This window comes from Aythya ferina, assembly GCF_964211825.1.
Source record: "Aythya ferina genome assembly, chromosome: 3".
NCBI classification, from domain to species: Eukaryota; Metazoa; Chordata; class Aves; order Anseriformes; family Anatidae; genus Aythya; species Aythya ferina.
Window position 1 is genome coordinate 75,089,516 of NC_140298.1, and position 130,109 is coordinate 75,219,624.

General features: G+C 39.7%; 2 protein-coding genes across 5 annotated transcripts; one reads left to right on the top strand and one right to left on the bottom strand.

Annotated features, from left to right (window-relative positions):
- The first annotated feature begins 17,570 nt into the window (after positions 1-17,570).
- On the top strand, positions 17,571-23,588 carry VGLL2 (vestigial like family member 2). Of its 2 annotated transcripts, none has more exons than XM_084514222.1 (4): positions 17,571-17,675; positions 19,398-19,686; positions 20,952-21,467; positions 22,285-23,588. In XM_084514222.1, exons 1-4 carry the CDS (start codon positions 17,595-17,597, stop codon positions 22,326-22,328), a joined length of 930 nt encoding a protein of 309 aa, XP_084370348.1. In that variant the 5' UTR covers positions 17,571-17,594; the 3' UTR covers positions 22,329-23,588. The 2 variants fall into 2 exon arrangements, with proteins under 2 accessions (XP_084370348.1, XP_084370349.1); XM_084514223.1 differs by having other exon boundaries at positions 22,447-23,588.
- Positions 23,589-36,584: 12,996 nt separating this feature from the next.
- ROS1 (ROS proto-oncogene 1, receptor tyrosine kinase) lies at positions 36,585-114,314 on the bottom strand. Of its 3 annotated transcripts, none has more exons than XM_084513611.1 (44): positions 114,005-114,314; positions 112,162-112,215; positions 110,911-110,970; positions 110,139-110,165; positions 107,264-107,324; positions 106,434-106,582; positions 104,820-104,958; positions 102,986-103,187; positions 102,235-102,311; positions 99,807-99,929; positions 97,698-97,882; positions 96,442-96,539; positions 95,401-95,912; positions 94,584-94,796; positions 93,580-93,690; positions 92,488-92,669; positions 91,339-91,530; positions 86,491-86,591; positions 84,682-84,896; positions 84,183-84,346; positions 83,440-83,602; positions 82,342-82,604; positions 81,442-81,505; positions 80,600-80,802; positions 79,654-79,865; positions 78,603-78,889; positions 77,390-77,566; positions 74,720-74,937; positions 74,203-74,344; positions 69,599-69,831; positions 66,867-67,043; positions 65,647-65,824; positions 65,058-65,175; positions 62,011-62,198; positions 61,311-61,400; positions 60,506-60,641; positions 59,923-60,085; positions 59,583-59,647; positions 56,850-56,979; positions 55,676-55,773; positions 54,887-54,973; positions 53,619-53,753; positions 48,362-48,525; positions 36,585-37,466 (listed from the first exon to the last, which is right to left on the bottom strand). In XM_084513611.1, the coding sequence occupies exons 1-44, from the start codon at positions 114,125-114,127 to the stop codon at positions 37,336-37,338; spliced, it is 6,810 nt and encodes a 2,269-aa protein (XP_084369737.1). In that variant the 5' UTR covers positions 114,128-114,314; the 3' UTR covers positions 36,585-37,335. The 3 variants fall into 3 exon arrangements, 2 of the variants coding, with proteins under 2 accessions (XP_084369737.1, XP_084369736.1); XM_084513610.1 differs by having other exon boundaries at positions 54,887-55,090; XR_014691052.1 differs by having other exon boundaries at positions 37,329-37,466; positions 48,362-48,458; positions 54,887-55,090.
- Between the last annotated feature and the right edge of the window lie 15,795 nt (positions 114,315-130,109).

Consider the following 130,109-nt stretch of genomic DNA (forward strand, 5'->3'; position numbering starts at 1 on the left):
ACAGGATGCCTAGGAGGACACAACCAAGGTGTTGGATAACAAGTTGCTAAAGGTCAAGTGAATGATAATGTGTCCTAAACTGGGTCAGGTGAGTGCTAATTAATTATGCCTGTGTCAGCAAAATGGGTAGGCACTTACAGTTGCTCTAGAAAAACATTTAAATGAGATTGAACAAGATGTCCATATCACCTGGACAATGAGGACAAGAGATGTGGTTTGCATGATGTGATGGTTACAATGGCTTTGTGAGGCACATTTAGTTCTTACAAGTGACAAACAAGGAAAAACATGTAGGCTGTTATTGAAATTGTACAATAGGAAACTAATGCAGTGAGAAATTTTACCTGTATTGCTTTTGTAATAAAGGAAATTGAATCAAAAAGCAAATCTTATGTAAAGTATGGTGTATATGGGTTTACAGGCATGTGTAAGGAAAAGAGGTGAAGAAAAATAGTGGCCCCTAAAAGAAAGCACAACCTGATTACCCCCAACACTAACCTTACCTGTTCTCTAGTATTAAAGATGCACTGCTCTAATATTCCTTCAAGAAGTCTGCATTACCCTGCTAAGTTTGTGGATATCCCACAGCTCTTATGCCACAGGCTGTTTCTTGTTTTCCAAAATAAATATTTTGAAGAGGAAGCCTGCTGAACACATTTTCTTCATCAGTTTAGAAACACTGTGTAGCTACCTATCTCTGAAATTGGTTTTGGAAGAGTTCAAGAACCAGAAAAGTGACACTGGAAAGCAACAGGAAAAACAAACGAAACGAAAGTTCACCAACAGCTCTGACCACAGAAAGTTCCTCTAGTCAACCTGAATGGGCCACCTCATGGGGACAGTTTTTGACCAAGTAGGAAAAGTCAAGGATGGATCTGGGAGCTCCAGCCTGCACACAATTTAGACAAGAAGGGAACTGTGATAATAACTCACAGCAGTCTGCAAGGTTCCTCATGCTTCATTTTTCCCTTCTGCCACTCCCTTTCTCAAAGGGTGTAGGGAAGCTTTGTTTCCAAAGAAGGGTGCTGTCAATGGCACGTGTACAGAAGTGAAAGTAGTGAATAAGCACACTTTTGGAACATTGCCTACACAATAATTCTAATGCACAGTGAAAGGGAAGATGTCAAACCAATGAAAATAATTCTTCCACATTTCCAAGGGCCCAGGGAGTTCAGAGTGTTGCTTAACCACCAACAGCTTTTATTATTTGATCTGACTCTTAAAACTTTGGCAGTAGCAATTAGTTGATACGCATATTCAGAAAAACAAGCATCAATAATGTCAGCCAAAAGAGATATGTGAGTAGCTTCTGTATATAGATGACATTTGTTACTACTGTGGAGACTGAGATGCATAGCTGTGTGTGACTAGGCACAGACCACAGGCTCTTCATGTTTGCAGAAGATCTCCTTAATGGCAATTCAGCCATCTACACTAATATATATTTTTAAACTTAGTCAGAAAGCCACAATAAGAATGCTGTTTAATTAACTGACAGCAAAGCCCATCTCCATTAAACATGTGTTACAGAAAGTCCACAGTGAAAAGGAAGAAGTAGGCAACCCAGAGGTGGCACAGGAAATACCAACTGGGCCAGCGCTGCTCAGGTCAACTGGCAATAGTAAGTGGGGGAGCTGAGACCTAAAAGCAAAGAGAATGGATTCAAAAAAAAAAAAATCAGAAAACCCCCTTATACAATTAAACCTGGTGTGTTTGAAATGATTTAGCAGTTCAATGCAAATAAGTAATGTAAATGCTTGAGTATTTGAGGGAGGAATTCTTCTGGCCTTTTCCAGACGTTCATGACCTCTCTGTGTCCTTGTTCTTCCATAGTCTTAAGCAAAACAAATTTTGTCCTTTCACCATGTTCATAGAAGAGCACGTATAAACCAGTTCTTGAATTTTTTTACTCCTTTTTTGGACAAAATGACTACAGTGATGAGATTAAGTAAAAAAATTGCTCTTGTACAAAGAACTGAAGATGGGAGTCTTGTTTTGAGAAAACTGTTGAAGTGATGGTTTAATGAACCGTTCAAGATCCTAAGCTATTTCTTCCAATGAGACAGGAATCTGTAGCACCTCTTGTAGTAACTTATTCCAAACAATCAGAAGCAAATGAGTGATGCTTTGTAGGCCAACATTTAAATTTATTTTGATGAGGAAATATCAATTTTCTTGCAGAGGAAGTCAAATGTTCTGAGTGCAGAGAAAAGATGCGCTAACGTGTGTTTTATGGTACTCAAAGAACAATTTATATCCTATATCTTTTAAAAAAACATATTACTATTACATTTTAGTATTTTGAAACTATATTCTACTGTCAAAATATTTCAAACAACTTGACTGAAAGATAGTCAAGCAGAAGGTTTAAATCTTTAAGAGTTAGCATCCCACTAATGAGGATGTATGTATAATCACTAACCAGGTCTAAAACCAGCAGCTTCTCTCACCCTGCTCCCCTTGGTGACAGTCCCCTTGCCAGTTGGACAGGTCATCTCTGTCTTGCCTGGAATTTTCTTGATCTTCTCTCTTGAGTGGCAGCTGCTGGCACCCTGTGAGCAAGAGGAATTCACTGGCATATTGTGGGGCAAGCACAGTGGACTCCTGAGCACAACAGAAAAACCAGTTGAGACCCTGCTAGTAGAGGGCAAACAGCACTCAAGAGAGAAAGGAAAGGGGGGAGTTTGTTGCACGAGACCTGAACCACTAGTGATTCTTTAACTAGTTTCTGTCCAAACAGTAACCAACACCATGTGCCATGTTTTGCCTGCCACATATTTATTAACCCAACTGCAATGGCAGCATGTTAAAACATCCACATATGCACATTTACATGCAAGCCCCTTGACTGCAAAAGTCAGACGCCAACAGGCACAACCAACTCTCCATTGTGCAGCAGGCTGGAACATCCCATATAATCAAAAAGCCTAAATTACTGCCTTGGGGTTGAGGGTTGAGTTTCAGTCTGTGGTCCCCCCATCTAGGTCTGTGTGGGCTTATTTAGTATGGGCACTGTGCTACGTGCAGACCTGGAGCCAGCTCAGGGCCAGCTCCAGGGCACCTGCTTCATGCTGCACCCTGAGCCAAAGGGAAGGTAGGAACATTGTGCCAAGGTGTCTGACATGGATCTGCCTTGGCCTCTTCCTATCCAAAGTGTAGCTAGCACGCTTTGTCACACCTGAGCCAGCACCTGGAATTTCTCTGCCTCTGTGGCATTGCTTACATAATTGCATTACACAAAGAGTAATCAGCCCACAAGTATCAGTTGTATTTCCTTTGGCTTCAAAGCTTTCATTAGACTGGAAGCATTTAAAATACCAGACTGTTAATAATGGCAGACATTTGCAAAAGCATATCAGGCACATTTCTTACTGCTCTTTTGCTTAGTAAGTGTATTTCTTATTAAATACAAGTGTCTTGCTTTGTGCTATAACTGACGACCTCTTTGAGATTTCTGTTAGAATAATGTACCTCGGGCCGTCTCCTTAGTGGTTTTCTACAACAAATGTGCCATTCCAACCTGTGTTACCTACCCCATTTTTCTCAGTGTAAAACCCAAGCCTTGTTTTTAACACACACATTTAGGCACCTTGTGGGCTAGTTAGTTGTTTCGTTATGCCACCAGCAGAATCAGCCCAGACAGCTATGCCATACAGCCCAGACTAGGTCCAGCAAACTACTTCTAGCCAGGAGTGCTTGGAGCAGTTCTGGTTCTCCACCTCACCAGCACAACTGGCAGAGACCACAGCGTAGCTGAGACAATTACAAAATCTAAAATCTTTCATGGAAGAGACTGAAGGATATATAAATTCACCTTCATTTTCAAAAGTCTTTAAACTCGTATAAGGTTGAGAAGACTGACTTGAGCAGGTGGCTGTGCAATGCAAGGGCTCATTGCGTAACAGAGCAGATCAGTTTGATCTTCACATCACCATCAGACTTCTTAATTCAGAATCATGAGTTCGTAACACAGAGGTTAGTGGTGATGAGAAAGGCTGCAGAGTCTATGTGAAAAAGTGTGTTCACTTCTTAAAGTACTGTAATTAAATGAAACACCAACCACTACAATAGCCAACTCACCCAGCCTGATATTCCCTAGCCAATTTCTGAGATACACCTCAACATACAGAAAAGGCTTAGGAAAGGATTTCAAGGACAGATAATTTCATGAAATAAGGCCATTTCAGGCTGTGGGAATAAGATAAAGCCTAGAGAGCTGTGTGGGACCTTGCCAAATGGGCTGCCATGGCCAGAGTCACCAGCCAAGTGGATGGAGGTAAGTGTGACACAAGAGGATACAAGTGTAATAGCGCTGCATCCTAGTGCTGCATCCAATAAAATAGTCCATACATGCACAATAAGTTTGGCTCATTTATTTTGGTAGATGAAAACTTCTGATTACCAAGCAAGCCAAAATGTCTACTTTCTAACCAGCTGGTCTGCTGATGTTTCAATTTAAAATAAACTTTCCCAGTTAAAGTACAGCTTTGTAGAAACCAGGTGTCCGAGTTCTTCATTCTCAGGTCAGAAGAATTTGTCCATCATATGACTAAATCAGGGCAGGGTAAGAAGTGAAGGCGATGCACTTCTACCATGAAAAAAAAATAATGGCATAATCTTGTCTTTAACAATCATTATAGGAAGTCTGGTCAGAGGAAGCCAGAAAAGACTTCTAAGTCTTCTCTGTAAGGTAGATCAGCTGCTATATCCATTATAGGAGCCCAAACTGATGAATTACACACGGCGCTGACATTAAATCTTGGGGCGTCTCGCTCTTTTTTGGTTTTTAAATATGTCTACCCTCCGTTGGAGAGTCAGCATGTGTTGTCACAGCTCGGCTGCCTAATTTTAACCACTAATGGGGCTCGCTTATCCCCAGGATCCAGATTCAGGCCAGAAATAGGAAGCCGAGTGATGGTCATGTGTTTGACAAGGAGCCGGGCAGTGGGCCAAAACACATTTGAGCTGGATGGAATTTCTTGCCCCTGTGAAAATGCAGCGCTAAATCTTCCTCCCCCACTTGCCTCTTTACACACAAGTGGATGTCTCTAGTACAGTGAACTGTCACCCGAAACTAACAAGGAGGATGTGTCTCCCAGAAATCTGAGCTTCGGTCAAAAGTTCACCACTTGCCAGCCCTATGCCAACTTGGACCCAGATTTCTGGAATGGTTAGAAAAATATTTTAATGTAATTCACCTTGCTAAGCTATTTCATTAATAACCTCTAAAAATGCAAAGAGTGCGGCCTTAAAATTCCTTGACATCCTCAGCATATGACTAATAATAATGAAACTTTTTTGCTGTCAGTGGAGCCACTCTGTGAATGCTCTCTTTTCCCTGGAGGTTCATGGGGCCTTAAGTAAATGCGGTACATTTGCCATGTCCATTTTTTACAGCCCAGTAACCGCTGTTCAGCCAGGCTCATCTGAGCTGGCTCTTTGTCCACCCCACTCAACTGTGCTTTCACTTCTCCCTGCACGGTGCTATTTTTCTCACAGAATATTTCGTCCAGGCATAATTTGGACGTGCGTGAAATACTCCTTTACACATTACGTCTTTCTTATTTTCTCTATATTTGTTTTGAATCCAGTCTCTCAATGTCTTCCAAAATATGTTGTCCATGCGAAGCATGGAGTTGTTACCAGTTCAGGATTGTGTGTGCTCTGTACTGTGTTGAGTGAAAAGGGCTCAGCCATCGGATGGAGGCAGAGCATGTCTGACATGCCATTATATAATATGAAACCAATGTATACAAGACTGTCTTTAAAAGAAGATTTTACAGAGATCCCTATTTTTATATCTTGCTTTAAGCATTTCTCTTTAAAGTTTCTCTTAGTCTTTTGGGAGTCAGTGGATGAGATTCTTCTCACTCAGGGTAAATCCAGTGCCACCAGACTGTTTTCTGCTTGATGTGTGGATTCAGACTGATAGAACCAGGAGTTTATAAACTCTGGATGGTATCTAGAATTAAATTAACACTCCCAGTGGCAAAACCAGAGCATGGAGTCAAAAGTGTTTGGTTCTCAACACGTTCCAAACTTGGCCATCTTGCGAAGTTTTTGGATAACAATTATTTTACACCTTTCATTTGATAAAGCTAGTAATAAACCAGAAATCCTCTTGTCCTCAGGTTCTCCAAAGCATGTACCAAGGCCTGATTATGGTCCACATAGTGTACACCCTGTCCATCGTCGGTAGGTCTGTCTCCATTGCACAGCCAAATCTAATGGGATTAGCTGACACACAAGTACTTGGAGATGCTGTGATAGTTTGTTGGAACACATACTTTACCCAACCAAAGACTTCTTTGTGCCTGGAAGATTTGCAAATACGTAGTTATTCTTTGGAGGTGATGATTTTCCCACCACAAGAAGTATTTGAAATCAAATCAGGAGTGCAACCAAAAATCATGAGAAGTTATAATGCAAACATATTCTCTCCAGCAAGCTTAGCAACTGGTTCTCTGTGGGGCATCCTATGCAATGCCCTACTGCCCAGCTGCCCTATTTTGCAATGGGGGTCTGTTCATGCAAAGAGAGGTAATAGGGTAGATCCAACAGAGTGTGGAATGAGGAAGTGGCTTAGAATTACACATAACCTGGTGAGCTTCTACTGCATTTTTTCAAAATTATCACTTTAATAATGAACCCCATTTTCCTAACCATTCCCCAAGCCTGCCTTAATTCACTTTTAGATTAAATGTGATGTTTACAAGACATGCCACATACAATGTGAACTTCTTTCTGAGAGCTTCACTCACTAAAACACATAATGTAGCCTAGGTGATTGTTTTGCCAGTGAAAGTGTTTTCCAGAGGTTAAATGAAAAGGAATTTATTTTTTCACAAATATTTCCCTGTTTGCTCAGTATTTTCCTATTTATTCATAAATTGGTCCCAGAGAAAAATTGGAACTTTTCAACCTGCTCTAGAAGTAAACAAAAACTAGGGGAAACCAAACAAAACTTTATCAAGGTAGTTTAAGAACATTTTAGAGTCCAGAATATTAATGAAGCTATTAATATTCCCAGCCCTGGTGTCCTTGGATTTTGAAATAACACTGACAATTCACAGTGGGCTTGAGAGTGAATTTTTTGTGATGTGGATGTTTGATTTGTAGAAAACAGAGACCAGCTTTCCTCTGAAGTATGGACAATTGTTACTCTTACATCAAACATGACTACATGAACACTGTTCTGTTTCTTCTTTCCGTAGGCTTGTCCAACATCTCCAGTCACCATTTATATACCTGTGGTACGTGGTGAAGGAGCAGCTGCAGCCTGAGAGCTCCTGCAGAGGGGAGGAAGCAGTCGCCTGCAGATGGGCTCTGGGAACAGCTTATTTCCATGACCTCCAGGAAATAAATGTTTCTGGCATCTTCTGGTTTCAGAGAAACATCAGTTACTTGACTGGCCACGTGCCTTATGTTGAGCTTGTTCTTCAACCAAACAGGTTTTACCTTTTAAATTTTTTTTTAAAGTGTAATTCTCCCAGGTTTTGGTAGTTTTTAACGAACAATTCATTGGTTGCTGACAATTCTCATCTCCAGAGTTTCATTACGGTTGCCAGAAAATGCAAAAAAATGTGTGTATACATACTTTATATAAATATATATAATATATATTTAAAATATATGTGTGTGTATGTTCATGTATATTTGTACAGGTATATGCACACAGACTTTTTAACTACTTTTACTTTCTTATTCATAATAAATGATTCTACTCATTGTCCATTTGTCACATTATGCCAAAATACATTTATCTGAGAGCACATCCCAAGTGGCTGGTGTAGCAGTGGTGCATCTTTCTGAGTAGTCGCAAACACCATTTAACCAGTAAAGCCAAATGTGCATGTATTTGTAAGCTCAGTGGAAAGCAGCCAATGCATATAAATTAACCAAGAAAACAGTTTTGAGAAAGATCTGTGTATATAACAAGTGTTTCTGCAGGCTTAGTCTTACTGCACTTGCTGTTGGTCCATAGCATGAAAGCTCATTTAGTGTGCTTCTGAAAACTTCTTGTCTTCCTCCACACCTTTTCTTTTCCCTTTGCTAGAGGTGCCACCTATAGCAAACCATTTTCTTGTTTTTCCAACTGTTGTTCCCTCTGGGTCAGCAAGCCTGTGGAGCTGGAAACCCCAGTGCAGGTGGGAGCAGGCTGTCAGGAGCATTTTTCACACATCAACGAGACCTGCCCTGAGGTTTACAGAACAAGGTGTCAAGGGAGGTTGTAACAGCCAGCTGGCCATACCCACTGGGAATGCTGCTTACACTGGCAGTGCTGATATGAGGATGCAGGTTTCTAGAAAAATATCCCAACCCAAACCAGGCCTGCAGAAGTGAGGATTGCCTACTGAAGGTACACACACAGCAAGATCTCTCCATGGAAACTGATGGAACCATAACAGGAACTCCAGGGGCTGTGACTTCAGCTGACTACAACAAGATGGGTGGGCAGGATGACTCTGGTGGAGGAGAAGGGCGTAAGGGGAAAGCTCCACCCATGACAGCATGGCAAGCATGAGACAGCAACATCATGAAAAGCTCTGTAAACACTATCAAATGCCACACTAAATACAGAACTGAATGGTGATCAGCTGTAGTTCATATTGTATTTCATATATACAAATAATATATATGATATTCACTAAATATATACACCCTGGAAAGCCAAAGTGCTTTTTCCACCATCAGTTTAGCAATTCCCCTCTCATGCCTTTTAGATCTGAAGGCCTGGCTTCTAGGTATTAGGAGGTGAGATTTCCCTTTCCATTAAATCCCTTTCAAATTGCCTCTACCTAGGTACTTGGTCACAGAAATTTGTATAATAAGCTATTAGGTAGGCAGGTAGGTAGATCTGTAGGGAGGTAGGTATGTAGGAAGGTAGAAATATACATAAATAGATAAATAATCTCAGTGGGATTAATCTAGCAGACATGTAAACTACAACTTCCAGCTCTTCAGTGTGAAAGTCACTGCATATTTTTTGTGCATATTTTCATATATATTCTAAATATATGTTATTCTTTCTGTAAAGCAAAAGGATTGATTCTTTGTATGGACAAAGAAATTTGGAAATGATTTTGGTTTTAGGATAAATAATGAGTAGAAAGAAAAAAGCTGGAGAATACAGAGAAACATATTTGAAGAAGAAGAAAAAAAAATGTTGGTTTAGAAATAGCTGCATTTCTACTAAGTTAATGAGAATTATAGAATATTTTTGTCCTTAGTGCTTCTTGTGTGTAGAGTCAATATTGCACTATGAGCTTGCCCAGATACAGAAGAAAGCACAGTTCTGACCAAAGCACTTACAACTACTTGGATGAAAACATGCAGTCTCAGGATGCCCTGAATACCCTTTGGAAAGTTCATTTTACCCTTGTGCCAGGTTTCTCTCATCTATGTAAAAGCTGTGAGGCAGCATCACTGATTTAGGAGATTAACACTGATACGATTCATAGAGCAGGAGTCATCTTGCTTTTCTCAAATAACAGAAACACACAGAGCAGTGTTGTGGAGCAGTCACTTTTGGGATGCTACTAGGAAGAACGTGAGTTTTTCAGAGAGCTTCAGGAAAAGTCCCTGGATAGGGCAAACTGCAGAAAGCTGAATGGATGAACACTACCCTATTTTTATGGGGTGGCTGTCTTCTGACATATTCTGACGATTTGGGCAATGCACAAATGTCACATGAAAAAGGACGTGCAGACAACTTCTGAAACTCCAGTGAAGAGCATGAGGGGATGCTCACCTGGAAAAGAGCACGGCACCCGTTAATCTGTGCTGGGTTTCCCCTGGGGCATGACAGCAAGCTCTGCTCTGTACTGGTAGGGGCAGGAGTGGGGTGTCCCGCGCTGCGGGAATGCAAGGACTGTGGAGTTTGCATGGTGCTGGAAGGCGAGAGACTGAAGTATGGCTTGGCACGCACATGCTGGAAAGACACGGCATACTGAAAGACATGCTTCTGTCCTCGGCTGTGCAGGAGGCTGGGACGCAGCACAGGGTGTGTGGGAGAGGAAGGAGCTGGAGATTCCCGGAGCTTCTGCTCTTCCTCTCAAGCGTGGAGCTGATGGCAGAGTTTCCCCACCAACTTTTTCCTGCCCATTTCTGATTTCCCTGGAAATCCCCCTCAGCCCCTGCTTCTTCTGCTACCAGCTGCCCTGGGGAGGCACTTGAGGGCATCCCTGCACCGCAGAGCAGCTCCCACAGCAATGCCAGGTCAGGAATAGAGGGGCACATGAGGACAAGGGCCACACAGACTGATAATTGTAAAATTGTTCCCCATGATCAGCAACAGGCAGTATAACAAAAAGCAGTGCCTTAATGGAGGGCAAGCCAGTTTATCTAGTGTGGCAGTTGTATTATTTCAACAGCCAGGGACACATAAATAGTTTTGTGCTGCCTTTCCATTCCACTCTGGGTTTGGCCAGCTCTTCAGCATTCATGCTATCTTCTACAATACACCATTCTCCCGCCTGGTCAGTGTACTCTGTGAGTGAAAATCAATTTCTACAAACCACTATTCAAAAAGTAATGGCAAGTTCTGAGCCTAAGCAAAGCTCTGCCTATCCACTTCTTGTGAAACAGCAGCTCCAAGTATCTGTTACCCTGTGTGCACAGCTCTTACCAGCCTTACAGAACTCCAGCAGAGCTTGCATTCTCTATTATCTAGTCTAAAAATCATAAATCAGCTTGATCCATAAACTGGATCTGCATTTCAAAAACTTAATTCGTTAGGATGCTCTCTCCATAAATTTCACTCCATAGACCAGAAGTACTTTAACGCATGCAAGTCATCCTTGGATGACTTCAGAAGGAAGTCATGGGAGGAGTATGAAATGGTTTAGTTTCTCTAAATTGATGGTTCATACCCCATCTACCAGACCACTGGCTGATTTATATGTACATGTAAAACACTTTGCAGTTCAGGGAAGTGTCTACCTCAGCATGAGAATAAATCTATTCTGAAAATGTATAGCCATCGGGTCTGAAGATCCCAGCACGTGAACCCCAGTATGCACATTATGATTTCCTTTTGATGGTGTGTTTATGGCATGGATTTTCATAATTTCTTCCCTATTCTAGCATTTTTGTGTACAAGCAGGGGCACAGGGGATGAGTTACATATCCTCAATAAAGTCTGAGACAACTTTATTAATTACAAATAATTAATCTGCATACTATTTTCTTATCCTTCTGTATTAAGTGAGCTAAATCTACATCAATACAAATATGACAGTATAGCTGACTTTCCAGCTGGGCTACAATATCATTATATATGCACTAGTTTCCAGCAGGTTGGGCTACAATAGATAGATGTTATTAAGAAAATCAAAGGACATTTTATTTTGTCCCATCTTCCCACATATGGATTGGGTGCATATTGGCAGTGGCAACACCTTCCTTTCTTCCTTTCTTAACATATTCCTCTTTCTTTCTTGTTTGTTTTCCCAACTTTACCTCTAATGATTAGATGGGCTTTTGCAAACATTAGGACTAAGTTCTCTATTATGACCATCAACTTTTTTAAGTGTGGGCTCTGCTCAGTTTCAGAAAGTCAGGATATTTTCCAGCCTCTGAAATCACACCTATCTGCACTCAAGCCAGGAGCTACATTGTCTGGGGCAACTCCAGGAGATCAGAACACAATTCCCTGTACCATGGCTCCACCTCCAGTATTTTGTTGTGAATTTTCCTTTTACTTATTTTTGCCTTTAATTTATTTCAAATTTATAGTTAACATTTTCTTGTAGCATTTTCTCAAGGCTTAGCCAAATACACACTGAAAAGAGCTGAAGTGAACCAGTGAGCACCTCCAGTATAATATTGCCCACTCTGAGCAGTAGAAGTTTCCACTCCTGTGAGACTTGAGAGTGGAAGAAAATGTGAGTCTTTCTTTTTCCCATCCTAGATATGTGCTGTGACTGTTATACAAAAGTCAGGATAGGCAAAAAAGCATATACTTTACCATTTTGTACTCTACTAAAAATCTGATAATCCTGTCATTTTCTTGCACTGAGCCACTTCCTCTCTCAAGCTGCGGTCTTTCTCTGCCACCTACCTCCCTGTCTGAAATATTATCTACAATACTGGAAAGAAGAACACTTCTAAAATGAAAACTTTTATAGGAACTGCGATTTTCACATTATAAGACTTGTGTTTTGTTTTTTGTTTCAAAACAAAGCACACAAATGTATAACTGTGTGCCATCAAACTCACTGAGCCTGGGTATTGCAGAGGAGCTACATGTCACATTTACTTCAAGAGCTGACTGCTTGCATTATATTAATTAAGCTGGTGCTTAGGTAACTTCTACGCAGCTCAGAAACAATCTGTTTCTACTTTTACCTCATGCTGACAAAAACATGCAAAACAAAGCAGAAAAAAATTGTGTTGTGCATGGAGATCTTTTTAAGGAACATTTTGCCTGATATTGCCTCTTTGTCCTGAGCACAGCTGAGGAAATATGTACTCTATATTTTCTATATAAATACAAAATAATATGTAGAGAGTCTTGGAGAACACATCTTGGAACAAACCTGATGTGGTGGCTTGGTGGCTCTGGTGATTCAGTGCCTGCACAGAGATTCTGCTCAGAGCCTAATGCCCTGTGACACAAGCATCACAAAAGCTGCTAGCTCTGCCTCTGAGGACCAAACCAAGTCTATTCCCCTATTGATCATGAAAAAAAAACTTCCATGAGCTTTAATACTGCAAAACCCAGCTCTACGTTCAATGGGTTCTGTGTGTTCCCACACACGTTAATCTATCCCCTCATGACAGCTCCAGGTTCCCCTTCCAGCGCTGCATAATGATCTCTTCATCTGCCGCAATCAGTAGAGGAGAGACAGGTGATGCCCCAGCCTGTGAGCCGGCGCGCACGGCGAGGATTGGGCAGGAGCAGTGAGTGACATGCACCAGATGCTGCACCCGCACCCGGGCTGCAGCTCCCCTCTAAATACATCATTGAGGAAAAATCACCGCACATGGTCCAGCTGCTGCAGGGCCCGTCACAGAGCAGGCACGGTGTCACATACAGCACCAAATAGTAGCTGTGCATGTTGTTAATTTGCAGCTAGCAGTTAATTCATAGAGCCATAGGAAAGGAAAAATAAAGGGGAAAAAAATATAATTTAAAAAAAAAGTCCCTCAAAGGAAGATCAAAATTAACTATAGAAATGTCTTTGAGATTGAAAATTAAATATAAAACAAAACTGGGTTCCACAGGGCAGTGAATGAGACAAGGAAGTCAGTGATATGTTCCCTCATTCTGTTTTACCATGCTGATTTTTGTCTTTAAGTTTCATAAATTCAGTACCCATAAATGCTACCAAACTAGCAGCTCCTGAGCCCGAAGTCTTCTTCATCCGTGCAGACCCAGAGACTGCACCTCAAAAACATCCCTGAGAAAACCATGGTAACAGTTGCCAAGTCCTAAAAAGAAACAAAAAGCTTTTAGGGAGACTGAGCACAGAGACTACAAAGACCAAGAAGAAGAACAGGGTTATCGATCTTAGCCAAATTTCACCATTGCAAATCCACAAGTAGAACATCCAAAGTTGGATACTTTAACTTAAGTATGTGCTGAATCTTTCATTTCATGACATTTGAGAATAAAATAAGAGCACAGAAATAAGAAGCCTACTGAAACCGGAGTTACATTCTTGTAAAGGAAACGCTACACAAAAAAATGAAGCACATGGCAAATGGACAAAAAATGCATAAAACTGGAGTCAACAGAAAAATCTTTATTATATAAGAGTGTTCATATTAGATTGTGAACTACATGTATTCAGGATGTTCATTGATAGCCTGATATTTGGTATAAAGTCTCACCAATAAATTTTGGAGGTAACATAGTGGCAAAAATGCCAGCAAATGGAATGAGAAATAAGAAAGACCTGAGTCTGCTGATAAGCCTACTGGCACTTTCAAGCAAACAACAAATGAATGGAGCCGCTAATGGTGTTGCACATCTAGGAACACAGTAGGCAGGCTGTGGAAAGGGTCCTGGAAAGAATGACTCCAGAGGTATCATGAGCAGGTGTCATCTGATCACATGGCATCACCAAAGCTTTGAGTTGGTTACTTGTAATCTCAGCCAGCTACGTAAGAGCTCAGAAGAAACATCAGAAATAGCCTTGTGCCATCTGTTAAACACCACAAAACATCCCATTGTTTTTACAAACTCATAATAATGATTCTGAAAACGTGTAGTGCCCACAGTGGGAAAGTGGATCAGTGTGAGTTCCTTGTCTTTAAACCTCTGCTATGTGGGGGTAAAAAAGGTAATCTTCAAACATAAACAGAATTTGCTAAGAAGATATTTTGTGTATACCTTCTGCAAGAGAGATATTAGAACAGTAACAAGTTCTTGTGTGAATATTTTTAAAATGTTAAAAAAAAAAAAAAAAAAAAAAAAAGTACAGGGTTAAAGTAAAAAAAAAAAAAAAAAAAAAAAAAAAAAAAAAAAAAGGTACAAAAACTCTCTAAGGTACAAAAATCTCTCTAGAGAAATTGCCACAGAAAAGTAAGGAGCTGCATCTGTCTCTTTTGGCAGGGAAAAAAATATACATATAGTGTGGAATAAAATAAGTTTTATAAAATATTATGTATGAAAGAACTCTTTAGCTAAGTGCAGTAAGGCATTACATGAAGCAACAGCTGGAAGCTGAAGCCAGATCCACTCAAACTGGAAGTGGGAAACACTGAAGGCTGTTAAGCACAGCGACAAACTGCTAAAGCAAGGGCTGCATTCTCCAACCAGCTTGAGATATCTCTCAGTAAGGACAGCGTGCCTTTCTGGAGTCAGCAGAATTTTCCCTGAACTTCTGAGAGAGGATGGCATCAACAGCATGAAGTATCCGCGTGGCCAGATTCAAAACCAGAATGGTGCTTTCTGGCTAATAAATGTTTCAGCCTTGGATCAGACGTGAGGTTGGCTGACCAAACCTGCATGCAGAGGGTGGACACACTGGGGTTGCATGGAGGATGTCCAGAGCAGGTGAGCAGCACAGGGAGTTGGTCCTACCATGTTTCCATTGTTTTTTTGTCCTAGTGTCTCTGAGTGTTAACACCTTGTTGGATGGGTTTTTTGGGTATCCAGATCTTCATTGTAACACACAGCTCTTATTTTGTGTAAGGTTACAGAATAATGAGAAGGTAACTTTGAATCGCATTATAGGAATGCTTTCCAAGGCACATTGTAACTCTCCTCATGGTGCTGTTGTGAAAAACTATGGGTATATGAATGTAGGATAGAGGCCATTGCCAATGTTTAAGTGTACAAAGCCAACTGTAATGCATGTCCTTCCTAAATGTGTTCTTCCCTTCATTGCTGTCATAATTTTCTCTGTAAGATATCTCAGCTGCCTTTCTTTGTTTTCCAAGGCTTTGTTATTTCTTATGTGATGCAACACACCTAAGGTTCTTTGGTTGGGACCAAGAAAAGATATTTATATATAATTGTACATATGTAGTGAGATCATTAGTGAATATAGTTCTGACCCATGGTTTCCAGGATCATTTCTTATATTGGGACTGATTTCAGAGAGCATACTGAAAAGGCAAAACAATGCCAGCTCTTTGCTATGAATGCTTGCATTGCTCTGCCTTAAGGCACTACAGTTTGGTCATGTTTGCACAGTTTCACTGTCAAATGACTGTAAAAGAAATTGCATTCACACCAAGCCACATCAGACCTACTTGTGTGTGAGGTAAAACCACTAAATTCAGCCCTGGAGAGGTTCTCCAGGGGACACAACCTAGGCTCTCTGCCACATCACAGCACCCAGTCTCGTATTGCTATTGCACTTTGGATTTTTCCTTCATACAGAGCACGTGCTTCACCACGACACATGCCAGGTGTCAACTCGTGGTGTTGCACAAAGCCATTGAAGAAGTGCTTGTGCAAACAACAGGGGAATATGTGGTGTTTGGGGATTGCATGTCCAAGGCATACTCACCTCCTGAGAAATGGGCATCCTTTTCGGACTGCCACCCAGCATGCTGCTGCCTTCAGAACAGGCACAGATCTCCCGGTGATGGGAGAACTGCCAGGCCCCCGACCCCTGGAGCAAGGGCACACTAGTGGCAGCAGAAGTGAGATCCCATGGCCCCGGTGAGGTCCCGCAGCCCCCAGCCACAAGGACTGAGGGGCGCTCCCTTGCTGGCAGAAGTGCTTTGGATGCTCACCACAGAGTGAGCCCTTCCCTCCACGGTGCCTGTTTGCTTTCTGCTCAGGAGAAACAAAATGATAGAGTGTGAGACACGTTTCCTTTTTGAGGCTGGATACCGACAGTTCCTCCCCTCGTTCTCATCTCAGCCACTGGCACAAAATTTGGTGTGAAGGAGGACTGAGCGGTGCCGGGGCTAAACCATGCAGCCACGAAGTTCCAGGTCACATTTCCGTACAGAAAACAAATTTACCAAACTAGAAGAGCGAGAAACAAATGTTTTAAATATGAATTGAAAACCTTGCCCCCGGTTAAGAAAAAAATATGCTCGTTAGGCACTGAAATATGATTTTTGGCAAAGAGTGGGCATTCAGAACAATTCCTGAAATTTGAAACATAAGATTAGTTTTTTCTGACAAACAAACAAAACAGAGGCAAATGCTAACCTTAAACAAACAAAACAGAGGCAAATGCTAACCTTTTTAATTATGAGGATTTCCTACTAAAGTTCAGTTAAAGAATTCCGGGTCTTCAAAATCCAAAGCATTCATTCTTTTCAGCTTTTTTTTTCCCCATGATTTTTGTTAATAATCGGCATTTGAAAAGTAAGCGATATTCTTTCACTTTTCCTTTATTTTCAGCTTTATTACAAGAGGTTAATAATTTAGAAGGTACGAAGAAGCCGGCAGTCTGAAAGGGCTGCTGCTGAGCTGAGGACTCACAGCGCTGCCTTGGGAGCCGCTTTCCCTCCTGGGCATCGCGGGTGAGGGTACGGCCACCTGCGTGCGCCTGGGGGGCACCCAGCGGGCAGCTGGGGAGCAAACCCCGCTTACCTGCACCAGGATTTGCTCTTTCCACACGAACCGCGGCGTCGTTTTGGTTTCCGTTCAAAAAGCATCCTCGCTCCCGCGACGTTTCTGGGGAGGTTCCTCCTCCACAGGCAACTTTTTTCCCACCTTGACCGGCCAGACCTGGGAATTCCCGCAACTCCGCGGCAGCGTTTTGGGGCTCACACTGCTCCCCTGGGGGCTTGGGGGGGCTTCACCCACGTTCCCCCCTAGCCGGGCAGTACCAGGAACCCCTCCCGCTCCCCATTTGCCCCAGTTTGGCGGCTGCATGGGCGGGGAGGGAGCACGGAGAAACCCCCCCCGGAGCGATAGCAAAAATGCTGCTGGGGGTCCTGCCCGGCTACCCCCGCCCCTGCCCCGGGGCCGAAGCCCCCCGGCGCGGTTGCGGGCGGTTTTGGGATCCGGGAGGGAACCGTGCGGCGGGGGGAGGCAGGGCGGGGGGGGCAGCTCATCCCCCCTCACTCCTCCCACCGAGGAGCGGTGCCTCTTAACCCCCCGGATCCTCCCTCCGTCCCGCCGAGCACAGCTCCGCTTTGCAGAGCAAAAAACGAAATTTCGGCGGCGGCCAGCCATGAGCTGCCTGGATGTTATGTACCAAGTGTACGGGCCGCCCCAGGCGTACTTCGCGGCAGCCTACAGCCCCTATCCCCAGGTACGTGCGGGCTGCAGGGTGGGAGGGGTGTCGGCGGGAGGATGGCCGTCTGGGGCCTCACCAAAAGGAAAAAGGGAAAAGGAGAAGGGGAGGGGACGGGGTGGGGGAGAAGCTCCGGCAGCCTGCGATGGTGAGCGGAGCAGAGCCGCATCCCACCTCGGTGCGGGGCTCGGCGCGGTACGTACCCCGGCTGGGCGCCCCGGGAGCGGGAGCGCGACATGAACCCTGCGATGGCTTTTTTAGGGATTTTTTAGGGATTTTTTTTTTAATTTATTTTTTTCCCCTTTGCCTGGACGGGCTCCATCCGAGCGCGACTGGAGGGAGGGGACAGTGATTCTCCAGCTTTGCGGGGAGCCCGTGCAGGGACCGGCGGGGAAGCGCTGCCCGAGGTGTCCCCGGCATCCCGCAGCGCGCCCCCGCTTGCGGGACCTTCCCTCGGGAAACGGAGTCAGCGCCGGGAGGCCGGGGCGGGAGCCGAGGCTCCGACGGGAGCCGAGGCTGCGGTGCCGCCGGGGATGCTCCAGCCCCCGAGGAACAGGCGGGTTCCCTGAGGGGGTCGAGGGGACCTTTGGTGGCATCTGCAGCCCCTCTGTGCTGTGGCCTCGTCGCATCGGGGTGCGCGCTCCTTCTCCTCGGGCTGCACCTGATGCACGGCGCTACCACTCGTTTGCTCGTGGGGTGTGGGTTTGTTGGTTTTTTTATTATTATTTTTATTTTTATTTTTCTTCCTGTCCTTTAGTCCTTCCAAAGCCGGAAGGCGGAATTTCCCTGCAAACGAAAAAGGGGAGCGGAGGAGGCAGAAGAGCCCCGGGCTGGCGGCAGCCCCCGGCCCCGCTCCTCGTCCCCACGGCGTGGCCACCCGGGTGGCACCTCGGGCGGCTGGCAGCGGGGCCGGAATACCTGTTACAAATAGCAAATGATGTCTTCCCCCACCTTGCCCCCCCCCTCGGCCCGTCCGCACACGGGTGACATTATTTAGGGGGATGATTATTACCTCAATGGCCGAGCCGGCAGCCAAGTGGAAAGGCGGCAGTCACGACGTGACTCTCAGCCGGATTTCGAGCCATGGTTCAGCTATGAAATACCCCGCGGGGCTCAGCCCGGGGCTCCCTCCTTCCCTACCTGCCTCCCCCCGGCTCTCGGTGCTGCTTCTCCCTACCCTCAGCGGCCGGGAAGAGAAGGGTCTCGGCGCCCCATCGCTTATTTCTAAGAAAGTCCCAGCGGCTGCGGGTGCTTTGAGGCGGGTGCAGAGGGCACGGGGAACACCCAGCAAACTTCCCAGCGCCCGCGGCTTTCTTCCCCCGGCGGAACCCAGCAGAAGCAGCAGAAGCTTGTAGGAAATACCTGAGGCTTCTCGCCGGCCGAGGCGGTGCTTTTTGCCCTGAAAAGTGTTTGAGGCTGCTGGAGTTGGGTCATTTATTTATTATTTTTTTTCTTTTCCCCCTTCCTCCTCCTCGCCGCCGTGCACTCGGTGTGCAGCCCGTCGCCGTTCGCCTCCCCCCGCTGCCAGCACCGCCGCTGCCTTTCGCCCCCTCGGTACTTCCCCTCCTGTGCGCCAGGGTTTCTTCGTGGTTTTGCATCCTTTTGCCACTTTTTGCATCCTTTTGCAACCCCTCGCATCCTTTTGCGGGAGCACGGAGGGAGCGCCGAGCCCCGGGCACCTCGGCGCTCTGCACGGCGTGACCGGCTCGTTTCTCCCTCCCTGCCTCCCCCTTCCTCCAGAAACTCGCCTTTTACTCCAAAATGCAAGAAGCCCCGGAGAGCGGCAGCAGCGCCAGCACCAGCAGCTCCTTCTCCGGCCACGCCGCCGCCAGCATCAAGGAGGAGGACTGCAGCCCCGAGAAGGAGCGACCCCCCGAGGCCGAGTATATCAGCTCCCGCTGCGTGCTCTTCACCTACTTCCAGGGGGACATCAGCGCCGTGGTGGACGAGCACTTCAGCCGGGCCCTCAGCCAGCCCAGCAGCTTCTCCCTCGGCAGCGCCAAGGCGAGGAACGCCGGCTCCTGGCGGGGTGAGCGCGGTGCGGGGTGAGGGGGTGTAGGGTGAAGGGTTGGAGGGCTGCGGGACCTGGCTCGGCCACCGCGGCTTGGGGCTCGGTGAGGTGGGGAGTGGAGATGGGAGCAGAAGGACAAGAGGCCCTGGGAAGGAGCTCAGCAGGTTCCCACCGCTGCAAATTGGAAGATGCATGACCCCGTGCATCATCCAGTGTGTGTCATTGACATGGTCAGAGGCAAGGACCCGAAATTGCAGAGATTCTCCATAGCTGTGCCCTGTTTTACCCTAGACGGACTCATGGGGTACTCGATATGGCAGGGAATAACCTGTCCTGCTTTCCGGGACCCCCATTGCCAGGCCAGATGAGAGCTAATTTCCCAGTCTCTTCATGAAATTCCCATTGGTGGCTTCTAAGACTGCCATGCTAGTTGAAGTATTTCATGGGTGGAAGGCACTCAGTGCTGAAAGAAGAGAGATTTCCTTGTCCGTCATGAACTGCTTCCCCTTCTCCTGAGTAATTTCAGGGCTCTGAGCTAATTTACCTCCCCGGAAAATGTGGATTAAGGGCATGTTTTCATTTGTTTCAGCAACTCTGTGCATTCCCGACCAACCATGCGTAGCACCTATCTCTGTGTTAGCAATCACTATTCCACCTCACACATGGCTTACTGAACAAGGAAAATGCAGGAGCCTTGTCCTTCACCCTGCCAATCCCTAAAGATCCACAGAATGCTTCCCAGATATGTTAGCGGTATATCCAATAAACAGGCACAAGCCCAATGGGGAAAAAATTGCCAAAAAAAAAAATTCCCCAGATGTTTAGAAAATTCAAGCTGGCACATAGTCACATCTCACAGTGTTGCTGTCCACTCTGAAACTTCACCAAGGAAGAAGTAGCTTTCCTGTCAGGGTTGGGGCATCCTCTGAGGTGTTGGGCATAAATGTTTGGACAGTGAGATTAGGACAAAACAAACAAACAAACAAGAGAAATCCAGCCCAGAAACTTACTGTGGAGCACAATAACTGACTAGTTTTCACTACTGAGGGAAAGAGGTATTTCCCTTGCCTTAATTAAGAGTCTTTTCCTTAAGCAGCTACTAAAAGAAACCTGGAGCAAATTGCTCCATTTTCATGGATCATCCCTGGGCTAGGTATGTTGGATATGTGGCTGGAGAGGAATCTGTTCTTGTGGGGAGCAGCTCCTTGTGTTCAGCAGTGGTCTGGGGGATAAAGACATCACTGGGTGCTCAACTCCCTTTCTTCTCTTCTCTCCCGCACTAGACGGCTCCTTCCCAATGAGCCAGCGCAGCTTCCCCCCATCCTTCTGGAACAGCACCTACCAGCCCTCCTCGGTCCCTGCCACCCTCAGCAGCCCCCTGGCCGCCGCCGCCCACAGCGAGTTGCCCTTCGCCGCTGCCACCGACCCCTACGCGCCGGCCTCCCTGCACGGCCACTTGCACCAGGGTGGCCCCGAGGCCTGGCACCATGCCCACCACCACCACCATCACCACCACCACCACCCCTACCTTGGGACACAGAGCACCGCCTACCCTCGCCCCGCTGCCGTGCATGAGGTCTACGGCCCCCACTTCGACCCCCGCTACGGCTCACTGCTGGTGCCCACCGCCTCTGTCCGCCCCCACCGCCTCACACCCGCCGCCGTGCCCACGCCAGTCAGCCCCCCCTGCGACCTGGGAAAGGCCGAGGCAGGTGCCACTGCCACTTGGACAACACCAGCACCCTTCCCCAATGCGGCGGGGGACATGGCACAAAGCCTTGGCCTCAACGTGGACCCAGGTGAAGAGCAGCCCCCAGCCCCTTTTTGTCCCCCTGGCTCAAGGCCACCCCCATGAAGATGGTAGGACAGGAGGACCCAGTGTGGTGGGGCCCTAAGGGGAAATAAATTGGGGTTGGAAGCCCCCAGCTCCAGCCCGTGTGCCCTTCTTGCTTTGGAGCCCTTTTGCCCTGTCCTTGCGAGGGCTGGCAGTAGGACGGAGCCCCAAGGGCCATCACTGGGCTCCTGCCATGGAGCAGGTGTGCAGGCAGCTGCATGGCTCTGTAAAGTACTGTAGGTTTATAAACAACCTCAGCTACTTTTTTTTTTTTTTTTTTTTTTTTTCTCCCAGTCTTTGAAAAGAAATGTACCCTTGCATTTGCCCAGCAAAAATAATAACAACAGAAAAAGGGCAATGGTTATTGCTGTGGCCAGTGAGGCTGGTACTGGTGTCCAGCGTCTGTCTAGTCAGATGCCTGGACGTAAGGCCTGTAGCCATGACAGAGAGGTGACAGACTTGCCAAAGAGGTGACTCCTCAGCCAGTGGCAGCAGAGGCGAGGAAAGCCTGCTCCAGCTTCCTCTGGCTGAAGTTTGGTGACCACAGCCACAAATGGCTCCATAAGGTGGCTTTGCTTCAGGTTCAACAGGGATGCATGCCTGCCGCTGGAGAAGCCCAGGCTGTTCTCGCCTCACTGCTTTCTTCCAGCCCTGCTTTAGGAGCCCATGACTTAGGCTGAGCCTTCAATCTCGTGTGGCAGAAATGAAGTTTGTCTTTCTCTGTCCTTAAACACCTGTTTCTATTTTTCTTCTTCCTTTTTTTTTCTTCTCTCCATTCTCAGGTTTGCAGCCTCAGGACAAAAGCAAGGATCTGTACTGGTTTTAGAGCTGTCCTTCACTCTTCCTCCCCTGGCTCTCCCCTCTAGATCTCTGCCTGTTAGGCATGGTGGCATTCGGAGCTGAAGTTGGGTCACTTTGTAACAGCTTCTGGTCTTGGTTTGCAGCTCGACGTTACTCCTTCTGTGGTGGATCCCTTCTGAGCTGATGAGCTGACTCAAAGCCTCCCAGACCCCCCTTGCCCTTTTCCAAGCCCACCGTGGCCCTGCAGCCTGGGGAAAGACAACGGGACTTAAAGCAACCTGGCATCGCAAGGACGGTCCTTTAGACTTATTTTGGAGAGGAAAACTCTTCTGTTGAGAGAGGAGAGCCAAAGACCATGAACTTCTATTTAACCAAACTCCACTCCCTGAACTGCAGTTGGACTGCTTTAAAAGAGTTGAATGACATCATGTACAGTGGTGCAAAACCATTGGCCTTCATACAGGAGACAGAGGAAATTGTTTTGTTGTTGTTGTTGTTGTTTTTTTTTTTTTTTTTTTTTCAGTGGTGTGAATATTTTTTTATGGCAGTGAAAATTATTTCTAGAATGCAACATGGGAAAATCTATTTAGCAGTTTTGAACTGGATTTTTACTTTACATTATAGAAAAGTAAAAGAAGAAGAAACTGGAACTCATGAACGTTTTTGGACTACCAAGGAACTGGTCAGATTTTTCAGCTTTGTGGTAATGAGTGGCAAGCGTCTAGCTTGGGCCACCTGCCTTGGGCTTGCAGAAATGCAGCTGTTCTGTGGACAACTGTTCAAACTCCAGAAATACAAAAACCAAGGTGGCACTTCTCAGAGTTTGGCATTTGCATTGGATACGTAACAGTTGTTTGTTTTCTTTCTTTTTTTTTTTTTTCCTTTTTTTTACAAGAAACATTTTATGGTGAAAGCTAAACCCTCTTAAAGAAGTAGGGGAAGGAAACAAAAAACTGCTTGCCCTCAACCCAACAATTTTAAGGAAAAGCCCATGATGGACAATAGGTCTGGGTTTAACATTTCCCATTGTCTACTTGTTGCTGTCATTTTGTCACTTTAATAGCTGTTTTGTTTTGTTTTGAAAGAGGGAATAAGATATCTATTTAACAGTAGGAAAGCTGCATTAAAGGTATCTCTTTCTTTCACCCTGTGTGCTTTTATGAAGAATTAAAACAAAGAGAAATGAGGCAGACTAGAAACTTCAGGATGAAATAGGAAAAATACCTATAGTGTGGATGAAGTGAGTTATTTTATTACTTTGCATTAAAGCTAAATAGAAATCTTAGCAGTTGAAAGTATTTTCCTAATGAGTAAAAAATAAGGTGATAAATGCAAAAGATATGAAAATGCAAAACTGTGGCAACACTACATTTTAGTGTACATTGTATTTTTAAGGTGGGTTAAAACAAAGGTGGTACCCTGTAATAAGAGATGCTTCTTCACAAAGCCAATAGAAGAAAGGACTGTAACAATCAGCATGGTTATTTTGCACTGGTAAGTTAAAATGCTATTACAGAGTGATGAATGGCTAATGAAACAGTGCAAAAGTGGCAATTTCCACCTATACTTAAAAGCCGATGTTTTTACATGCAAAGCATCTGATCCCAACAGTATGGCTTTTTTTCTTTTTTTCTTAATGTAATGTCTTTGAAGGCTGACAAAGTTCAGTGTGTGTGAGAAGACAGTCCTCTCACTAGGAGAAGCAGTGTTAGAAAATGGACTTTTGTACTGTTCTGAGGGTTTTCACTTTCCAAAACCTGGTGTAACGTGGCAAAGTGTTGAATAACCAGAGCGCTTGCTCCTCCTAGGTCAGCAATAAATGAGAGAAAGAATTTATGGGAAAGAACAGGAGTGTTAAGAACAAGAAAATAAGAAACCAGTGTGAACAAATATTGTGAGAATCTTTCTTATTTCTTATTAAGCAAAGGAGGGGCTTCGAAATACAAAGTGTGCAGAGCATACCCAGCCAGAGCTGGGCAAATGGCAGGAGGTGACTTGCCATGGTCACTTCAGCCAGACTCACGGGCATTTCGTCCTCAGTCAGCCAGATGCCAAAACTTTTTTTTTTTTTTTTTTTTTTTTTAGGATTAGTTGGGCTCTAACATTGGTTGTGCTTCAGTGCAATTTCTTTCTTTTTTTTTTTGTCTTTCTCATTTTCTCTCTCTCCTCCTAGTAAGGATGACTGGGTAATACAGCCCAAATATATTTGGAAGCATTTTTATAAATAAAAAACACTTGTTTACTTCATAGGCATTTACAATTCATTTTGATTTTGAACATTTTCAAGCATGAGGATTTATGCAATGAATACACAAATATTGCTATTGATATTCGCTCTCCAAGTACTTATCGTCATATCATGGAAACATCCAAACACTAAAGTCAGGATTGTGGCTTATAGCATTAGGTGCTATGCAAACCAGCTTTTTAAAGTGCTCCTACTCCAGATGCGCTGCAGCCTGGAGGTGTACATGTATGTGCCCTGTTTTGCCTAAGCCTTGCAGAGCTTGGCTCTGTGGGTTATCCTGACTGCGGGGGCTGCTCACAGCTCCCACCTTTAGGCTTGGGAGTGAGGCTTTGCAGGACTGGGGCTGCAGCTCATGTTGCTAGAGGAGGAACTTCATCCTGTGCTACAGACTGCCTGGCACAGGGGAGAGGAGTCTCCTCATGCAATAACCTCAGTGCCATTTCATAAATCTGCATTATTCCTCTTTGCATCACAGTTTAATTGCTTAATCCTGAATGTTTGCAAGAAATCTGAAAATGCAAAAGGTATGCTTTTTATATGTTCTTATACGTTACGTTTGTCTTATACGCCACGTGCTGATCCCACACCAGAAGAGCAAGGCTGTTGGTCCCAGTCCTGCAGCCTGAGGAGCATACCTTCCAGGTGCCCCTCCTGTGAGCGTAGCATGCAGATTAGCACCATTTGCTGCTCTCCAGCTATGCCCTAACAAACAAACACCACTCATGGCCTATCCGCGCAGACACCAGGACAGGAGGTGAAGGGCCTGGGGTGGCAGCAGGTTGGCACCGAAGGAGGCACAGAGGTGACTCTGCTCAGCCACTGAGTGTCAGTGTGTGGAGTGAGCTCCAGGCATGTTTGCTGCAGACATTTCATCCCTGCTCTGAAAATAACTGAAACTGAGTGCAGCACAGAGTAAAATTGTTTTAGTGAATGCAGAGGCTGACGGTGATATTTGCGGGAGAAACTGGGGAGGGGACACAGTATTTGTGGCCGCAGTCTCCTCTGTATTTTACCAAAGGTCTCCCTGTGGAATAGCCGCAGTTGCAAGAAGGCAGTGCAGGGCTCCTAAGAGACAAATATATATGTCCCTGCATTTGAAGTCTCATGTCAGCTCACTTTAGGGTAAATGTTCCTCCCTTCCTGCCGCCTGTCCCACTGGGTCTCCCACTGGAGCCCCCAGGGGAGCGGGAGGGGAGGAGAAAGCTGAAAACCCCTCCGCGCCTCCCTTGGATTGTGCTCTGCCCGTCTCCAGGGAAATGTATCTGCCCTGTCTCCTCCTTGGGTCAGAAGCCATCCCTTCTCGCTTTACCTTTGAAGTCCTATTTAGGTTCGTGACAAGCCATAGAGAGGGCTTAAAGGTTGGTCCCTTCCTAGAAGGGAGGAAAATGCTACGGGTGGCTTTAGATGCAGCAGGGGCCTCTGACTGGCAGTTCCCATGCATCTTTTTCTGGGCAATGGCTGTAATTAAGATGCCCTTTTGATTACAGAAAGGCGAGTCAGCTCCTCTGGGGGATTGTGGTGTCCTGGCTGGCTTCCCTGGCCTGCCACCCAGAGGAGCAGTTGCAGCAGGGGAAGGAGAGAGACTTGTGGTGTGATTATTTGGAGGAGTGAGGCACTTGTTTTGCAGTTTAAGCAATTCTGCACAGGGAAATAGGACTATAAGGTAGTGCAAGAAAAAGGAAAAAAAAATAAAAAATAGAACAAGAAAGAGGAAAAAAAAATAAGAAAAAGGGAAAGAAAAAGAGAAAGAAGAAAAATAAAAGAGAAAAATGAAAGAAAAAAATAGACAAGAAAGAGGAAAAAAGAAAGAAAAAAATAAAAAGAAAAATAAAGAAAAATAAAAGGGAATAAGAAAAATGAAAGAAAAAAGAAAAAGGAAAAGGAAAAGAAAAAGAAAAAGGTGAAGAAGAAGAAGAATGAACAAACATAAAAATGAAATAGAAAAAGAAATAAAAAAAAGAAAAAAGAAGAAAAAATTAAAAAAGAAAATGAAAGATAAAAGAAAAAAAAAAGTAAGAAAAAAAAAAGAAAAAGGAAAAGAGAAAAGGAAAAAGAAAAGGGAAAAGGAAAAGAAAATAGGAAAATAAATTAAAAAAAAAAAAAAAAAAGAAAAAAGAAAAAGAAAGAAAAATGTTAAAGGAAAAGAAAGAAAAGAGAAAAAGAAAAAGCCTTATTTCAGTCAGCCCTTAAGCTTTCAGGGTACAGCCTTGGGAAGTGATCCATTCCTTTAGCTCCACCACAGTTAGCCCGCTCTCTAACCCGACTGCACTGACAAGCAGCTCGGACCAGAAATGTCTTACCATTTGTGTCCGTCTCTAACCACACAGAAGGAGTTGTTTTGCAGCACACCTTCTACTGCCTCCCCAAGCAGGGACACCCCATGAATGCTGTGCCCTGCACCCTTGAGCAGATTGCATCGGAGAGTTGTGTGCCCTCTCCTCCTCCCTGAGCCCCCTGGGTGCAGCCCTCCTGCCCCACCTGGCACAGTGCCTCCGGGCTCAGCACCCCCACCTCTGTCTTCTTCATCTTCTCCACTTCTCCTCCTCTCCCCAGACATCGGCTCCATTCCCCAACCTCCATCCACAGCTGCCCTGCCTCAGGCAGCCTCTCCCCTCACACACCTACCCACCCGGCACCATGAGGAGCAAAGGGGCAACAGTAGGTGTTTGAAGTGTCAGTACTTGTACAAGAAACAGAGCTGAACAAAAAGAGCCAGCACCTTGGCCTCCAGTCCTGCTCCCTGGTAGCAGGAACCAGCTCTGAACCCCTGGCCCAGCAGAGCCAGGGATTTATTTATTTATTTATTTTCCACAAGCAGAGTCCTAAAGAGCTGTGACAGCCCCTCTTGCACACAGACACAAATGATTATTCTCTCTTGACAGACCTGCACAGCTCCGTCTGTGTATTTAACTGCAGTCACAGGGAGCTGGATCAGGAAAGAGACACTTGATAGCTGCTGTTTCCGTGGTTGAAATATTTGTGAAGTTAGCGCATAATCTGAAAGCAGAAGCTAATAAATTATAGGGTGCTAATTGGGGCCGGAGTGGAGCTGTCAATCATATTTATCCTAAACACACAGAGACCCTCATAACCTAAAAAGGCAAGAGAGACTCCAGGAACAGCTCCCAGTTGTCACTAGCCATGACCTCCACTTCAGTGAGAGCACAGAGAGCCAAGGCAGAGAGTTTGTTCTGCTACGAAGATGCAAATCCTGTGCCTAAGAGGGCACTTGTATGTGTTTTTGTTTACCCTCTTCTGGCGGTGCATTTCCCAGAACACTTTATTGTTTTGCAATACTCTTGCAATTTTAAAAAACATAAAAACGTAGATCAGATAAGAATTTGCAATGCCTGTATTCGCACAGCCCTTAGAGTAACAGGCACAATTTTTGTCACTGTCCAGTCCCATATAAGCCTCTCTTCTAAAAGTTACCATATTGCTCCATTTCTTTTTTTTTTTTCTCATGCCCTAGAAACATGTATATTTCCTGAAGTCTGCAGGGGTCTATGATCTGAGCCAAAACAGAACAGTGCAAACATCATAGCAGTAGGACACTTGCAGTCACTCCATTGCCTCATTTTCCTATATTGTTTCCATCAAGATCTTTGCATGTTACTCATATAGCACAAAATTGACTCAAAGACTGCTGAAGAGGATCTTAGCAACACGTTTCCCCTAGAAATTCATGCCTACATTAAGACTAGAAGGCATTTCAGGAAGTGCTGCTTGGAAAAAAAAGATCCTAAAAAATTTTAGGAACAACCCAAAAGCAAGAGATGGGAAAGCTGGTTGTTACTGACAGCCTGACTGCTGCATGCACACCTGAGAACTGAGCTGCAATAAGGTCAAACCCTTTTCCTTCCTGGTGGTAGACACTTCACCAGGCCCTTAGAGACTCTCTAGACTAACTGCTGCAAGGCCACATGATACATGCATGAAGTTTTTTAAACTTTTAAAGTTTTTCTAAATGGGTCATTTTTTCCCCATTTTTTGATGCCTGATTTAATTACTTAATGCTTTAATTCAATGTTGAATTAAAAACTATTTAGCATTTAATAGCATTTAATTTAACATTGAATACTGGCAAGCAGCGGAACCAACAGTCCCTTCTCAGATGGCTTCCATGAAATGACAGCACCAAACCTGGCTATGGTGCTACTGCAGCCAAGAGCCACCCCTGGGTGGACCAGGTGTGAGGACATGTTTGACAGCTGGCTCTGCTTTATCTTGGCCATCTTCTCCCTGACATCTCTGTGCAAAGCAGGACAGCAGGGCTGTTTGCATCTGCTCAACATATGGTTGCAATAGCAAGTCTTAAAGAATGGCAGTGGGAAAAGGACAGAAAAGTAATCTTAATTCACCTGTACTCAAAATGCAGCTAAGTGGGATATTAAAAAAAATAATAATAATAATTAAAAAAAAAAAAATTAATTCCTTAATTACTTTTTATTTTCCAACAGCAAGTATGCGGGAAGGCTCACATGAGGATTAAGCCTGTGTGTGATGTACACTGACTCCTTCTGTCTTCTTTCCAAAATTAGTCCATGATCACCAGCAAAACCTAATCATCTTCATTCCCAGTCTATGGCAACGCTCTCAGTGTGTCACACTGTTGTCACATCTGACACTGCATTTAGGTTTTGAGAAGTTTTTTTAATGAATTAGAATCACACAACCATACACAAACTAAAGTGTGAATACAAACCAATGTTTTTTTAAATTTTGGAAATTAAACAAGTGAGTATAACAACAGCCATATAACTATAACTATACTATACTATAAATATAACTATAACACATAACTACACAAGCTAGTGCTGCCCTCCTCTCCCTTTCAGTGGAGAGGTGTACTTAGAAGCTCCTGTACACTGGTACTGAGAGCTGAACCTCTCCTGATACAGCAATCCTCAGACATTCAGCTATAATTCACCCAGACTCCTACAGATTCCAACAGAATTTGCTTATATCGGTACTTTCTGTCAGGACCTCACCCCTAGAGTAAACATTTATTCTTCAAGATATGCACTTCTGGCACAGGGAGTCTTCTCAGAGCTTTCTCAAAATTAGTAAAACGCTGTCTGCAAATGCAGAGTAGTTTTAATGAAAAAAAAAAAAAATAAAAAGCCTAGCAGGTATAAGATTTGGGTATCTGTATGTGTGGTGTTTGTACACACAGATCATACTATTAATTTTATTTTAGCAGATTAAGGCAGAGAATAATTCTTATTGCCTTAAGCGCTAAACTCAAAAATTATAGAGTGATATCTTTATTAAGATGGCAAAGACTATGTCAGCAAACAAACTGAGGAAAGCACAAAGCTGGCAAGATCCTACTTGAAGACCATAGGGCTGGACTGTGTGAGTTGATTTCCATCCTTGGGGATGTAGTGAGATCAGACTAAAGAAATATGAAGATGTGAGAGAAGATATTCTTATAGGAGGTTAATTCTGTGACTCCCAGAGTTCTGCCACTTCTGTTTTTCTGTAATAGAAAGCCAAATATATTTGTGACTGGAAATTACTGAGAACTTAGGCATGGTCAGGACTCCTGGAAAGGTGTGAAAATTGGATAAGTGAAGAGAAATACACTAGGAGATTAAACAGGGTACTGAGATTTTGGTGCCATAAAACAATGTTGAAACTCCACTGAATTTTCTATGGAATGAACAGGAAAGAAACTGTAGTTGCTTACTGTACTACATCAGACCACAGAGGTATTTTAGTGGCCTCATCTCTAACAGTCACTGAGTGACTTATACTGTTAGGGAAGATAGGAGGGAGAAAAAGAAAGGGGAAAGAAAAAAAAAAAAAGAGAGAGAGAAAAAAAAAAAAAAGAAGAAAAAAAAAAAAAAAAGAGCCAGCTATGTCAACAGCATTGCAAAAGAGATTGGTATCCACACTGAGAGTGGCTATTTTACAGCTCACTTCTTACCGTAAAAGATAGAAGGCAGTGATGAACGTCCTCCAAATGGAAGACGTCATCTGAAGAAGTTAACACATTATAAAAAAGGTTATTTTATACGGTAGTATCAGTCATGCCACCGGCAATAATGACAATATTTTGGCATCATCACTTGGCTTTGAAGCACAGGGTTTCTGGTTATTTATTAGAGTTAAAACATAATATCAGCTAGAGGTGCCAAGTGTCATTATAAATAGAGCCATGATCATTTGAAAAATCCACCTGGTATGCAAGCTCCTGCAACTCACTCCAGTGTGCATGTGTAAGAAAAACTTTCAAGAATCAATTAAAATAAATGAAGGTGAAATAAGACTTTTCATCCACTGACAGAGTTGTTAGGGCTATTTTACAGACATTCTTCACTGTAACGACTATTTTCATCTCTGTTAGAGCCAAATTAAGATCATCTTTGTGTAGAAAGAGGTAAATTTGCTACTAGAAGAAATCTTGCCTTCATGGTTTTATTAAAATGCATTGTCCTAAACTCAAACCATGGAGAATCAGTTTCACCCAGTTATGCTTAGTGGAGCCAAATATGAGGACTGAATCCATCATAGGCAGCAATTTATAGATATAAAAGAAAAGAAAGAAGAAAAAAAAAAAAAAAGAGAGAGAGAGAGACAGTCAATTCAAATAGATGATAAAACTTTATTTGATGAAAACTGCTGCAGGGTCTCATGCTATAGTGCAGTGCCCCTGCTGTGAGTCCTTTGTGCCCCTCCATAAAAGTAGTGAGGAAACCAAATTTTGAGGGATCTTGTGTTCTGGAGGATGGAACTAGTCTCTGTTATCTAGGGCACCAGGAAAGTTGAGGAACACCAACTTACTCTCAGCTCTGGGCCCTGGCTAGAGCTTCTCAGATAAGTGAGGCTGTGGTGGATTCAGCTTACCTTCCTTGTCCCCACCACTTACTGTTTTTTACAGGTAATGAAGACAAGTAGAAAACACTCAGGACAGCAGTTAAGCTGCACAAGCTTTTGCATTTCTTGTTATCGCCTTAAAGTTCTCTGAATCTTGGGATGATGCCATTGAACCACAGACAACAGAGTCTCCCAAAGAAGAGAGACATGAACATTAAGTATAAAAAAAAGAAAGAAAGGCATCTTAATGTCCCGCATTTTTCAGTCCAATGTGATACGTTGTAAAGAAACAATGATACACAAACACCTCTTTTGCCTTTTATTTCACCTCTCAAAAATACCATTTTTCAAGCCATATGCTTCCAGTTCAGAGCTCTTGACAGGCACATTCCCCGAGCTCATGTTAAGTGGCTGAGCACTCTCTTTGGAACACATGGGAAGAACTGAGTAATCCCACTGGAGCTTGGCATATCTCTCCTCAGCAGCTACACATAAACTTTCCACAACCTTCTCTTTGACCTGGTAAGGACTCAATAATTCTGTCAAAAAGTGTTGGGTTTTGCTTTGTAGGTTATTGTGTTTCCAAATTTAAAAAAAAAAAAAAAAAAAAAAAAAAAAAAAAAAATGAGACAAACAGTTTTGGGACATCTTTGGTCACCAGTATGCACTAACTCAAAAGCTCAACCCCCAAACCCAGAAGTGCACAATTATTTGGGTGTTACTGCCTTCTGCAGACCAAACCACTGCGGTGTCTGAGGACAGCAGACCTAGAAGTGAGGCCACCGAAAATGCTGCCTTAGTAAATAAGTAACATCTGCTCTGGCCCTTCCAATTTACAAAATAAATTACAAACATTAATTGATCACCACAGCATTGATGTTATGCCATGGTAAATAATGTTCATAGGTAGCAGTAAATATTTCTCATCCATCCCTATTAATATATTTTATACCTAAAACACAATACCTTGCACATATGTAGGGGATTTTCAGCTTTCTGAATTTCTGTCTTAGTAGGGGTTCTTACCACAATATGAAAAAGACAGATTAGAAAGTAAAAAGCCACCAGATGCTGAAAGTTTCAATGCTGATATTCAAATCAATTTACTTGGCAAAATCTAACATCCTCTTACAAAGGGCATTTCCACCTCACAAACTAATAAACTTATCTGAACTGATCAAACATGGGTAAGGATGATCCAGTTGATATGGTTGATGTGAATTTCCAAAAGGCTATCTACAAAGTCCTCCACCAAAGACTGTTAAGGAAGCTAAGCTTTCCATATAAGGAAGGGTCCTCACCTGGATACATATTTTGTTAAAAGCTCGGAGACAAAAGATAGGCATAAATGATCAGTTCTTGGAGGGAAATGAGCTCACCAGGGGAGCCAGTTATGCTTGGACTTGTGCCATTTGGCATAGTCAGGAAGAACATGGTGGGAGGGTATAAAGAGTTAAACTAGGCCAGTGAGGAAGAGGCCCATCTCTGAGGAGGTGCAGAGGACCTCATGCACCTCAGTGACTAGGCAATAAAACAGCAGCCAAAATTCAAATACGGAGTGATTGAAAGATGAAATAAAGTACACAGTAAACTGTAATCATTACTTCACAAATTAGTAGATGGGATCCAGGAAGGCCATTAGATACAACATAGATACAACATTTGCGGATTATAATCATAGAATATCTGAGTTGGAAGAGACCCACAAGGATCATAAAGTCCAACTCCTGGGTCCCCAAAGGACCACCCAAAAAGAAAACAAAAAAACTGATCATGTGTCTGAGAATGTTGTCCAAGTGGTTTTTGGTCTCCAGCAGGCTCAGTGCTGTGACCACCACCCTGGGGAGCCTGTCCCAGTGCCCGACCACCCTGTCATTGAAGAACCTTTTCCTAAAACCACCTGAACCACCCCTGCCACAGCTTCAAGCTGTTCACTCAGGTCCTATCACTGGTCACCAGAGAGAAAAGATCAGTGCCTACCTCTCCACTCCCCCTAATAATATAATCCCATGAATATGATGTATAATTCACATATATATTATATCCCATATTCTGTGATAAGTATATGTATATATCCCATGAATATTTAATCTCACTACTCAGAGTGGTCAAAACCCATAAGAAACAACATGATTGATTAAGAAAGGAATGGAGAAGAAAGCTGAAAACACCTACAAATCTTGAATGCTCTACGTGTTCCTGATCTGCTCTCAGAAAGGAGCTTGTAGAACTGAGCACAGTTTGGAGAAGAAAACTGAGGATGGCCAAAGGGATCAAAGACCACAAGAGATCTTGTAAGATAACAACGCACCAGGCTAGGAGCCTCCAGTGTGGGGAACAGTTGCTGCTTGTGGGTGAGTGTGGGAGTGACAGAGCTCTGTAGAGTTGCAATACCATGAAACAGGAGAAGGAGCAACTGTTCCCCCACTTCCCTCTCTATTATAAAAAGGAAGTCTACTCCAAACTAATTTCCTGGACTCCTTCTGTGTTCAGTGAGATAGTCCCCTCCAACGGGTGGCATTTGAGCAGACCTTGCTCCTTCCACAGTCCAGCTATTTATGGAGAACCAGCAGTCATTTGTGAGAGAAGACGAGCCACGTAGTTGGGTGAACACAGCTCTACACTAGATCAGAATTTGCTTCACCAATTCCTCCAATGTCACTTTAGGACAGAGAAGGAAATGTGCAAACAGCCCTACAGGAAATGCTCCCCAGAATGTTGTATGCCAGAAGGAATATTCACCAGAGAGAAAGCAGCCTGGATCCCCATGGAGCGGGAACAGGGAGAACTGTGCAGCCACTCAGCCACATTGATGATGCCATATCATGACCAAGGAAGGAAGAAGGAGGTGTTTAACACTCTGCGAACTTCCGATAAACCCCAAAGTGATGTAGGAGACAGGAAAAAGAAAAAAAAAAAAAAAGAAAAAAAAAAAGTGTGTGTTAGGGTTGTTCATTACTGGAGAAGAAGATTTAGCTTTTCTTTCATGTACTCTTTTCTAGAGTTACAACATACATAAGCAACATAAAATACCTCTTGGCATTGAGTTTTGATAATATCCCCTCTTAGATCTTTACTTCTCAGGTTCTTGGGATATTATTTTTGCACTGTTCTACAGGGAACTAGTCAAAGCTGGTAGTGTGAACATTGCCAGCTTTGCTGGGTGCATGCACTGCCTTACTGCAGTATCATATCAACCGGACTACAGCTGACGTAGCGCTGTTATTCCCACTCCCCAACATTTCCAATTCTTATCTGAACAAAGACTTTTCAAGACCGTGCCAGTCATACTTTCTATAAGGCTGGTGATACTGAGGCCAGGACTTTACACTGCGCTGAAACAATCAAAATTTACTTTGTAATGACTAAAGCAGTATTTGCCAAACTCATGCCAAATCTTGAGAATCTGCTCCCCTACTGGAGGCAGTTTCTCCACTGCTGTGCATCAGCCTATCTTAGCATATTTAACCTGATTTGCAGCAGGTGAAGACTGGGACCATCTGCTTTATACAAACCACAGAACGATGCTCTTGTTAAGAAGCTTTCAGAATTGCCAGCAGGAATTCCTGTGCATTTATGATTCAGATTCCAAACACCTCTTTCTAGTTCCTCCAGGTCATGCAGAAAGAATCTTCACAGGAATGGTTTCTCATTTATTTGGGTGGCTTCCTCTGGCTTATAAGGGAAATCAGGAAGAATTCCTCTTGCTGTATAGATAGTACACCCTACACTCATTCTCAATGTATGTCTTAAACAAGGAAATGCACAATATTAGCTCTACACTCGAGGATGAGACTCTCAGCAGTATGTCACATGTGTTGTCATAATGACATTCATTTGTACCCTTATCTCACATTTAACCTTTCTGATACATCAGGATTCTTTTTTTCCCCTTAAATACATATCTCTTTAAAAAGACAGTATAATCCTTAAACCCGTTTACACTTATTTAAAAAGTCAAGACACTTAAATTCAAGGCTTTCTTAAAGTGCCCTTTGCACCTAATCACTATAGATCACTGGTCAATTTCCTGAGTATCATTCATTGACAGTGCATTAAACCTGATATTTTCTTCCTCAGCATGCTGTGATAAATGCTCCATCAATTCTAGTTTTGTCTTACAGCACTTAGAAAATGCAAACAAAGCAACACATCTTCCCTCTGTTCTTTCTGTGCAGCTCTGGATATGTGTGACTATGTCAAGAACTCAAGGGTTCTTCTGAATGCTCCCTCACTGGCATTCACCTTATCCACTAACCCAATTTACCCATGTTGAATAGGCTCTTACATGATCCTTTTCCAACTCAGACCAACATAAGAGTGAATTGACCTCAGTTATCATATCACAGACCTCGTCATGAGGCTTGGGAATGGTGCTGCCTAGACAAGCTTCTTGACAGGATTGAAGGCTTCTCCTGCTAATGAAAAAGATATCATATGAAGTCAGGTTGTTTTTCAAACTTTTGTTTGCAGCTGGCTGATTAAGCATTCCTCTTCAGTTAGATTGAATTACACATGCACGTAAATTCATCCAGGTAGGGTGACTACAAAACTGAGATCTTCCTGGTTTCTGGCTAGCATATTTTACTGGTTAGTAAACATTATTCATGTTTAAGTTACTGAAATGTAAGGTACAATCAAGTGCTGTACAATCAATCAGACAGCACTTGAAGAGAGAGGAAACATTATACAGTATTTATTTATCTGACATTCATGGCCTGGTGAGCATAATTTAAGAACCAAAAAAAAAAAAAAAAAAAGATAGAAATGCTGCAACTGTATTAGTAAATGTTGCTTGTGCATGTACAAATGTGGTTAATCTGCAAATGAGAAAAACATTGTTCTATATTTACAGACTACTTTGACTCTTTTTGCCAGAGAATTTTAAAGAATCATAATTCAAAATCCCTCATTTTTTATTAAATTTCAAGTAAAAAGTCAAAAATCAAATCTCTCATTTACCTATGTTGATTCTCCATTTAAGAAACCTTTGGAATTTAATTTCAGTGGAGGTGCAGCTTAAAAATGTCTACATTCTGACTTCAGATGGTGCCTTTACTACTCTCCAGCACCCCCCATGATCAAATATTTGCATAAAAGTGGGCATGATTCTATCTTCCTGACAGATGCCAATGAATAACTGCAAAACTTGCAAATTGTTATTCATGATGAAACATTCCTTAGAGCTTATTTCTGTCTTTTATTCAGTAATGATTTCTATATTGTTTTATTATATATTTTAATTAGATCTCCAAGCACAACCAAGAAAAGTATTTCCTTTCATCCAGTCTAAAAGGAAATAAGAGGATGATCAATGTTATAAAGGGAAAGATAAGGAAAGGGAAAAGGAAAGGTAAGAAAAAATATTCATTTTGATTCACAGATTGGTTGCTGTGAAATTTACATTCAAGATGATTGCAAGCACTTGTTTAAATTAAATAATAAAATAGACCATCCCGTACAGTGAACAACCTAGCCACCTTTCGTCAGTTGCTTACAGATTTGGAGTTCATAAAAATACAACTATAACTTATATTATTTTTTCCATTTGTACATCCTTGTGTGCATACAATGGAGCTAGACTTCAATGTGTTTTTTTTCTTTTTTTTTTCATGAGCAAGTTGGTCCCTTCTGTGAGACAGCATACTAGTTCTTCTGTTTTGGAATGAATGTCTATGTCTGTGGGAAATGTGGCAGCATAAATTTAATCAGCAGCACAGTAAAATTATTTGCTCTTTGATTAAAAAATTTATTTCCTTAAACTATTTATTGTGAAACGCCTGAACCATAACATTTAGAAAATCAAAAAGTATATAATTGTTGTCTTAGTCTACACATCATTCAATACCTTATGACATTCTTTGGTAGTTACATTACTATAAGCATGATAAAGTGCAGAATATTTTCTTTGGCTTACGTCGTCTTTGGTAGAGCATTCTGTTCTGTCCTCAAACAGAGAGAATCAGACTGAACTAAGTTCCTCAGAACTGATGCTCCCTTGATCTTGGTCGCTGTCTTTGACCACTACCAAATAATTTAAGCCTTCTTGATCCCTTGCTTCCATTAGCGTAGTTGAAAGAATACTGTCCGAATCTGCATTTAAAAAAATAATAATAAAAAAACACAATCATACAGTTATATACATGTAGTATTTGAAAGCATGCAAAGTCAGCTGGTGGAGAAAGTTGGTCTAGTGACTGCATAAAGAGTGACTGATGAGTCAAACTTATTTTCTGCTATTGCCTGTGTGGATTATATCTTCAGCCAAATCACTTAGGGACACTTTGTCACCATTCATACCTTCATGGGCAGCAGTACAGTTATGAATAAAACTTGTTTCTTTTGGTAGTAAAGAAACACCTCCTGTATAAAACCAAAGCAGTTTTAATCTGTATCTCTGTGTAACTCTGCTAACAATACAATAATACTGCTGAAGAGTCCTGTAACATAGGCAGTTTTCTACCTACTGAATTGTAATATCCTCTCTTTCTAGAGGAATTGTAATACTCTGTCTTTCAAGAAGCTTGAAGTTGGCAATTAAGTGTGCTTTGTCAATTCCTAAAAACTATGTTTTTTTCTTATTTTGATAGTGTTCACATATACATGGTTGCCTGAAAACCATTTCAGGGGCTATATCTTAAAAAAATATTAAAAATGTAAAAGTGATTAACTAAAGGCTCAAGTTATAATTGTTGCTATTTTGTACATTTATTCTTAGTAACGCATACCTTTTTTTATTACACTCTCTCCTTATTTTACTTCACAACTGGAAAATGAAGCATGTGACATTCACAGTTCTCTACTCAAGGCTCGCAAGCATTGTGCTGTTGCGGTGGGCAACATACAATTTATTATGTCACTACAATCACGCACACAACAGTTACAAAGTCAAAAGTCATTTCCACATGCTAGAGTCTATTAGGAAATGTTACGAAGGAAAATATGAAAGAGAATTTGGAGTTTAGAAACCTGTTAGCAAGATGGGGATTGGGACAGAACAAACTGTCTTCACATACCACAGTGACTGACAGCTACGAAAAATCATTTGATACTCACTTTGTTAGTTCAGGACTATTATGGCAATATTTAGTAACTCGATCCCAACCAAGCCTTCACCAAACAGTACAGCTCTTCTTTGTATGTGTTTTTTGTTCAATAATTCTTTTAATGGAAACCCTCAGGCGCAAGCTGCTTTGGAAAAGGCACGCTGGTAAATGCTGAGGGCATGTTTGCGGCAAACTCTTAAGAGAGAAACCTTAAAATAAGGACCCAAGTAAAACTGGGTATTTAGAGACCAGACATATGCCGGCTGACCTGCCTAAGTATAGAACACTAGAGGAGCATTCAGATTTGTTTCCTGTATAAGTATCTGGAACTGATGAGGTGATGTTTACACAAATGTGAGTATGAGGTCACTGAGATATTTTTACCAGATATATAGATACATTACTAATTCTTTCCCCAACAGGTCTGAAGAAGTACAGAATATATAAAATATAATCCTTTCTTATCCTATATACTGCTGCATTTCTCATTACAGAGAAAAAAGAGCAAAAAATCAAATATCTTGCCTCAGTTTTATTTCTTGAGCTTCAGAAACAAAATCAGCAAGAAAGACTATTTATTGTGGAACACTCTTTCCCTATCAAAAAGCAGAAGAAGTATACAACGTCGATACCCTTTCTTCTCTGACATGACACATACGAGCTACATAGCCATTGTTGTAATGAGATTTTTCACTACAAGTGCCCTTTCCTTTGCTGTTGTGTCATCTCCTCTTACCACAGCATTCAGCACCCATGGAAGCTTAGCACCATTCTGATGTACAAGCCAAAAAACCTATGCAAAGATGTCAGGTTACACAGTACAATGCTTGCCTCTCATGCAAAGCAAGCAAGCAATTTCTGCTCACTTCGTAATATGATGGACGGAGACAGAAGAAAATGAAAATGAGCAGTTAAGAAAAAATCATTATGTGCTGTGAAATTCTCCCAGAAATGTGAGAACTAGAAGCATCACCAACACCCTGGGAAGCCATAAGCCAACATAGAGAAGTCTGAATAATCTTAGGAAGACCCTTCCAAAAAACGTTAAGAATTTGAAGGAAGATAGAGAGAAGCTGGAGTGGGGAGGCAGGTCAGCATATTCATGAGATATCATTCTTTTCTTTTCAGTTTTAACATTGCTAAAATTAGTTGATTGATGTATAGTCATGCTGGGTTATACGTGAGTAAATGCAGGATAAACCATGTGATGTGATCCCCTCAGATTTCACAAGCAAAGCCTGGCTGAGCCAACAAAATGCCCCGAGAGGAGGCGTCCAAGGAACACCTTCATGGAATCTGAAGTCGTGCTGGGGAGTGGACTCCAAACACTTAAATCCTGAGGGGTTGTCTACACTGGAACTGCTGCATAGTGTAGAGTTACCCACATTCACTTCAAACAACTTACCTCAGGGCATGAGGCAGGCTAGCTCTAGCAGCCCAGAGAACAACTGGGCTGTACTGGCAGAGAATAACTCTGCTGAGGAGTAGGTCCCCACTAAGCTCTGTGTGCCCTCAGGTAGACTGTTTCCAGTAATAAAATGGCACCTTCAAAGCTCTGTACTGTAGCTGTGTAGATACCTGTCTCAGGTCCTAAATGCATGTCACCCCGACCTTTCTGGACATTTTCCCAAATAGCCATTGCAAGCATAACATCTGAGCCAAACTTCAGGTAAATTAATTACAATGCACCTCTCCAGGGGTAGTAGAACCATGTTCTAAAGAGCCTTGCATTAAGTGACACAAGAAACGATGATCGCCTGACTCATGCTCATGAGGAATGGAGTTTGCTTGCTTAGCTTCCTCTGAGGAGACTGGTCCTGACCTGATAAAATCTGTGCTTCCCCCCTCCAGATCTCAGCATCTCGGTTGGCTGTTTCCTGTCGCGGGGCAGCCAGAGCACGGAGCATCACCATCGCACAGAGCATTTCACTGCCTTCTCTTTAGGCTGTGCGGGCTCACAGCATGCTTTGAAATCCTGCCTGGAAGGGTGCAAATTTTTATGATGTCTTGATAAGCAGATGGCTTGGAGGGGAGGGGGGGCGTTAATTTCAGAAGGTGACAATGTAGAAGAGGAAGCAAAGTCATTAGAAAAGCTGATTAGTAGGGAGTGAACAAACTGATCTTAGAGATGTTGGTCTTCTGATAGAGCTGTTTCATGGCCAGATCCTCAGCAAGCACAAATTAACAAAGCTGGATAGAAAACAGTGGGACATCACTGCCTTACACCAGCTAAGTATCTGGCCTGAGACATTATTCATTCCAGGCAACACAATCATATGCAATGCTTAGCACCTTCAACAGGGTAAGGATCACTTCTTTGGAAGTGCGGTCACATTTACTTTTTCCCACTAGCATCCTCTTGTTTTTCTCATACATATTCTGCCTTTTGTCCCTTCTGCACAATTTACGTGCAGGTGAAGAAGAGACTGGCTGACTTGCTGGCATGGCAGAAAGATGTACTGCACTCTGAAAGCATTCAAAAGAAGTGCTTGATGATGTATCTTTGTTCGGGGAGAAAAAGGTGGTTACTGAACCCTGACTGCTCTTTCTCAGCTGTGTCAGTTAGCTCAAGGAGACAGTTCCTGTATATGGAGTGTTTTACTGATACCTGTTGGCCACCTGGAGCTGGAGGTGCTGTGTTTCAGTGTCTGCACATTACCAGTACGAATATAAATAGAACAAATATATATCCGTTTTAATACCCCACTCTGTATTATATATCAGTGGAGATATATCTGTGTTTCCTGTCTAATGAAGCATATGATCTCGCATGGCTTGAGGGTGACTCACCAACCTTGCTATTCTGTCAGACATTAAAGATGCTAAAAACAAGAATTTTGCTCATCCTGCACTTTTACACTTTTTAGACTAATGTTTTTTATTTTTATTTGAATAGTGTTTTTTTTAAGAGTTGTGGACCGAACCCCATGTGCAAGATTCTGTCTTGAGAAACACAGATATAAATCTGTTTATTAACTAGTTTTATCATGTATCATATCATTTTTAATATAAGAGTACCAAAAAAGACCAGTTTCACACTTACTGCAATACAATATGTCTATATACATATAAAAGCAGAGAAGCGTCCCCATTCCCTAGGTCACAAAGTAGGTGTCATTTTACCAAGTTTTAATTACTCAGATCTTATGTGCCTAGTTTAGGCTCCTTGTCCAGACTCCCTTTACAGTCAATGTAGAGAGAAAAGAGGGATGAGTCATTTTGCTGAGATGCTTATTTTTCACACTTACCTTTACACAGTAACGTCCCCTGAACATGTCTACAACTCTCTGGTGACTTTCAAACAGCTTAGACAGCCAGTATAAACATGGTACTTAATTTTCATTTGGTTATATCTTTACACCCATACAAAAGAAATCAGATAATCTAGTTATATTTTATTTTTCCCTCGGTCCAAGGCAAAGTAGTAACATTACTTTTCTTGCAAAGTCATATGGCTCATGTGTGCTGTCTGGAATCAAACAGCATTAGTCTAGGTTACACATATGAAATGGTCACACCACTAACTTTACCTTTCCCTTCAGTGTTGTAACCACGCACTGTTTTGGAAGAAGTCTTTTCACTGACCTCCACAGGCTCTGGGTCAGGCACTCACTAAGCTAAGTGGGGAAGAGGATTACTGAATTTCAGAAAAATACAAAGGAGGCTAGATACAAGGTTTAAAAAATGTCTCTTATCAACACATCTGCTTCAGAGGAGCTTCCGTTTGTCCAAGTGATTACTTTAAGTCCAGAGAGGTGTGCAGAACAGTTTTTAAAAGGCAGCTGGTTTTAGGAAAATAAACTGATTACTCTTGCACAGGGAACAGCAATCCAGCACTACTCAGCCAGCAGAGAAGGCAGCTGTTATCTTTAATGGTGAGATCACTGATCCCAGATTTTAATACCAAACCCCCTCAATTAAAAGTTTTGCAGTGAATTTAAAAATAAATAATAAAAAAAAAAAAAGCAAGAAAGCAAAAGAAAGCAAGAAAGAAAGCAGGAGAGAGAGAGAGAAAGAGAGAGAGAAAGCAAGAGAGCAAGAAAGCAAGAAAGCAAAAGAAAGACTCTTAGCAAGTACCTTAATTGAGAAAGAAAAAAAAAAAAAAAAAAAGCACACTGAGTAACTGGTTTTGGAAAAAAAGGAGGAATTGCAAAAATCTCTTTTATCTTCCAACATATTTCAAAAGGCAGCTCCAGTTAAGGGATTAAAAAATGATCTTTTTGAGGCCAAATGTGTTTCCTTTAGTCTTTCTAAACAAAAATATTTATGGCTCTTAAACAAAACAAAATACTGTGGGCAAATGTAACCATCCTTTGGGTGTTGTTTTTTTTTCCTGTAGATGCTGTTTCTGTCCAGTCATGCCAGAACTCCTCTCCTCACCAAATGTTTCCATTCAAAGAATGAACCAAAAAAAAAAAAATCTATTATCCACATGGTTCTACCAAAGGTACAACTCTCAACACATTAACAGCCTTTTAAAAAGTGATTTAAAAAAAAAATCACCACAGAAGAAATGTTGTCAGTTGAAGGTAAAAGTTCCCTGCTATCTACAGGATAACTACAAGGTATCCATGGAAATTGGCACAGGAGGCTGGCCTGGAATTTCCTCAGGGACCCTCTAAGAACCTTATAGCTGCTCTTGTAAGAGGAGACACTTCTAGCAGGAACAGCACAGTGCTCTGACAAAGTTTCTGAGCAGTTTGACGTTTTCTCCTTACAGGTCCAAAATGGACTGGGGAGAGCAGCACTGATAAGAATAGTCCCACTGGGTCATAAAGGCAAGGAGCTGCTCCAGCTGCTTAATGCCCAGTTGTCTGATGTCGGCAAAGACATTTGCCAAAACAAACAGGTGTTTCCATCAGTAAAGGGGAATGTTTAGGACCTGAAAAAATATCATGCTGTCTTGCATGTACACATGTAAAAAGTTGTGTCTGAAAATAGACGGTCTGGTTATTTTTACAGCAATGCAGGATCATCTTTTTAGCATGCTGATTTATGAATCCTTTATAGATTTCCTTTGCACTTTTTGCAACTGGAACAAGAGCAGCCGATGTGTCAGCAATGGATGGGCATCTGTTGAATCACTTCCCATGTGATTCAAAGGCATAAAGGTAACCCACAGATGTCTCAGTCCTCCTGATGGAAAGTGCTTCCCTCACTCTAAAAATGTTAATTCTTCTTGCCTGCCCACAATCAATGCCCCAGGAAAGCCTGTAAGAGCAAGAAGAAAAAACTCTAAGCTGGTAAATTTCTAGGTCCTTTACATTGCCATGATACAGAGCACTTGCAATGATTGCTGGGACTGGTATTGTGCCCAGCTGCTGAAATGCAGCAGTAACAGGGTACAGGCGGATTTAAGTACATAACTCTCATTGATAAGGGTTTCACTGGAAATCAGTGAGAGGTAGGTAAGGAAATACCCATAGAGACCCAACAGAAATGCTGAAAACATTGAGTGGAACTGAGGCTTAATAAAGTATTCATTGCAGCACTTACTTTGCAGACTGACATCCCAAACAAACTCATGTTCTCCTGACTGTGACGTTTATTTCTGTAAAAATAATACTGTTTTTAGACCACTGCTGCTGGAGCCTGAGGACCAATCTGCACATCCTGGTGGGCTGCTGCCTGTTCCTCCAGTGCTGCAAGAGTTACTGTTGCGTATAGCCAGCGATTCCCACTATCCTTTAATCAACGCACTGAAGTCAGACTCTTGCTGGGTTTCCTTCCCTCCCTTCCTAAGCAGCAGTGCCAGGACCTGCCGATATTGCTTGGGTGTATTTATCACTACTCCTGGCCTCCTTTAGAAGGTAGCAGTAACAAAGCTGGTGTCCCTTTTGCCATCCCTACACTATCCTGTTAGCATGCAGTCCAGAACACTAACATACTCCTTATATTAATTCACCCATACTTGCAGTCTGCATGACATACCACACCAGTATTAATGTTAATACAGAAATCTAATATTTTCCAGCCCTTCCACCTACGAAATAGTGCTAACAGCATGTATGGACCTGCGACAGGTGTGACTAACTACAAGCAGGTAAGGTTCAACCAAATTTGGAAGATGGATGATTCCATATAGGGCTAAGTATCATGGTTATTTTGAGGTCTATCATTTCACTTTGCTTGACATTTGGCTCTTTCTTTTGGAACCACGTCTCCTGGTGAGAGCAAGCATTTCTTGGCGGGAGGCTCATGACAGGAGTTTCATTACACACAAAGGCCAATGACTGCGTAACATTTTTGGAAAATGTTGTCCAGGACAATCCATCATGGAACAGTATTTTGGTTTATTTGTTCTGGCTGTCATGTTTCTACTACTCCTACAAACAAAAGAAGTGCTCCATTTAGTACCAGATAAAAATGAATCCAAGGTTACCGTTATTTTAAAAACCACTTACTTGTCACTTATACAGCATTTTATAAATCACTGACTGAGACTTACTCTGTGTCCCAAACCATGTATGACAGGGTTATGAAAGAGTGTGTGTTTTAGTCTGGAAGGCTGACTAGAACCTGAATTGCTAGTTCTTGCTTAAATCAACCATACTTCCAGAACCGGCATTACACTGAACTCCACTGCAGGGGGTTTACATTGAAGGCAGAAAAATAGTTCAATAATTTCAAGGCTGGAGATCTACAGAAAACTGATGTGCATGGTTCTCTGATCAGATAATCCAACAACATTAAAGTATCGCCAGGACTCCAGGCCTTCAGTCAAGTATGCAGTAGACAGTTTTAATGGACTTATAAAGACCCTTTCAGGGAAAGATGGAAATAGCTGACAGATTAACTATGAATACATGGGTAAATAAGTATGTTTGTCATAGAGACTTGTAAAGAGCTTATCAAGTGTTTAGTAACTTAAAATGCAATCATATGAAACGACAATATGTAGATGAATAAATCTCAAGCCATACTGTTAACATTCAAGCTACACTATTTTCTGATGGACATTCTCTGTGTGAAAATCACCACATGAGCCTGGGGAGAAGTTAAGGAGGAATTTTGAGAACTGGAACATGAAAAGATGAAACTGAAGCATTAAAAAAAGTTCCTTTGTCTTCCTGTCGTAATGCAGATGCAACAGTGAGTCTATGACAACACCAGGTGGGCAGACACAATGCTAAGGAAAGAACAGAGGGAATCTTTGAGAGGGAATAGGGCAACTAATTGGGAAAAGGGTAAGACCAGGGAACAGAGTGTGCTGAGCAAAATATTCTCTGGTTCTGAGAGATACTGCCAGGAATTGCTCTGCTTGCCATAGCGGGTCAGATTTTACCAACTAGGCTATCACAAACAGGCCTGATTGAACCTAATTTAAAAAAATGGCCACTTCCAACAGATTCCCTGTAACGTACATTATAGAGTACCACTATTATTAAAACTGCCCTAAAAACCCCACTACACAACCATGTTTTCTGTAGTAAACTGTTTTACAAACATTAGTTATTCAAACCAAACTTTTCATGTCAGTCTCAATCCATATTTTCCTTCTCAATAAATTCACCATTTCTAAGAACACCGTTTTTGTCCATGGCAAAGAAATAAATCATAAAAGTTTCTCTGAGATTTCTGCAGTATGGCAGAACCTACAATTTTGGCATAAGGATGATTTTTATATTAAAAACATGTATTTGTCATCCCAGTGAAAGCAATGCCTAGCTTGAGCAAGTTAAGAGCAGGGCAAAGATCACAGTTGGAGAATGCTAAATTGAGACTTACAACGAAACTAAGCTCATTGCACATTACATCTGTGTCATGCCAGCTCCACCAAACGAATGACAATCTAAATTCCTGTCTGTTCCCCAACAGCAAGCAGCAGAAAAGCAGGGTGCACATGTAAAATTTCAGCCCTGCTGAAGTTCTTTAACAGGTATTGATTTAATGCCACAGTACTGCCTTAGCTCCCTTAGTTTTCATGTCTTCTTTCTTTTCATGGAATCAGGGAACACACAGATGTCTAAATTAGGAAATCAAACTAGCTCAGGAGTAGATGGAAGCAGCCAAATCAGCACAGCCCTGTGTCCAGTGCATGTTGTTTTTCTGTAACCTTCTGAAAATTAAACATCTAATCCAAATCATATCCAAATCCAGTACAATGATTCATCTAGAAGCCAGTTATTGTCAGTGGAGAGAAAGGCAAAAGGTGACTCCTTTCCTGCTTTGATACATGCCTAAAACATGAGAGTCATCACTTTCTGGACATGGCTGTCTCTCCTTCTGGCCACAGAAATACCTTGTTGAATATCTTAGATGACGCTGCTAGCTTCTAGACAGCTGCATTTAGGTGAGATAACATCCATCCAAAATTTAAGACCTATTAGCTTGGATAAAGTGTCTAATTAATTGGCTGTACTCATTTCCTGAGCTAATGCCAGGTTTAGATTTTTGCAGATTAAGTATCTCTTCCCTGAACTCCACTATTCTGAGCAAAGATGCCCTTAAAGAAACTAGGAAATTATATGAATATACACATAGCACAGAGCTCTTCATTATAGGATAAGAATGCAAAACAAACTATTAATTAAAAAAAAAAAAAAAAAAAAAGGAAGTTATAGGTTATCAATGCTAAATGCTAAGTTACTTTGGTCCATCATGTCAAAAGTCCATCACGATAAAGTCTTTAGCCTTAGTCTTTACAATCTTTACACACAAACATATCATGCACAGAGTGAATCTGACAGAAAGAGAAATCATGATGGGTAAATTAGGATAGGCTCACAACTATAAAGCTACATCGAATGGTAAAGATTAGCAAAATATCAAACAAACTATCATTAACCAAGCATTGGACGATGCCATGGAATTGAACACAGATAGAATATCTAGAAAAAAATTACTACAAAATTGTGTAGTTGAATACTGCATAATCCCTGGAATGGATCAGCAATTTACATCTTTATTTATTTAGAAAATCACAATATACTGATGTATAAAAACTGTTTATGAAACAGGGTGAGTTCGCAGTTCAATGTCATTTTGTGAGGGGGAAAAAAAAAAACATCTTTAGAAATTTTATAAACAAGTAGTTTTTTCTTTTTTAGAATTGGAAGCACTTTTCTTACAAGATTTTTTTTTTTTTCCACAAGAAGGTTAAACTAAAAAAGACTGATAAATAAAAGAGAAATCAATAAAGAAAACTTTCTTTTTGGAGATTTTCAGATCACACTGTTTACAAAGACTACTTTTCCCTTTATTTAGCCAGGAATTACTGCAGCACTGGAAAAGCTCCTGCTTCTGTTCCAGTCAGTTGTTTTCATTTCCATGTTTATATGCTCCAAATCATAGTTGCACAGGCAACTTCAAATTTGGCATCACCTATTTTTTAAATTCTTGCCTTCACAACCTTAACAATGTTATTCTCTGATTGGATTTTGTTGTGTAGACTATATCTTCCCTAACAACACCTTGTTTTATTCATTCACAGTGTGCAGAACACACGCACACTGTGATTCCTGACCGAAGCTATCACCATTCAGGCTAGGATAAAGCCTGCCTTATTTAGGTACCTAATTTATGTTCCCCTTCCGGCAACTGCTGAATCAGTACTCCTAAAGTAAGTGCCCAACTGCTGTCTTTAGTTAATGGAGAAATCGAAATTTAGGTGCAAGTTGGATATGTCTTGTGAGGCAGACTCAGTCTCAACCTCACAGGGTTGTTGGTTTTGTTTGTTTGTTTGTTTGTTTTTTGTTTTTTTTTTGTTTTTTTTTTTTTTTTGGCTTGGTAGTCTTATATACGCACTTTATCTAATGCATCATACACAATGACACCTAATGCATCTTTACAAGCTCATTATGAGAGAAGTCAGTCTCTTCTGTTCCCAATTTATAGGCAGAGAATTTGCAGCAGTGACTAATGAAAAGAACTGCTGAATCACATTTTGTTGCAGTTTGTGGGGCTGAGGCTGTGAGGACAGCAGGTGCTGCCCAGACTTACCCTCAAAAGCTTGGTTGATGATTCCAGTTGCTGCCTCTTTGTCTTCAAGGCAGTGGTTGAAGCACAGTGGAGAATGTCTTATCTCTTGCAGTTTGTCCTGAATATAAAAGAAAGTAGGTCTGTTCTGAGGCTCTTGGGCCCAGCATCTTGTGATTAAATCACATCTGGAAAGGAAAAAAAGTGTTAAAATACAAAAATTAAAGATAATAGTCATCCATCTCATCACTTGTCATTAAATCATCTGACAAGAAGTTCAGCCTAGGTTTTCAACTTCTGTTTTCAACCCATGTGGTGCAAAGATTATCACCAGCTGCTGAGGGAAGGAAAAGTAGATTAAAGGTCCATTGTCGGGAATACTCATTGTGAATACTTCCAATTTTTCAACAATGGGCATTTTTGAGATTGGGAGCATCTATAACATTGCAGGAAAAAAAAAAAAAAAAAGTAAAGAAAAGTCACTTTTGCTATTAATACCTGCTCTCACCACTCTCACCTAAAAACTCACCAGCATTTTCTGAGAAAGGTGACAAGGAAATAAACCTCTCACAGAAAAAAAAATCACTAAAACCAAACATGAACTTGAGGTTATCAACTTAATTAATTATTCTTCAACTCACATCACCTCAACTTCAGGGGAAAAAGCAAATCCTCCAGCACAGAAAAGTTAATTTAGACTTCTTCCTCCAGACTAAAGCAAATAGGAGTATTTTCCCATCAAAGGCAAAAATGGCATGAGTTTCCTCTGGGTGCATGGATACCAGCCTGCCTTGAACAAAACTGTCGGTACCATTCCGAAGAAAAATTGCCGTTCTTGTTTGTCTAAAGGATAGGGCTGATTTACATTGCTCACTTGAAGGCATGAAATGTAGCAAGTCCTGGCTACACAAAACCAAATCCTACAAAAGCCAGGGGGAGCCTGGTTGAAAACCAAAATGCAGCCAGCACCTGGATACACCAAGTGCTGAGAGAGGAGAGGTGTCTTAGGGTTTCAGAACTAGAGTGCAGCATTTAAGCAGTCAGTGAAAGGATGGTTCAGGAAGCTGTTACGGGAATGCAGAGTATTCACCTCTAAGCCCTAAGTTCAAATCCTCCCTGACAAACAGCTTCAGAGACTTGCTGCTATGTGATACCAGGCGTTACTGAGTTATGCGAAATGAATTGGCTTGCTCGGATCCTCACTTATCCATGTTAAAAAGGAGACAGCTGTCCTTCACCACAATTCAGTGTTTTACAAAACTCTTGGTGACAACTGAGAGAAATCTCTCTATTTCTGATTTTTGATGATATTTTTCCTCAAAAAAAAAAAATAGAAAAATAGTTTCAGAATGACATTTCATCAACCCGTATAATGCAGTTGCAGAGCTGACAATGATTTTGGCTTTTCAAAAGAATTCAATGAAATCTTGAAAAATTGTTTTAAGAATCTAAAAAGTGATAGTGACTGCCTGACACTCTGAATCACTTCCTCTCTTACCTACTTTCAGGTGAACTGGTTATTGGTGACACTGGAAATATAGATGGAAAATTACTGAACTGGACTCAAAATGAGGTGAACTAATCTGGTTTTCCTTCTGATGACAAAAAATGTCTGTCACATTCAACTCAAAAGCCAGTCTTGGATGCTGGAAGCCAAATGATCGACTTTGTTGTCAGGCTGATTTGCAGTATATCCAAGAAAAGAACAAGAGCTCAGGTGCTGTGCTCCAGGTTAGCACCTGGACCCTGAAGAGCAAAGCCTCGTGCAAGGTCTAGCAATGAAGTGTTCAGAGCTTGCTTTATACACTGCTGCTCAGATAGAAAGGAATAAACAGCCATTAGCCAGCAGAGGGAGAAAGAAATAAGAAATGATACATGAGTCACTTATGAAACAAAAACTTGACAAATGTAGATTCTGAATATTTTTGCTTTCCTAAGACCAACCTCTGTCTTTTTAAATAACTAATGTTTTTATTGGACAATCTGCTTTACAAAGCCATTCAGCTTTGTTACAGGGAGGAGATATTCAATGAAGAAAACAAACAAACAAAAAAAGAACTGGCATTTTCTCATTTTGATTATGTTCCAAAGTCTTATTTCTTAAATCAAATTACTTGAATTACTTTCTGGTTGTCTTAAAATATTAATACTGGGTAGAATAGATATAGTCCATAAAGTATTTAATTTAGATAAGGTTTTGGTTTCTAATGACTGAAGTCGGAAAATATCTGCAAATTTTGCAGGGACAGCTATTTATGGCATGATGTTTAGATTTCAAGGCATATTGTAGCATCTGAAGCTTTAAGTCACATGGCATAAACTTTACTAGTCTGCAAATGCACCAACATGAGACCTATCAAGAGGGTGAAAGCCAGGCTAATGTGCCAGGATGTACATGAATGACAGCTTAAACGCTTTCCTGTATTTTCTTGGGGGCCAAACATGCACTAGCAAATATCATATTGCTTTAGTATGAGGATCAGAATCAGAGGATTGCCCTACATCTTGGGGAAAGCCTTTCAAGAAGAAATGAAAAATAACAATTCCAGACACATCATCAGTTTTATGTTAGATTTAAGAGCTAGCCTGTACACCTAGATGTACACTTACATATGACAGCTGTGTTTTATCTGGGCTGGACAGCAGGTAGCCATATGTCCAACAGAGCTGCATTTGTGGAGAACCTAAGAGCCTGGAAAACCAAAGAACTAATATAGACTAGCTGACACTGGGGGTTGAAAGTGAACTGCTCCTGAAATTTGCTTTAGTGCACAAAATCTACAGGACATTACCAATTTTCTCACACACAAAATGGAAAATATCATTGATGCGGGGACTTCCTTAGAAAATTAGAAAATTTGTTGGAATAAAATAGAGTCCCTGCCCTCACTTGATGCACTCTGAGCAAGCCTTTCTTGTCCCCCACCCTCCAAAACCTCCAGGGGAACTTTCCTACAATTGAAGAGCAAAAGTCTGTAGTTATCAAAAGTTTCTTCAGCAAACTCAGTCATACAACTCTGCAAGGGTGAGAGCATTTGGTGAAACTGCAGCTTCATGTCAGTAACTGGCACTGCACTTGTATAAATTCTTCTGATTACAACTGCAGCTTTTCATGATTTCATGAACCTCACCACGCTCTTCCATGCAAGCCTCACACCGAGGTGAACAGATGCATGTCTCTGACTGCAAAACTATTACCACTCATATATCTGATTCATATTTCAATAAACATAGCCCATTTACAGATCCCAAAGCCACTTTTTCAATTTATTACCAAGCTTTACATATCCATACTTCTCTAGAGGAAAGCAGATGATTACTTCTTGAAGTAATATCTTGTGGACCTGGAATCATATCCTGGGGAAATGAGGGGCAGAACCTGTCTCCCTTTGCTTCCCCAAAAAAATAAATACAAACCCACTTCCTTAATGCCTTTTACACCCCGAGGTTTCTGTGTCAGCCCTACTTGCCCTTGCAGTGTAAGCCTACCACAGATTCCTAAACACTTCTCAGCTGAAGTAGTTTGGCCTTTGAACTCTCTTCCTATCAGTGATGGTTTGTTTTGTCAAATGACAATGAGCAAGCCAAAGTGCAGAGGAGACAATTACTGACTGCTGATGTCCTGATGCAGGTTCAAAACCACATGGAGGAAAGCAGGAATGTCAAGAATCCCAGCATGCCATTAATGACTGAACAAAGTAGCAAAAAGCTATTTAGGCTACTGACAGAAGCTGTATGCAGGTGCTGAGTGTTGACCAAATGAGATAAAAAGATGGTACAAGAATCTAAGAGCTCATTCAGCCCCTTGGCTTTCAAAAACTAGGTTACAGCTATTAGGTCCTGATCCTTCAAGTTACAACATGTGGACCTGTGTTTAAGGCCTACCTGCTATACTAATTTCTGAGATCTGTGACTTTAAAAAAAAGAAAAAAAGAAAACTTCAAAGTTTCCTTGGTTATGCTGAAGATCTGGTCAACCATTTTAAAGGCAGCTTATAAGCCTCCGTGTAGGTCTGAATATCAAACTAGTCTCATGAGTATACCTTACCTACCACGCTTTTATAGTCAAAGGTCAAGTGTGAGTCAATCTCTTACAGAAACATTTTTCAGCAGAAAATACTGATACAGAAATTGTTCTTGGGCTCTCATTTGTTCTGTCACTTCCAGTTTGAACTCTGTTCTTAAACAAAATCCTAATGTCTTTAGTTCTTCCAAGTGTTGAAGTTTCTTCCCCTCCTCCCTCTTTTTTTTTTTTTTTATTGTTAATATAGTATTTCATCTATACCCAGATAAATTATCATACCTTCTGGAACTGAGAACATTGTAATTGATGCAAGACCTATCACAGAGATGTGGGCTTGCCAATCATAGAATTACTCTCAAACCATTTTCTCAGCTCCAGGAGTAAGAATTGTGCACTTTGAGTAGCCTTTTCTTCCATTTGTAGAACCAGCTGTCAAGTGCATGGCTGAGACTGCTTATGCAGAGTGGGCGTATAGAAACTGAGACACAAAATTAGACAATATTGAGTGACCACTGGGCTCAGGTTCAACTTACTCCTTCATACACCTCTGGCCAATATGAGTTTGATCCACTACTTTTTTCTTTTTTTTTTTTTCTTTTAATTGCATCTGTGCTCAAGAAACAGTTGGAAATTGAAAGCTTTGTTTATCCAGCTCAGTTAAAGACTAACCAGAAGTGCAGAATTCACTTTTGTTGTTTAGCTTCAATTTTTATTGTTGTCTTTTTTGACAGAGATTTGCAAAGAGAGTATGGTTTATTTTCCATATATATAATCTAACGTTAGCCTATTTTCTACAGCTATCAATGAGAAAGCCAGTTATATCTGCTACTGTAGGCACATGGTGTAAGAGGGACAGGTAAAATCTTCCTTACAGTCATCTTAACTTCTAACCAATACTGAATTGGTTGATCAGGCATTCTCAGCCTCTTATCGCATTACTGCTGGATTCATGTACAAGATTGAATTTATATTATCTCTGAAATCCTGTTTAAAAGACCAATATGTATCAGCCTTTCAACTTCAAGACTTAATTTGCAGCTGAAGTTCACATTCACAGGCTGCACTACTGGATGAGTTAGTAGCAAGTTGGCAGCTACAAGTGCAAGCTCTTCTGTCTAAAAACAACAACAACAACTAAAAAGTAGGTTGTTGAACTCTGAATGGGTGTAAGTAGACTTTCAAAATGATGGTCTGCTGGCAATAACACTCTTGATGTCTCATAAATATTACCAAGAATATTTAAACAAAATTAACTTACAGGTCATCAGGACAGTTACTTGGAGATTCCAACCTTCCTCCTGATCGTACATGGTGTAAAACTTCCATATTGGAGAGACCTGGATATGGCTGTTGACCCAAGGTTAATGTTTCCCACATTAAGACTCCAAAAGACCTAAGAAGCACCAACAATGCATTTTAATTACCAATGTGATGACAATCAAGCTCCCTGTCAACAGTTAACTAAAATGACTCTAATTGAAGAATAAGACTCAGAAAAAATAAGAGTAAGTAGTTTTAATTTTATGTGAAACAATTCATACATCCTTTAGCCAGCCTCTGAAATAGCTAAAGTAAATATGTGGAACAGACACATTTTCCCATACTGAGATGGAGCTTAGAAGACACTGAGTACCCACAGCTTCCCTGGGCACTACTCTCTGCTTGAGCATGCCCTCAGTTAAACAGGTATTTAGAAATATCTGGAGTTGTCATTGGAAATATAGACACCTACAAGGTCTCTTAAGCACCACTCATAAAGCAATCAGTGCCTCATTGGGTTTGGTACAGAGCATGAAATAGTTTTCTTAGATAAATGCAAGAGTGGTAATTAAACTAAGAGCTGCAGACCTCATCAAGAATAGTGTGCTACAGCCAACCCTTTCTTATCCACAGTTACCCAATCTAAAATCATGTGAAACTCAAGTTTAAAGGATCTGTTTTGTTTTGGTTTGGTTTTCTCTAGGCCTCCTGGCAGCGTGTCTCTGCTTCTTCACTAAAAACCCAAGCCCATCCATATATGCACTTCAAGTAAACCAACACAGCAAACTACTGTGAACTTCCCCTGATGATGCTGAGAAGATTGGGCTTCAAAAGAGCAAAGTTGCCAGAACATGATAAAATGATAAGGGGAAAGTATTTGCTGGTAGGAAGGAAATGTCAATTAACCTAATGGAAAACTAAGTGGAAAGAACAGGATGCAAGCAGTCAATTCACTGCTCAAGCAAGCAAAAAATCACATTGTAGGCCTTGTACAAAATTATTTGATTGAGTGACACTAATTCTTTCCAGCCAGAATCCAAGGCTAGAGCTTAAACAGTAAGTAAAGAAATACTTCCATGCGGGTACTGTCCTGGTGCCAAAGTTTTTGTTAGCTCATGAAAATATCACTTAGGAAGAAATCTGCCTTGGCTTATAAATTATTAGAGCTGGAAATACACAAACTTATTATTGCTGCTACAAACCAGTATTTTCTTACCGTGGGATTTAGTATTACTATCCCTGCTGTTCTTGCCTGCTATAACTCACCAGACATCAGAGCGATTTGTGAAGACACCATCAATGAGGCTTTCAGGAGCCATCCATCTGACAGGGAGTAGGCCTTCTCCTCTTTTCCTGTAATAATCATTTTTATAGATATCTCTGGCAAGTCCAAAATCACCAATCTTTACTACCCGGGAGCAGCTCTCATAGCCCTTTTCAGACACAAGGCAGTTGCGAGCAGCCAGGTCCCTGATTTGTAAGGCAAAAAACAAGAGGATGGGGTTAACATTGCAGAATAATTCAGGTCAGAAGAGACCTCTGGAGATCAGCTGCTTCAACACCCTGTTCAGAAGAGTGTCCACCTCAAGATTAGATCAGGTGTCTGGGACATCACCCAGTTAGGTTTCACATATCTCCAAGTTTGGAGATGCCACAGCTTTGCTGGACAACACATTACAGTGATTGATCCTGCTCATTGTGAGCAATATTATCTAATTTCCCTTGCTGCAGCTTATTCCTATCACCTCTCATTGTTTCCCTCTGCACCTTTGAGTCTGATGTGGTGTCCTCTACGATCATCCATTTAGACAGATGAAGACAATAAAAGGATCTGCCCACTTGCCCTTCTCTTTGTTGTAAGGGATAGGATTCTTGCTTAGAGTGCAATGGGTCCTGGGTAAGCAATTTCAACAGAAAAGCATCACATTATTTTAATCCAGTGCTCTCACTTTTCCTGTTACATTGTGACACCTTTCCCAGATAATTACTCCTGTAAGATAACTACTCCTGATACTGTGGGTAAGCCTTGGAAGGCTAACGAAATAAGTTCTGTACCTGTGTATGAAATGCATTTTCTCTAAATAGACACAGCCTTTGCAAATATCCAAGCATATATCCAAGAGGTCAGTCACTGTCAGTAAGGAACTCTGGAGCTACAAAAAACAAAGGCAGAAGTTACCCATGACTTCCAGCTTTACAGACTCAGAATAACAGCCTCCCTGTACAAAAGCAGTATTGTTTTCTCTTTGAAATTTATAGGATTTTTCCAAAACAGGTGCAAACTATCTGTATGCCAATAGAGCAGATGCTAATTACTTGCAGGGTAAACTGCTAAATCACAGCACTGCAAGGCAGGTGAACACATCCTGTTCTTTGATTTGGGGTTAAGAATATCCTAGGGACTTCAGAATCACTTCGTTGTTTTAGTTGCAGAAATGGGACACCAAAACTTTCCTCCCACTATCATATCAGGTTTGCTTGCTGCTGTATTAAGAGAATATATTATTCCAGTAGAATACATATTGATAGACTACGGATTGATAGAATATTACCTCAATAATGACTGTGGATTTGATGCGATCATCTACACAAATTAGATGATTGCTACGATGCTATAAAATTCCAGTGTCAAGCCCCTTTGACATATAATCCTACCATTCATACTTTAAATCTACATTCTACTTATGAAAATTAATTAACCTCTTTCTTAATTAAAGAGATCTATTCTTTATTCTTTTCTTTTCTTTACTGTAAAGACTTTATGGATACAGGCACAAGGACAGTATCTTCTTATGTGCTTGGATTCTGCTTATCACATTATGAATATTTCCACTATTCAAAGCAGAAAAAAAAAAAAAAAATGAGGTCTAGTGGACCAGATAGACGATGTATCATATGTATGATGATCAGATATCATTATGTATAATCATTTTTCAAAACACTGTTCATGGTGTTCATAGAAAGGAACTCAGCAGACATATCATGACTGAAAAAAAAAAAAAAAAGAGAACAATTTCAGTCTGATGACATTTAACACAACATTCAATCTTCTTCACAACATGCTTGGTCAGCACTCAACACTGAGGTCCCAGGGCATTAAGGAACAACCAGGTCTGAGCTTGCAGATGCAGAAAAGCTGGACATCAGCATGACCTTTGAGGAAGATTAAAACTGAGAAACAGTGCGAAGCTACAGGTTAAAAATAGAACCCTCAGGGTCTTTATCCTACCTTTTGCTTTCTGGCTCCTCGTAAATAGCTAAGGAGATCCCCTCCTTCCATCAGCTCCAGTATAAGGTACTGAGGTTCATTTAACAGGCACACTCCAAGTAACTTCAGAATGTGGGGGTGATCAAATTTACTAAAGAGAAGGAAATGATGTAAGATTATGTATGAAAAGTCCAATTGGTTGACAGTTAATAATTTTCATATAGCTCCAAGAAATGAATGAGCAGTTTAGGATTTACAAGCCTGCCTCTGCCGACATCATGATTTAATAACTTAAAATGCCAGAACTTGCTCACTAAGGGGACAATTTCACGGACAGCCTTTCAAAATACAGATTTACACTGTACTTTGACAAGCACTCTAATATATGCACACATGTTAAAAGCAGACGTCATCATGTTTACAGGAAGCAAGGCAAGGTAGCCAAATGGCAGTCTCATTTAGGAATAACATGAATTGCCATCTGTACGTTAAAGGTATCTCTATTATTTTAATAGAGTATTTTTACTACAGTAATCACAGTTGAACTATTGATTTGAACTATTGAGAAGAATGACAGTACATTTTCCAGAGAAACAAAATATGCACAAGAACCTGCAGATATGCTAGTAATGCCTGTGTCCAGAAAAATGGGATTATGACAGAGCAATCAGTCCTCTGAGATCTAGCACTTTTCAAGGAATGAAGAACATTTATACACTCCATCAGTGCCCGTGTTTTTACAACCACATTTGTTGTGTTTAAAAATGGTTTTCTCTTCACTCTGCTGTGTGAAAGGACTTACACCATCAGACAGAGAAACCTGACTCTGTTGCGGAAACTGATGGTGTCTAAAGGGCTGTCAAACGTACCAGAGTAAACAAACAAATACAACAGAGGAACATTTTCCTTCTAACCTCTTTCAATTTGCGTAATCTTAGGTGTGGGCAAAAACTCTTTAGGAACAAGTATGATTTTGAATTTGACAGTCCCACCCCCCCCAGCCTCCAGCACATACCTCAATCAGACAAACTTTAGCACTATCAAGAACAAAAACAGAGAAAGGAACACCTGGCACTTTCCTTACAGCTCACACAGCCCTTTCTCTACTGAGCTGTCATTCCTTAGTTCCCAAGTGATGGGATACACCCAGGAATTTGCTACATATATTTGTACACAAATGACCCACCAATCACCAATATCAAATGACTGTTTGAAATACTGATACTCACAGCTTTGCATAACAATAATAGAAGAAGCCAATAGTCCTTGTTTAACCAGGACAGCATAACACCACTGCTGAATTTTAACACACTTCCAAGAGGCAAGCAACTTTTAAAGAATGAACATCAGGGTTTGTAAACAGTCAGGTCAATTTATGTGCCTTTTCTACCTTTGGTTTAATTTGAGGCCTCATAGATGAACATCAGAAAAAGTGCCTAAGCCCTCCAGGAGGAAACTAAATCACTCTTTATCACATCAAAAATAAATGAATAAATAAAACATGCTTTTTTATTATTATTATTTAAATACTCCCATGAATATGTAACACTTGAACTTTCCTATTCTCTTCGTTTCTTTGTCTCATTGGATTGTTATATTCATGGGCCCACATTAGTGCTTACATTTAAATGTAATTTCCAATAACATATTTTTCCAGGAATTCTCATTTTGGATTAATAGCTGGAGGAAAAAAAAAAGCAAAAAGCAAAAAAAAAAAAAAAAGGGGGGGGGGGGGGGGGAAGCTTTAGGGACTTTCATATAATTTTCATACTACACAGAAAAGTGTCCCTAACCAGGTTTATGACTGCCAAATAGATAGACTGTAGGAAGTTTACACTCAACTCTTACTCTTCATCATAAATTTAGATTGTAATGACATGATTTCCTTTTAGTTTTCACAAGCCTTTTCCATCATTCAATGTATAGTGTATAATAACACTCAAAGTAATGCAAGATTTAAAAAAAAAAAAAAACAAGTAAACAAAAAAAGACTACTGTGTAAAACAATTTCAAATTTAGAATAGCATTTATCCTGTACAGGAAGAAGTCTTTCACTTTTTAAAATATTATAATCCTGCACTCATGAAACAGAAGTCAAAAAAGTGCAGATGAGCACATCTGAAACCCTAACTGTACTCTTAGTTTTATGCTATCAGCTGAAAACTTCAGTTCAACTTCTACTGTTCTCTCTGGAAACTCTGGAAAACCAGACTTCTAGCTAACACACTGACTTTTCTATGTGAAGTTATTGCGCAGTCTATACACATTATTTTTTGGGGTACACCTTAGTAGAAGAAGCATGTGGCAGCCTCTAGTGGCAATTTATACACATTTAAAAAAAAAAAAAAAAAAACTCCACAGCAAATTGAAACTGCAAGGCATCAGTTTGTTTTGGTATATTTATTTTCATAAATATAATATTAAAACAATATTAGACAAATGTTGCCCATTTACCTTTAACAACTAACTTAATTCTAGTAAAGCAAAGATATTGAAATATTTTTCAGGTCCAAAAACCAAAAGATCCATGACTCGAACTTGCAGTCTGCATCTTAAATTCTGTAAAAGTCTTACAGCTTTATTTTCATGAGATTCATCAGTAGTATTTTTTTTTTTTTTAGCAGAAACATGAGAACACCCCAAAATGCCACACTAATTTGTTTAGAGAAAAGTGTTGCTCTCATTCCTCTTCAAGGCCACCACCCTCATATAATAACAGCTTTAAATGGTACCGAATGGCAAAGCTATTCCTACCTCATTAAGTGTGCCTCCTTCAAGAATTCACTCTTCTCTTGGTCTGTTGCACCCTTCTTCAAAGTCTACTCAACAAAAAGCACAAGTGTAATAACACTTAGGTCACCACCACCATTATCACACAGTGCTTAAGAAAAGCAACCAGACCTAGACACAGCCTTTCCTACACAGTATTTTCCGGCAATCATTACAAAGCGATAGGTTCAGCTTTAAGCGACTTGCAAGAAATCCTGCAAGAAAATATACAAATCTTGCAATGCCTGTTTTGGTGGTATAACCTCTGAGCCAAATCTCTCTGCCCATCCATTCTGTTGCCAGAGCACTATACAGCTGCAATTACCTTGACTGCTACTTTGGTTTCTCCTCTTCCATCTGCCAGGATATCTACTGCAGTTCCTTCGTACACCTCTCCAAAGGCTCCACTTCCTAACAATTTGTGTAAGTTCAGTTTGTCCCGGGGGAAAGTTGGCAATAAGTCAATCTCAGCTTGAGAAGGAAGAATGCTACAAAACAGCAATACTAGTCACTTGTTAATATTTAAACATGCTTGAAATGTTATTAAATTTACTTCTCAAATGAATCTGGTACTACTTGTCTCATCGCGTGCATTTAAGGGGAGTTCAGATGAGATCTAGATGTTCTGGAATTTACTGGAAAACACCATGTCTCCTTCCCTGCCCCTGCATTTGCATTTCTTGCCAAAGTGAGTGTGCAGGGTGGGCTAAAGGCAATCCGGGCCAGGATATGCACCAGGGAGGCAGCATGGCAGGGCATGCTTCAGAGCAGACCTGCCCTGATGTGCAGACGTGGCCCTCAACATCATGTCAAGGCATCAGGGATGGGCGCACTGATAAAAAAAAACAGTCCAGTGAATTCCTTTTACATATTTTTGTCCAGAAAATGTATTTGCTTCAAGGACATACCTGACAGCATAACAGGCATTGGCTAGTCCCACTGCTTCAGCCATCCCCCTGAGTTGAGCTAATTCTTTATCTTCCTTAACAAGCACTATCTGCCCGATTAAGGACGGTTTTCTGGATTTCCTTCTTTGGTACCATACTGGAACAGAGAAGAAGACCACCAGATATTTCACTCTGAGAGTACACCAGTAAGTGAGTAGACTACAAGTGCTTTTTTATTGTTGTTATTCTGTTCAGCATGATCCCCCTTGTGTAAGTAAGACATTTCCATCTGGCCACCACCTTTTCCCATGGAAGACAGTCAACTAAGAGATCAGTCACATGCCCACTTGTGAATGTGGCAAGACCCAATCCCAAAGGGCTGGTGCAATACCCCAGGGAGAAGACTAGGAATGAGAGGGCAGGGCCATTAACCCAGGGTAATCTCTGCATCCTTCCTTCAGGGACAAAGTAGAAGAGGAAAAAAATGGAAACTTTTGAAGAACAAGTGCAGTACCCAACTTGAGAATTACAAAGTACAAGTTTTCATAAGGATACAGGAATGTCAGAGCTCCTTCAACATTTCTGTGCTCTCCCTGCAAGGAATCAACGGCAAGAAATGCCTGAGGATGGAATCCTAGATACTGAAAGTGTAACCAACTATCTCTAGGGTTTTGAAAGACGAAAGCTCACAAATTCCCCCCAGCTCCCACACTGGGGATTGTTCAGCATTTCCCTAAACCTGGAGGCCCATTATCCCCTGTTGTCTGTACTACCTTTTTCTGGGGTCTGGCAAACCAAAGATATGCAAAAAAATTCAGCCACATACCGAAACCGAACAGCATAACCATACACAAGCCCAGCACAACCGCTCCAATCACAGCAACAATATCAATGATGTCTGGGTAGGTCACAGTATCTGTTAAATAGAAGAGGAAAACTGGTAAATCCCTGTGTACATGAACCGTATCAATATGACAGAGCTGAGTAAACCTGAGAGGACCCTTTAGCTGCTTGTTGTTTAAATGTTTTGCTTTCTACAAAGCTCTCTTATAGACTATATGGAGACATCTACATTTGGTCAAACTAATTCTCCTCCCCTAGGTCTGGAGTATTTTTGCAGTGATGACCTACTGCATGTATGTAACAAGAAAGCACTAATCGCTTGACCACTCACAATGGGATTTTCAAAAACGCCTCCAGTGTGTAGGTCTAACATTCTGGCTGGTGGCAAGAAGTAATTTTCACATCTTAACCCATCACAGAAGCTTGCATTTACTTCAAGAATCATACCATGATGCATAATGTAGGGCCACAAAGACAAATCAATATAAAGGAGCAGAAACAAAGTTCAGGCCCATGGTGAGCTAGGCTCACCGTATGAATGCTACCATATGATCAGCCACTTAGACACATTATTTTACTTGTGCAGCAAATTCATCATAAAATAGCAGGTCTCTCTTCAGAAATAAGTATAATTACTCTGAATAAAACACTTGATTAACAGAATAAGAAAGTGCAGGACATACCTTTACTCAACACAATATCCTTGCTTGTGTCACTGTATTCACCAAGGCCAAGCACATTTGCAGCTGCTGCTCTAAACTGGAAAGTTCCTTCTAGGTTCTTGGCCTTCCATGTGCAAATACTGGCACAGGAGCCATTATAAACCACCACCCACAAGGACTTCATTTTGTTGGTGCTGTCAGTCTGCTTCCTACAACAGGCACATCAAAATTACCTCTGTATGTTAATGCAGCGAGGGCTGCTTACTGCTTCTTCCCCCTTCTTCAGTTCCACAGCCTTCACAAAATCTCTCTGCCTGCATGAAAGCTCAATCTAGTCATGGAGTTTTGGCTACAGCGCAGAATATTGCACCATGCCATTTCAGCCATGCTAGGAATCACAGATCTTTCGCTTGTCATGGGAAATGTAATATTAGAACATTTTAGACATACAAAGCTACAACACATTTTCACCTGTTTCAGTGCACAGCTTAGAGCCAAGATTTCAAAACATTCTTATTTAGCTTTCAGGAAAAAAAAAAAAAATGTGTACTGTTAGAAGTTTTTGCTTTCCTGGGCCTAGAGTAACTCAATGGCTCTTGTGCATCAGGTTTCACAAGCTAAACAGGAAGCAAGTCATTGGCAGTGAAGACACAATTCTTTAGCTAGTCAGTTTCCCATAGTATCTGCTGACTGCTGCGTATATTTCTTCCTTTCCCCATTGGACTGAGATTGATTGCTCACAATAAATTCAGAGGTGATTATTCACCAACCAAAAGAAGACCACGTATTTAAACTTGAAAGGCCATATCTGAAATATCATTTCATGTCACACAGGACTGTAATATTTCATGTGAAATGACCTTCGTAAGCATGTCAATCATTCTGCCAACATACTTCAATGCAGAAAAAAAAAAAAAAAAAAGGCCAAATATTTCTAAACCAAAAAGACATGTGAAAACTATATGTTCATGTTCACATCCCTATCATAGCTGTATGAAAAACAGGGGTTGTTTCAAAGGGCTACGCAAATATGTTCTAGAATACTATAGGTCTGACTTTACCTTTTTCTAACTGGTGTAAAAGTACCATGAAGTTCAAAGTCAAAGTAAGTCAAAAACACCAGTGTATGCACATTCAAACTGCATGACAAAAGCATATTTTGTTAAACTAAAAAAAAAGCCTCGTTGATACAGTACGATTCAGAGATGAATACGAAGCTGGGCCTGGAGAACACAGCGGCTAAAGCACAGCCCCAACACAGGCCAAGGGACTGTCCTTTCTTTTCCCATCCAAAGCAAGCCAGGTACAATGTGGCTGCTGGCATATCAAAATTATTGTGGTCTCATAGCATGCAGGTCAGTGCTGATGTACACTCACAGAACTGTATGGAAGCTTACAGCACCAGGAAAATATGTCTGGGTGAAAACTTATATAAGTAAAGTATGCTCAACTCCACAGCGCTGTCAGTCCTTAACTTTCATAAGCACCAAGTTAACTGAGGAAAAATAAATACCAGCTGAGTTTAAAACCTTGCTTCCCTCTATCACTGCTCATTTAAAACATTATAGGAATATCCCAGCAAATGGAATCTCTTCAGTTTTAAATAGTGCCTAAATTAAGCCTTGCACTGACTGCCTTAAACAGATCTCTCCAGAGTTGTGGTCAAAAAAATAAGAAATTTCAAAGTCACTGCCTCATTAATATACTGTAACCCATCCATACAACCTTGACAATGCTAGTGCAGGAATAAGTGTGAATTAACACTCCGTGGATGCCTAATGAGTGTTATATGTATACTCCAGAAGATCTGAATTTGCTGACAGAGCACTATAAAGATTATCTAGTCATCCCATGTTGATGGGAATAGCTTATGATCCATTTTAGCAACTTTATAACAGCTTTCTGTGGGCCCCTTGAATGCTAATATATTTCTACATACATTTTAGCTTTGAATATTTACTGAATGCTAGAAAATTCAGATTTGAAAGTATTTCTGAGTCTTCTAATCAACAATATATATCCAAATATATGTATCTGGATACAACCATGTATTTCAGGGTTGGTCTGGAAATGTTGCTAGTTTATATTTTCTTCTATGTTTCCTAGAAATTTATGGAAACAATGGCTACTTGTATTACCCAAGGAAGAGATCCTATGGGAATGGCTGTTTCCATCATTGACATTTCACTCTTCCCACCAGGACCAAAGCAAAAGCCCTTGAGATCTCAGATCCATATTTCCAAAAATGATTAGTTGTATCAGGCATACTTCAAATTTTCCAGTTTCAAAAAAAAGTGATGAAGCCTAATTTTAACACAGCCCCATAAACCTTCTGAAAAATCAGAACAAATTTAATTGTCTCAAGTTGGATACTTAAAATGGAGAAAACAAAAAGTGCTAGTCACCTCAGAAATTTCATACTTCTGCTCTTAGTCTGTACAAAAGTCCAAGCAAAGATAATTTTAAAAACATAAGCAATAAACTCTGAGGGATTTTCCAAAATCTCCATATTGGTTTGGGCTCAAAGGGCAGCTCAAAACTTATTTCTTAGCTAGCACACCAAAGTTGAGGCATGTGTTGCAGGCCTAGCCTGTGACTGCTACGCTAATTTCCCAAGACACAGGCTTGCAGACCATGTGAGTTGTCTGGCAGTGGCAGAGTAGCCATCCTACTCTCTGTAGCTTTCTACAGCCCACCCTCCCATCACCCTTGTCTTCACAACATGCAGCTTTCACAGCCAGGTACTGCTGGGAGGCTTTGTCTGCCTCTCAACAGGGAGAGCACGCATGCAGAATATCTGCTGCTTCCCATGGACCTCGCTCACATCGCTTCTGGTTGCCCTTTTCTCTCAGAGGTAGACAGAGATTTTCCCTGACCTGTGAATGAACAGCACTCCAGTGCTTCCTTGGAAGGAAGTGGATGACTATAGCATCCTTGGCACCCAAATTAGCCCACCTGTGCATGTAGCTGGAACAGCCAGACACAACTGCTAGGAAAGCCTCCCCCTGCTTACCCAGGTTTGTTCTGGGCTGCTCCCTAGGTGAAGAGTGTCTGCACACATGGCTTACCTGCTTTCTAAGATGTAGTAGGTCAGGTTGCTCCCATTGTCTTCAGCCTTTTCCCACTGTACAGAGTTTTTTGTGTATTCTGCTCTTTTGGGAGTTCCTGGCTTACTAGGAACACCAGCTTTGACCAAACAGGGAAGAAACAAAACATTTAAAACATGTATACCAAGACAAAGAGCTAACAGACATGGAACAAAATTTGGACATGTCCATGGCTGTTTGTATGTTCAGGTGAACCAAGAATCTAGATTAATAATCCCTATGGAGAATGAATCTTTGGCTTTCTCTTTGTGATGGCCAAATTTCAAAATTTTCACTCCCATGCAGCCTTTCACAAGTAGCTGTGAGTTCACATGTATATAGATATTTCAATTTCCCTCACTCTTTTCCTGTGCTACACTTGAAAGTAAATCTTAATTTCTTTCCTCACATTACTTTTGCCAAGATGGTATATTGTTATTTATTTTTCAAACACACAAAACTATTGTCTCTTAGTATAAAAAAAAATTGCCTGCTTTTCAAAATATTGTGTTTGATTATTCATGTCCTAAAAATAGTCTTAGAATCTTGTTATTTTACACTATGTCCTTACCTGTTGTTTTAAAGATTGTTGAAGAGGAAGTACTTTTCACTCCCGTAACATATACTACTGTCGCTCTTACAAGATAGTTGGTAGAAGGAAGAGTTCCTGTGAGATTACACGTGTAAATAAGACCTGCGGTGCTGCATGTAGTGCTTGCAGGAGAAAACCAGTCACTTTTTGTTTGCCACTAGAAAAATAAAGTATCATCATGGTCAACATTCTTGCTCTATTGAAAGTAAGTCCATCTCTGGATATATTAACTACTTTACTACCTTTTATTATAATAGGGGAGAGATTATGCATGTGTTGTTTCAATTACAGGACTTCGTCTTCTTAGAGACCAAGGACACAAAAACTAGTTTTTTTTTCTTTGTTTTCAGGAGACCTACAAATCTTGGCAGCCATAAAGGACAACAGATTAAGTGACCCCTTTGCACAGCCAAAAGGAGCCTTCCCCTTGCTTAGCTCTGTGCAGTTTATATTTCTGGATCACTGTGGTGACATGCCCATGAGTTCAGCTTGCCACGATGCAATTGAATGGAGACAGTTTAGTTGAATTGTGCTATGACATTTGTTTTAGGGCAGATGGGAAATGTCTGGTATAGGCCTAATGGATCTGATTATCTATATTAAGGAATCTATGTGATCCAGATTAGCATATGACATTTTCTGTGTCCAGTGGTCCAGAAAGTAAAACCTGAAGCTTCCATCCATGCTGCTGTCACTGCAGCACTTCACCAGTCTGCACAACCAGGCCTGTTTTTCTCTTCAGCATTTCTCCTAACCTCTCTAACAGGAAAATAAAATGTCAGGTTGTAGCTGACATTTAATGCTGAAAATCCTTTTCTTTACTTTCTTGTGCAGAGTGGACATACGATTTGTAACTACCAGCTGGGTTGGGGGAGGGCAGTGAGGAAAGAGGGAGGGCACTATACTGAAACAGGAGACCCAGGAGGAATTCTGGATGGGTCATCCAGGATGTCCTTTGGCACTGTGGAGCATTGAATGCTGCAGCTGCACTCCCCCCTTGTTCCTGGCAAATGCTGCCTCCATCCTGCCCCTTCTGAGTCACTAAGTCTGACGTCACCATGCCCAAATTAACCACTGAGGTTCTTCATAGATGTCCTGCCACCCTGTCTCGCTCACCAGGAGAGAAGTGGGTTAAGTTTGATCTGGAAAAAAAAAAAAATATATATATATATACACAAAAACCTCAGGAGTATTTTTACCTTACGCAGCTCAAACCAGAAGCTGGTTCCATTGACATGCAGAGGAGCTTGCCATTCTAGCTGGAAACTGGTATTTCTGGGGAATATGTTGACAGGTGCAGGTGGAGTCTCAAAAGTTTTTGCAGTAACAGGGACACTTTCAGAAAACCAGTTCTCATTGGGATGAAAAGCAAGAACCTAGTAAGGAAAGAAATGAACTGCACAGTACCAGACCAGTTGGAAAAGGTAGCTTTAACAACTCAAAATGTTTGGAAGAATAGCTGTTTTCAATCAACACAATATTCAGGCAATATAGGATGAAACATTTTGAGTTCCACATCTTCAGCATTACTAATCTTCAGGCTGGAAGTTCATGGTTTCTGGAGTCCCCCTCCTCAGAGTCTCTTCTGAGTTTCTCATTCCATCTTTCTACCAAGACTCTTCTCTTTTTAGACCTTTCCTAATTTCATAGGCTCTTACACCAACATGCAGATGTTACATGTGCACATGCTGGTCAGCGTTCTACAATCACAAAAACATGAGGTGAGAATGTGCCTTAGCACACTGCCTTCCAGTAAACCACAACTAAATATGACGTGTTTGGGTATGCATACTTACATACATTCATATAGGTTTATATGTGTATGTATATATATATATATATATATATATATTCCTCATTACACCACCTAAATTATTAACAAAAGCACAAAATCAAATTTAGGACAGAACAGATCCCCTCCAGCCGTCAGCTGAATGTTCTCGTAGGCCAAGGGTGAATTCTGAAAACCACTCTAACTACGTGCATTTGTGATGGATTCTGCAGACAACATGTACTTGGCTGACTTCTAAAATGTCTCTCTGATGATAATCCTGTTGTCCAGGTACATCATTTATTCTTTTCCTTTTAACATAAAATTGTCATCTGTAAAGGAGGAAGCAGTATGTTTTGTTCTTATGAACTCGCACTGCACATTTTTATTCCCGTATTTTCCTCTAGTTGCTTGTGTACCAATTATTTATCATTTTGTTCAAATGTAGTCCTACTGAAAATATACATAATAATGCATTCAGCTATCGAAGTTACACAAAGTGGTCTATAACTTCCTTTTTGAAGCTAGGCATTTTCTTTTTGCTAATTCAATGGGACTTCCTTGCTTCCAAAAATTATAGAAGATAATCTTGAATGTTCACAGACAATTTTTAAACAGATCCTTGATGTTTTAAATACATCAACTTTTATAAGTATTCTTTAAGCTGATCTTTCATCCAAATTTATTGTGCAACACTTGGTTTCATGCCATTGTGTTAAATACCTAGATATAGATGTCCTGTTCCTCAAAAAAAAAAAAAAAAAAAAAAAAAAAAAAAAAAAAATTAAAAACTACTAGATACTGCAACCAATTCTTCCTACATTTTCTTGGTTTTATCACCACATTAAACTATTTTCTCTTATTCTTACGGCAGTGACATGTGCTCAGGCAGGTAATACTGACATTACTTCAGGAGGCTGCTCCCCCTGCCCCAGTTGCCCACACAACCTGTCTGCCTGAGTTACTGTCTGACACCATAACCACACAAGCCACCAAAGTTTTCATGTGATGTTGATATGGGAGTACACATGAACTGCAGCCGCTGACAGATGAATATTCCATTCTGCTAATCATCCTGGGGCAGGTCTATTATTATATTTTCAATATTCCTCTAAAAAACTTTCTGCTTCAAATTGATAGTTGAAAAACATGGATCTTCTTCTGTCTGTGACTTGCCTAGACAGTGGAAAAGAACTATTTTTTCTACTGTACTGATAGCATCATATGCCAACAAAATCCAAAATCAGATGGTTTGCAACCACCTTTCAATATTCTTGTCTACAGAAATTTTCTTAAAAGTCCTCCAAAGAACGAAGCCCATGCTTACATTTTTAAGTTATAGTCATAGTTAATCTTCTGCATTTGTTAAAGGGTCAACATTGATATCTTGGTTTTGTTGTGAAGCTTGCAAGCAAGCTATATAATTAGCTGTTATTTTAAAAGGTGGCTGCTGCAAAACAGAATCAGCATTATGTACTGTCAGCTATTAATTCAATCATCACTTACATCTCCATGGACCTGTCAGATACTTTTTTGTTTTATTGGACTAAGAGAATTTTTTTTTTCCCCCTAAGGAAAAACTATTTGTTACATTTTTTTTAAAAGAAAAAACAACAACTGGTGAAATGGCTGAGCCTGCTATTAATAGTAACAATAGAGAGTTCCCTGGTATTGAAATGTTCAGACCTTTTGCTTTCCCAAGAAAAAAAAAATAAAATCATTTGACTGTGACCTATTTGCATAGCCTTGTTTATTGCATTTTGCAAGCATTTTACAATTAGGCCACAGTTCTAGGCCTCCTCCTTGGAGAACAGAGGTTTTCCATCAGTTGACCCTCTCTTAGCATGTTCAGAGTAATTTCAGCAACTATCAGAGCAATTACAGCAGGATTACAGCAGAATCTCCTATTTACTTTTGCGAGCTGTGATATGGTCATCTAATAAAAAAGATCTCAGTTTTAAGGATTTCACCTGATAAACCCATGTAGGAATAAACTGTTATACTTAATTTTCCTTAATCAGAAGAGTAAAAGACTGAGAGAATTCTGCCGAGTTTTGAATTCATATTTTCAAAACACGAATATAGATTTATAGAATGGCAATTTAACAAATTCCAGGTTAGTGAACAAACAGGTTGTGATTATACTGTTTATCGTTATACCTTGAATAAATTGTTTGTTCCGGACTGGAGTCCAGTGACAGACCAAGCAAGTGTCCCATTTGGAAATTCACTTTTTCGTAAGGGTGTTGCTGGGAAAGGAGATAAAAAATTGACAGATATTTGATAGCGGATGGATTCCAGAGGTCCATTTGGCTTCAGAGGTTCACTCCAAGATATGTTGATAGTGGTATCAGACAAAACCACTGCCTTAATGGAATCAACTGCCTCTGGTACTGAAACAAAAAGGAAAATGTATCTACCTTTAAATATCAGTTTCACTAGAGTTGTTTTGTTTGTTTTATTTTTAGAGAAATAAAGACATGTCATTGAGGAAGAAAAACAAATTATAAATATGTGTATATGGTAGTATCCTTGGCTACCGTACCATGTAAGTAAGCAAAAAAAAAAAAAAAAACTGTCATATACCTGTATGTCCTATACCATTATAGTCATATCGCAAAACTCCTCTTCTCTCCTACTTTACTAATCAGTGTCAGATGTGAGTTTGTGATGATGTTTACTTGGTTATACACTAAAAAAGTACCTGTACACTATCCCAATTGGAAAGTTTTTTTTTAAACACAAAAGTCTGAAAGAAGAAAAACCTAAATTTGAAAATATCTTGCAATACTAGTTAAAAGATACATTCAAAGATACATTAAATCACTGAGCTTGGGCTCTAAAAATTGTGCAGTTCCAATATAGTGTGAAACTGATTTATTTTTTGTCTGATCTAAAAGTTAGAAGTTAAAGTTTCACTTTATACCAAAACCTCTAGAAAAATTAAGTTATTGCATAGATTCTATGTATTCTTCTTTCTTTAAAAGAAATCATTAAACACAGGACATATCATGAGCTAGGCCTTTGACAGAGAGTTTAAATTCACCTAAGATGTCACTGTTAATCGTAATTCAAGAGAAGATAGATAATAACATAGCAAAACATTGCATTTCCACCTAATATAATAAGCTTTCTAAATGTTGGAGATGCGCTAAATCCATTATCTGTGGTGAACAGAAATACTGTATTCTGGACTGCCAGTAACTTACACACACACACACACACACAAAAGAAAAAAAAAAAATTGCAAATACACCATGTAAGCATAATGGAATTAAAAGGGCTATTAGATAAAAAAAAAAAAAAGGACCCCCCAAGCTCATTTTTCATCAGTCCATATATGCTTCAGTTCTTTGTTTTGTCCAGTTTAGAATGTAAAAAACTGGGTTGTTGTAGGTTTGTTGTCCATGCCAGCTGGTTAGTCACTAATCTGTTTTTGAAAAAAGCGATCCTTCTATTGAATCTTTGAGATAACAAACTTTGAACTGGTATATGGAATGCCCCAACTCGGCTTTTTTTTTTTTCTATTGAATTTCTGGATAGGTAAAAAGCTAAAGTTTGCTACACTATCTACGTTCCCAACATATCAGAATGATGAGAATGTATGCTATAATTTATACATCCCCAGCAAGACTGCAGGTTATTTAAGTGAAATGTGCAGAAGCTGCAGTGGTAAGGAAGACAAATTTCTTGTTTCACTAGCTAAAAGATATGTGGAGGAAGAGTGACACTCTGTGGCAAGAGCAATGCATTTATTTTTCCAAGTTTTTTTTTTTTTTTTTTCATTCCTCTGTCTTACTGTTTGTTTAAAAGTAAAGATTAATCCAAGCTTCTTTCATTTCATTACAGAATTGAGGGAAAGACAGAGGGAATGCACACAGCTTCAGAGGTGCGAAATAGCATACACACTTCAAGTGGCTCTAGTAGCGTCTGATTACAATTTAAACTAGCAGTTACATTCATGAAATTGAGAACATAGGTGCTGGGACACATACACATTCTAGTCACAGCCAGTTGGAAAATTTTCAACAAACTGTGAAAAGATCTGAATGTTGATAAAAATACCTATTAAAATGCTCACGTTTTGGGATATGTTTTTTTGCTTGGTTTTTTGTTTGTTTGTTTGTTTGTTTGTTTTGTTTTGTTTTGTTCTAGGACTTTATTTTGCTTTGGTCATACTGTTTTATTTTGCCCCAACTAGAGAAGCCTGTTCTGAGTTTCATGTTTCATTTGACTTGAGCCTGAAAAATTCCATTTCAGTGGTGCAACCCAGTCTCCCATTTCATATTCTACCTTTATATTCCTCCATGGAAAGTGTGTACATTGCTGTAGGATGGCTCAGTTTACTACACAAAGGAGCAAAAGTGTGAATTCCTGCCTCAGTAATATTCAATCTTATTCAATCAGTGGATCATACAAATTTTACAGTGGATTTCCCTGCAAAGAATTGAAATCCACTGATCATTGGCCATCTTTTCTTACCTTCTGCAATGGACTATTTAGAGATACGCTAATAGTATTCAGAGATCTACAAAGGATGTGACTCTATTTGCATGATGCTGCAGACACTGAGAAATCCAATTAAGTGATAAAAAAATAGCAGGGTTGGAAGATAACTTCCAAAGTCTGGTACCAAAAAGAGGAGTGGCAGCATGCCTCCATCTCTTGTTTCACTTTTCTTTCTGGGACTTGACAAGAGCTTCAGGGAAACTGGGACGGTAGCTGTTCAACAGTGCAAACAGGAGAGTGATGTAGGGGGTGGGCAGAAGTATTTTCCTGCCCTGATTAAGGCATTTCAAACTATAGCAGACAACTAGCTCAGACTAGTAAGGTTATCAAATAAAATTAAAGCTTAAATTGTCTTCCTACAAATCTCAGTTGCCCTTTTGGCATTTGAGGGCCATTTTGGTATCAAGGCAGATGGGGGCAAGACCCACATCTACATTAAAGTGCAGCAGAGTCAAGTTTCCTCCCTATGCCATGTCCCATGTTTCATCAACTATGACAAGATAAGCAGTTGGTAGGTTTGCACTCAAATAAGGGTCTGAATCCACCAACTAAAACATTATTGTTTTTTTCTAGTTAGAAAGGGAACTAACGCAGCATCAGACCTCTGTTCTGCATTGGGAACTCCAGAACAGGGTGGAGAGGATAACTGTGAAGGTAAAGGGTGGAGAATAAATGTAAGAAAGTGAGGAGAAGAAACAGTAAGATACATGCTAGTGATCAGACAAAATAGTAGCATGCTACCTGCAGCTGAATAATTAACATTGGCTGAGTAGTCATAAATTCCCCATAACGTAACACAGTCCACAGATCAACAGCATAAGTGTTAAAGAAATTCCTCATATCCTGTTCTGGAGAATGTGTCCTAAATAAGTGTATTTAACATGACAGTTATCTAAAAGAGCACTGAAGTGACAAACAGTCCTTTGGAGTATATCAGTAGAAAGGGAGACTTGCAAAATCCTACACTCAAAGCAGAAAGTAGAGGAGATGTTAACCAAAACACTTTTCTTGAGCTCATCATCAGCTAATACACAAATATATTATGTGAGGTGAATACTGACTTCATAAACTAGACACACTACAGAAGCACAGGTCCAGCTCTGAAATAATAAAAAAACCAGACTGAATAACAAGCTATATATATATATGTACATTAACCATTCTTGACCACTCTTTCTTTTCTCTTTAATTTCTCATGCTTCTTTCAAAAGCAACTTTGCGCTTAGCGGAAGACCCTTAAAACAAAATACACCTTTCACTTTCACTGTCTTGTCTCTTATGGAGAGCACTGAGCAGGTTTTCCCAAATGCAGCCTTGGCCTGTCATTTTGTAAATGCTTCATGCTTTTCCAGAAAGGGAGCTGTGCTCCTGTCATCTTTTTCTAGGGTGGAGTTACCTGTTTCCTTAGACACTGCTACAAGCTCATGGCCCTGTCCTCTCCCACTGCATCAGTGGGTCACACCTCATCACGCAGCACAGAGATAGCTGTGCTTCAGTAAAACTGCTTTTAGCTGCCTAGTCATCATATCTTAGGCTCTAGCCTTCACCCATACTTCCCTCAACTGTCCTCTCCCACTCAAGTTTCTTAGCAGTCTACTGCCATAATTAGAGAAATTGACAAATGTATTTATTTATCTATTTTAGCTAATCCCTAATAAGTCATCTCTCAACACTAAATGGCACAGTGAATGCTCAAGTCAAAAGGACTATTCTAACTTTCTTCTTCTAATATGAAAGGGACTGAGGAGGGCACAACAAAATTTTTACAACCTCCAGAAGAGATGCTATTGGCACTCAGACAAAGAGACGTAAAAATGAAGTGTTGTCTCTATAGACTGATTTACAATGAAACAATTTTGCATTGTCCTAAAAAACAGTAATTATGAGTACAATGTCAATCCAAGGGAAAAAGTCGTAATGCTGCATATCTAACACACATTTAAATATATATAATTGCACATACACTCAAACAAAACTTATTGAAAATATGATCTAAGTCAGAAACTGCAACTGCTTAGTCATTTTATCCATAGTTTATCTTTCCACAGGAAGCCAATAAGTGAAAACATTAAAGAGCATACACATTTATTATGACTTTTACAGATTCATCAAGTTTGGTCTCCAAATCCTTCTGAAGATCTAGATAGGTTATATTTTGAGCAGAGAATTTATCTACTTTCTGATTTGCAAACCAAACACTTTCTTTAAATGAGATGAGAATTCTATTTAAAACTAGAATAAAATGTGAAACAAACCTCCATATAGAGTTGTGCCAATTGTCTCCTTTCCCATGGCCAGCTCTTCATGATCTGAATAGTAGTTTTTCACTGCAGCTTGTATGACATAACTTGAAAATGGTTGTAGGTTGTCTATGACATCTATAGGTCCCTGAAATTCCTGTTATTAGAAATCAGATAACAAATATGTATTGTCAGAAAAGACTCACTTGTCACACCAATTATCTGTCAATGAATCAAAGAACAATAGAATGGTTTGGGTTGGGAGGGACATTAAAGATCATCTAGTCCCAACAGGATTTTAGCAAGGACGTGTTAAAAGGTAGAGGAGTACTTGTACAAAGAAAAGCTAAGGAATTTACCACTTAGCAAACACAAATCAGAAATTAGAATTACTATGGGATATGTAGAACTGGAAAAACTCTCTGCTAGAAAGTTACAGAATGGTTTATAAAATGATTAGAAGTATTAGAAGTGGTATCATGCCCAGTTCATATATGATAGCAGATGTATTTTTGTTCCAAAACAACCATACCAATGTTTTTTGCTGTAGAGTAGACAAACGATAGGATGAGTTCCTGGTGTTGTTAGTCATTTCTCTGAGAAATACCAGATATGTTGGTGTAGGCTGGGATATGCCAGGGCATAGCTGCTGTGGTGTGACAGATGGCAAGCTTACTGTAAAACTGGTGTTCGTTGTATCAAGGATAGAAGGTTTCTCAGTGTCTAGCAATGGAATCAAGCAACTCTTATCTAAGAAAGACATCAAAAAATATAAATAAACAATTACTATTGGACCAATCCAAATTCTCATGGGATTCTACTATGATTCATATGAGAAAGCATAAGCACAAAGTATTCTCTTTGCTTTCACAAATAGAAACAGAATAAATTACCACTTGGATATACTATATTTAATTACGTTCGTAGACATAAAGATAACAGTCACCAAAGTAAACGCTTGTTTATCTTTGATAAGATCTGAGCTCTTACAGTATTTAGGCTATTCTTTAGGTATCTAAAGAAAATCCACACCTGGAAATCCACACCTTAATTGCTACGCTATTGAGGGTAGTACACACTGATGAGTTTGAACTTGCTTGTCACAGAAAAGGCAGATAGGCAGAGTACAAAGTAACTTTCCCTCACAATTAAATCTCTCTTTTCTTCCAATCAGCTTCTCACTTGTAAAGTTCATTGTAACAACAGGGAATGGAGTGACAAGTTTTGGAAGGAAAAAAGTGGTCTCTAAGGAGAAAACAATAGAAAAATATTCAATGACAGTATACAAAAAGTAACAAAAGATACACCTTACCATTTGATATACTTTAAAAATAATAATAATAATATTTAAAATACATTACTTGCTGCCAAGAAGGCAAAGATGGTGCAAGGACAAATGTTTGCCCTTCGGCCAGAACAACTGACCACATTGTTAAGATCTTTCCTCCCTAAATGAGCAACCCTGTCACTCCTGCCAAAAGCTGGCTCATGCACGTAAGGGAAGATGAATCAGAAAGCCTGTTTGATAGAAATAAGTGTAATGTTGAGTCTTTTTCAATTTATATATTCTTAGAGTAGTAAAACTCTCATGGGAAAAATCTCAGGTGGAATAAAGATCTGAGTCATTTTCAGAACTAAAGTTTCTGTCAGGCAGTTCCATAGAAATGTGTTTATCCTCACAAAAAATCCTTCACTGCATATTCAGTCCCTTTCCTCCTAACCCAGCAGAGAAATCATTCTCTCACAGAGTCTGTGACAGGACGATAATTTTCACTGAGTACTTCTGATGTGTTAAATGATCAACTGACATCACTTCTCTGGATGGCAATTAAATAGGTTAGAGTGAAAGGAAAGTAACAGTACTACTTGCACACATCACTAAAATAAAAAAAATTTAAAAAATAGCATGTCAGTCAACACAGCTGGTCTTTGCAAACATCACTGTTTCACATACACCCCATTTGCTTTCATTACAAAAAAAAAAAAATCTTATTTTAATATTTTCATTTCCTTTTATCTTAAATAATTCTGTGCAATGCTTTTTTTTTTTTTTTTTTTTTTTTCCATTAAATCCCATATCTGTGTGTTCCTCTAAATATACTTGCAGAAGTCCAGTCTCCAATAAGAAGAGCTCTGTGGGGATCTTTAGATAGAAACAATCCCTTCGGATTTAAGTTGTTCTTTCTGCACCAGGTAAGTCTAGGGCTCTTGCAGGGAGCCCATTCCCTCAGGAGAGGGATTGGTACATTTTGTACTAGGGCCAAACCAAGCTCCTGTACTAATGCCAAGCCCACACAGACCTCATGTGAATAAACTTGCTCAAAGTGCTGGTAAGAATAGGCTGGGTGTTGGTCAGAGCAGCTATACTCAGGAAGCTCTGCTAGCTACCAAAAACTGCATAAAATTCTTTCATTCCAAAGAAGTCCATCCCATTAAAATATTCTCTTGTATATATACCTGACTTTTATGTAAAAAAAATGAAGTTAAAGAATTATTTTAACACATTCAAATTGCTAGTAGCTGTTATAAACCTCAGCACTTACAAGTATAGTCCCTATATCTACAATGAATCCTGGATTTGTATTGAAACTAATTTTTCTTTCTTTCATTATCACTCCAGTATTGTTTAAAACATTAGGAGTTGTAAGTGGAGCCTGACACTACTAGCAAGTAAGCTGTAATTGCCTCTCAGGCACTTCTTTATAAATCACTTTAATAAGTGCAGGTCTTATCTGTTTGCCTTTGGAAGCACATACATTTGTTTTCAGCGTTGCATACTTATGAAAAATAGCAGAAATCTGTGTCATAACAGGGATCATTAACAAACTCGTTGCAACAACACCTTGTAGCTACAGATCATCTTAAGGACACAATGTTTGCTCTGTTTCTGTGTTTTAATGTTCACCACCTTTTTTTAAGTCTCTAGGTTCAACATAACTTTGAAAATAGGTATGGTTTGGTATAATCACCCTGAGCCATTGAAACACAGGCAATATTTACACCATTGTGAACTTCCATGCAACACATGGCCAGTCCTTATTTCCATCCTTTTAAAAATGTACATAGTGAATTGTTTCCCTCCAGAAGGTATCTGAATCCATAAAGCATATTTTACCTAAGTACATATAGCATGATCTGCAACTCAAATACAAGCTCTGAAATAGATTTATTACATTTACAGAACAACTCAAATCCCCACTACCTGGGTATGATTGCATTGCTGTGCTGTAGGCTAAGATTTTCAGCTCATGATTTGTTTTCATTTGAAGAGAGTGTCTTGTGGTTTCTTTATTTGCCAGATAAATTTCAGTATATTTCTTCGTTTCAATGCTCCAATATAAAAACTGTTTATCTACAGTCAAGCTGCCAATTTTCTTATCTGTAAGAAAACATTGTAGAGTTAAGCTTCAGCATTAACACTGAGCAGCCAATTTTACAAGAGCAGATAGATGCTTTTATTCACACTGAGTCAATATGGGTCAGTATCTCAGCCACACTGTAATGTCAAAGACATTTCCTGGAAAAGAGGTTTCTGTTATATTCCAATAGGTCTCATGAAGCTGAGACACTTTGGTATTTCTCTTTACAAGTGTAGATTTGGGGGCTTTTTATTATCTTTAGTCATGACAACTACAATTCTGTTTGTTTGTTTTTTGTTTTTTTTTGTTTTTTTTTTGTTTTTTATAGCAAGTAAAGCAAATAATAATAACATAAAAAATATAATAATAATAATAATAATAATAATAATTAAAAAAAAAGAAAAAAGAAAAAAAAAAAAGAAAACAGAGCAAGAGTTGTCCAAAGAAACTTTCATAATTTTTCCAAGATTAAAACACTGTTTTGCCCTCTCCCAGGAACAACAAGGCAGCTCCTTTGGTAGAGGGACAGCTTTACCAGCACTATTGCAGAAATGAGCTGAAAACTGAGCAACCAAGATTAAGCATTATCATTACAAGAAGTGAAACATAGATAAGCTGTCATACAAGACTTTACATACGTGAAGTACCCTCCCCACATCTAATATTGAAGTGTTCAGTGCCACTTTCAGATATGACCTAAGATGTTATGGTAATTTTTCATTGAGATAAACTGTAATAGGTGTATCTAATATTAAACCCCAACAAAACAATGTCTTAATACTGTAAGTGAAATCTATTGACAAGTAGTGTGTGAGGCTGTAGCATCTCCATTCTACTGACATCTTAATAGAATGCAGGCTTAATTCTCCTGGTTGCTATCAACAGGGTACACAACTGAAAATATAGGACACAACATTTTTTGTTGATCTAGCCTACAGATTAATAAATTTTATATGGAAAGTACTTCATCAATGTTATTTTGCTGAAATTAACATTGTTGGTGTAAGAAACAGAACTAATCACAAACTACCTAGAAATTTAAAAGAGCACTCAGACCTTGAATACTTGGTATTCTGGTAAGTCTCCAGCAATGGCAACCATCCACATCTGAGGCCCATATTTCATCTCTTCCTCTGATAAAGAGCAGCTGGGGGTTCTTGGAGTCAGACACATCCATACTCATAGATCTTCCTAGTTCTGCTTCTGTCACATTACAGCTGCAGTAGTTCCTCATTTGTTCTTCCACTGATATGTATCCCAAAATGTGTTGCACAGTGTTATTCAGAATATCATAATAAAACATGCGGCTGCCATAATCAAGCTCTTCCATCCAGTACAAGCGGCTATCAAATAAAATGCATTGCTTACAGTAGAAAAACTTCAAGCTGAACAGTCTGAACTAAATGCACTCTTGTAAGTGAATATAGTTACAAACCTCCCAAATATTTCAAACAGTGCAACTAAAGCAGCATACTTCCAGAGAGATTCTAGGTGTTTAAAGGAAATTTTTGAATGGAAGATTGCAATAACAGACTATTCCAGAATAAACGTTTCCAGTTATGTTATGTTAATGACTACATGGTGCTGACTTCCATTTGCATCACCTGAACAGAACAGCCTACCAGGATTTAAGTAACATTTGAAATTTTTACTCACACAGACATTTATTTTTTTTTAATTACATATATATCCAAGGTCAAGTAGAAGTATATAAGCAGAACTACACACAGAAGTATCTGAGAGTTACACAATGAAAAAAAAAATATATATATAAATATATATATATTTATATATATATATTATATATATATAATATATATATATATATATGAAATATATATATATATGAAATATATATTTCTTTTTTTTTCATATATATATATATGAAAAATATATATCACAGAATCACAGAATTTCTAGGTTGGAAGAGACCTCAAGATCATCGAGTCTAACCTCTGACCTAACACTAACAGTCCTCCACTAAACCATACCCCTAAACTCTACATCTATCATATAAGAAGTCCTTCTGGGTCCTTAAGAGCTGATGTTTCATGAAAATCATGTTCCAAATATATTTTAAAGAAGTTATTAGCAATTTATGTCTTACCTTAAGAGAGGATACGACAACAGAGATGATACAGTTGAATTATGGTTACCCAGTTGTACGTTCAAGGCTTGTAAAGACTTTTTCTTGAGTTCCAGATCAATAAAAAATATTTGAGTTTCATTCCATGATGTTTTCAGGGCAACAAAGAGATGTCTTGCAATCCAGTCTACTGTGATGGCGGTGACATTGTGAAGAAATGCATCTTTGAAAAACTTAAGGGTTAAAAAGAATTATTAAAACTGCTTAAGAGCAGAATTATCCTACCTGATGCTAGGACACTGTGAAATCAGATTTGTTTCCCAAGTCATTACTACTTGGAAAATAGAAGTCAAAATATAGAGAGATGCCATGGAGTGAAGGTTCCAATATTTTTATACAAACAAAATCTGTTGTTTCACTAATATTAATAATTCCTTCCATGTTGATTCAGTTTTCTTGAAATCAGAAAGAAAACAAGTTAAATTAAAATACATTTCATACAAAAATTACTTTTCTTGTATTTAATAGTATGAATTTTAAATTAAATATTTGTTGAAATATCTCATGAACAAAGCAGATGTCAGTAAAATCATACATGTTTAACAGGAAAACTATACCAATGGCATACTCAGGCTTGTTTCAATCACTATAGGTGACCAAAAAAAAAAATGTAAGTCCAAATTTCATTATATTATACATATTTGTATTGCAGTGTTAGAAAGGGCCACTCATCTCCTTCATATAAGCATTTCATATGAACAAACAGTCATTAAGAAAATTTCATCTCTCCAGTTCTGTTTTCCCCCACTTCATTTTGCCATTAAATGCACTTTGTTCATCATGCTGCTTTCTTCTGTTTTCGGCATGCAGTTCTGACTTCTTTAAGAACATGATTAGAGCCAAAATAACAGCAAAAATGGCCCCATACATGTATTTCCTTCAAGCAAGATAATGGACAAATGAATACCTGAAACACTGAAGTAGTCTGTACGTTCAGAAGAAAAAGAGAGTCTTCTAGGATATAGTACATTGTGTCATCATTAGCAGTATAACAGATGTCCTTTATATTGGTCTTTGCCAAAAGTTCCCATATGGTATGATTATTGTCTATGTCAGTAAGAAACAACTTGTTGGCAGAAACAGTTATAAGAGTTGGGACAGGGAAAAGATCTGGAAGGAAAAGGGCACAGCAGAATTTACACCAAACATTCTAGACAATAGTAGTCATTCATAATGAAAGCAAGTACAAAAATAAATGATGGCCCCACACAAATTATATTTGGTCATATGTCACAGCAAATAAATACAATAATGATATGCACAGATTGATGTTGCCTTCTTGTCATCACATGCAAACTTCTAAGAATTTTTCAGTGCTATTCTGGATGCTTACCCAGCAACTTTAAGCCTAGTAAAAATAGATTTGCTTTCTTAATTACCTGTCACAGCCCAATTAGAAATAACTTGTGATCCCTAGCCCAGTTACAAATGACCTATACTGTTGTAGTAGAATGCAGACTACAGTTGAAAAACTGCTGCTCTGTGCTATGCTGGTGCTGCCTAGAAAAGTTAATCTCACCTACTTCTGAGAAAAGGCTTGAAATTCCCCAAATTTAAGCTAAAGAAATGTGTTAATAATTTCCTGTCAAACTATCTGCTGTAGCTATCTCCTCTGTGCTGTCTACCATAGGGTAGAACAAACATCACCCAGTTGTCAGACTATTTATCAGATTACTAAATTTCTGTACTGTCGAGTTTGCCAACTATTAAACACAAAACGTGAAGAGGCACCCATAGTGTCATCCGTACCTGATGAATTCCTCTGTACTATATCAGACAAAGGTCCTGGACCCACAGAGGTGAAAGCTTGCACCTGTGAGACAGGAGGTTGTTACATATGTTAAACAGCATAAAATATTCCATTACAGAGCCGACAGAGTCGCAATTAATGACAAGACAACCAGATCCCCTGACTGCTCAGCTAGGAACATATATGTATGTGCTCTGCTCTGGTGGTCAGTTCAAATGCTACATTGAAGGCTGGACCAGGACTATGAATAAAATTTTATGTTGTGGCTCATAGAGTGGCAATTCAGGCTGCATTTATCAATTGGTACTCAAAGAAAGCCAGACAATCTTCTTTCTTTGCCCAGGCTGGAGCAGTTTCCTACTGTTGGTTGATGTTGTAACCCACATAGCGTTCTCCCCTATCTACCTGGCCTGTTACGTACTTTCATGTTTCCAGCTTGCCTTTCACACATTCTGTGTGTTCCAGGTCTTTTATCATGATGGAAACGTGACCTCCTGACAAGTTTTATATGTAAGTCTCCTATTACAGATATCAAGTGAGTCCTTGTATTTCCCCAGAAGTGAAACATTTCTTGATCTAGTGGCTCTGTTTTACTGGTCTGTGACCCTCCACCAGCTCAGCAGAATCTGTGTTGAACTTGTATCTTTTAGCATTGGCTTTGGGAGACCTTTAGAAAAGTTTCTTTTGAGCCTCAACAAACCTGTATAATATTGCAGTATTGTTTTTCACTTTATGTAATGAGCAATACAACATATAGAAAGGTTAAGCCAGGTATCCAAGGGTGAGTCAGTAAATCAGCAGTTCCAAAAGCAGAAACCACAACCTCTTGCCCCAAGCCCTAGACAAACACATGAAGCTGCATGAACAACATCTGAGATGAGCTCAGTAATTTTTCATACCTGAAACCTTACTGTGAGGTGGGGAAGCACATCTCTGAGAGAAAAGAGCAACACATTGTGTTTGACATTGCTCACATTCCACTCCATGAGAGTGTCAGCAGTGTCATTCTGACACAACAGTTGATAGTAAACCCTGAAGTGTGTTAGTACTCCATTGTCCCTTTCAGGCTTGTTCCACCTGAACTCCACACGGATTTTCTCTTCACCTTCATGCAGGTTATTACGTAACACATATATTCTAGGGTTTGTAGGGGCTGAAGGAACTGCATTCAAAAAATAAATAAATAAATAAACACAGAATTAGGTATTTCTGTTGAAACATAGTCTGTACCCTGTAATTTAGTTTTGAGCCTTGACAACTTTAATGCTGAAAGAGAAAAATAAATAGCAAGTGGTGAGGTGTAAATTAGAGGAGTATTTAAAATTTCATGGTAATTGCTTTCTGTTTTTCATCAATATATATGTATCTGCTTTTAATTTGCTTAGAAAAAAAAAAAAAAAAAAAGAGCTATATCAGCAGCACTCTGTGTCTCAGATTGGGACATTTCTATTTAGCCAAATACTATAGGTAACAGTGGAACTGCAAGAATTCTCACAATATAGAATGTACTCTATCCACTCTCCTGCCCACTTCAAAATCTACTGCAGCTCATAAGCTTTCTCAATGCACCAGTCATTCAGCACTATATCTTAGCTGACTTTAGCTGACTTAACTTTGACCTGCTTGAGATCAAAACCAAACACAAGTAAAAAGTGCATAACATTTCTTAAAAATTTACAAAGTGGTTAATATATTACATGTAGCCTTTGATGGTCACTATAATGAATCTCAATTTCTCTTTATTACTCTAGTCATAGGTGCCTGGTGCATATATTGTCATGCTCTTGCTGTTTCAAATTCTGTTACTGCAACTGCATGCATTTATGTGTGCAACAGATAACTGCCAAAGATAAGCAAGAACAAGTCCTTGCAACTCTGTCTATGGTCACTGAGCCCTGAAAGCTCCTCATTCCTCTCTAGACAGGGTTCCACATGCTAACATAGACCTGGGCCCAGCACGCACTACAGATTAGGAATGGGATTTGAAATTCTGGTACCTCCTTCTGGAGCTCGAAGGAATACAGATGTTGTTGGTGCCTTGCCCCAGTATGTGTATGGAGTCACACTAAAATCAAAGAGTTCAAATGGTTCCAGCCAATCAACTTGGTAGGATGGAACTGTCAGGTTATGGGGTTGGAGGCACTGTTCATTCTCCAAAGACTGTGAATGAAATTAAATGAAACAAAATGAAACAAAACAGACCTTCAGTTTTCTAAATCCTTCTCATCAATCTGGTCAACAAAATCAAGACAGAGCTACTCTTCCTCTGAGTGATCATTGTTTCACCAACTCCTGTAGCACTGTAGTGCATAGCAATCTGCTAGCAATCTGCCCTTTGAATTTAACATACAGCTCACCAAATGTGCTAAACTTAAGTGTGGGTGAAGGCTAGATTTCACATTTGGACAAAGGCTGTCCCACTAGCAGCTCAGAGGACACTTTTGTCTTTGCGTTACTGTGAACGGCTTTCTCACACATCTTTGGGCCCTGAGAGCTCCTCGCCTTGCACTTCACACTCCATAAGCTGGTCCAGAGCTGCTGCTAAGCCCATATTTCTCCAGTGCTGGCCTCAGTGGTGGGGAAATGGGACAGCTTGCTTTATATTTACATTTTGGTTTGATTGCTTGACGAATTTCTAACTTCTGGAGAAGAAACAAACTATGTTTCTGTTTTAAAATAGATACATGAGTGACTAGAGGCAGCAATACATGTAGATAATATGGAGGGATTATATGAATACCCTCACTTGTAGAGCTTTTGATCCCACGCAGTAAAAGACAGTTCCCCATTCCACATTTGCAGAGGCACTCCAAACGATGTTAAAACTTGAAGAATTTCCTTTAATCCTAAAGGAAGATACTGGTACTGCATTTGGAATCACTTTTGGTGTAAAGGAAAAATTTCCTGTCCATAATGGGAAGAAAAAAATAATAACAATTTAAAGAACATGAGGAATAGGTGGAGATTTCAAACCTGATTTAAAACATGAAGGAGCTATGGGTAATCAAGTAAAATGCTATTGAATAGAAATAAGGGCCTATGAAAAACAACATTTTGTATTCTTATTAGCCATACCCATTAGCTTTTGTAATTGCACATTATGTAGCTATAGCCTGATATACTCATTAATAAGTTGCTGTTGTTCTTATGTCAAATGGCTAAAGAATTTTAAGAGTGGAGAATTACAGGCTGACAGTGAATATCCTTACTTAGGGGCTTAAATAAGGAGAATAATGTACCTGGCAAAGGTTTAAGTGATGTGTGAACAAGGGTGAAGGCTGCAAACTTTGCTGGCTCTGAAAAGGGAATGCTGATGCTCTGATTGACTTCTTGTGTTGTAATGAATTGAAGATTATTAATCCAGAACAGACGACCACTGTAATACTCCAGTGTACTCTGAGATGTTTCTGAAATACTCCATGCTGCAAATTCTGTGACTATGACATTACCACAACTGTGAAAACATATATGAAAACAGCAAGCTGAAAACACATAGTGTAAAGAGAACAGGATTTATGCAACACATGACCCATTAATAAGTTTCTCGTCATTCAAATTCTTAATACTCATGTAGGAGGCAGGAAAAAAAATTTTAAAGTTTTCAAGTTCTCTAGAGCACAACATTTTTCAAAATAAAAGTAGCACCCTTGAAACAAATCCTTCATTCCTTTGATTTCATTAGAAGATAAATGTTAAATGGCTTAGTATTATGACATATGGATGTAGAAAATTGAGTATTTCAAAAAATCAGCCTAACTTCTCTCAACTACTCCACTGAAACAATGGAGACTACTTCACAGCTTAAGATTCTTTTTACTTCATTAGAGCAGATTCTCAGATGAATTTGACCCTGCTAGTTTCCTCAATAACCTTCCATTATTTATTAAACTCTATTAACACTTTTCTCCATTGGTATCAATGATAATTTAATTTGTCTAGTTACTTCAATGTCAGAACTTACAGGCCCTTTTTGATCCCAATTTATCTTCTCAGAAAGCGATGAAATACATTTTAAGAGGCATCATTTTAGCATCTTAGAAATATCTTTCAGCTTAGACAAGTGCTATCCAAAGCAAATTCAGAAAATCTTTGACGCACCATCAGGACCATTAGGATGGATTACTTCTAATCTCTCTGTTCTGGCATGCCATGATGATTTACGACTGCCAATTGGTTCCCAATGGAGCTGCATGTTCTAGCTAAAACTAATCAACATATTTTGATGCTTTAAATGTTTACCATTAATCATGGCAAGTCTAAAATCAGTCAGAGAATTCATCTGATTCCACTCACAGCCATCTTGTGTCATTATGAACACATGTAAATACAGATACTGTCCAATTAAGTTTAAGAGGTTTGATTTCATGCTTGTAAAAAAGCAGCACTCTCCCCATATGAAAAGGAGTAAAAATGTAGTTTCATGAGCTACTACAAATCAACACTGGCAAATAGCTTCTGTATGATGCGCTTGGCACGTATGCAACAAATTATCATTTTTCTCAAGGTCTTATCAGCATATATTTGAATTCTTCCATAAACACAATTTTGTACTTTTTTTTTTTTAATTGCCTTTGAGAAATAAGGAAGCTGTTTCATGTTCAGGATTATCAAGCGGAAACCCTGCTGAGCACTGATTCTCTGAGAAAGTGGTGTCAATTCAAGTCCTAAGCTCCATGTAAGATAAACAAGTTACAGCCCTAGGCACTTGAAAACCATCAGGTGTTGTAAATACCAAGATAAAACAGACAATTAATAGTGATTAGTTCCTAAAGCTAAGTTTAAAAATTGATGAGCGTGACCTAAGTTCATCTGAGCATCCATACTGTGTTTCTCTCACTGTAAAAGCATGCTAACAATGATCTCAACACAGGGTTTGCCATCACCTAGGTGTGATCATCAGCTCTTTTTGTTTATTGTGCAATTAGTAACTGGTGTGTTCAGCACCAGACAATCTGTTTTTAAATAGAGTCTCATCCCCCACCCCCCTAAAAAAAAAAAAAAAAGGAAGAAAATAAAGACTTTCTTACCTGTGCTATACATTTACTTACCCTTCTTTGCAAAGAGAAATTCTGTATAGATTTAGACATAGACTCTCTTGTACAAGCCAGTAAAGAAAACCATGGCTGACATCCAATGCTAAACCAACTACCTAAGAAACAAAAAGTTCAAACAGCAATTTGCATATACTTTCACTTCTGGGCTAAAAGCCCTTAAGCATCAATGTTGTCCAGGCAGCATGATGGGTAGCTCTTTATTGGAAAAAATAACATTATTACCATGAACATTTATTCTAACACTAAAAGAGGTAACACTAGAAAATAATCGGGTCCTTGGTGGGTACTTATTTATAGCAGCTGATGATTTTCTAGATAACATTTTATGAGCATCTGTCACAGTGTTCATTCCTAGAGCATCTGAGTACTTCAGATATGATGGCAATCGTGTATCAAGTGATTAGTGAAACTACCTATCAAAATTTCCAAAGCATCTCTGGTGTTTTAATATTCTTTCTCTAAAACAGATGGTTGATATCCAGACTGAAAGTCAGAATCACTTTTTGAAAGAAGTGTTTCAGATCTTTTGTCTTTGTTTTCTAGCTTTGATTTTATGCATAGAATATTTAATGTGTTGCATTATTTATGGAAAATATATGCATTTTTATTGATGTATTCAGTTAAACAGGATGTTCAAATGTTTACATTTTAGTAAATCGTTTATTATTAAATGAGTCAAGGGAAAAAATGTTCATCACTTCAATATATCATCTTAATTTAAGCTAGGTGTAGGATTTTTGTTTATTTTAAATTGGATTTAATATCCAAAATAAAGCTTTCTTGCTTTTGCAATAAACAACAAATTCAATACCATATGCAAAAATAATAGAAATCAGACATCTAATAACGTGTTCTGTGACTGACAAACAATTTGCTTCCAGAAGTTATTCTGCTAAATGTTATCAAGTTCAGTCCATGTCAAGTCATTAGCACAGTTTACAAGTTGTTAGGGGCCTTTCTGAGAACATTTTTCCTGCTGCTCCCAAACTTTACATCCAAAAACTAGTTGTAGTTACTCTTTTATAAGGTTGGATTTCTATTAGGAATGTAAGTGGAGCACCTTTTTTTTTTTTTTTTTAACTCTTCATTAATAAGCTGCAGAAGATGATGACAGGAAAGCAAATGCTGTGTCACTTTGTTGTCTGCTGGTCCTTATGTAATCACATTCTTGACATATTTCTGTTGACATTGTATGTCAGAAAATCAAGGTTTGAGTGATTGCTCCTGTAGGTTTTGCTGTTAAAAATATCTCACAGTATGTATATGCCTTAGTGCATATTCAACCAAGCATGTTATGTTTTATCCCATTTACCTATTCTCCCATCCATGTTCAACACCAAATTACATATTCCTGAATCTACCTTGCTTTTTTAAACATTTAGATCTTCATTTCTTGCCCTGTTTTCTTTTTGTAGCTGTTACATTTTCCCATAGACAGGCCCATCTTCTTTCTCCTAATCCCTGTATCCCCATTAATAAAAGGAAAAAAGAAAAAAAAAAAAAAGAAACATTTGTACTGTTCAGGAGTTAGGCAATAATTTAACATCTCCCTTCCCTTATGCTTCAAAAAATAGACAGTCTTCTTCCATTTCCTGAGAGGTATCGGTCTCTGGACATGATAAATTTAGCTACTTGAAATGCCCCTTGACTAGCAATGGTAAGAGGCAACTCCTAAAAAGACATGGCCCCTCCTGCATACAATGCACTGTGCTACTTTATAAATTACTTTTGTTCCAGGCAAATTGTACAGTGTAAACTACTTAAGTGCTTTGAACATTCTGGGCCAGATCCTAAACTGAAATAAATCAGAATAACTCTGCCAAAATCAATCAAACCATACACACCAACTAGGCTATGCAACTGATTGCAGAATAAAATAATTGTCACAAAAACATCTAGTTCCTGCCAAAGAACTTTCAAAGCTTTGCTTTCATATATTTTGGGAAGCCTATTGTCTCCATACTAGCTATCTTCTATTCCCATCGCTGAAATTTCATGCTAAAAGAGGTGCAGCCCTATACTGCTGAAGGTCCCATACTGAGCAGCTGAACAGCAGTTCTTCATTAGAAAAGCAGCTTGTAGTTTCCAGTAAGAAACAGTTATGTAGAAAACATGCTCTAACTGTTGCATAACACCAATTATCTATTACATCTGTGTTTTAATATTGAGTTAAAAGGTACTCTTCTCAAGATAAAGGACTCCATTGCACAAGGAAGATACATACTATTACTTGTACAAACAGGCATTTGCATATTTATATGGAATAATTACGCCAATAAACAATATTGTACAGCCTTTTTTGGATGAGTTATTTGGGGTTTTATTTTAATAAAATAATCACCTGTCAGTTAAAATTGGTCACTCCTCATTCTAGACATTTTTACTTGGCTTTTTTCCTGTATGTATCACAGCAGGAGGCTGAGTTCAAGAAGTCAGTGCATAGATTAGGGGCAACACAGAAGCAGGAGAGGAGATGTTTGTTTGTAGGAGGTGTGAATAAGTAGATGGTTGAAGGCTGGTATCACTGACATAGAGAAAAGTGCAGAAAAAAATGACAGCAGCAGACAGGCAGTCTTATTGCTGCCAAGGGCCTTGAAGCTGAGAACAAAAAAATTGAGGTTAGAATGAGGTGATTTAGAGAAACAGGTCATATGTCAAAAGAGAAGGGTAGGAAAGGTGACTTTTGCCACTTAGGCTACACTGCAATTTGTCAGTCCTTCACAACAGATCACCCAGAAGATATGAGATAAGTGCAAGTGTGCTGTTGAGCCTAGGCAACATACCTTTTCCCACGAAGACAGTCCATACTATTCAGCTTCTGTAGAGAGGTGTGAGGCTAGTACTGGAAAATACAGTGGCCCAAATGCAACACTGTATTGTTCTCTGTGTGACAAAAGTTGTTCAGTTCTTCTGTGTTTAGTTTTACAAGTATAGCACGTGCCACACCAGAAACAGCTTTCCCTGTCTTCACCAAGCCCTCTTGCAAAGTGAATGTAACAGAGACCTGTGAGATCAGCTGGCCTTTCCAAATGTTAATCACCTTTCAGAGACTAAATCAGACCCGTTTTGTTTTGTTTGTCTGTTTGTATTGTTTCTTTTTCATGGTTTTTTTTTTTTTTTTTTTTTTTTTGTGTGTGTGTGTGTGTGTGTATTCTTTTGTTGTTGTGGTGGTTTTTGTTTGTTTGTTTTGATTTTTTTGTTTTGATTTTTTAAACAGAGAAACACCAGCCTCTTTTCCTCTTGGAGAGGGAGATTGAAGTGTTCTGGGCAATGATACAAAGCTAACCAAGAGACGTAGATCTCTAAAGTTTTGGAAGGCTTTTTAATAGAGAACCTGTTTTCAGGTAAAACAGGGGCATAAGTTGTAGGATGGGTAGATTTTTTTTTAAAGGCTTTTTTATCAAGAGCTATGCTCTAAAGAATGACGTTGAAGCCGTAATAAATCTAAGTTGATGTCTTTTGTAGCAGTCAAACTGTGCCTTACTACCAGGCTTGGGACAGAGAGTGAAACCCTACACAGGCTGTGGTTTCAGGTGGGGATCATTCAACTTTTCTTTGATAGAGATTCCACAGAGTAAAAGCCTTGAAAGAGGACAGTCCCTCAGCCTGCCCCAAAGACAGAGCCTGGAAGAGTTTCGTCAAATATGATGTGCTTCACTGATTCTGCAATCCCAATCAAACTGACTCCCAGACTCTTCCTGTCCCCATTATGGTAAAGAAGTGTTTTCTTGCCAGGGAAATGGGTCATCCCTCACTTCTTTCCCAGCTACATGACAAGATGGAAGAAAGAAAGAGAAGGAAGGAAGCACATATATGCAACTGCTGTGACCCTGGCTGATCTTTTCACAAACCAGTCTCAGAGTTCCTTGGCTGCATAGGCAACACTGAATCCCACCTTGCAAGTCCCTTGCATGGCAAATCCCACATGGTGGCAGTGTCAGAATGGGTTTGTGAAAGGCAAGGATGATCTATAGGGAGTCAGAAGTGAACTTAAAAGTCTTGGTAGGACATCAGAGAAGGGTATATGGAAAAGAAAGACATGAAGAGGTCAGCAGAGAAACAGCTTGTTTGAGAGAACCTCAGATCACACCAGGAGATCTCCAGGTAGGAAAGGGAAGGACGTAACAGGATTCCATAATTTGCAGAGGTTTTGCTGAGCTCTGGGAGCCATGGCATGTCTCCAATCTACCAGCATATATCTTCATGGGATCCATTATCCACCCTAATGAAACTCAAATAAGAAACCCTACCCTTCCCTCCACACACAGACACACCTTATACCATCTTTCCTCCTTCTTTCAAGAAGCCCCTTCTCTCCTCCCAGATGAGCTCCTCTCCTCTGTATCAGCCTCTCCTCAGCCCTCAGGAGCTCCCCAAGCAAAGGAAGAGGAGCCAAGTTGGGGCCAGGCCTCCAGCTTACTGGGGCAACTGAGAAAGAGAAGACTGGGAAGAGCAGGAGCAAACTGCGGGGTAGAGACCTCAAAGATCCCCAAAGCACAGGGCTTGCTGCTCTTGCTGTCATGCAAGAAACAGGAGCAGGCAGGATGGGAATTGTCAGTGATAAAGCTGGCCCCGTCACTGGCACAGTGGCAACAGAATTAGGGGCCAAGGTTTTGGTACAGTTATAAGATTTAATTCTTACCCTGCTTCCTGCTCTCAAAAGGACAAAACAATATTGCTAGAAGAGCATGCTGTTTTTCTGGTTATAACATGGTGATTTTGACAACCATGAACACTGACTATACCCAAGAGGAGATCTAACCACTAAAACACACTGATTAATAATAATAATAATAATAATAATAATAATAATAATAATAATAATAATAATAATACAGTTACCTGTTTACCAGAAAACTGTAGCTGTTCTTGTAACAAAAGGTACTCTTCTCCATTCAGTCTTGCACTCTCCACTGAATACATCGTAGCCCAATACAAGTAGCCATTTACTGAATCTACTACTAAATCCTTCACTAGGTACACAACATGAGCCACAACGTCCATATGGCCTCCCAGCAGTGATTTTCTGTAGATCTAGGGACAACAGAATTGCTTTTAGCACCACACTTAAATTGTCAGCCATGATCAATTGAGTATACACAAGTGATTTTCCCACAGCCATATATCACAAGTTTATGCAAGCCTTAGGCTTCCAAAACTTAAACCTTTTCATTCAAAATGGAAGAACAAGGCAAAATTATTAGTTAATGTTTGTCAGAAAGTAACAAAAGAAAAAGCTGAAATATCTACACCCCTCGGCTTTACAAGTTTCAGCAGCCTTCTGTCTGACAGAGTTTCTCACCCACTTCTTATTCACTATTCACGAGTGTAAATGAGGGTGCAAGGCAGTGTGAAATCTGGCCTTCTAGCTCCAGTTTTTAAAAAAAGCTTCTGACTTTGCACTTACAAGAAATGAAAGGCATAATTTGACAGCACTGCATAAATTAGCACTGCAATTTTGAAGTCAGATACCTTTTAAATAATTCACATGTCAGTGTTTCTGATATGAGAGTGTACAAAGTGCAATTGTAATTATTTTTTATCTACAGTGATCTGCAAAATATCACAGTACAGAAGCCAATCTTGAAAATCTTTGTGTAAACAAGTCATGCTAATGTGCTACATATATAAGGATTAAAATAAAGTCCATCTCCCTCATGGCTGAGATGGACTTGGCAGCCTTTGTTTTTACCATCTTCGCTCATTTTAACAATGTTGAATTCTACAAAACTGTTGATAACATATTTGCCTGTTTTGCACCTGCAGTTCAGTACCCTGCATTAGTCAATATTAGTTAATATTTTACCATAGACATTCATATAAGACTGGAAAATCACATTAAAAAAGCCTCCTCTTTATATATTATGATAGCAAAGGTCCAAATGCATCTCAGGTTGCAGGTAATAAAGACTGTCTTCTCAAATACTGTTTTACAGTCTTCTTATTGACTTCACTTACATATATATATTTTTAAGTACTACTCTACCCTACCGTATTTGCTTTGCCAGCCCAATATAAACATTGTCCCAACCAATCGAAGGCCAACATTCTTGCATTTCTGATGTCAGATATATAAGGATTCTCAGCAGTACTCTCTCTCTTGTTCAATGACCAGGCCTGAACTTTCCCCATGGAATTACTCCAATACAGAGTGCCATTATACCAGTCGAGGTCTTGAAGAAAAAAAAAAATAAATAAATAAATAGATAAAAAAGAAGATATTAAGCATTTCACAAGCATGTAAATAAAACAACACACAAATATATGTAGCATATATATATTTAAAAATAAAAAGGAACCAAACATTTTAGTTTTTAAAGAGTAATGCAAATGAACGCTTAGTCTCAGTTAACATGAAGATAAATATTTCTTTATAGGAATCACAAATTTTTATACATATCACTCTGACAAATATAAAAGTATGACATCTGTACTGGGATGCTGGAGGCACAACCATTTGGTTCAGAGAGTTGATTACAGCTCTGCTGTTACTGTGATGACATCAGTATCAGCCCGAATAAGAAAAGGCTCTGGGGAGACCTCATTGCAACTTTTCAATTCTTAAAGGGTGCTTATAAAAGAGGGAGTGACTTTTTACTTGGGAAGATAATGATAGGACAAAGGGGAATAGTTTTAAACTAAAAGAGAAGAGATTTAGATTAGATGTAAGGAGGAAATTCTTCACTGTAAGGGTGGTGAGGCACTGTCACGGGTTGCCCAGGGAAGCTGTGGATGCCCCATCCCTGGAGGTGTTCAAGGCCAGGCTGGATGGGGCTTTGGCAACCTGGTCTGGTGGGAGATGTCCCTGCCCAAGGCAGGGGGTTTGGGGCTGGGTGGTCTTTGAGGTCCAACCCAAGCAATTCTATGATTCTATAATCAGTAGCATTTCACCAAGGACTAATTTGATCCAGAAAGTAGAAGAAAGAGGATGGACTCAAAGGTTTGGCTCAGTGAAGCTGCTTCACTACACCTTCAAGTCTAGACTGCTGTAATGAAAGCTCTTGCCTTTCAAGTTGATAATATTTATGAAGACCTCAGAAATGCCAATATACAGCAGCAACACCCAGTTTGGTGAGTATTTACCTGAAATATTTCTTATATTGGGAGAAAGGAATTCTCCTGGCCCATAGGTGTCCAACCACTGCCTCCAGAGCCCTTCAGCCCCCACTGCCAATATATATGCTTCCTCTTCAGCTGGTAAAGAAAGAAAATTAAGAAAATTGCAGTTGTGTACACCAACAAACAACTAACTTACTATATTTGTATTTTAATTATCTTAGCAGGGGTTCCTGTTTCTGGGAAATTACTGAAGTACATAGTTAAAATTGGCCTGTGTTAAGGAATAATGGACAAAAAGGACAGGAATGAAAATATCACAGTTTGAGAAAGTTACAGATTCAGGGCTGGTTTAGACCCAGAATAATAAGACAATTTGGAACCCTAATAGATACCTAAACACTACTGCAGGTTTGGACCTTGCCTACCAAAGTCAATTAAAATCCCAGATTTCAACTGCCAGCCCAGTACATTAAATAGAAACTTTTTTTTTTTCCCTCAGACATAGGTTAGTACAGGTGAAATAGGTATCAAAAAGCATTTCAAAGATCTACTAATCTTAGACATTGTGCAGATGTCCATTTCTCCCATTATCTTCATTAAAACCAAGGAGTATCAGTTTTTAGTGAACCTGCACTCTCCTGTAAACTGGCATTAATACCTAAAACGCTACTCAAACCACTTCATCACAGAAAGTGCTTTACAGAGCAAAAAGCACTCCTTGTATACCTGTTTTTTTTCCATGTATCAAGAAATGTGTTTGACAGTGTATTTGCATTAGAAAAAATATATTTATACATATATATATAAACATGAATAATAAATACATTCTGTGTAGTACCGTCATTGTAGTTTGAGAATCTTATTTAACTAAATTCAAATTAATTTACCTGTAATCTTTAACGTTTCTAACATAATCCTTTTTGTGCCCCTCTAGTTGCAGTCCTTGCTCAAAGCCTGGACTTCACCAGGTGGAAAGCTGTACACATGATTCATTCATCATTTCTCCTGGATGACAAAGAAATTCTCACCTTCTTCTAATGTCATGCCTCTGAATGACTCTGACCACGGCCCTTCACCAGCAGGAGACACAGCTCTGACAGACATTTCATACACTGTGAAGCTGGCCAGTTTCTTCACCATAAACCTGGTGTCACTAATGTTTGAGATAACCTGTTCCTTCTCAGAAGGATTTTGAGATGACACTTTCACATCATAAGTCCAGTTCTGCCAAGCAGAAGGACCTGTGAGATGCAAACAATTATGTTATTGCAGAGTAGATGACTGTAGTGGGAGATGTGTGTTCTTTGAGAAAACTGTAAGTTTGTAAGTTCAAAGTTCATTTCAAAAATGCCAGTACCAGAAGTATTAAAAAAAGAGATGAATTAAAAATTTATATTCCCCATCTCTGTGACCAACCAAGAATAGTGGCTCAGTTCCCCATGAAGAAAGAAGTTGGAAGAACCAAAATTTTCCTCAATCAGGTAGATTATAGCACTGATTAAAAGCCACTAAGTCACTGGCATGCATTTTCTGTGTGGTATCATCAGCAAACATTCCATACCTTGGTTAAGATGGAGCCTTGCTCACAATCCCTTGCAAGTGACAGATGAGCTACTCACCTATATAAACTTTTTTTTATTATTATTTATTTATTTATTTATTTATGCAGAAAATTCAGGTATTTTACTGGCAAATCTTGAGTTAAATTTTTCAGACTGAGGTAAATCTTCCATCAGAACTGGCTATTGAAGTCACTGAAGTCCAACATCAGGGACAGGAAAACACAAGAAGTTTTTCCCCTAGAAAGAAAAGGACTGGTCTTTCAGAAATAAAAGCTGAACTTACTAGTTCCAATAGTGTGTTCAGGTGATCTCCAGCTAATCACAGCTTGATGCAATCCAAATAGCACTGTGACAAACCGCGGAGGAGTTGGTAAAGGAAAAGGTTGAGTTGATGCCCCATAGAAAAGCAAATTGCCAAAGCCAGAGTACTCTGGACAATCCAAACTGCAATCCACAACATACTCATTGAAGCTAGACTTTCCATCTGGAGAGACCTCCTCCTGGAAAACTGCCCAGCCATCCGTGACAGTAAACATGTTATCTTCATAAACAAAGCTCTCCATGTCATCAAGCGTCACATGTGATCGCAGCATATGAAATTCTGAACCATCAAGAAAACCCGACACAAAGGCCTGTTCTGTTTTGTTGAAGAAAATAAGTCTCTTAGACTGGAAGTTGATCACAAAGTCTCTCAGAGCACTGGATTTCACAACTAGTGAAGCTGCAGAGGCAGTGTCAGGAAAGGGTGGAAGGTTTGCTCTGTATATACCATCCTCCAAGAGACAGAAAATATACCTGGTCATGGAGCAAAATATACCCAAGTAACTACAAAGCAAGAACTTTATGGATGAGTCACAAATATTTTAACAGCTTGAAGATGTGCCTGACTTTACGTAGACAATAAGAAAATGCTTTTGGTACTATTAATATACATCCTAGGAGAATTAAGCACATCACTTTTTACCTTCTGGGGATCTGGCTGGCAGATCACTAGAGAATATTCTTCTATAATACCTCAAGTATTAAGCAAGGACATTTAAAATGCAAAGAGCATTATACTTGTAAATGCACCAAATGTCTAAAAAACAAATTTCTGTATGGGAAATACTTTATCTCCTCTGATAACACCCTAGGGAAGAAAATGCAGAAACAATACTGCAAGGTGTCACTTTTATTCCAACAGTTTTATAGTTTGTTATTTGTTGCCATTGCACTTTTGTTTTGGTAGGGGTTTGAAACAGGAACTAGATGACTACTGAAGTGGAGACAATTAGAGGAGCTTTATAGCACCTTTGACACCAAACGCTCACAGGAGGACACTCACCCATTATAGGGATCAGCTACAACCTTCCTAGGGGATGTCACATAAAGAGGAGTGATGTCTTCAGCTGCTGTGCAGTTCTCTAAATGACAAACATGTATCTGGGGAATGAGAAGAGAAACTGCTGATGCATAGGGCATTTGCTAACAAGCAAACAAGCTGACTGGGGATTCTTTCAGGTGAACCCAACAACAAAATACCTCTCTCACAAGCCTACATCCTTCTGAGCTCCTGTGTTGTCAGACACCCGAGTATATCAGTGTAGCACATACAAATACATCCATGACAACTTGCCCTGAAAGAGCTCTTTGCCAGTCATCTTCATCCTAGCTTGCTGCCTCTGAGCTGGAGGGAGAAGCCTAATTTTGGGGTACTGACAAACTGTGTTTTGGAAATGATCTAGTACAGTAGGACAAAGAGAGAAGAAAGTGCTTTTCTGATGCTGGGGGCAATACCTGTGGACTTCTCTAATCTTCAGTGGCTTCAGAAAGCTCTGCCATCAGTGTGTTCATTTACAGCTGCTTTTTTATTATTTTCTCACTACTAAATTTCTCACTAAGAGCAACAAGAAGCTAGCAAAATAAACAAACAAAAAACAACACAACACTAACCATTTAGGACAGCTTTCTAGTCCTTTGTGCATTAGAGCAATACAAAGGTACATGCAAAATCTGGCCATTAATGTAATTAATGTTTCACCAGTAGGGAATCAAGTGCAGAGTTGCTATCTATAATTTTACTTCAGGTTGAAACAGTAGTAATTTCAGCTGTCATCACTTTCCCTCTTGAACTTTTGCCATCTATGAAGAGCGTTGTAATCACTGACTAGTTACCACACCATCTTCCTAAGGAAGAGTAGGAACCAAAGGAGGTAGATAGAGAACCCAGCAGCAAGAACAAAGTTATTAATATCGGGTATGAGCTGGACATGAAGCCAGTCTCAAAAATAAATAAATAAATAAATAAACTAAAATAAAGCTGTTAAAACTAAAGCCTTTTATGCCCTGAGGGGAAAAAATAAGACAAGAAGACAGAGCTCTGTATAACCTGTTTGCTTAAATGTGACTAGATATTCCTTTTTTTTTTTCTTTTTTTTTTTTTTTTTAATCTGTGAAATATGTGAATATTATTGAAGTTAAAGCTCTATTTCTACAATTATATTTTGTGTATGATAAATATAAAACAGAATTTCTCAAGTGAATTAAACTGTAGGAGTGGTTCAAATAAAATAAGAAATTAATTAAGCCCAAGAGCGCTACCTTTTCATTCATGACAAAGTATATCCTCTGGTAAAGCCAGTCTACTGAGATTGATGTTATATTCCCCCGGCCAGCATAAAAGAGCATTACGTCAGATGTGTCAGACATATCTGCAGCTCCTTTCACCCAGATGGAATTCCCCTCAGAAAAATAGACAACTTGCTGATAAACATTCACTGAAATTCCTAAAAAATAGAAAAATATGTGCACACAAATAATATAAGAAATATGTCTCAATTTTTCAGATACTCTTTCCTAATTGCCTTAAAAAGAAGTACTTTTCAATCTGTAACCCAGCTTCATAGGAGAGTAGTTAACTTTTTCTCTCCTCCACTTCTAGTCATTCAGATAACGAAACTTTCCCATCTCCTATGTAAGTGATATTATTGTAGACAATTGCCTTTCACAAAGGTAATCAGACAGAAAAAGAATATATAAAATGCAAACCAACTGACACCAGTTCCTCCTCTCCAGGGCAAAGAGATGCAGTTTGTATCTGCTCACAAAGCACCATGTACTCTAATTTAAGCTAGACATTATCTGTGCCACTCCTGTACTATCACAGAGTATTTAGTCTGGGGCAACGTTCATTCTCTGGCGTCTTTGTGGCTCTGCGAACTGCAGAAGATAAACTCAGATTTCCACACTGTCTCCAAGGACCACATACAGCACCAGTGTAGATAACAGACCTTACAGTGGCACGTAATTTGAGATAACATGGTAGTCTGGTGACTTAGGCTACTGAAATGTCTTGTTCAGAAGCAATATGCCCCAGACTTGCTAACATACCACATTAGCATACACTCCAGCCAGCATCTTTTGACACTGTATTAAGTCTTCAGCTTGAACCACTTTACTTTCTCATATTCATGCTGAGAAAATGCAGTCACCAGTCATAGGGAAACATCTGCTTTGGCTTCACCTTACCTCAATTTGTATATCTACTATATAAAAGTCCACCTCTGAACTAGATGCCTAGATTCAGTGAAGAGGTAATGCTGGGGAGAAAAATTTATCTCAACCTGATGCCTGTCATTTCAAACAGGTCGAATCACATCCTGAAAGTTCACATTTCTCAGAATCACAGAAACACACAGAATCGTCTAGGTTGGAAGAGACCTTCAAGATCACCTAGTCCAACCTCTGACCTAACACTAACATGTCCTCCACTAAACCATATCACTAAGCTCTACATCTAAACATCTTTTAAAGACCTCCAGGGATGGTGTCTCAACCACTTCCTTGGGCAGCCCATTCCAATGCCTAACAACCCTTTCAGAAAAGAAGTTCTTCCTAACATCCAACCTAAACCTCCCCTGACACAACTTTAACCCATTCCCCCTCGTCCTGTCGCCAGGCACATGGGAGAATAGACCAACCCCCACCTCGCTACAACCTCCTTCAAGGTACCTATAGAGAGCAATAAGGTCACCCCTGAGCTTCCTCTTCTCTAGGCTGAATAATCCCAGCTCCCTCAGCCGCTCCTCGTAGGACTTGTTCTCCAGACCCCTCACCAGCTTCGTCGCCCTTCTCTGGACCCGCTCAAGCACCTCGATGTCCTTCCTGTAGTGAGGGGCCCAAAACTGAACACAGTACTCGAGGTGCAGCCTCACCAGAACCAAGTACAGGGGGACAATCACTTCCCTAGCCTTGCTGGCCACACTGCTTCTTAGGCAAGCCAGGATGCTGTTGGCCTTCTTGGCCACCTCAGCACACTGCTGGCTCATATTCAGCTGACTATCAACCAATGGTCTCAGGTCCTTCTCTGCCAGGCAGCTCTCCAACCACTCATCTCCCATCCTGTAGCTCTGCTTGGGGTTATTGCGCCCCAGGTGCAGGACCCGGCACTTGGCCTTGTTAAACTTCATGCAGTTGACCTCAGCCCATTGGTCCAGCCTATCCAGATCCTCCTGCAGACCCTTCCTACCCTTGATCAGATCAACACAAGCACCTAACTTGGTGTCATCTGCAAACTTACTGAGGATGCATTCTCCCCACTGATTATAAAGGGAGGCCAATACTCTCTCAGACTAGGTGAGGTTCATTCTGCCCTTGACAAACACAGAGGTGTAAGTTACACCTGAGAGAGAGAGACCAATGAAATTTTACCTGTAATGTTGTGGTGTATTATACCATTTGGAAGGCACTGGGCTGCTTCGAGGAAATGTTCCATGTATCTTTTCCTTAAAGATTGGTTCCTGGATAGGAAGAGCCATTTTGCCTTTTCCTTAACTAAAAATAAATAAATTAAATAATTAATTTAAAAAAAAAAAAAAGAAGAAGAAGAAGAAGAAATTCATAATATAGAGAGATGACTGCAGCACAAAATAATGTTAAGTCAGACACATCATTAACAGAAATGCATATGCGTATGCACACACATATATACACACATACATTCTTATGGTAGCAATTACTAACTAAAACTTAAACTCTTTGAGTGTTGTAAGTGGATGGAGTTATTCACCACTATACCAAGACCATCTGACTACTTGTCCAGGGTGAGAATGAACCACCTGAATTTCACACCATTATTTCCTGTAACATGAGAGTCCTTAGTGAAGGAAAGTGAGCTGGGGCAAATGAGGACCTAAGGATTCCTGGGAACAGAACACACTAAGACATCCATATCACCTTGAAATCCAGTGGAAGCCAGATATTTAACTCCCCTTGGCCTCTTCGAAAACCGCAGTCAAAGTATAATATCCCACAACGCCCAGCCTGACCCTCCCCTGGTCCAGCTTTGTGCCGTTCCCTCATGTCCTGCCATTGGTGACCAGGGAGTAGTGGCCAGTACCTCCCTCCCCACTTTCCCTGCTCTAGGAGTTGCAGAGAGCAACAAGGTCACCTCTCGGCCTCCTCTTCTCCAGAGCAGACAACCCAAGTGCCCTCAGCCTCTCCTCACAGGACATACCTTCACGCTCAGCTTTTTTGCCCTCCTCTGGATGCTTTTAAGGATCATAACATCCTTTTTATATTGTGGAGCCCAGAACCGCACACAATGTGGAAGGTGAGGCCATACCAACACTAAATATAACAGGAGCATCACCTCTTTTGACTGGCTGGCTGTGCTCTGCTTAATGCACCCCTCAGTGCCATTTGCCCTCTGGCTGCCAGGGCAGGCTGCTGGCTCACATTGAGCCTGCTGTCACTAGCACCCTCCGTTCCTTTCTGCTCTCCCAGCCTGTGCCTGTGTCTGGCACTACTCCAACCCAAATGCAGCACTGAGCATTTTCCTTTGTACATTTACCTTTGTACCTAGTATAAGAGACTAGTGTCACTTCCTCATCTTTCTTCCAGTGTCATTTCTTACAGTTTAGTCCAGAGATTGGATTCCTTCTCTGACACAGTAAAACCATTTCTGAATGTGATACATGCAGAAAGGGGAGATCCTGTTCACCCAAGCACGCACAAAAAGTGCACCCTGGTGCAACTCTCAGCAATCAACTCTTTTAAGTAGCAGCTAGGACGGGGGTGGGGGAGAGACTCCCCACGCCAGAAGTTGTTCTGGCAGGGAGGGTTGTCTGTTTGTTTTCTACTTTAAATTAACTTGTTGCAAATTGACTTGACTTAATGAACTCAATGAGAGGTACTAGTCTGGACAATTTACAAATGGCACAAATGTTTGTGGCTCAGAGTCACCAAGCTCTAAAGTATAGTAAGCAAGCTCTCCACCTCTATGGAGCCTCCAGATGAAGACATACCACTGTGATAGCTAACTCAAGCTATTACATAAAAATGTAAGACATATTTTTGAAAAAGCACCACTGAAGCTAAAGGACTAATTTTGCCAACATGTAGCAAATGACTACTGATTTTTAGATTTAGAGACACACTTAAAGTGTTTGCTAGAGCTTGGTTAAGAACTTCCAAGTACTTGACAACAGGGATTTCTTCAGGAAGGGAAGAGTCTTATGTTTTCTTTTCTAAAGATACATTTTCATAACAGTGAATTCATTTTCATTTGTGATTTATGTCAACATAAACCTTTCTCTGGCAACTAATAAATGTTTCTGTAATTTTTTGAGTGATACTTAAAGTGCATCATTATTTTTATTACAAGTAAGTGAATATAGTAAAAATAAAAACAGCAATAAAAACAACAAAAAAGATAGTGCAGTTCCACATATTTTGCATGAGATTACTGAGGACATTTTGACAGGAGACTATCATATGACATATTCAATGTTATTAAAAGGAATATGTTTGTGTATCAAAATCTTGTAGAAAATGAAAGCATGTCTTCTCAGTCACTGCCTTGGACCACTGACATGTTTTTCACCTGTAGAACAACCCAAGATGAATTTGTTTGGGTCTACCAACATCTCAGATTATTACTGTGCTGTGTAGCCCAATAATGCTACAGCCAAAGAACAGGACTGTCTCTGATGTACTATTAGTTCCTTAGAGTATAACTTCTTGTTGTGCTCTGTTTGCAGTCTAAATATTGTTCTCTTCTGCAGGGTACACGACAACCCAGTGAATGTGATTTTGTCCCCAGATACAGACAGTGATAAGGATTCTGCTGCTCCTGTACCTTTAGATTCTGGTGTCGTGATGTTGGCTTCTGCGGGGGGTCCAGCTCCAGCCTCATTAACCGCTACAATGCTGAACCTATGGTAAATCAAAGAGATGGGTTTGGTTTTAGGGGTTTCTTTTGAGTGATTGATTGAGAAGCATTTTATATAGAAGTGCAGGTGCTACAGAAGTGTTTTCCTTTTGGAAAACATACATTTAAATAAAATGTTATTGGAAATTTGTAACAAAAATACAATCAACCAGAATCTGATTTCTCTAACTCTGAAAAGTGAAGCAACAGCAATATCCTCCAAGTAAAAATTTCAGATGGGATTTTAGACTTAGAAGAACTCAATTTCATTTCAAAGGAAGATCTGTATTTACCACTGAAGTAGAATGCAGACCCTGGTGTTTAATAAAAATGAAGGAAATTTTTCTAATGTTTAAATAGAGAGGACTGCTCTATCACTCCCTGAATACACTGAAAACATGCTACACAAGCTAATATATATATTTATGTTAAGAAAATGCAGCTTATTGGCCGTATATCAAAATGTTTTTCCTTCCTCCCCACCTGGATTACATATAAATATAAGCAGCCTACCCAACCAGAATAACTTCATTATCTCAGGGAAGGTACCTCTGCTTTTGGCAAGAACATAATTAAGAAACACAATTGTGCAGAAGTGGTATTCAGGCACACCCTCTTATATCTGGGCAAGAAGTGGTACAGCACTCTTGGCCATGTTGGTTATCTTTTCTTATTGTACCTGTAAGTGCTGTTTGGGAAGGTAGAGTAGAACTGAAAGCTATGCCCTCTTGATGCTCTCAAGAGTTTATGATTCTCACTGGTCAAGAGCAAGTTATATCCAATAATCAATCCATTGGGAAAAAGTGGTGGAGACCAACTAACTTCGACAGTGTTTGGACTTGAACTCTGAATATCTTTAATGATAGGAGCTGTAGTAGGAGCTGCAAAAGACAGAAATAATTGACACTGTTGTGGCATTTAAGACATGAACAGCTTTTCATTTTTTCAAGCACTATTTTAGTTTTTATACCTGGTAAGATGGTTACCAATAATAATATATTATTATAAAATAATTAATAAATATTATATAAGTTGTTGAAAAGTTATACATCAGGTCCAGAACATATTTTCTAAAGGATTGTGAAGAAAAGCTAGCCTCCTTGTATTTTGCAGAAGAAAACTAATTTCACATTTTGAGTGTACATGTATAACCTTTCAGCTCTTCATTCTCATATTTCAGTTTGCTCCATGTAACAAGGAACAGAACAGGAACGGTCTGCCCTGTGAATCTTCTAAATTATGCCTTTTCAGTGCTGCATCTACATCATATTTTCACTGAAGTTTATTTGGTATCTATACAGTGACCTTGTTGTAAAAAGAAAAAAAGAAGAAGACCAAGCCTTACAAGGTTGGAGAACATTTAATTTCTCACATATCTGTGATCTCCACCACAGTGTACTTGGGAATCCACTGAGAGCCAAGTCTCAGCTTCCATAGTCTTTTCCCTATATTGTATTCTCTGGTCAGAGGGATTTGTCACAATCTATAATATAGAAACCCTGGAGGTTTTTTCCTTCTATCTTCTATATTGAGGTTTTGTTAATTTTCTTTGTTTTCCTAAACAGGAGATGCAAGGTGGGGGAAAAAAAAAAAGTATGTCATTTAGGAACATGAACAAGACTTTTGAAGTTAGGTCCTGCAGCAGTAATGTTTCAGCATTAAGCTCAGTGAAGCTGGAAAACAAAGTAACTTAAAAACATGAAGAATATTAATTTTTTCTATGAAATTATGTACACTATGCCATGGGATGCAAACTAAAAAGCTATGACACCTCCCCTAATGCCTTACTCAAGGGTATATATAGTTCTCAATATGAAACTGCATATATCACTAAGAGAAAGGAAATAGTATCAGTGCAAAGTAAAATATTTTTTAATTTCAGTTCCATTAAATGTTGATAACATGACCGTGACATCATATGTTGTCTGTAAGACAATAACAGACCAGGAATTTATATTCAAATACTATAATTTTATTTACCTTCTCATATCACTGATGTCGTAACTAAGGAATATTGTAAATGTAATTTCTGTCTCATGATAACAAAGTACGGGGAAGTTCCGTCTTTCTGTTGTAGATATATAGATTTTTGAGCAAAATAATTGGTGTGTTGTAAAAAAAAAAAAAAAAAAAAAAAAAAACCAGCAACCATATTTTTCTTTCTTAAAGGTCCAGGAAAACATTTGCATTTCATTTGCATTTCATTCAAAACATTATTGTGTGTAATTATGCACAAAAGTATTCAATGTGCCCTTACAATTTGACCATGTACATTTCTGTCTACATTTTTAAAACCAGAAGACGCAAACAGCCCTAAACCTTGTAGTTCAAATAAAAAGAGCCTCAGTCTTCTTAGTTCAGACTTCTGCAGCTACCTAGCAGACAACAAACATAGTTCTTTAGATTAAGCAGCAGCTTTTTTTTTTTTTTTCTGTGAAGGAAGCAAGAAACAAGGAAATCTAAATGTTTCTGATATGGTCCTTAAAGAAGTGATTAATAGTGCAATATATTACCTCCGAAAGCATGGGTCCGGTAACTGGGACTTGGCGGAGAATGGAGCTGCAGCTGAGATGTTATAATCCAAACTACTCGAAACACATACTCTGTGAAGGCTTGAAGGTCTTTGACTGTGTACGAAGTTTCAGATACTACCTAGATCAATGTATAAACACATCCATTTTCCTTCTTCCTCCATCTGGAGTTATCACATAGGGTGTTATCTGATCAAAAGAAATCTGATACAGCAGCATACACATTTCAAGATACTAGAGTGCAGTATCCTAAGTTTTAATAAGAATAAATTCTAAGTGCTATTTGTATCACAGAATTTGATTTTTCTTCGTTTCAGAACTTATTACCACCTCTTTTCTTTAGAAAATCTAATTTTTTACTAAATCTAAGCAGTGAGTGGATGTGGGTGGATGGATGCAACAGTAAGTTTGAAGAATAAGGTTAATAATAATAATAATGACAACAATGACAACAACAACACAGGCAATATATTTTAAACTTTTGATATATATATTAAATGTTGATCCAATGGCTCCTAGATACCCTAAAGTATTTACAGTCTGAAGTCATTGCTCCACATTATTTCACCAATGATTAATTCAAAAAAACTTCCTGGTTATCAAATGGTTTTCATGCTTTTTTGTACCAACTCACCATGCTTCAGAAATTGGTCCAATAGAGATGATGACAAGATAACAAGAATGCAGTTGACACAAAAGAGCATGATCAAAGAATGACTGCACTGAGTCAAAACAATATACATAGCCAAGTATCGTGCCTTTTACAAGAAACAAAAAAATATATATATATATATATATAAAAATATTTTTATATATATATATATATATATATATATATATTCTACCTTATATATATATAAGGTAGAATACCCGGGGGAAGGAGAGGGGGAATAAAAATAAAAATAGCATGCAATTATATTTCTCTAGAATAATCACAGTCTTGACATTTTATAAGTATGAATCAACATAAAAAAATTGCAATGTTTATATTTTCTAGAACTCAATTTTTTCTTCCATTGAATTGTCCAGTCACTTTTTGAACCCTATTTTGTAATTTAAATAATTTTAATATTTATTAATTTAAATTTAGTAATTTAACTTCCACACATGTCAGGAAGCAGCTGAACATCTTAACTAAATATTCTGCAATGAAATACCTTTGTGTGCTTGTTTTGAATTTTCCACCAAGGTCCCTAGTTCTTATGTTGGAGGAAAAGAAATAATTGTTCAGTTCTTAGCTTCTCTATGCTATCCATGATATTCACAAACCTCTCTTATGTGCCTAATACATTATCAAATTATTTTCTAAAATAAAGCAAAGAGCAGACAATAAATGTAACCTTTGCCCTGCAAGTACATTAAGAATCCTGGTATGTTTTACCAGTCTTAGCAAACTGCTAGAAAACAATGAAGGAGCCACTAAATTACAGCCACTTGTGTTGCAAAATCTGGCTGTTACTTTCTTTCCTCACGTGTTTTTTGACATGATTACACTCTATTAATAAATGACCTTCTTTTTTCCCCAGTGAAGCAGGAATGGATTATAAATGTGAAGAACCTTTTCCCTTGCAAAGTAAAAGGAATTGTCCCTTTTACCTCAGTGTATCTCCAGTCCCCAGGGAGCTGATTGAACTTCCACTGGATAATATATTTCACCTCAGAGATGTTAGCTGGCTTCCAACCTAGCGTGACATTGTGGCTTCCAATGGTAGATGCAAATGGTGGTCCAGGGTTGTTCAAATATTCTGAGAGGAAAACATAACACAATAGTGAGAAAAAATCCTTTCATGATAATCTCTGTGTCTATTACCTCATGCACCTGATAGCTGTGAAGCCAACAAAAACTCATAAAATAATATATTTAAACTGTTGGTGAATGAATCACATGACATTTTAAAAGTAGTTTGATAAAAAGGCTTGAACAGGCCAAGCTCAATCTGAGCAAATGTGACTACAACTCTGCACTTGGGTAAATATACTTTTAGTTATAGGTACCTAGCAAAGGTCTGATGAGTAGAGAAAGTATGGGAAACCTCTGAAGAGAGGATATGCACCGAGCCTATTTCAACACCACTGTATTAACCTAATTATTACCATTTAAGTCACGGAAGATTTTGGCAATGATTTCAATGGAACAGTCAGGTCAAGGATGAGTGCATCATCTTAAGTAGTTGAGAATGAATTCAAAAAGTCTCAAGTCCATGAAAGGGAGGGGGAAAATGTTCTACTGTAAAGCAAAGTTAACTTCTTTTTTTTTTTTTTGTTAGAAGAAAAAAGAAGAGAATGATAGGTTTCCAATGAATCAAAAAAAAAACACAAAACATCCATATTTTTTCCAAAGAAATCCAGATCACAAAGCAAGACTGTAATCTTAAAATGGAATTTATCAGACTGTGAGTTAGACACAGGACTATGTTTAGACTTACCCTGTGCTTCAACACCGTATGCATCCTCTGCACGGCTACAGCCAAACTTGCAGGAAATTGTCTGTGTAGGATACCAAAATCACTGCTTAGTTTTGTAGAAATGCATACATTTTAAATACATAGAAACCCTCTGGACATTTTGAATACATTAAAATCTTATAGAAATAATTACATTCATTTTTTAAAATGGCAGTACCATGATATCATTCCAGAGATTTTCCTGAGAGCCATTATATCAACTTCACTGGGCACTGAATGAGGGCTTTTGTCCTTACACACTGTCCCTTTGTGGAAAGCACAAATATGGAGCTGTGTTAAAGCTGGAAAAAGAATTTGGTGACAACCATGGATATAGAAAATATTTTTTTTTTAACTTGTTGGCGATGTATTCTACATTTGGGGTTTCACCCTTTCCCACTTCATATATTTCTCATGAATGAAGCATACTCTTACAAATGTAATTCCAGAGATTTTTCAAAATGCTTGAATCCAACTTGTCAGAGAAGCCCGGCTAATTCACATTTCCTTGGTAGTAGTTACTACTTCTGCTACAATCATGTCTACAAGCTGAAATCATGACAATACGCCAGGGCAGTGAGCACTCACATCCTAAGAACAGAAAAATTCTGAGATGTTTCAGTCTAGGTAGGGAACCTAGGGGTAGCATTACCCTGTTTTATAGGCAGAGAACATAAAAAGAGATAGTAACATTTCCCAGATGCATTGCAGCAGCTTAAAAATCACTTTTAAGACTGAGTCTCCAGGAAATAAAAAAAAAAAAAAATGAGAAGTGATGGTTTCATTTTTTTTTTCTAGACAGGCATTTTATTTGGGCTCATTTTACTGTGTGAGTTTATTTGGCCTATAAACCTTGAAGTTTGCTTCATACATCAGCCATCTTTCAAGTGATAATTAACATTTAGACCATTCAGAGGGAATTCATTATATTAACTGAGCAATTTTCCTCAATTGCACTCTTTCTAAGATTCCAGGATACCCACTTCTGGTACCCTATCAGTGTCTACTGATAAGGCATACAACTTCAGAAAAGTCAATTGCTGCTGAGATAGATTTCAAAACTTCCCTAGCAGTATATCCTTATTATACATTACCTGAAATCTAGGCATTAGCTGTTAAGTACAAGCATTTCAAAAGTTTTTCCAATGCTTTCATGTTCAGAGAAATAAAATACTTCCAAGTGAATTACAATGACTACTAGCAGGCAAAGGTCTGGGTATAAGTAAATATTACTTATCAGCTGTAAATTGCAGCTTGTCTTTACAACCAAGTATTGTTTAGTTTGCAGGGGATCACTTTGTCAGTTTAACAAGCTGATTCATCGTGCTTTCTGCTTCATTTAACACAGACATTTTCAACCATTTGTGTTTTGCATTGTTTTTCCTTCTTCTTCTGATCTTTGTCAGAACCATAAATCCAATTTTTGCTTTAGGTAAAAGGATTACAGAAGCTCCAACCCTTAGAAATTTTGAGGAAAAATTGCCATCTGCTCTGCCTGAAAAGAAGAAATCCTCATATATTCTCCATCATAGGAACTGTCCCTTCCTATGCATATTCCCACTGAATTCAGAGGCATTCCCCTGATCCTAGCTAGGAGTAATACCATCCTAGGAGATCCTAGGAGTAATACCATCAGGCTTTAATCCCAGGGTGTAGTCACACAACAGAGCTAAACCAATCCCAAAGAAAATGTCCTGCTCTTGTGGCTCTTCCTTTCCCCTGAGGACTTCAATGACCTGATCCCCTGCACGCAGTGAACTGGTGCTTGCCTGACCACATGGGGAGTCAAGTCAGCCAGCTGATCCAGCGTAAGGATAATCCTGAAAAGCCCTCACAGAGTTTGTGAATATAACATTGGCATTTTGTATGGCCAGACAAGCAAAAACAAACAAAACCACTATTTCTGTGCTTCTGCAGAAGTTGGTTACTTCTTAGGCTGTTCCTATGCTCTAAAACCATTTTATCTGTAAGCCATTTAGCTTACTTGCAAACTATTGTCATGTTCACAGTTTCACAGATCAAGAAGCACACCACCACCACCCCAAAAAATCAATCCTTTCAATCAGATTTCCAGACTCCCAGCAGGTTTGTGTTCTACTTGGGATTCTTTCCAGCTCCTCTACTGCCAGTTTGCCTCCAACTGGATGCAACAACTGGCCTCAGCAGTGCCAGACATTGTCCTGCAATAATCACTGTCCCATCCTACACTCTATGTTCAAGTTAAAAGGCCCCTGTAAGGCACTGTCTCCTCAACAGCATTTTGTTGTCTTATGCTTATCAAAGTAAGGGCCACTCCATCTGCAGCACAGATCAGGCATTCTCTCTCCAAAGAGCAACGCACCGTGCCTTACTGAATTACATTTTATTTGTTTCATATCCTCTTCCCAGTCAAGAGCATGTATTGCCTTCCAGTCTAGCTCCCACTCCTTCTAGTCTAGCTTCCACCTCTCCCCAGTCAATGCCATACCAGCCTGAATAAGCATTCTCTCTGGTTTATCTTTGATGGTATCAATGAAAAATTGAATGGAACAAGACCCTGGGAGAGCCCAGAAAATAACTGAAGTCGGTCTCTATTGTGTCCTATGCTGGTGAGATTAGATTGCTTTCTTTAAAGCAACACTCCTTGCTACAGAGCAGTCTTCAATGTAAATATGCCCTTAGCAAACATGCTGGGAAGAAGGGATTGTATATTCAAATACTTAAGTCATTCTTCAGCTTTAGGGAACACAAAACAATTAGATCTGGATTGATAATCTTGTGTATCTACATTATATTTCTTAGCACTGTATGCACACTGTAAGAACTGAAATTATGATCTTTTTGTTTGTTTGTATCAATCTGATAGCATTTAACTTACCTCACATGCTCTGGTGTATGTCTTGTTCTGCCAAGAAGCAAATTAGTGAAAAGCAGGATTAGCATAAATATAATCACAGAGTGTTTTAACAGATAATATCAATTAATTAGAAATTTCTTATATTAAAAGTATACTCAAAAATCTTATCATTGGTAAATAGTGAAAAAAAAAGGAAAACCCACACTTTGGGGGATAAATAAATAAATAAATGAAACCATCATTAAGATGATGCCCAGACTGAATGAGCTTCAGTTTTTCAGGTAGGTCCAAAAAGATCAGCTTAAAAACTCATGGCAGTTTTCCTAGACCCATGCTAATTTTTCCCCATTTGGTTTGCTAAAAGCAAGAAAACAATCTAGTGAAGACATGAGCTACATTTATATCTGATATACGCCCCAGAAGAGTAAAATCCTGAAAATCACTAGTTCTCTCTCAGTGCTTGAAAATCTGGGTAAGTGGTTGAGCTGAATAAACTCTAAAGTGTCCCCATATTGTGACAAATACATTTTAAACCTCTGATTTTACAGGCAACTCCTACACTAAGAATTATTATTTTTGATCTCTGTGGGTCACTTCCAATTTGGGATAGTCTATGATTCTATGATTAGTTTCCCAATGGAGATACTATAAATATACTGAAAAAAATATATAGAGACCTTAATTCTTTTTATAAAAACACTGCTCTCATTAGGTTTTCCACATCTGCTGTTAGATAATGTACTTGATGGACTGGAGACAACTGCTATAAAGCCAAGGTTAAGGCAATACTCACACATTTCAGAGGGCAACTGAGTTGCACTGTTGCATTCCAAAACTGACATCCTTGTGTGCACTGCAAAGACAGATGGTGGCTTTAAAAAGGACTTTGAAATCACATTTTTAAAGAGAAGGGAAACTCCAGTGCTAAGGGTGAGGAGAACATTTCAGAAATGCTTGTTCACTGGGTAGAAGTGCAGATATGCATTATGCAGCACAGCCAAGAACAGTGGAAAGCCATTCAAATAAAAGCCTCTTGCTCTCCAACATGCAAGGCATAGGCTTTAAAACAATGAGTTTTCAAAGATGTGATAAATCTTATGTGATTTGAATTTGATGTTGGACCTGTCTTGTTTGTTCTGTCCCATCCACCTTTTAATGTTCCTGTACATTTTTCTTTTTAAAGGGAAGCTGGAAGGGAATTACATTAGAAGTGTGACAACTCTGACATCGAGTACTGAAAAGCCTCATGAAAAAAAAAAAAAAATAGCAAGAATTAATAACACTGAGAAAAGATACACAGTAACCTAGTCAAGTCAACTATGTACTGTCATGACAACACAGCCTTTTACTATCCCATCATCATAAATGAGCCAGGTGCTGAGGTTGCTTCTCGCTAATCTCTGCAGAAAGTACTGATACCTAAATTCTCCACAGCTCTTCCAAGAATACATATATAACTACCCGAATGAACTGCACATGAAATCAGAAGTAGGAGAACATCAGCTAATGTCCTCACAGGATTGCTGCTATGGAAAGCTCATGTTAAGCTAAAGAGTCTCCTGCTACAAGCACAAGCATTTGAAGTCCTACAGAACTCTGAATTTTAAACATTTATCAGCTTAAGTTTTCCCCCATCAAATCACTGACAAAACAAAATAAGTATACTTAATTGTACAAAGCAAGCTGAATAAAAGTCTTAATGATTTTAATTTTGGAGAAAACACTAGTTTTGACTCACTTTCTAAAAAGTTATTGATTATGAATTTTGTAGATCACAAACCTGGACGCAATTAACAGCAGAGAATCAGACACTTTACACAGAGTTTTCTTTAAAAAAAAAATAAAATAAAATAATAATTAAAAAAAAAAGATGGTTGTCTCTTTAATAATTTGAGCCAAGTTTAAGTACACGATTTACTGACAGTGGCAGGCAGAGAACTGTACACATTTGCATGAAGTCTTTGACAATATGGTCATTGTACCCATATTACCAAATAGCAGTTATGTAAATTGCCAGTAATTAACAAAGTAAACCATTACTCACCGCCCCATTGATGTCACTAACATTGCAAAGGTTTGCAATTCCAAGTTCTCCTTCCTATAAGAGAAATACATGTGTTTTTACAAAAAGTCTAAACGTTCCTCCCCAAAAATAATTTTTCAAATATAACAAAATATCAGTTTTTTGTAAAACAAGTTTTCTTTTACTAATATTTATTCATATGAATAAATGTATTGTTGACACACAAGTAGCTTCTCACTTGAGACTAATTGCAGAGCACTGCTAAAACAAAGACTTGGCAGAATCAGCTAGTGTTAATTTAATTATCTCAGGTATGAATTTGGCCCTCGTCTCCCGATTCTGGTTCACAGAGTCAATAACAAATGCTTCATAAATATGTTGGGCATAAATAACGCAGCCAAGTGGCTTTGACCTCTGGGGAGCAGAAAGACTTTCCTTCGAGCTAAGTGCCTTTTGTCTAGCCTCCTTTTGAAGGGATTGTATGCAGCCATATGGTGGCCAGCTTTCCTCTGCTGCCAGAAGGGCTTTCCAGCCAAGGTGCCTCTTTTTTCACATCATTCAAAGTGTGTAAAACCAGTCATCTCCTGTGAAGTGCAAATGATTTAGGGATGTATCTAATAACCTTTGAGAAGCTGAATGTTAGTTCTTTAGTTTGGTCCTGCAAGCAAGTAAGAACATCCTTAACAAGACAACCCTCGGGAAGACATTTCAGCACACCAGGCATAACGTGACAATAGGTAGTACCCCAGACCCACATAAAGGTGTCACAAAACAAATGTGAACACAACAAGTAGATAGAAGGAGAAAAATTAAATTTACATCTCTTAGGCTCCAAGATTATATTTTTCTCATCTGAATCCCTAACACAATACATTCACTGAACATGAACGTGATTTTCCTGTCTTTCAAAGCTGATAGGAAGAAAAACTTATTTCTTATTCTGAATTAATTTAAGCTTAAATCAAAGGAAGGATCCCCATTAAAGTTATCATAGCATGCTAGGCTTCCACCAGGGAAGGCAATTAACTCTTTCACTGGTGCCAGAGTTAGAAATAGTTTTAAAGGAACCGTCAGACAAATGTATGAAGCAAAAAGGAGCAGGTGATAGTCTTTTGCAGGAGGTTTACACAGTTAATTAGCCTGAAGGCACAAAATGTCCTTTTTACTGAGCAAAGGTACATGATCTTCTAAAAACATCAATGTTTCAAGCAAATAGAAACAAGCAGCTAACTCCTGAAAGTCTGAGGCAGATCTGTCATTTGGATTTGAGAGCTTTTGCTTATCTTTGTTGTGCATCGGTAGAAGGAAAATAATAAATTCCACTCGACTACTCAAAGGAACACTAAGAAAGCATAAGATTAAGGGTTTAGCCTCTTACTTTGCTTCTTAAAGAAATATCTACAATTTAAAGCATAAATGGTTTAAAAAAGAACTGAAACTAGTATGTGATAATTGTGCAAGCCACAGATTCCCAGGCAATTTCTTATGAATTTAAAGGTTTTCTAAGTTTACATAAGAAAAGTCAGGCTAGACAGAAACCTGTAAGCAAAGTGAATAAACTGAAAGACCAAAGGTTGCTCTCCTCCACTATCCAGGGTCTTTAGAATTTACAGTAATTTCAGGAGCTGCTGAAACGAAAGTATAATATGAAAACCCATGCAACCTAGTTAAAGGGATTTTTTTCTTTACCAGGTTCTACAAATTCTAATGTAAAATATTAGTTCTCAAACCCTGCTTTTACTCAAATACATTCTGTAAAAGAATTTTTAAAGACTCGATCATTAATTTAAAAAAAAAAAAAAACCTTACAGTGTTAATGATTGGATACATTTCAACAGAGTAAGAAGAGTTTTTCAGAACTTACCAAGTTACTTGTACACAGGTTTTGACAATTTTTTGAGAAAGTACAATACACTGCAGAAATCCATACAAAGTAAAAAGTAGCAAGTCTGTTTAGTGGATGATCCCACAGGCAAGTGTTCCTCATAACTTGAACAATTTCATCTGGCAGTCTGATTCTTTTCTTGACTTGGCCATACAAACTCCTTTAAGTCTCGATGATGGAGAAACAACTGTGAGATTTTACTTTTCAGTATATTAAATATCTTTAAGTCTTTGTTTAGTCCATTGTTTGTACAACTTTTCAGCTTCCTGGAGCACTTGTCCTGAAATTGCACAACACCTATTTCATAGTTTCTTATTAAGCCACTGAAACAAATGAGGTGACCAATGAAAGTCAGCGTATCTCCTTACATAAATATCATTAATGTGAAGAGGAAACTGCGTAACACTTTGAGCCAGGTGCTGCAAAAAACACGGAAACAGGGAAAGCCTGAGAGAAAACTTCCCTAATCTTCATTTCTACTGTGATTAAGCTATTTCTAAATATTTTCAAGTGGCTATAACTAAGAAAATTTGTTCGTGATGACGAATGACTTTGTTAGAACACTAACCAGTCAGTCCAAAAATATTAATTAATTATATTTTAAGAAGTTTGTACCCATGTCATGGAAGATAGTAGAAGTGGATAGATAAATCATATATCTGATTTGGAGAGAGATGAAGAATCCTATCTACAGTTGGAGACATTAAAGAAGTGAGAGGGAATTCAAGCTTGAGATAAACACAACTTCCAGTCTCTGGCACATTTCTGTTGTTCTAGCAGAGCTATCCCCAGAGTAGTTCTATGAACTGCAACAGGAAATAAATCCACACACACACAAATATATATGTATAAATAAATGCTATGTCATTTTTGTGCATGTGTATTATGTGTTTTTGTGTACATATTTGTACAGACATGACAATAACATAGCATTTTAAAGATCTGTCGCATCCTGTCAATGCTACTATCCCCTCATACCTAAATGCTCCTTTATCTTCCCACATCTGACTCATTTAACAATCAAATATTCATGCGTTCATGCAAAGGAGCAGGCTGGGAATCTGGTTAATGCTAACCCAACACCAACAGAAACAAGTTGTTTAGCATTAACCTGATGCTGTTGTCTCCGATTCAGGTCACAGTGCAGCCCCATGTGTTGCTGTGCCCATGCATGGTAGCTGAAAGGAGCCAACAGCTCTGATGAGAGTAAGACCATGAGCTTTCAGGTACACTGATGAGGGGGAGATTGCCCTATTTGCTTGTCACCTCTCCACTCCAGATGGATGCTGCCCCCCTCCAACCTACCAGCAAAGCTGCTCAAGAGGAAACTCCTTAGCTCCAGCCAAAATAAGCCAGGTTAGTCTGGCTGCTTAAATAGTAGCTCTTTGCTAATCCAGCTCAGCTTGGCTGAAGAAGCTTTGTCAGTGCTCACAGGAGAAGCATAACCGAAGAGGGAGCTGGTGACAGGCAGCTGTAGACTGTGATATCTTCTGGAAACAGAGCAGTCTGTGCTTTGCGTAGATCTTTAGGAAATTCTTGGACTCTCAGGCAGTAAATTAAATGTACCCATGCCAACACTCTAGCATCCAGACCAGGTGTCACAGTAAAACCCACATCCACACTTTACAGCTCTGCCACACTCCAGAAGAGGATGGCCACAACTGAAATGCCTGTGGAGGATGGCCCCTAAATTACTGACTCCTAAATTATCCCTGGAATATGTGGTCATTTGAGATTAGGCATGGCTTTAAATCACAGGTTTAGGTGTATTCTGACTAAATAATATGTCTGAATTTTATCTTTTAAAAAATAAATAAATAAATAACAATAAAAAATTAAAATGAATCGTGTTTAGTTATTCGTTGTTTCTTGTTTTTTCATTTAATCAACTAGTTGATTTTGTTACCCCAAAAGGAGTAGGGGAGACAAAAGACACCATACCTGTGCGGTACTAAATCTATACAAACTATGAAGAAACGTGCAGCTTGCCTCCCCTGTGCCTCCTACAAGGACTGCCAGTGTTAGTGCTCCTCAGTCCTTTCTCAATCCCATTTACTCCAGGTAGCCCATGGCAGGGGTGGCAAGAGGCACAGCACCAGCTAGTGTCAGGTCCCACGAGGCCCGTCAGTGACCATGCTCTTGGACTGTCAAGGGTAGGAGGATCACATTATTCCCCTGGTTGTGCCACTGAATCCAGGCCTCTGCTCTGTAGTGATACTTACCAGATGCAGCTAGTTGGCAAGGCACAGGGCACACTGAATAGCCACAGCCAACATGTAAGGGCCAAAGACATACTACAGCAAAAATGTCAGTATAGCTCCTCCCACCCTACTGGAGGGAAGAGACATTGGTCTGACTCTGCAAGCCCTTCACAGGTCTGGGGTTATCTGGAGCCTGGAGTGGGTGCAGATGGGGCTGGGGAATGAGGGTGGAGAAGGCTCAGTAGATAGGAAGAACTAGGTTGGGATACTGGAGAATGTCTTTGGTGTTTTGGGGGATGTATAGGGAGGAGCAGTTGGAGGTAGAAGGAAAGCTCAAGTTAAGATCCTGGTTAGGAATGGAATATAGGTGCATTTGAAAGCCAGAGGTTGGCAGCCATTTAAAAATGTTGGCATTTGGATCCTAGGGCAAGGAAATTGGGCTGCTATCAATTACATGTAACTAACACTTTCCCTGTAACTGGAAACAATGTGATTACTGATGCTGATAATTCTTGTACATGACCATTTGCACATCAGTGTACATGCCTTGCACAAACGTGCTCAAACCATTAACACAATACAGATAATTAATAAAATATTAATATCAAAAACGGTATGAACGATTCGTTCTAAAAAACAGAATTTTCTCTTAGACTTCCAACACTTTTCCACCAGGTGTCACTGTAACATGCCATAAACCAGGACTTTCAGAGGAAAAAAGTACTGAAATGTCTCCTTACTTAATTCTTTCTAGCACATTGGTCAAATAAATACAAGTAGTCATCTGAGGCTCTGGATTTTTCACCTAAATACCAACAACTTCCTCCAGGGAGAGAGTATTTATGGGCTTCAGAAACCATGCTTTAAAATGAGGGTTTGTAAAATCTGTAAATAATGGAATATTAAGTATTATTTTTTAGGGTATCTCTTCCATAAAACTGCATTCTGGCATAGAACTAGGGACACAAAATCTATGAGAGTTCTTTAATAAAACTTATCCTTTATATTGTAGATCTATGTACAGTACATCATTTCCTTCAACCCAAAGACCATTATAAGCACAGAAAATTCTAGGATCTGCAATGGAGAACAGTATGAATGAGCAGAAAAATAAGTGTAGTGAATAAGAGAGAAGAGCAGACTCCATTACAATTCCCTATGTGAATTGCAATATATTTCAGAGCACCTCACAAACTGTGGATTCATCTTTTAAATTCCTTTGAGAGTGATAGAAATATATACAGATGAATGATGAACCTTGACAGTAATGAATAAGGGTTATTATATCTTGAGGAGAAAAATGCACATTATAATTGCCTGCTAGGCAAGTAACTAATTTCTGGTGTATACCTGGGATGGTTATGAACAGTAAAGACAAATCCTTCCTGTATGTGAGCATGTACACGTTTGTACATATGTACACGTGAATGGTATAATATATGCAGGGTAATGATATAAGACACCAGGTTTTAGGGCTCCAATGCACTTACAGCAGAAAACTGATTTTTTTTTTTGCTGAGGAGAGCTGGCAGCCTCCCCTGCATACACCCCAGTGCATAGACACAAGCTTCTTACCCCCACAGCCAGAATGATCTGTTGGGCAGCATCTCCTAAACTGCCAAAGGTTATAGTCCAAGACATTAACATAAACTGATGCCAACTTTAGATTATTTTCATACCCCAGAGTGAAAGCTCTCAAATTTCAGAGCCAGGAGCTATCCCATCATCCCTGCCCCAGTGGCAGCAGCCTCCACCAAAAGGTAGACCTGTCAGCTCAGGTGGCCCACTCCAGCCACCTAATTTTAATCTTCTCCCACATGCAAATCAGGCTCCTAAAACCTCATCAAATGAAACACTTGACCACACAGTGCCATTTGAAAACAGCTATACATAGTTTCACAGAACCACAGCACGCAGCAGCAATTGGAAAGGCTGTGGAAAAAGAAAGAAGTATGCCTGAGGAGGCAAGGAAGGGCACACACCAAGGCCCCAAAATGTCAGTGTCTAATCTGGACTGCTTGTGCCCTGTTTCATAGAAATAAAACTTCCATGAAACTTTGACCACATTCATGTGCCCTATCTTGGTGGGGAGGAAAACTGGAGAGGTGAAAAAGGAGAGACTGTCAATCCCACCACCAGTCTACAGGGCACAGAAATTAAAAGGAAAATCTGTGTTACTTATCTAACCTTTTTGTCTGTCGGGAATAGACTTGAAAAGATATGCAGATGTGAAGCTCTCACTAGTGGTGACTGATTTTCACTCTTTTCCAAAGATCACAGATTATTCTCATTTTCCCAACAGCAATGGGCCCTCATTAGCTTTTGAATTTCTCTGTAAAGTAAGTGAACAAGGACCCTAAGGGCAAAGAGCTTCCCTCCACTGCCCCTGCCTCCCTTCTCTTTTATTTGTTAGTGCAACTGCTAAGGCAGCTGCTTGTCTGGCAGTCACAGCCAGTCCATCAGGGAACACTTTGCACAAACAGAGGGAAGACCATACAGGAGAAACCCCTTGGAGTCTGGCTCAAGATTTATATCTGTCTCTGCAGATTAGAGAAGGGGGAGGGGAAAAAAAAAAAAAAAAAAAAAAAAAAAAAAAAAAAAAAAAGCAGACTTAAACTGGATCAAATTGGAAAGACAGTCATGCGTGAGATATTTAGCTAAACCAGTCAGGAGACAGGGATTTGTTTCTATTGATCTGCAGTAATGATGACTGGAGAAATGTCTCATTAAATGATGTACAATGATGGATATCAGACTAGGCAAGTTTGAACTGTGGAAATTAACAATAGTGAGAGATCTGAAAGCTAGGCCAGGACAGAAATTATAAGGAATGTTAAAGAATAATATCTATCAATGCCAAGAGTATATTATGGTTAATTACAAAAAAGATCGGGCTTTAAAAAATATTCTTGGTTGCTACAATATGCATATATATATATATATACAAGTATATATATATATATCTCAGAGTTTACTAAACTACATTTGTGTAATCATCCTATATGACATCAGGGAGAAAGAGTGACACAAAAGTGAGTGTTTCAAAGCGACAATGAAAGCCTTACTGTTATGTAGGTAAAACTCACATTGCATTTTGTATTGCCTTCAAGATGATAAATTGGCAAAGTATTTGCAAAACTCTTCAGTGATTTGTTCAACTGCATTATCTCCTAGATATCTTCTGACTGTTAATAATCAATTGTGCAATCTGAAATTTGAAGAAAACTAGGTTTCAACACACGCAAGCAGCACACAGAGCAACAGAGCAAGTGTGAAATGGGTATATGCAGCATGTCTGAAGAGGACTGCATGGAAAAGATTTGTAAAGGTTTTTTAGAGAGGAACAGAAGGAAAAGAAGATTGCCTTCTGCAGAGGGAGTGACTTACTGCTCTGAGCATGTAGATCAGTGCATGAGAAGGTATAAAGCCAAGATTAGGAGAAAAAGACAAAAGGAACTGCAGCAGTTGTATAGATTACATGATCTTTGTACAGGGTCTTCAGTCTGCATAAACATCTCCCATAAAAGGCTTTACCTCTAACACCTCCTGGTTTCCATGGTGTTCCAAAATACCTGAACATTTCATCTCCTGGCACTTTCATAAAAAGAAACTGCTCAGCCAGCAATCCAGGAGTGAGCCCATATGCATGGAGTCTGTGACAGCCTGAGAAGCAACAGAGCCCACCTGGGGGGGACGTAGCAGAGGCTGGGTTCAGCCATCTCCACAACCTGCTTGTGAAGGGGTTTGGATGCACTACTTACTAAACTTTCTGTAAAAATCTAGTGTTTCAGAACCTGTTCCCCAGTAACTTCCAAGGACAAAAATCAAAATAACGTAAAATAAAGTAAAATAAAGTAAAATACAGTAAAATAAAATACAGTAAAAAACAGTAAAATGAAATGAAATGAAATGAAATGAAATGAAATGAAATGAAATGAAATAAAATAAAATAAAATAAAATAAAATAAAATAAAATAAAATAAAATAAAATAAAATAAAATAAAATAAAATAAAATAAAATAAAATGAGAGCCTGCTCTTCCCTCTCATTGGTTTAGTAGTTCTCCTCTTTTCAAGCTAAAAACCCTGTGAGGGAAACATTCAACTGGGTAAAAATACAGTTACCAGACCTACTAACATGAGAAACTTCTGGGGATGATAACCCAACACGTAATTTTCACATGCATTAACAGGTCAAAAGGTAAATGCTGTGGGAAGGCCAACATTTTGTCTTGACTTGCTAGCATGTGCTAACACCACAGACAGCCAAGTCCACTCTTAAGGTTTTATCCTCTAAAGGTTTCAAAGCCTGTCTGGAGGACCAGCTGCTGCCACAGCTGAAGAGGCTGCATCACCTCAGGAGAAAATTGTCACCGTCATGGGGTTTGCTGCCCAGGTCTGCTTGTGGAGAAAAAGGCACAAGCATGCCTCCAACAGCCCCCAGACTTGGATAAATGCTGGGAGACAGCCCCAAAATATCAGCAACAGCACACCAGCACCTGTCAGCATGCAAGGTCCCCTCTGTGGAGTAGCCCACAGTGACTCCACTTGCCCATGACAAGCCTCTGCTTGGTCCCATAACATGAACACATCTTCCTAGGGACACACAAAACTGTACCCAGGGCTGGGGCACCATGTGCCACAGCTCCACCGGGGCAGCCAGAGGGCAGCAGGCACCTCCCTGAAGTCAGGGATGGGCCAATGCCAAGATGTGGGCTTGCAAGTGGGCCATGGCCAGGCCAGGTAGGGCTGTGTGGAGCTGGAGCCCAGCCCTGCTGCAGCCTCGTTGGAGCAGGGACTGATGGCCCCAGGGCTGGTATGGGGTCCTGGGCAGGTGGCAGAACCCCCAAGGCAGGAACAGGCAGGCCTGGGGGTACCCTCGGGCCACAGGCAGGCTGGTGTCACCCCACACTAATGGAGCCCAATTCAGGCAAGGGCAGGCAAGGCCAGGCACATAGGTGCTCCACCTGAAAACTAAAAATGAGGATACACACTGAAACTGAGATGATCTTTGCTCTGTGAAAGAAAACAGCCCTGCTCCTAATGTTTTCTCTCCCTGTTTCCATCCCATCAGGTTCCCAGATCTCACTCTCCTTTGCCCTGCCCTAGCTGTGTGGTCATTCCCCTTCACACCAGCTCTGGTGCTTTTTTTGGTTGTGTACCGAAATAATTCATCTCCCTGACACAGCAGAAATCCATTCACCTTGTGGTCAAGAAATTTTTCTGCTGGCTCAGCAAGTTGAATTGGCTCAACACGAGATCAGGTGAGTAACAGGAAGAAGGGAAGTAAGGCCAAAAAAGGAACCCTTTGACCCGACTTGTTTGAACCTTCACTTTAACAGCTGCTATTGTTAACTAAATTTAGGTCTAAGGCTACATCATTGTCCCTTAATAGAGAGAAGCCTGGGGAGTGGGGTCTGCTGCTTATGATGTGTTTGAATGTGATCTTGCACAATAGGGCAGTGACCTCTCCTTGCATTATGATAATACAAATAACAAGAGCTGGCCTCTAATTGTGAGCACATCTGGACTCCCAAATGATTTGCAAAACAATGACATGCTTAAACTGTAATAACAAATACTATGTCAAGGTAAAGCAGGATAAGAGAGAAGCATTAAAGAAGGGATGTCATACCAGTTCATAAGTTTATGCTCCCTAGATTAAAGATATAAATTGGTTTATGAAAAGTATTTCATTTTTCCAGTATTACTTACATGAACAAGAACACATGTACACACATCTCTTCCAATAGTGAAAGGATTCAGTCAAGCTCAAGGACAAAAGGAGTAAATTAGGAAGGGAAAATCTCTAGGTCAAATCAGATATAACAGCATTACTTATTTTATAAGAAGTGATACTGTATAACTATTTCTGAGAATATCTTTTTTTTTGTTGTTTTTTTCTAGCAATGTGTGGGATATGGACTAAATTATAAACCAGAGAAGAACTATTCTGTGGAAAAAAAAAAAAAAAAAAAAAAAAAAGTGTCCTTTTGTGATAATCCACAGTAAAGACCGCTGGAGACCACATCTTTCAATCTCCAGAGCCATTTGTGTTCACAGTGCAGTATACTGGTGCACACCCATCCCAACAGCAATTTAAGCGAAGGTCAAACAGCTGAGGTACAGGTGTGTGCTCTCTTTGCTGGTTTGTAGATTGAAGAAGCTGAGCAGAGTAGAGAGGCATAGGCACAACAAAATTTGAACCACTACAGTAAGATCCATCTGAACTTGAGAAGTAAGGGCCCCAAAGAGCACTTGGTGCTGATGTCAACACAGACTACCTGGTATCTTCCAGGTTCCTTGAATTAGATCCAAGAATTAAGCTGAAAGCAGAGACTCTGCCCAGGCATGATTAAATAGAAATGCTTCCTTTGGTAGAGTTTCCAGGTCCAGCACATGCTCTTTTGCATGTGCTTTTTAGATAAAGACGATACATATGAAAAACTGTCTATATGTGTATTTCTATAAGACCAGTAAAATAAAATAGCTTTAAATGTTTTTGTTGTGTAACAAGTTAGCCTTTGCTTGGTAGAGGAGTCATCAACAAATGTTATTATAATTGTTCTCTGGCTGTGGTATCTCTGTCACATTGTTTTTGTTTCTTTTGCTTCAGTGTTTGCTATTTTATTGCATTAATGTAATTCCACAGGTCAAAACAACAACAAATTCCCCAGGACAAGGAACATCAACAAAAAAATACTGCTTGTAGGATGCAGGGCAGTAAGTGAAGGTTCATGGTCCACCAAATTCACCATCTGCAACCACAGGAAACCAATGTAGGATAAGCTACATGTGCTCCAAGAGTGGTTTATAATTAAGAAGCAGCTGAAAAGCAACGTCTTCCTGCTCCTGCTTGTCTAGAAGTGGTGAAGTAGGCAAACTGAGGAGTCATAATTCACCACCATTCTAGTAATAGGAGTAGATGTTGTGGTACAGAGGATATTTGACCATAATTTTTTCTGACATGACCTCTCTAGATCATAGAATCATAGGATGACTCAAGTTGAAAAGGATCTTAAAGATACTCCTGTTCCAACCCTCCTGCCATGGGCAAAGATGCCACCTACTAGATCAGGTTGTCCAGGGCCTCATCCAACCTGGTCTTGAACACCTCCAGGGAAGGGGCATCCACAGCTTCTCTGGGCAACCTGTTCCACCTTACCACCCTCTGAATGAAGAATTTCCTCCTAATATCTAATCTAAATCTTCTCTCATTTAGTTTAAAACCATTCCCCCTTGTCCTATCATTATCTGTCCAAGCAAAAAGTTGTTCTCCATCTCTTTTATAAGCCCCCTTTATGTATTGAAAAACTGCAATGAGGTCTCCCTGGAGCCTTCTATTCTTCAGGCTGAACATCCCCAGCTCTCTCAGCCTTTCTTCATAGGAGAGATGCTCCAGCCTTCTGATCATCTTCATGGCCCTCCTCTGGACCCACTCTAACGGATCCACATCCTTGTTGTGCTGGCACCCCCACCTGGGTGCAGCACTCCAAGTGGGGCCTCACAAGGTCAGAGCAGAGGGGGACAATCCCCTCCCTTCACCTGCTGGCCACTCCTGTGTTGATGCAGTTGGCCTTCTGGGTTGCAAGCATGCACTGCTGGCTCATGTCAAGCTTTTTATCCAACAGAACCCTCAATCATTCTCAGCAGGGCTGCTCTCAGTGAATTCTTCTTCAAGAAGACCCCTAGGAATGAGGGCATATTGGTGAGACTGTAGGAAAAGGAACACTTTATGCCATGAGAATGAATCAAAATCCATTTGATCTCTCCTTTTTCAAAGTAAAGTTTTAGATTTTGACTGACTCAGTGAAAGCCTGACCCATCCCTAATCTCTGCTGTTCATGCAGGTGAGCAGCCCACGGAAGGTGAATTCATGGTTTAACCTATGCAAGGCAGTGGGTCTGACCCCACCATCCTGCATGAAAATCACCATTGAGCTCAAGAGCTGGAGAGCATATCATATGTGATTTTTGTGGGCAAGTGCCACACTTTAATTGTGGAACAATTAAAATAATAGGCTCAATTTAAGCCTAGGAGGCAGACCTAACTAGGTCATAACTTCAAATATCATATCTTGAAAATCCTTTAGGACCACTTGTAAACCCCTAGGCCAAAAACAACCACCATTATGCATGTCTTGCATAACTAAGAGTATAGTATCTTTAACAAAAAGGAGACAGTAGGATGCCAAAAGTTCTTACTTTGAGAAGACATATTTGAGAAATGATATGGTCCACGTGAACCTACCTTTAAGTCATAAAAATTTCAAGCTATTGATCATTTATCATGTTATGAGAAATGAAGGTTTAAAATTGATCAGAGTATTTATCACTCTGCTAAGTTCCTGTTATACAAATAGGGTAGGCTCTCATTTTTGCTTCACAGTTTCCATAATACATTGAATACTGCAATTAAATTTTGAGAAAATATTAAAATTCAAGCCCATACTTTTTGAAGTTATGTTAAAAAATGGACACAAAGACCCGCCTTCACAAAGACAGATGATGACAGTTTATCACTTTTTTTACATTTAATACATAGTCTGGCCTTAAAAGCAATTGACAGAGAACCCTTAAACTATATATACAGTTGTAATTCGCAGCTGTGGCAGTTATGAATTACAAGAATTTGACCTTGCAATTCATTGGTGTTATGCCCCAATGCTATGTGGAAAAGTTGCACAAGAAGCTTTTTCTCCACACATAATGATTATTGCAGATTTATGACCCATGCCTCCTCTATGCATAACTGGCTTACTTCTGTGAAGCTCTCGAGGAATGCAGACTTTCATAGGTTTCAAAACGAGCATGGGGAGGGGAGGGAAAATCCCACCCATCACACCCATCACTAATTACTGAATTAATAAGCATGATTCCCATCCCTCTCTCTTCAAAGTAATAAGCTGAACGAAATGAAAAGTATCTCTGGACTTACTGTTCAACCCCTGAGGCTTTCTTGCCTGAGTTCATGACATGCCCTGCAAAACAACAAACTGCAACGTGGCATGAAAAGTTGAAATTGAAAAGATGGGCTAGGTCTGGTGTAAAATGACTGATTTCAGCTAAATCAGTCAATTGTTCAGATCACGCTTGTATTTGCCTGCAGGTCTCTAAGCTCTTATTCATATAACTGGAGGTATAGTGGTCAATAAAACAGCACGTAAGCTACCCTCTATGCTACACATGAGAGCAAGAGTCACACATACAGGACCAAAAATGGTTAAGCCCTGCTTACTTGCATTCACCATCCATTACTCCACACTTTTGTTTGGTAAGAATTGGAAGAATATAGCTAGACTAATAACTGTCTTTATTAAAAAGGCATGTGATTCAAACGCAATTGGTCATTCCTGTAAGTGACGACTGGATTGCTTTATATTTTGCAGAAGTAATTCCCTGCTTTTCCTTGGATGTAGCCTCATAAATATGAGTAAGTAACTAAGACTACTTGTTTCTCATGGAAAAAAAATGCAGACTATGCAGATTCAGCTGTGAACTCCCCCTCAAAATCATGCTATAGTTTAAAATTACATACTACCTATGGATTAAAGGGGAAAAGTTGTAATGTTTTAAATGTGTGAGAGCTAATACCTTATAGAGACAGGAAAATTATTTTAAACATCCATAAAAAGCAATGAGAGCCTTGTCTCTGACAAATCGATCAAGGGTACTGCCAACTAGCAAGTTATAAAATAGTAGGCTCTGTTTTGACAAAGAATGTCATGAATCTTTAGATCATAATATTTTTCAAGGCAACCTTAAAACAATATGTTTAAATGAAAAGGAACATTCTGTCCCATATTTCTTGACAGAATTAAAAACGACAGCATGGCACGTTTGGTTGATTATCTTCAAAACCAGGATGATTAGAAACTTGATTTCATTTTGTCTGAAAGTAAGAAAAATGATGACACAAGACTGCCAAGCATCTGTGAGAAACTGCAAAATGCGTGGCAGTGGGACAAGCGATTAGTCTTGAGCTTGATCTCATAATTGCATCATAAAAGGTGACAAGATTGGGTAGGTTACAGTAATTAAAGTGATGAAGGGTGCGCATTCATCTGCTATACGGCTCTCATTAGAGCTACACCCAACTGTTGTTGCAGTGAATGAGGCCCTGTATCCTCCTTAGTATCCAATTAGCACAGGCTCACCCTGTGCCACTGCTGGGAAGAGCCCTGCTGCTGCTGCCGCTCCTGCCTGGGCAACATCTCTGCTGCCAAAAAATAATGAAAAAATGTCCTGAGGCCTGCTAGAGTTGGGTTTTCTCTCCTGGAGGCTGTTACCTAAATTGCCTGCAATTTCTTCTTTGGTGCTCTTATGGTCAAAGAATATTCTCAGTCCCTCCACCAAGGGTTTCTGCTCTCAGTGTCATGGCACGATGCCACTGCTATGGCTCCAGCTCAGCGTGGGGACAACAGCCTGTGCCCTTGCCAGTTAGGTTGTTTCTCCTTTCCAAAGTTTTCTCCCATCTGATTTTTGATTCGTGTTTCTCTTCAAGTAATGAAGCACTCAGTTGCAGTAGAGTTTGAGTTATTTGCTCAGATCTGTTTGAAAAGAGGAGATGTTTTCCTAACTCCTTCACCCCTGTGCAAGCATGCGTTTTCACACCTGAAGAGCAATGCTTGCACAGAGCAAAAAGTGAAAAAGAGCCTCACCTGAGCCATGTCTGACTCTGACAGGGGGAGCTCGGTCCTGCAATCTGCCACAGATGATGGACAGTGGCAGTTACATGATGATGAGCAGTGGCAGTTATGTGAATATCCAGAAGCCCAGGGGAGTTCTGTAGATCAGCTCTCTCCAACTAGTTTAAGAGGATGCAGCCCTTAAAGAAGGGCAGCAGTGTATGGGCCAAAATGTCTTTGCTGCTCTATGAGCATGGCCTTAACCTTACACTGTTACTGGGATATTGTATCCAGTAAGTACTCTGTGTATCTGGAATATCTCAGCTGTGTCTCAATGAACTTGGTGGACTTTCTAAGCCATGTCATGAAATGGTACTGACTTTGCAGTAGCCTAACTATTTTTAACAAGGAGGGCTCCCCATATGTCATACACAAATCCTGAATCTAGCCATATTTCAGGCTTTTTCTTTAAATGTTTCCTCTCCTGATATATATATATATATATATATATATATATAATTCTACAACGATAAAGTACACTTACAGCAGAAGGCAGCACCTGGAAACACAGGGATTAGAGTATTTTGTTCTCAGCTTTATCCTGCAGCTCTATGACTATTTGCACTACACCAATGCAAATGCAAAACGTGCCCCATGTATAAAGACTGTTCAGAGGCCTCTCAATCTGCAAGCTACCCTTCTGCTAAATGACGAGATTAACATACCTCTCAATGTCTAGAATTGTTCCTGCACTTTGTGATTTGTGACCTTGGGTCTGCTACACTTCATTGTGCTGTGTGATTCCTCCCCCTTCTCCTGCACAGTCAGCAAAGAAAACGCTTAAAATTTCTGAGGAACGGGAACTTCCCTGTTAGCCATACAAAAGCAAGGTTGCTCCGCTAAGCTGAAACTTAAACCTCTCTGTGTAAATTAGTTCTTTGCCTTTTCTTTTCCCCCTAGAACAACTGTATGAAACAAGATGCTTTTCAAAGAAAGTATGTATACAGTGTCAAGCTTGCAAGATAAGCCTAGGGAAACTCCTCAGTGCGATGCGTTTCTCTTTCCTCCTCTGCCTCCTCCCCCAGAAAAAGCTACCAACCTAGCTCAAGTCCAAAGGGCACACAAGGCCTCATCAGATGCTTTAGGTCTGCTTAGAAGCAGCTCTTTCAGTGCGTTATATACAAGTATGTACCAAGTATAGATAAGCAGATAAACCCATGAAGCCATAGATAACATAAAAGTCTAAGATTTTAACTTGGGTATGTCCCCAGCATGCTGGTCCACCACATTCTAAAGTATATTGAGCTGATTTCATCCTGAAGTCCTGTCTTGCTCTTCATCCTGGGACTGGATTACTCATTGGTAGGTGTCTGCACAGTAAAGGTATACATATAAGGAATAGTAGATGAGATACACTATCCAGTTGTAGGTGACTCAGTTAATTACCACTAAGTAAACGCGCAAAATGCTCCTAACATCCTTGGAAAAACTAACTGTAAAGGAAAAGAGTGTCCTCATGCTAAAACAAAACAAAACAAACAAACAAAAACAAACAAAAAAAAAAACAAAAAAAAACCAAAAACAAACAAACAAACAAACAAAAAAAACAGGTTGCCCACATCACTGTGTGAATCCTGTCTCTCTGAAGTTAAGTCAGTGTTAGTGAACAACATCAGCTGCACTAAGCTCTCAAGAAGTGATCTGCCGGGGAGTTTTCATATTGTGAAGCACCCACTGAGAGGCATCCTCACAAGGTGTTAGCTAGGCTCCATGTATGCTTTCTTTCTGAGTAAATCTTTTGCCTTGACTCAAAGTCCTTGCTTTTAAAACTGCATTTATGTAAAAGCTGGTCTTAATTCTCCTTCTCACAAAGGGAAGTTTGAAAAAGTATGCATAAACTGATGTAGCAATGTGATGGGGGTTACACGAGTCCCTGAATAATAGCTTTGAGAGCTATCTACTACTTCATTCATCTTAATGATTATTTAATCTTGGGAGCTGACAGTAAGTTCCTTGCCTACAGCATATTGAAAACTGACAGAGAGAGGGCATGATAAAGTAATGTGAATTTAATAGCAAAATAAATAATACAGAAGCTTCAGCACTGATTACGTTATTCATTACCGTGCTGAAGTCAATAGGAAACCTGCGCTTCCAACACCTTCTGGAAGAGGTGTGGAGTTTCCACCTGAGCACTGAGCACATTTGCAAGAGGAAACACGTGGCTGGAACCCAGGGCCGTGGGAAGACTGAGGAGACGGGCTGCTTGCCCTTCCTCCTGCAAGTGCTCTCCTGCACAGCAAACTCCTTCAGCAGTCATGAAAGGAAAACAAATACCGCTCCCAGGTATTTTACAGCCCTAGTCTCCAGGGCGTGACTTATTGTTCCTCTACAAATTGCTGGAATAAAAATAACCATGAAGCAAATTATTCTCTAGCTATCCATCCCAGAGGGTATTGTCAAGCCTCCAGTGCCCAGGAGAAGGAGAAAGCTTCCTTTCCCAGCATCTGCCAACCCACCTTCCTTCTCCCTCTGAAACCCTTAAAGGTGGGTGACAGACAAAAGCCTCTTTGGCCTTCTAAGGCTGCTTACCTGCCTGCACCAACTGCCAAGATCTGCTGAGAGCTCAGCACCAGCAATATTACCTGCAAGCACCATGACAGAGGTTTTTGCTTATTAAATTGCACAAGATCACCAAACCTGGTTTATTGCAACACTGCATCCCTAAGGTGACTTGAAATTGACTTTGCAGAGTGGGCTTTTTTTGTTTTGTTTTGCCTATATTTGTCATAACACTTAACAAATATAATTGCAACTAAAACCTGACCCTATTATGAAAGAACATATTCTAGCTCTCAGCCAATGGAATGCAAATCAGTGTAATTACCAGTACAACCCCATGTGTGAGTCACTGGTTTTGATGGCCCACCAAAACTGATACTAAACAATGTATGCTAGGATGCTGTTATATTGCTTTTCAATAACTGCAACTCATTCAAATGTAGATGCTGCAGAGGATGTATCAGTGTGCAATTTGTTTCCTCTCCCTGGTGTTTTCATTTTGTCGAGTCTCATTTGTAGATTTTAAAACAATATTTGGTATAGGAGAAGCTATTTTCTTTAACTACAATATTTTTAGAGTCATAGGACCACAGAATGGCTTGGGTTGGAAGGGACCTTAAAGGCCATCTTGTTCCAACCCCTCACCATCGGCAGGGACACCTCCCACAAATCCAGGCTGCTCAATTCTGCATTAC

Excerpts from the sequence above, each read along its gene's own strand:
- ROS1 (XM_084513610.1), bottom strand. The coding sequence starts at position 114,127 with ATGAGGAACACTTGCCTGTGGGATCATCCACTAAACAGACTTGCTACT. Across the intron at positions 69,832-74,202 it reads TGGCACAACTCTATATGGAG|TACCAGAGGCAGTTGATTCC; the intron begins GTTTGTTTCACA and ends TTTTTGTTTCAG. Across the intron at positions 65,825-66,866 it reads TCTGGTTTGAGCTGCGTAAG|TGGCAAACAAAAAGTGACTG; the intron begins GTAAAAATACTC and ends TTATTTTTCTAG.
- VGLL2 (XM_084514222.1), top strand. The coding sequence starts at position 17,595 with ATGAGCTGCCTGGATGTTATGTACCAAGTGTACGGGCCGCCCCAGGCG. Across the intron at positions 19,687-20,951 it reads GAACGCCGGCTCCTGGCGGG|ACGGCTCCTTCCCAATGAGC; the intron begins GTGAGCGCGGTG and ends CTCCCGCACTAG. Across the intron at positions 21,468-22,284 it reads TGGCCTCAACGTGGACCCAG|GTTTGCAGCCTCAGGACAAA; the intron begins GTGAAGAGCAGC and ends CTCCATTCTCAG.